General features: G+C 41.4%; 1 protein-coding gene across 2 annotated transcripts; it reads left to right on the top strand.

Moving 5' to 3' along the window:
- Positions 1–27824: 27824 nt before the first annotated feature.
- On the top strand, positions 27825–130291 carry RB1CC1 (RB1 inducible coiled-coil 1). Of its 2 annotated transcripts, none has more exons than XM_054984855.1 (24): positions 27825–28082; positions 38959–39080; positions 45866–45995; positions 46690–46816; positions 48412–48582; positions 50772–50974; positions 52002–52437; positions 64868–65038; positions 68730–68914; positions 72761–72947; positions 73067–73148; positions 73449–73510; positions 75727–75830; positions 77576–77699; positions 82369–84281; positions 103335–103488; positions 104345–104453; positions 104547–104787; positions 111116–111170; positions 112777–112824; positions 125690–125748; positions 127646–127773; positions 128413–128483; positions 129306–130291. In XM_054984855.1, exons 3-24 carry the CDS (start codon positions 45925–45927, stop codon positions 129381–129383), a joined length of 4779 nt encoding a protein of 1592 aa, XP_054840830.1. In that variant the 5' UTR covers positions 27825–28082; positions 38959–39080; positions 45866–45924; the 3' UTR covers positions 129384–130291. The 2 variants fall into 2 exon arrangements, with proteins under 2 accessions (XP_054840830.1, XP_054840829.1); XM_054984854.1 differs by having other exon boundaries at positions 127646–127782.
- The last annotated feature ends 13888 nt before the right edge of the window (positions 130292–144179 follow it).

Genomic DNA, 144179 nt, shown 5'->3' with positions numbered 1-144179 from the left:
GGGTGGCAGCCCGGCGCCCACCGAAGGCTCCCCTCTCCCCGCTGCCCGTCATGGAGACGCCCTTCCAACGCATCGCGATGGACTTTATCGGCCCACTGCCACGCACGCCCCGGGGCCACCGCTTTGCCCTGGTGATCGTGGACTATGCTACACGATTCCCTGAGGTCATCCCGCTTAAGACGATGCAGACCCCGGGGATGATACGAGCCCTGTCCAAGCTTTTTGCCATGGTGGGACTGCCTGATGAAATCTTGACAGACCGGGGGGGGGGGGCCGTTCCGGGCCAAAGCCATGCGTCAACTCTGCCAGAATTTGGGGATCCGGCAGGTATTCACCTCGGCATACCACCCTCAGACCGACGGTTTGGCAGAGCGTCTGAACCAGACCGTCCAGGAAGCCTTGAGGAAGATGACACGGGACAAGCCTCGACAGTGGGACCTATACATCGACCCCCTCATGTTTGCCCTTAGGGAGACCCCGCAGGCGTCCACCGGCTTTAGCCCCTTCGAACTGCTGTACGGGCGCAAGCCGCGGGGGATGCTCTCTCGGCTGGCGGAACGGGGGGGTCCCCGCACCAGCAGCCCTGCTCCCCCCATACCGGAGTACATGAGCCAGCTCCGTGAGCGGGTGCAGCAGTCCCAGGCCGAGGCCAACCGCCAGCTGACCCACGCCCAGACAAAGCAGAAGGCGGCCTACGACCGGGGCGCAAGGATGAGGACCTTCCAGGTCGGAGAGAAGGTCCTGGTACACCACTCGGTGTTCCCACGGGAGGAGGGGGACCCATGGAGGGGCCCTTACCAAATTCGGAGGGTGCTGGGCCCCACCACCTATGAGCTGCAGTGCGGGCCAGGCCAACGCCGATGGAGAACCCTGCACGTGAACCTGCTCAAGCAGTGGCATGAGCGGCCAGAGGACGGGTGCGCCTTGGCTGAAGACCCCTTAGACCTCCCAGACAGCGAGCTGCCATGGACTGCTGACGCCCCGGAGTTCGAGGAGCCAAAGGTGGATCCACAACTCAACTCTGCACAGAAGGCCCAGCTACAGGCCCTGTGGAACCAAGTGCCCGGGGTCTTTTCAAGACGCCCTGGGGTCACGAACCTGGTGCACCATGCCATCCCCACCCAGCCGGGGCAATCTGCACGGGCAACCTGGCGACCCATCCCCCGGAAGCAGTGGGAGGCGGTGGATCGGGAGACGGAGGAAATGCTGCGCCTGGGGGTGATTGAACCGTCCCGAAGTGAATGGCGCAGCCCCATCGTGTTGGTGCTGAAGCCAGATGGGTCGACTCGGTTCTGCGTCGACTACCGCGAGCTGAACAAGGTGGCCAAGTTCGACGCGTACCCCATGCCCCGGGCGGATGTTCTGGTGGGGCAGTTGGGGCCCGCACGGTACCTATCCGCCCTCGACCTAACGAAAGGGTACTGGCAGGTGCCAGTTCGCCCCGAGGACAAGGAAAAGACAGCCTTTGCCACCTCCCGGGGCCTCTTCCAGTTCCGCCGCATGCCCTTCGGCCTCCATGGGGCAGCGGCTACCTTTCAGCGACTGGTGGACCAAGTCCTGGGGGACTGTCGGGACTTCGCAATGGCTTACATTGATGACATCGTCATCTTCAATCCCGACTGGCCCACCCACCTGCAACATCTGGAGAGAGTCCTCACCGCGCTCCAGAAGGCGGGGCTGAAGGCCAACCCCAAGAAGAGCCACTTGGGGTTCCAAGAACTCAAGTACCTGGGGTTTGTCATAGGGGGTGGGCAGGTCCGCCCTCCCCCTGAGAAGGTGGCCTCCATCGGGGATGTCCCCCAGCCTCAGACCAAGCGTCAGCTCAGGCGGTTCCTGGGGCTCCTCGGCTACTACGGGCGCTTCATTCCCCATTTTGCATCTCGCGCAGCCCCCCTGACAGACTGCCTGAGGAAGGGCAGCTCTAGTCGCCTCAGCTGGACGCCAGAGCGGACGGCTGCCTTCCAAGATTTACGCACCGCCCTGTCAGACACCACAAAGCTCTGGAACCCCGACTTTGAGAGGCCCTTCATCCTGGCAACTGACGCGTCGGCCTCGGGCCTCGAGGCGGTCTTGATGCAGGAGCGAGACGGGGAGAGGGTGCCCATCTTGTTCTTAAGCCGCAAGCTCCAGCCAGCAGAGCAGAAGTATGCCACCCTCGAGAGAGAAGCCCTCGCCATCAAGTGGGCCATGGGGGCTTTGAGATATTATCTGGCCAATAACCCCTTTACGCTGGTGACGGATCATGCACCGCTCCAGTGGATGCACCGCATGAAGGAGCACAACCCCTGCGTCCTGAGGTGGTACCTGTCCCTGCTGCCATACTGATTTGCCATCACCTACCGTCGGGGGGCCAACCACATGGACGCAGACTTTATGTCGAGACTCTTTGAGCCAGACCCCCCGGAGGGGGCATCCAGGCTAAGGGGGGAGGTGAACTTGTCAGGGCTTGCCGCGGCTGGCGCTGGGCGTGGCACTGGGCGGTCTGCTCCTGACGTCACAGGGGGGCCAGGGACTCTGCAGGACCCTGCTCTGTGGAAGGAGGGGCGGTATACCTCACCCAGACTCCCCCTCAGTCCACTCGCTGGCCTGCTCAACCTGGCCTGCTTACCCTCTGTGTCCTCCATCTCATCCTTCCAGAACTCTCCTCCAAGCCTCCACCCTTGCATCCTACTGCTCTCATTCCACATCATCACTCCTCACTCACACCCACCACCTCAGAGCTCTTCCCAGCCACCCTTTATAGGGCTTCCTATCTCCACCCCGCCCTCCTTCCAGGCTTGTTCCCTCTCCTGACCGGGCCCAGCTGTGCGTTCCCCCAGGTGTTTCCCTCCAACCACTAATCCCTTCTGGGCTCCTTTGCCTAGCTGGCAGGGTGGGGTTGAGTGTGAGCCATCCCCAGCTGAGGGCTCCTTGGCCTTGCTCACGAGGGGCTGCCCCAGCCAGCCTCTGAGCTACTGAGCTTGCCTGGCCTTGCTCACGAGGAGCTGCCTTAGCCAGCTTCCGTGCTGCCTGCTTGGCAATGCTGGGCGGGGCTACCCATCTCCTCCCGCAGAATGCCTGTGGCAGCCCCCCCTGTAGAGGCTTGGCTTCTAGCAACTCCTGAGCCAGGCTGCTGTCTTCTAGCCCTGGCGTGGCCATGGGCTGTCTCAAGCTGCTGCAGCAGGGGTAGCTGGCTGGGCTGCCGGGATCAGCCACAGCTGCACCATGTTGGCTGGCTACTGGGCTTCTCTGGCTGAGCTGATTAGGGAAGGTGGGCCCAGCTGCGGCCCCTTGGCTGGCTGCCCAGCTCTTCCCACAGAGTGCCCTCAGCAGCTCTACCCGGAGGGGCTGGCTTCTGAGCACCTCCTGAGTCAGGTTGCCATCTTCAAGCTGGGGTGGATGCTGGGGCGTGGCTCTGAGTTGCTGTGGCTGCTTCTCCCCCTTTGCAGGTAAGGGCCCTGTTTGGGCTGCTGCTGGGTCCCAATTCTTCCTGCCTCTGCCCTCTCCCTTTGGTGTAGGCAGGTTCTGGCCCTGGCTGCTGGCTGAGGTGGCAGGACTGCTGTCTCCTGGCTGCCTCCCCCTGCTTCCTCTTGTTGAGGCCGGGGGCTGTGCCTCAGACCCCGGACAGGCATTATTCACTGTTCTTCTGCCAGTACAATGTAATATGATGAACTCTTGGTCAGAGCACTTTAAAAGAATAAATTATCCTTCATTTGGAAAATGTGTGAGAGTACTTCTAACATGCACTAGACTTCTGAAATACGAACATATGTTGGGCAAGGAGGGAGATAAATGAATAAATAATGCATTCGGCTGGGCCACATGTGACAGCCATATTTCCAGTTCAAGAGGATTTATTAGGACTGGGATTGGCTCTTCTCCTCTCCCCACTGTTTATGACTCGTATGTATGTATGTAATGGAAGCTCTATCACTTTGGGGTCTATGTTTTTTTGAGAGTCAGTAATTTTAAAAGGTAATCACTGTAATCAAAATAATATGACATGATAAGGGTGACAGGCAGATTGCAGATGGAGGAAGGGGGGATTAGTCCACACATGGGCTATCATTAATTTTAAGGCCGTGGTAGTGGCAAATCTTTAGCCATCATGGCATCTCAGTAACACCTTCCTGATAATCAAGGGGATTGCTCAAGACTGCCTCAGGGCGATACGAGGGACCTCTAGGTAGCCCATGTTGTTTGCTAAGCACTTTTCAAATAAAGTTTCCCATATCTTCCCTGACTTTATGTATTTATTTTAAACACATATATCCACCTTTCTTCTCTAAGAAACATTCAAGGCAGTTTGAAATGCAATGATGCAAAAACAATATAAAAATACAATCAAAGCAGCAGCACTAAATAGCATTAAAACACCAGACCATGAAATCAACTTTGATATAGGAATGCATGAATGTAGGCCTTTTGTTGTTGTTGTTTAGAGTCCATCGGCAGACCTATGAAGCAGCAATAAGAACAGCAAATACACATTATTTCTCTGCAACCATTGAATCAGCTAGTTCACGACCATCCCAATTGTTCAAGGTATCCTGACATCATCTAACTCTTAAATCTGAATCTTTACAATCTCAAAAACAGACAATTAGCTGTGATACCTTTGCAAAAAAATTTTTTTCCAATAAAATATCACAAATACACTTTGATCTGGATGCCAGCTGTAATATAAGTGAGGTGGAAGAAATGTTTTATACACTGTCTGACTCACATATGGGCCACTTTGACCCAGTTACAATGATGGATGTTTACAGGATCCTGGCATCTGTGAAGGCCACTACTTGTGCACTGAATCCTTGCCCTTCTTGGCTGTTAAAATCATGTAAGGACCACACAAATGAATCCTTGAGGTCTATCATAAATCAGTCACTAACTCAGGACATGTTCCCTGGGCCATTCAAACTGGCTGTTATCCCCTCACTAATTAAAAAACAATCCCTAGACAAAAATGGCATGGCCAATTATCAATCTGCCCTTCCTGGGTAAAGTGATTGAGACAGCAGTAGCTGACCAACTCTGGATCTTCTTTGTACTTTGGACACTTTTCAGTCTGGATTCAGGCCAGGCTATAGGGACAGAGATGGCTCTGGCGGTTTTAGTTGATATCTCCACCTGAATGTAGACAAAGGCCATGCTTCTTTTTTGCTAATCATGGATCTAACTGCAGCCTTCAGTACAGTAGATCATGCCATTTTGCTGAGGCCTTTAGAGGCAAAAGTGAATTGAGGTATGTACCTTGGACTGGGTTAAATATTTTCTCATGGAATGAACTCAAAGGATTGCTGTTGAAGACCAGCTAACTCTAGAGTAGGAATTATCTTACGAGGTTCCACAGAGTGCAATTTTATCCCCCATATTGTGTGTGTGTGTGTGCGTGTGCGTGTGCGTGCGTGCGCGCGCGCTCTTTCAAGTCACAGTCAATTTATGGCAACCCCAACAAGAGACTGTCAAGGCAATTGAGAAACAGAAATGGTTTGCCAGTGCCTTACTACGGAGTCTTTCTTGATAGTTGCCCATCCAAGTACTGACCCTGCTTAGCTTCCAAGATCTGATGAGACTGGGCTAGCCTTTAGGAGAACTCATTCATTGCTGTGACATTCAGTGCTATCACTATAACAACCAAATCACTGCATGATGCAATAGAGATCTTGGGTCACTGCCTAACAGCTGTGGTCAAATGGCTGAACATGAACGAATTGAAACTTAACTCAGACAAGTCAGAAGTAATGCTGGTTGGGAAGGCATTGTAGTCCCCACTTTTGATGGACTTCATCTGACCTGGAAGACTCAGTTAAGAGCCTAGGGGCTATATTGGGTCTAGTGCTACTGCTAGAAAAGCAAATTCAAGAAGCTGCAAAAATACTTTCTACAAACTCTGTCTAGCCTGGATAATGGCCTTCTATGTTGATACGGCTGCTCTGGCCACCTGTATCCATGCCATGGTAATATTGAGACTTGACTACTGTAATGCTCTGTGCATAGGTCTCCCCTCTAAGTTAATTCAGAGACTTCAGTTGGTGCAGAATGCTGCAGATCAGTTATTATCAGGAGCTAAGAGGTCCATGAATATCACTCATTCTGCAGTCACTCCATTGGCTACCTATCAGCTTCAGGGCTCAATTCAAGTTATTGGCTATGACATACAAAGCTTTTCACAGCCTTGGTCCATCTTTAACTATGGGGCCACCTCTTTCCCTATGATCTACCACCGCAGCTTTGCTCATGGCCTTCTGCTGGTACAACCTTGTACATGGGCAAAAGCAACAGCTGCCTGTATACATGCATTCTCTGCTGTGCCCTCCACCTTATGGAATGACCTATCTGAAGAGGTCAGTTAAGCTCCCATTCTCCTTGCTTTCCATAAACTATGCAAAACTGAATTATTCAAGAGGGCCTTTTACTCAGATAGGAGGGCTGTAGAGTAAGGAATTTGTCTAACAGAGATACATAAGTAAGGGGAAAGGGACTATAGACTTTACTACTATGTGTTCTCTATCCTACTGGATAGTTTCTATGTTGTTTAATATGCTGGTCATAGAAATGCTTTGCTCTGTTTTAGCATTTTTTAACTCTGTATTGGATATTTGCTAGTTTTAAATCTTTGCAAATTTGCATTTGTATACCCTATTACATTGTTTATTGAAATGTCTCAAAATTGACTACTAACTGTGTAATTTGCTTTGAGTTTCAGAAAAAAGGCAGACTATAAATAATATAAATAAATACATTTATTTTTATACATGAGCAGTATTGACCATACTCGTGCCTTCTATTTTCTTTTGCAGATTTCTGCAAAAAGAAAATACCAGATTTCTGGTCCACTGGAGCTCTTTTGCAGATTTCCTATTTTAATTTGTTTCTTTGATATTATTTTTACAAAATATTTATGTCACTTATACACCATTTTCTGCCATTAATGCAAAAACTGGAACCAGTTTTAATGGCAATAGTTCTATCAAATTTTATTAACCATGATTGCTACAATTTTGTACCAAGTACTGAAAAATCATAAAACTTCCAAATATTCTCATGAAGCTCTGTAACAGCCTTAGTTCAATAATTTATTGGGTGGAGCAGAATGGATTGAAAGTCCATCAGGTCCTTCTTGTAACTAACACCAGGATAAGATTTGGTTCTCACAGCACAAAAATTTGGATGCACAGTTTTGTTACCATGTGTGCTCGCTTTTATGTGTTTCCTTAGACATATATGGACTCTCTAACTTGGGTTTGGGACTCACCCAGGACCACAACCAATTTGGGGGAGTTAAACTCAGTGTCAGGAGGTAGCCACTTCCTGCTTTCACAGCCTGGCTAGCTTAGAGAACTGACACACTTGCCAATTAGGGGGAGAAGAACATGCAATTAAGGGATCTTTCACCTGGATAGTGGGCAGGCAAGCTCCAAGTGCCTCTAATAAGCAATCAGTAACCCCAAAACAACCAGATCTTTTCCAAAACAAGATTAGCATTTATTGAGGAAAATATGGGAGCACAGGAATTAAAAAAGATAGTCAAGCATAAGAATAGTGCAATTGTTGTGTTCAGAGGGACATTCATATGGAGAGTTACATGAGAAGATTCAGAGCCTGGAGGAGAGGATCACCACTCTTCAGGAAATCAAGGAAGGGGAAGATTTTATTGAGAAGAGCCTGGGGGCTCTGCACAAGCATGAAGAAATAAGTCCAAGAGAAGAAGGAAGAGTTGATCTCCCTTCTGAGCCTCCTCTCAGTTCTGCAATACAAACCAGAAGACGTAGACTAAGGTGATGCTCTGGTCCACTGGAGCTCAAGAATCGTTTTGAGGTGCTTGAGATGGTGATGGAGCCGAGAATGGAAGGAAAACCACAAAGACCTGGAGGAGGGAGTGAAGAGGGCATGGGGCCACACGGAAGTGGAAGAAAATGGAAGGTGGTGATCGTTGGGGACTCTCTGCTCAGGGGTATGGAACGTCATGTGTCCAGGCCAGATCCCCTACTCCGAGAGATGTGTTGCTTGACAGAATTCAAAATATTACAGACCGACTGCCAAAACTGATCAGACCAACTGATCAGTACCCATTTGTGTTGGTTCACGTGGGAACGAATGACATGGCCACAAATACCATTGCGAGAATTAAAGAGGACTATGAAGCTCTTGGTAGACAGTTGAAGACAGTGGGGGCACAGGTGGTATTCTCTTCTATCCTTCCTGTCAAAGGAAGAGGAATGCAAAGGGAGTAGACCATACTCGAGATGAATCATTGGCTGTGGTGGTGGTGCTGGCAGGACTGCTTTGAGATTTGGGACCACAAGATAAGTTTTCTCAGAGAAGGCCTTTTCGCACATGATGGGCTTCACATCTCAAGGTTAGGGAAGAAAATGTTTGGAAAGTACCTGGAGAGCTTCATCAGGAGAGCTTTAAACTGATGCCGCAAGGGGAAGGGGACAATCAACATGGGGATTTCAATGAAGAAGTGATAACAGTGGGGACCCACCTGGGTAGGACAGATCAAACAAAGGTACAAGGCTACAAATGCTCAAATACCAGTGTCCGAAGTATGGGTAATAAGAAGAAAGAGCTTGAGCTTCTCTTGCAAACAGAGAGCTACGATATAGTAGGAACTACTGAGACTTGGTGGGATGATTCCCATGACTAGAATATGGTAGTGGATGGGTACAAGTTGTTCATGAAAAACCGGAAGGATAGAAGAGGAGGCAGAATGGCATTGTATGTGAGGAGAGGGCTTGATTGTCAGGAAGTTCTGGAAAATGTGGTTAACAGCCCAGTGGAAAGTATATGGGTGGAAATAAGGGGAGGAAGGACAAATATATTGTTGTTGGAGTTTGCTACAGACTGCCTGACCAGGGAGAGGAAATGGAAGCTGCCCTCCTTGAACAGATTGGTAGAGTATCCAGATATCAGAACCTTATAATTATGGGTGACTTCAACTTCCCCAATGTGTGCTGGGAGAAAAGCTCAGCAAAGCAACAAGAATCATACAACTTTCTAACCTGCCTGATCGATAACTTCCTTTTTCAAATGGTGGAGGAAGCCACAAGGGGCTCAGCCATACTAGACTTAATATTAACCAATAGGTAAGAATTGGTAGATGGGGTGAAGGTGGTGAGGACCTTAGGGGGAAGTGACCATGTCCTCCTTGAATTCCAGTTGCTGTGGGGAGCCAAGGAACTTCATAGCCAGACTCGTAGGTTAGATTTTCGTAGGGCCAACTTCAATGAACTCAGTGGCTTGATGAGAGTCATTCTGTGGGGAGTGTGCTGGAAGAGAAAGGAGTGAGTGAATGGTGGGCTCTTCTCAAACATGAGCTTTTGCAAGCTCAAGCCCTCACTATTCCAGCAAGACGGAAACATGGTAAGGGCTCCAAGAAACCGGTATGGATGAACAGAGAGCTCCAGAATAAGCTAAGGAAGAAAAAGCCAGCTCTACCCGGAGGGGCTGGCTTCTGAGCACCTCCTGAGTCAGGTTGCCATCTTCAAGCTGGGGTGGATGCTGGGGCGTGGCTCTGAGTTGCTGTGGCTGCTTCTCCCCCTTTGCAGGTAAGGGCCCTGTTTGGGCTGCTGCTGGGTCCCAATTCTTCCTGCCTCTGCCCTCTCCCTTTGGTGTAGGCAGGTTCTGGCCCTGGCTGCTGGCTGAGGTGGCAGGACTGCTGTCTCCTGGCTGCCTCCCCCTGCTTCCTCTTGTTGAGGCCGGGGGCTGTGCCTCAGACCCCGGACACAGCCATCTGATGAATAGTATCAGAAAGACTAAATTACTTTATAGCAGCATAGCTACACTCAGAGAGTGCAAGAGCATGTTCAGAATATGGAATTAATAACTTCCAATGAACTGTACAGGTGTGGGGAGTTTCCAAGAGGTCATACCTGCATGCTTTAAAAGCTAACATGGCATTAGCTTCCATTTGGACAAATGAACAAGAGGAGAATGATGTAAGCCACTCTGAGTCCCCATTGGGGAGAAAGGTGGTGTGTAAAATAAAATAAAAATTGAGAAAGTGAGTACATGGACTCACATTAAGGAAAGCTATCCATCAAAGCAAGCAAAATTTTTATTGCTTTGTTCTTTTACTAGAAATCATCTCAAGGGTGGGGGGAAGCCTGCCTACCCAATAACAGCAGACTCAATCAACCTCCCCCTACTGAATTGGATGCTAAGCAACTGTGATTGTTTCATACAACAGGGTCAGAGCTGAAGCTGACCCTCACTGCTCTGTGAGTGGAACGTTTAAGAGTTACAGTAAACACCTTCTCACACAGTACTTGATGGATGTCTGATTACTAAGCTGTAGACAGAACTTGTTTTGTCCTGCAAACACATATAAGATTAGGGTGTCTGTGGCTGGAGAGGCCAGATTTGCTGGCTATCTCTCAGCTATGACATTGTCCAAACACTGTTCTGTCAGTTGCAGACTGCATGGACATAGCTGTGCTAAAGAGATGGAATCTCCTTCAACACAGATTGCCAATGCATCTATTATCATGTTTCTTGATGTATGGCCATGGATATTCGAAACTGAATATGTACTTGCAATCATTTGCAAACCTGAATGCTGCAGACTGAATGTGTTAACACAGAACCAGGGCTTTTTTTCAGGGGGAACGCAGGGGAACGGAGTTCCGGCACCTCTTGAAAATACTCAGCAATAGTGCTTGAAAATAATATGATTTCAAAGAATCCCGTTTCTTCCTCATTTCCCTCTTAAGAGTTCCACCACATCTTTTCCCAGAAAAAAACCCCTGCACAGAACACTAAGTTTTCACAAATAATATGTATTATGAAGCCATTCATATGTTTTATGATAAAACAAGATTGCCCTGTTTTGAGTTTGCAGCAGAAGACCAAACTTCATTCCAAACTTCATAAGCTCAGTAGCTATGGGATAAAGGGCCAAGTCCTCTTGTGGATCGAAAACTGGCTAATTAATAGGAAACAGAGAGTGAGTATAAACGGGCACTTCTCACAGTGGAGGGTGGTGAGCAGTGGGGTGCCACAGGGGTCGGTATTGGGTCCAATGCTTTTTAACTTGTTTATTAATGATTTGGAATTGGGATTAAGCAGTGAAGTGGCTAAATTTGCAGATGACACGAAATTGTTCAGGGTGGTGAAAGCCAGAGAGGATTGTGAGGCACTCCAAAGGGATCTGTCGAGGCTAGAAGAGTGGGCATCCATGTGGCAAATGAGGTTCAATGTAGCCAAGTGCAAAGTAATGCACATTGGAACCAAAAATCCAAAATATAAATACAAGTTGATGGGGTCTGAACTGGCGGAGACTGACCAAGAGAGAGATCTTGGAGTCATGATAGATAACTCACTAAAAACGTCAGCACAGTGTGCGACTGCCATAAAAAAAGCTAATGCTATGCTAGGGGTTATTAGGAAAGGGATTGAAAACAAATCAGCCGGTATCATAATGCCTCTGTATAAATCGATGGTGAGGCCTCATTTGGAGTACTGTGTACAGTTCTGGTCGCCACACCTTAAAAAAGATATCATAGCACTGGAAAAAGTACAGAGAAGGGCAACTAAAATGATTAAAGGGTTGGAACACTTTCCCTATGAGGAAAGATTGAGGCGCTTGGGGCTCTTTAGCCTGGAGAAAAGACGACTGAGGGGAGACATGATAGAGGTTTACAAGATAATGCACGGGTTAGAGAAGGTAGAGAAAGATGTGTTTTTCTCCCTTTCTCACAATACAAGAACTTGTGGGCACTCTATGAAATTATTGAGCAGTCGGGTTAGAACAGATAGAAGAAAATACTACTTTACACAAAGGGTGACAAACACATGGAATTCGTTGCCACAGGAGGTGGTGGCAGCTACAAGCATTGCCAGCTTCAAGAGGGGACTGGACAAATATATGGAGCAGAGGTCCATCAGTGGCTATTAGCCACAGGAGATAGATGGTATTCTCTTTGTGGGGAGGTGGTGCTCTGTTGTCTTGGTGCTGGAAGGAAGGCAGTGGGAGGGCATCTGGTGTCCTGGCCTCACTGACAGTCCTTTAGATGGCACTGGATTTCTAGCCACTGTGTGTGACAGAATGTTGGACTGGATGGGCCACTGGCCTGATCCAACATGGCTTTGCTTATGTTCTTATGTTCTTATGTTCATTTAAGATGGAAATGACAAGGGAAATCAATATATCCCAGCAGCCCTTAAAGTATTTAATCATAAAAATCAGTGCTAAACTGGCATTCCAATATGGATCACAGCCTTTAATAATGAAGCCGAACAAATACAATCTAATTTTCTAAGGAAAATTTTAGGGCTGCCATCATGTGCCCTATGCAGCTATTTGTTCGGAGACCAACCAAAGACGCCTAGAGACAAAAGCCTGGATTCTAACAATTAAATTCTGGCTGCATTTGCACTTCAGGAGCAGCCCCAATAGTCTTATTGCATACATGCTAACTGAATCCCAGTCTTCTGCATGGTTAACTGATATAGAAAAAAAAATCTCTGTAATCGGGTTTTGCATTGATGAACTAGTTTTTCTTTCCAAGAGGTCTGCATTTGCTTTGATTAAACAAAGACTTGTAGATATTGAGATGCAAGAACTTAGGAGCCTCGCCTCTGGTAGATGTTCCCCTATGAGATGGGGGATTTCCTCTAATGGTTCTTTGACAGAGTATTTTTCTGGTTTGACTTCCCCTCACCTTCGGAGAGCATTTATGTTAGCGCACTTTAATGTTCTTCTTTCCGCGGTACTCCATGGGAGGTTTTAAGAAAATTCCTTACTCCACAAGGTATTGTGCCTATGGCTTGAGGGATATAGAAAGTACTGAACATGTTCTCCTGTACTGCTTATTGTATTGTGATATCCATGCCATTTATCTAGAACCTTTGCTTCAAAATCATGAAGGTCAGTCGGACGACAGTAAGACATGCTTTTTACTATCCACATATAATGCTGGGATCATTGAGTTTGTGGCTAAATTTCTTTGTTGTGCATTGAAGAGAAGAATGGTTTATGTGATGGGGCAAGAGATTTGTTGTTGTTGTTGTTGTCTCCTTGCTGACTGTGCATATGTATGTCCTGTTATGCCAATAAAGGTATTCGATTAATAACAATAACAAAAAAGATGGAAATGACAAGAAGCCTTTCAGATGGGGAAGAGAGAAATGAACAGTGGTGTGCACTAAGAAAGTTTCCATTTCAGTTTCAGTTCTGGGGGTTACGGAATCCTTCTGTACCATTACTAGTTTTTTCTGGGCTGGTGCCAGCTTAAAACTGATCTGTTTGAGATTCCCCCCACCCCCATTTCAGTCCATTGCACGCATGTTGGTAACACATGTGCACTGTTCTTTTCAAGGAGGGATGGGGAAACAAGACTCTGGGGCAGCTGTTTTCACATTTAACAAAAACAGCACCAATCATTAGTTTCCCCCTTAGTTTAAACCACTGGTCCACTGAGTTTTTCCTCAAGCACAACACACATACACACACACGCACAACGGACCCTTGGAAGGCGAGTATTGGTGAGTAGAGCAGTAGCAGCAGGGCATTCTCAATCAGGAGAGCATTCCAAGAAGTGTTGGCCAGCAACATTAAAAACAATCCTACTTCATGTTCACTTTTTTTTTCCTATAGTGCCAATAACTTTGCATTCTGCTGTTACCTGTTGGTTTCATGTTTCCTTCTGCTTTGTTCCCACGAGGGGCAAATCCAGATCCTTCTTTTAGATGCTTAGCATTCTACTGCAAAATGAGGTGTTCTTGCTGCCAATCTTCCTCATCACCCAACAGCAAGCAGGCAGAATGATTGGCTGACACCCCCGCCCCAAACATAAGGTTTCCTTTTGCTGTGGGGCTGGCAAGATTGTTTTTGAAAGAGGGGACTACGTACATATTTGGCATTTGACTCAAAAAGAGAGAGAGCCCTGAAAGACTATGGAAACAATCCTAAACATGTCTACTCAGATATGAGCCCATATTATTCAACAGTGCTTACTCCCAGGGAAATGTCTTTTGAATTGCAGCCTGTGATTGAAGTCTCTCTTCCAAACATTTTCAAAGCTGATAGAGGGGAGGGGAAAGGTCTCCCTTGCAAGGATTAGATTGGCAGGGAGGCAGAGAATACCATTTTCTGGGTACCTATGGCGTGGGGTGGGTGGGAAGATGCACCCACGCTGTGCGCATTGGTCTCATTACCCCTTCCCACCAACAGAGTAAATTAATAATGTACGGTGTCTCTTTCCTTGAAATCTGATTGGCACTGTTTGGGAAAACAAGCTGCTGCCCTGCCAGGTGAACCCAATGCCTCCTTGCTGCTGAAAGGTATGAACCAAAATTAAACACAAAAAATTTGGTGGGAAGGTCTCATTACGGTTTAATTTCCCAGATTTGGATCAGCATTCTGGAAGGTGCTTTAATGAGTTGAACCAGAGAGTTGTGTGTGTAATTTTGGCTGTTTTTTCCCCATTATGAACACCCTTAGAAATCAGTACATGAATTTTTACCAATTTTCCCACTCTCCTGTCAACTCAGTGTGTTCAAAGGATATATTCTTCCATTCTGACATTTATATCCATTTATTCATACTATATACTATTTTAAAGGCTCCTAAGACCAGGAAGTATTTTTTTTTGGTTAAGCCCTTCTCTGACAGGACTTTTAAACTAGCACACCCCTTTCCGACTGGTCTAAAAAGAGACACCCCCTCATCTTGACAAGTACCTGAAACTGAGGCCCAAAAGATGCCAGTCTTTGTTTCAACAAACTCAGATGCTATGGTGGGATCCATCTCTCAGGCAGAGAGGTACCTACAAATGGTAAGTGTATAATAAACTAAAAACTATGTATTTGTTTACCTGTTTTTTAACCATTTTCTGTAGACTTGTCCCTCCACCTTTTTTTGTGCTTAGAGGTAAAAAGTATACTTTGACTGTAGAGAATTTCTGATACACATATATTTCAAGGATTGATCTGGGGACTAACAGAACAGTCTTGATCCCAAAGAGTCACAGAATATGTCTTTGATTCTTTCTCTATTCAACTTCAAGTCCATAGACTGAGGTCCAGATGATAAGTGGGGAAAATCCTAAGAACATGTAAAAGACTATATGACCCATTTTGGTCCTCTGTGAGCCCCAATATATGGAGTTCAATCAAAAAGCAGCTTCAGGCTATTTAGCCTGCATGGCCAGAGGTTCCTACTTCCAGGTGTTCCAAAGAAAAATACCTTTTCCTACATTTCTGGAAGAGTGCCAAAGCAGTAGGTGATTAGTTCCAGGAAACATTTTGGTAAATGAACTATTCAATTAGAAAGTTTGAAAGGAATATGAGAAGTTATGGATTTTTAAAAAAATTCTTAATCAAACCAGAGAAAAGTTACAGACTTTTGTCAAAGGAGAGCCCATAAGACAATTTTGCCACAAAGCAGCCTAGCATAATTTAAATGGTATCACTCCACAGGGCTAGGAGCATTACTAGAAGCACATTCAGAGGATGCATAACTGACAGGTATCATTTGATAAGATACCTAACATAGCTGAGAGGTGTATGAACATTAAAAATAAAATGGGCCTTGCCTATAAGGCCTACAATCTAAAGTTGAAAAGAAGGTGTACTATAAACGAAAGGGAAGTAAATGAAGAAAAGCTGGGGTTAAGAGATGTCTTTTAAGGAGGAGCTGCAAAGTGATATTGGAGAAAGAAAAAGATGTTGACTACAAAAAGCATTCTACTGATAGCTTCCTGCAAGGAAAAAGGGCCACAATGGGGAATGAAAAGGACAATCTTAGGTACCTATGGAATTAAGGGTTCAAAGAAAAAGAAATGGAGACAAAAGTGTCTTTTCGTGCTTCCAGCCCAATATGTAAAGATGCATGAACTAGATATACATATTGAGCTCCCTCAGTGGTGGAAATGTCAGAGTTTCCTTATCAGCCCGACATGAATACAGGATGCATAGACAATGACTTTTCCTCTCTCTCTAGCTGTCTCAAAAACTGTCCTGAAACTGAAAATTATTCCATATTGCTTGCCATGCCACTTTTAGTGGATTCTGCTTGATGACGTTACCCTTCAGCAATGCATATCAGACTAAGGGCTGAATCAAAACTTTCCTATATTTTTATTTTATAGAAGTGAACAATATGCTATGAAGTTTTTTGCCTTTGGTTAGAGGGTATCTGTGTGCTCTCCAATATGAGTCAAACATTCTGCACAACATTGCAGCCTGAAGCCTTTTCCGGACACAAGCCTATATGTGAAAACAGAAACAAGGGGACACAGATGATGTTAACCTGTCACAGATCATTAGATTTGTATCTGAAAAAAGGAAAGGAGCAGTAATGGTAAATGTTCTTGCAGAATGACTAAATAATCACAGAATATGAGGAAAACCCCATTCTTCAGGCTGAATTAGGGTACCACAAAGCATGTTTTATTTTCATATTAACAATTTCCTGTTTCTTTAAATACCCTTCACTTGTTTTCTTCAAAATCCAAAATGAAAACATCTATGTTTCTTTCATTAGAGAAAAAAACACCACTCCTCTTCCCCCCCACCCCGCCCTGGAAGCTTTTAAATGACCCACTGTTGCTTAATAATGCTGGCCATTAATTTATCTCCTGCTTTTCATACTGCTCTTCAATATTTTAAATTTGCTCTAAATCACATTGTAATGTCTTACAATGGTACTTGGGATTTTATGGAATTCTTTGTTGCTATTACATCAGGCTTCAAATTATTTTAGAAAAAACTGCTACATAAATCAAAAAAAGACCAAAAATAGAACTGAAAAAGGCAGAAAGCTGAGATATATTCCAGATCAGCACGTCTGGAGAGTTAAATATCACAAATGCCAAACAGGGCTATGTCGTTTTGAATTCACATCTCCCTCTCTCCTGGGCCCTAGTCAACATACTATTGCTTGTGACACTTCAGGAAAAAAAAATGTGTGTGTGCGTGTGTGTGAATGTGAGGGTCTCCAGAGAAAAGTCTTCTTTATTTATGCTTTTTTATATTCTGCCTTTCTTATTGAGACTCAAAGCAGATTACAAAAGGTACGGCAGTGCAATCAATAGAAGTAACAGGATCGCAAATACAGAAATCAAACAACAAAGAGCAAGTATTTTATTCATTTAATTATCTGTCAGCCTCTCTCAGCAAGATACAAGGTGGATTACATAGTGCAAGTGAGATACAATATAATCAACAGCTAGGACATTCACTGAGCAAAGTACAGTAATGAACCACGGACATTCACTGAACAGTTACAATAGGGTATGGTAGTAAAAAAATTGAAAACAAGCATCAAGTCAAGCATAGAGAAGAAATCTTCCTGAAACAAAGCATAACCAATTTATATGACCTGTTTAGTAATGTGGAAACTCTCTAGCAGGTGCATATCTGCATCAGCAGACAGTACCCAATAGCATAGCATATAGTTCCTGTCCTACCAAAGCATCTTTCTGAGCTACTTTTATGACACAGCCCTGTAAGTTGGATAGAAAGCCCTCCTGAATAATTCAGTTTTGCATAGTTTGTGGAAAGCCAGGAAAGTGGGAGCTTTCCTGACCTCAGGGAGGCCATTCCATAAGGTGGGGGATACAACACAGAAAGCACGTGTGTCGGCAGCTGTTGACTTTGCCCAACTGCAGGGTGGTTGGTATCTGTAGAAGGCCCTGTTTAGATGAGTGAAGCTGCCCTGGCAGAACATAGGGAGAGAGGGGTTCACATTGATATGAAGGGCCAAGGCCATGAAAGTCTTTGAAAGTGATTCACTGTAGCATCTTGAACACCATGACATGCTAGCTTTATATACATAAACAGGTTTTCAAGAAAAATCCCTTCTCCAGGTTGAAAATATGAAACTGTTAATCAAAGTTTAATCCCAAATCTGTGAACCATCCCCTTCCTAGTAAGCTGGGATCACTGCCTAAAATTACCACCAGGGTAACAGTTTTATTTTATCTTTGTAGGACATAGTGGCCTCAACATCATCTAATAACTTAAGTGTTTCTCCTATATATATTCTCAATTTAATTGTACTAGGATGCAATAAGGGTGCCTCACCATCCTGCTATAATGTCTCAAATGAAGTTTAACTCATAAGGGTCACAGTGCAACCTATGTCCAAAGGATACTTCCTTGTTTTTTACATCTAATGTAACACAAATAGGGTCTTACCTTAGGAATTTTTGTTCCAGTCAGATTGTAAATAACAATGGTTACATTTTCAGCCACACTTAGAGGACTTTTATATTCTACTGCATGCATCCTATGAGTTAAGGACTGCTGTTTCACATTACTTTGTGTCATAGATCTGAAGACTTTTCTAATGTGGCCAATGAGACCACAATTGTAACATTTTGCATTTTTAAATTTACAGGCTGCGAGGGCATGGAATCCAGCATAATGATAACAGCTGTTCTGACCCTTCTTTCTCTTTTCTAGTTTTTTGACAACTTTCAAAACACGTTCAAGCATCCCTGACACGGGATTCTCCTCCTCCTGGTATAGGGGTGGTGCCTACAAATCGTGTACATTTTTACTTACAGATTCCATAGCCAGGGTCAACATCAACGCTGAATCAAAGGTCAAGGTGGATTTAGACAGTAGTATCTTCTAGATTTTCTTATCATTTACTCCACAGTCTAACTGATCCCTTAACATCTATGTCAATGTGACACCATTATTGCAGTTTTGAGAGCGCTTCCTCAGTTCAGCCACGAACTCCCCGGACCTTCTGGATTGTGAATTAAATTTAAAACACTCCACTTTCTCATCACGAGTAGGATTAACGTGGTTCTTCAAGAAGTTTTACCACTGGGTTTTTTCAAGCAGTGAGGGATTTCTCATTAAACTATAAGTGGAAGGCCCTACACTGTTGAGCAGAATCACTTTTTAAAACATTTCTGCATGAGCTACAAGACAGCAGTAGTCAAAATGGCACAGAGCATTCACAGCTCATGAGAGATGCAAGTTAAATTGCCAGTCAACCAAATACATTCACTGAGAGCAAATCAGCAACTAGGTAAAGTGTCACAAATGTACTGATAGTCTCTTTCTGGCAAAATCAGTTTTTAACTAAAAGCATGTAACATGCTTTTATTTTTTATTGCCTGTTACAATTCTCAAGGAAACACATGACCAAGTAAAGCAGAGGGAATGTACAGGCTACAATAAGGCTGATTTGCCTTCTAAATGCACATCACAAGGAATGAAAAATGAAGTGAAAGGGAAAGTACACTCACTGAATCAATGATCTGGGTTGCATCCAGTGCTGGCCCTCATCCCATAAAACCTACTATCAGTGAGGATTGTGCAAGCCATGACAGGGCAGTCTCCCAACACCCCAATCACACTCTTAAAGGAAAAAGAGCTATTACCTATCACTGTTTATATTCAAAGAATAAATTTATGTTTAAAAAATAGTGACATTTTAGTTCACCATTCTACCAAATTATTGCCTTTTGGAATTGCTCACACATCTATTAACTGTGGAATTATGCATGTTAATTAACTGATTGTTTCTTTCTGGAGCAAGTCTTCTATCATTCTTATTTTCCTCTTGCACCATCAGGGTTATTTGTACTTTATGGTTATTATGTGCCCATCAAAGGAACCCTGAGGAAGGCAGATGATCTTGTGCTCTGTTTTCCCTCTGCCTAGTGGCTCTTGTTGTGGTCTCAACTGTTTTGTTCACTTTCTGTGCTAGGCCCCCTTTGTTTTGGTTTTTAGTGTGCTTTCAAGGAGAGAGAAATCTTTCTCTTTCCTTGTTCTCCTGAGATTTTGGTGAGTTGGGAGACTGACAAGTGCCTTTGCTTTTCATTCTGGGGGAAAACCCCATATTTGCTCCCAATATATTCCATGGAGTCCTTCTCAAGCTAAAAATACAAAAATGACCAGCCTTTGACTACAATGGCATTACATTTTATGCCAAAGAGTAACAGCTCAGAAAGTAGAGCACAACAGTAACCATGGGATGTAATATGGACTTCTGCATGAACACATACAACTAATTATGTGACAATTTGTCAGCTTACATGTTCTTTTGATCATGTTCCCATATAATATAGGGAAGCTGCCATAATAAACTACTGATGGTCTATGTACACCAGAGAAACAGCAAGTACACTTCAGTAGAAGTACCTTGAAGAACTCTGATGTTGTTTCTAGAAAATGAAGACAGAAGGTGGGTTTTTTTGGTTTTCACAAGTGTAGCACAGATCAAACATACACATTTAGTCCCCTTTAATCTTGTACTTGAAAAAGTGTTTATATATTTTATCTTAGTGTGTTATTCCATTCCCTTTAAAGAATGCACATTGTGCTGTGTTGCAATGCTTGAGACACAGTTCATATCCATGGATTAAACTGATCAAGGCAAATAGATATTTGGACAGTAAGACAAAAACAGGTGTCACTTCAGCACACAGAAGTCTTGCAATTTATTACATACAGACTTGTTCTAGAAAAGCTGTTCCAGAATTACACCTTTTCATCTCTAATCTAATTTTCTCTGTGTTCAGAATCTTTTTAAAAAGCAGATTCCTGCTTAGTTAAAATTTCTCACTAAAAATATTACAGTGAACAATATGATTTTCATCTTACAATTAAAAGATTTTTTGGTCGTTAGTATTGAGTGATATTTCATTCATAACTAATTGCAGTGGAATGTACTTCCAAGACAGCATGTTTAGAAGGGGGTGTAATAATGCTATAGTATATTTTATTTCAGATAAGTAGACAAGAGATGTTAGTGCCTAAATTTTAACATAAAAAGTGCCCCCCTTGAGCATGTCCAATCAAAGTTCCTAAGAGTGGCATTGCAAGTCCCCAATTGCGTACCAAATGCGTTGCAACATCTGGAGACCGGCACTGTCAGAGTGGAAGCTCAGGTGTGCCTTGCCTCTCTAAATTACTGGCTTAACATCAGCTATTTCAGGCAAGGCTTGACCCCACTGCTCCTTGTGGCTGAACATCAGTCTGAATGGCTTAAGACAGTCCTTTGCAAACTTGTAAGCCTAGGCTTTTCACCTTCCATGATTTTAACCATGGCTTTTGATCAGGCAAAACACGCTATAAAACAAAAGATATTGGACACTAAACGCCAGCTTGATTTAGGGAGGGTCCCTACTTTTTTGAGAACACCAGATATATAGTCAAGCCAGCTGCCTATCTGTCCCTCTTGGAGGTGCATAGCCACCGGAGGGCCTTTACAGTTGCAAGGTGAGCTGCACTCCCCTCTGCTATTTTAGATGGATGGTTTAACAGAATTCCCTATGAGAAAAGGCTTTGCCCCTGCAATGAAGGAGAAATTGAGACTGTAGATCACATTCTTCTATGCTGTCCCTTCTATCAAGATGCTCGCATCAAGCTCATTACTCCTTTGATCAATAGCATACCTGGAAGAATGAGCTTGGAATATGCTAAGCTACTTCTAGAAAACAGAAGTCCGACAACTACAGCTTCAGTCACAAAATTTTGTGCAACAGTCTATAAAATCCATCAAATGCTCTCATTATTGGGGTTTATGTAAATACCACCCTTTTATATTACTGTTTTAATTAACTATTTTAATTTTGTGCTATTTTTACTAATAATTTTAACTCTGTAATTTTGTAGTATTCCCTCTATGCTGGTCTTTGACTGTATAATAAATTTGATTTGAACCTAACATAAAAGGTGCCAGTGTCCATTCCTTACATAAATGGCTGCGGGAAAACTGGAAAAGTTCAAAATGAAAGTAATGGTTTGAAGTGTCCTCTAGTGGTGGTTTTTAAGTATTTCAATTTGCTGCTGTTATATATAACAAGAAATCCATGTTCTTACATAGAAAGAGGCTGCATGTAGCTGCATTAGTCCAAAGCAAAATTCATATACAAAAGCTGTACAATACCTTGCATTAGGTCCAACTGAAAGAACCCCAAACATCGTACAGGCTTTCAAGTATATATTATCCTTTTATGCAGGTTTTTTTCCTATAAAAGGAGGTGCTGGTACTCATGATATTTGCCATCTTGGAGGACCAAGCCAGCTGGGTGAAAGAGGTGCCAGTTCTAAAGAAAGAGGTGCTGGTACTGTGTACCAGCATGTACCACTAGAAAAAAAGCCCTACTTTTATGTAATTTCTGCAAACACCAAAAAAGAAGGCAGAAGGAAAAGAAAGACATCTCAGGCAGTAATCTTAAACCTTCTAAGTATTCTGTATAAAATACTGATCAGGTATGCAGATTTAAAACAGGGCCAGTGCCAAGCTGGAAAGAAGCTAAAAAATGGAAGCATCAATTGAAAACAGAAAGGCCAGTGGTTGATGAAAAGTCTCTTGGCCACCAAACATCACACACCAGTTCTTTAAAATAGTGTTTCCCGCCCTGTGGGTCGGGATCCAAAAGCGGGTTGCGAAACCTCTGAAAGTGGGTTGTAGGCCATCCATCCGTAATGGTGTCTCCTGCCCTTTGCATCCTTTTCTTTCTCTCCTCTCATTCCTTTCTAACTGCTGACATTCTTGCCTTGCTTTCCCCTTTTGCAACAGTAATGAGGGAGGAAAAGTTATCTGGCAACTAGTAACCTTACAGTAGTAGGTGGAAGAGGGAGGGGGAGGCTAGTAAATGGGCAGGAGCTGTTCAGCATATGGAAAAGTGAGAGGAGAGAAACTGGTGTGGGTGAGCATAGGCTCTATCTTGATGCTGCTCCTTAGCAGCCCAATCTCTTGCCCAGACCCCTGCAGTGCTTCACTGCTCTCTACCTGTGGGAGATGTACTGCACTGAGCCACCTGCTTCCACCTCTTTGATGACATCTTCTATTTTCTTGCATTTCCTCAATCCAGCATCCCATCCCCCTGTGCCTTCTCAGTCTCTTGGGCCATTCCTGGATGGGTCACCATATGAAGTAAATTTGGACTTGTGGGTCACCATAACAAAAAGGTTGGGAACTACTGCTGTAAATGCTGAAAGTACAAGGGAAACGTGGTGATCATATTTACAATACTAGCTATCAATTTAAGTTGATGCACACGATAAAGTCTAGGAGGGTGTATCCCACAAAACCTTTTAATGGATGGAAGGACTTCTACCCACAGAGAACAACTTTCTTACCTCTTCCCAGTTTGCTGTTCCTGGTGGTCCCCTGCCCTCTAGGATCAACATTTCGGTGTTATTTTCGGCAGCAGTGGGGAAGATATAAAAAAAGTTGAGCTATATAGGTGGAAGTCATTCTGACTGTGGGAAACACTCCATGGAATCAACCTCAATGGATGTTAAATTGGGTTACCTTGTTTTGGGGGAGATGACACAAGCGCAGTCTTTCCCAGGTTCTTTTTCCTCCAGTTGATGCATATCAACTGAATGCAGGTACTCTCAAAGTAAAAAGAGAAGAAATACACCCACCCTTTCAGGATTTCAGTGGTTATGACACAGCATCTTCATTTTCCAGAAAAGAGAAAATCAGAGCATAGAGCATGTGATCAGATTTCCTAGATTTCACAAAACTATTATACTCATTTTCAGCATTTAAAAGCAGAATGCAAAATGCTTGAATGGCAACATCAAGCAGTATATTGTACAACCACATCAGTGAACACACTGTCAAGAATATGGCCAGAAATATAGGGAAACAGTTGCTGGACTAGACCAAAAATATCATGGAGGGTATTTCTGCGCACCATAAACAGAGCTGGCTTAGCCTCTCAGCTAAACATGCAAAAAGGGAAGTTTTGATACCAAGAATAGAAGTGGAAAGAGGCAAGAAACAAAGGCGGAATATACTAATTGGGCTTTTGTAGATTAGAAACTGTCTAACCCATATCAATGGATATTATGTATTGGGGCCACAAGTGCACAAGTATATGAGAATGGCAAGAATGTCCAACTTCACAGAAACAAAGATATAGTTCAAAGATGGGGTATATTACTTGGGGGCCAAAAGACATCCATTATGTATGAGAAATGTATAATCACTATTTTCAAAGATTTTAAAATAAAACATAGCAAGAATGAACTAAAAGTTTCTATATATTTTAAGAAGACATTTCAAATACAGATAACATTATATAAAGTTTTAAGATGATGAGTTAGTCAAGAATATATGCCCTTATCAAATGGGACAGCTAGGTATTAAGAGATTATTTTTAAAACTCATAAATATGAGAAGATGAATTGACTGGGAGCATCTTCTCAGAAGGAGCTCCTTGCTTGTTATCTTGGGGGTAAAAGTTTTTATGGACTGATGTAATTGCTCTCCTTTAATGACCTATGTAGCAGTAATGGATGGTATAATTTTCTGTTGAGTTATTCAGTGTTAAATATGTAAAATAGTTAAGCTGTAATAAAATGATAAAATAGAAGCAAAGATTCTCTAATAGTATCATTTGTGTACTATACCTACAACAAACCTAAAATGTTGAGGTGTACCTCTTGCCAAGAATTAAATAATCTGATCTTGTAAAGCTAACTATAGCACACCTATATCTGAAACAAGCCAAGCCAGAGTCATCCAGAACAGCACATGAGTGAAGACAGGAATTGTTTTTTTCACAGGATACATCAATCAAGCACATTCCACCAATAGTAGAGGCTGCACCATAGCATACCACACACACCCCCTGCATTGTTCAAGTATAGGGAAAATCTTCACTGAAGAAAGAGATACTTTTGTCTCCCACCAGTATGAGTTTGGAATAGAATAACCTGGGGCGTAAATCACATTGAATTAGCAGATTCAGGATTCTTGCCACAAACTGATTACCGTGAATGTAAGACAGGAATGTTTTGGAAACTGTTCCAAGCAGAAGAATGAAGCACAATGCACATGTCTTGTGTTCATTTATATATCAATGCCAATGGTAACACTGTATGTGTTATTATATACAAGAAGGGGATCTACAAAGAGTCATTGGGGGCATTTTATTCCGCACTCCTCGCTATTTCCTCTTTCCCTTCCCTTTAAGTCCCTCTCTCATTTTCTTGCTTCCTTCTCTCCTTCCACTCACCAACCATCCTACCCTTATTTGCACTCCTTCCTTCAGCTTTCCCTGCTGCCCTCTCCCTGGCAGGCTCCAACTGAGAAAACTGTGGCCAAGTTGCGAAGAACCGGCTAAGCCAAGCCTAATTGTGCAGAGGAGAACTTGCAAGGATTTGCAGGGGACGGGGCACCTCACTTTCCCCCTGTATTTCCTTCCCACACTATTTCCTCTTTTTTTCCTTCCTAGTAGCCCCCAAGAACTCACCTTTCCCTGCTTTCTTCTCTCCTTCTCACCCATCAACTAGCCTACTTTTTATCTGACCCAGCTATATTTATTATTTACTTCATTTATATCCACTTTTCTCCAAAATAGGGACCCAAAGCAATTTACATTATTCTCCTCTCCTCCATTTCAATGGAATAAGGCTGCAGTAACTCTGCTTTGTATTTCACGGTAAGTCTCCTAACTTAGTGAGTCATAGATCTAGTACTAAATATTTAAAAAACCATGCAAATAATAATTTAAGCATTTCTTGTCAAATATGACTTCCACAGCTATACTATTATTTTATCTAAAACATTTGTATGCCACCTTTTTACCCAAATAGGGTCCTCAAGGTAGTGAATGTTAAAAAAATAAAGTATTTTAAACAATTCAAATTTAAAACATTTAGAATAGTATAAAAATGATTCAGTAAAAATGCATACAAACAGCACCAAGAACAGTGAAGACTAGTAACGGTTATTGGGAGAATGCCAAGCAAACAAAAAGTTTTCAACTGCTGGCAGAAGATAACAATAGCGGGGGCTGGATGAATCTCCCTTGAAAGGGAGTTCCAAAGTTTTGGCACCATGACCAAGACCACCTTTTCTCGGGTTGCCACCTGTCTAGCCTTAGATGGCTGGGGCTGAAGATGACAGAGTTGACAGGCAGGTTCATATGGGAGAAGGTGGTCCTTAAGGTGTGCTGGCTCCAAGCTGTATAGGGCTTTATAGGTCAAAAGCAGCACTTTTAACTGATCCCAGAAGCAAATTGCAAGCTAATAATATGGTCCCTATAACCCATTCCGGTCAGCGTTCTGGCTGCAGTATTCAGAGCAAGACCTCTCTTGCCCAGGAAGGGCCATAACTGGCTCACCAGCTGAAGGTGGACAAAGGCACCCCTGGAAACTACTGCCATCTGTTTATTCAACAGGAGGCCTGCATCTTGCAACACCCCCAAGCCACGAACCTGCTCCTTTAAGGGAAGTGCAACCCCATCTAGAACATGAGAAAACCAATTTCCTGGTTCAGACCTCCCCACTAGCAGTAGCACCTCCATTTTGTCAGGATTAAGTTTCAGCTTGTTAGCTCTCATCCATTCCAAACCTGCTTCCAGGCACCTGTCCGTGGTTGCCATGGCTTTCTTGGGATCTGTTGGCGGCGCAAGATAGAGCCATCACCTGCAAATTGGTGGTAACTAACCCAAATCTCTGGATGACTTCTCCCAGCAGCTTTACATAGAAGTTGAAAAGCATGGATGGCAAGATGGAATTTTGAGGCACTCCGTAGGCCAGAGGCCAAGGGGCAGAAAGATACCATGACTGATGGTACCAAAAGCTGCCAAGATGTCTGTGACAATTAATAGGGTCATATCCCCCTGTCTATTTGTCAGTGCAGGTCATCTACCAAGGTGACTAAGGCTGTTTCAGTCCCATGACCAGACCTGAAACTACATGCATTTTGCATGCTTTAGAGGTTAATGGAGTCCAGATCTTCAACACAAGCTGTAACTCATGACTCACTATCACAAGCAGGTAAGAAAAATGTGTAGTTTGAGCAAATCTGATCCTATCCAAGTATATCTGAAGTGGCACATTAATCACTTGTTCAGCACCCCCTTCCCCAAACAAAGGACAGTGGATAGACGTGATACATAGTCAGCGGCTTCTAAAGAAAAAAGCACATGTCATCCACCAGGGTGATCAAGACCCATAAGCAGGCCTGAAATCAGATTAGAATGGATCCAAACAATCCATTTAATTCAGGAATCTCTAAAATTGCCCATCGACCACTCAACAAATCAGTCTGCTCAAGAATAGTACATCTAAGACAGGACAGCAGTAATTCAACTCTCCTAGGTCCAGAGTAAATGTCCTTAGAAGTAGACCACTCCTGCTTCAAGGCCCCCTGAAGAGACCTAAGGCTTGCCCTCTTAGCCTGGGCAGAGTGTTGCCATGAGGGCACCCTGCTCCTCTCTTTCAGCACTTAAAACTTTTTTTGACGCTGCCTCCTGGAAAGAACGAAGGAAGCGCTTGGGGCCATCAGAGGCAGAACTTTAGCCTCCTATGCTGCTCCCTTCTTCAGGAATGGCGGACTGAGGGCCACGACAAGTGGATTTGTTGTATCTCGTGGTTTGTTTTCTCATTCTGTAAACAGCTTCAAGTATGCGCGGAGTACCCAAATAAATATCCAGATAAAAGTACCCAAATAAAGAGATAAGAGTACACCATACGTACAATGCAGAGAGCTACTTGCGTTCGTATGAGGCGGCCAAAACAAAAAGAGGACTTCTGAGACACCAAAACGACCACAATACCAAACCAAATACACGTTAGTCTGTAGATAACGCGAGAACAAGACATGCAACTATTAATTCTATAAAACCGGGCTTGTCAGTTCCTAAGTAACTCCCCCAGAAGAACCGTTGCTTCTTTCCAGCCTCGTAGGAGCCTCCGTCTTCATCTGGGAGCAGCAGCGCCTAGTGGGAACTGGCGGCTCCTCCTCCTTGCCTTTTGTCCGGAAGTTCTTCCTCCTCCATCCGCCATGCCGCTCTACCTGCGTTTTCCTCTCTATAGTTTGCTCTCTCGCACCCCCCCCCCCCGCTGCTCATCCGGCCTGTGACTTACCCGGCATGCATTGCGGCGCAAGAGAGTGACGATAATAACAAACAGCGGCGGCCGGGTTGGACTAAGCGAGCAGGGCCCGAGGAGCAACCGGCTCCCCTCCTCCGCGTCGTGGCCGGCGCTCCGCCGCCCTATCTGGCCAGCGTCTTCCGTCTTTCTCGTTGTCCTGTCCGGCCTGAAGCTGCCCTGTAGAACCGCAGCGAGGAGGAGGAGGAGGAGCTTCTGCCGCGGCCCCGCCGGGCACCAGCGCGGGATGGTGCGCGGGGCCGCCCAGCTGTTGCTGCGGTCTCCTGCAGGTGAGTGGAGCGGGGGAGGAGAGGCCAGGCGCCGAGCGAGTGAACCGCTCGCGGGGGGTGCTGCGGTGGCCAGCGGGGCGACCAGCGCCTGCCCTTCTCTGCGCGGGGCGGGGGAGGTGAAGTCTTTATATATAGGTGTATATAGGTGTGTGTCTCCTCAGGGACTCCGCGAGTGGAGAGGCTGGACGCTGGGGGTGGGTAGCAGGGTGGAAACCTCCGAATGTGCGTCTCCTTCGGGGCCAGGCAGCGAGCCCGGCTGTCTTCCCGAAGTTAACTCCGAGGGGGATGACTCAGCCCATCTGCGCTTGGGCGGCCCCGCCTACAGCACCTTGTTATTAAGAGCCGGCGCCGTGGATCTGGCCGCCTCCTTCGCCCAGTGCTGCGGGGTGGTTTCCCTACACAAGAAGGAAGAGCTTCCCATCCCCCTCCCGTCCTTCCTGTCTTTTTTCCTGGGGGGGGGAGGGGGGCGTGTATAAGCCCATATGTAAATATTCAGTCGCACCTGCTTCATGTTTGTGTTCTGCCAAAGTTAGACGGGCTTGTCCTAAATTGACTTCGCGTGTTTGGGCCAAGGCCTCTTATTGGGTTACTTCAGCACGGACTCAAACTAAGAATGCTTTTGTTTGCATGCTCACTTGCGTTGACAGGGTGCGCTGTCTCACTTCTAATAATGCTGTGACCTGTTATAGATACCTAAAATAATTAAAAGGTCATTTGGCAGGGAAACACTGGGGAATAGGTGCTGGTTTATGTGTTTGCAACTCAATTCAAAATAGTTACATCATTTTCTCTGGAACTAATGTAGGTGAAAATAAATGGACTTAAGTGATATGTAGGCTATTTTCAATTATGACATAAAGGCTAAATGACTATAATGATTACAATAGCAATGTTAAATGTGGATTCTGTAATATTTCGTTTCTGCCGAAAAGTAGAAGGATTACTGAAGCACCTTTCATCATGTGGGGCATTGTAATTGTTAAGGTAGTCCTGTCATAAGCTTTGGGAAGCCCTGTTAACTTAGGTGTCCTCAGCTTTCAGACTTTGATGTGTGTGTAGAACTCCACCAGAGAGATACTGAATACTTTTTGTGAAGAATGCTTGAGAAGGTCATTATTGAAGATTAAAAGTACAATCTTACAAGTTTTTACATGCTATCATTTGATGAACAAATTATAAATGCATATTACTAATGAGTTGTATTAGATTTTCATAGTAAAGAAATGGTGAATTAAGGTTTTTATTCTTTGTCTAGAAATCTGTTCTCTCTAGAAATCTCCATTTCTGTTGTGCCACGATACCATGGATCCTTTCCACAGGAAAAAATAACGTATTTTTCTAGTATATGTATTACTAACATCTTTAACAAAGTCTGTAGTATGTTTATGGTATTTTTAAAGAGTTCCTTATTATAGTATTTTTCTTAATGTAGTATATAATAAGGTATAGCAGTTGAATAGCCAACTGCTCTTTCTGAAGTTATACTAGCAGCAGTGAACTTTCTAGGTATATTAAATGGCATTTAAATACAGTATTGCTTGTGTGTGTTTGGGGGGGGGTCATGATTGCACTTTATATAGCTTATGGATGAGACCCTGATTTTGAGGCTCTTTAATTCTTCATAATTGCTTAAAGGAGTTACTAATACTGCTATTAAGATATAAATGTTCCAGGTGTTCATAGAATTAACATGAAATATACAGATATTTAACTATGTAGTATACTGTAATATCTTTTGGATTAATATTTTTATCTGAATAGTGTTCAAAATCTTGACATGTATTTGTCTGTGTTCAAATACTTGTTTAGTGAAAAATTCCAGCATAGCCATATGGGAAGCTACTCCTCCATATTAGTGTTCTCTACTCCATTGTTGCATATGCTATCCATGGTAGTGGGTGTAAACATCTGATGAATTTATATGCTCCTGAATTGTGATTTCCTTTTTTAATTTACATATTAATTCTTATACTGTATGCAACATGCATAGTTTAGAATCTTTTTGCTAATGGCAATGGGAGAGTTTGCAGTGATAAGTAGAATCTAAACGGTCTGGAGAAAGGAGAAATTACATCCCCATATTTAAGAATTCTTGTATCTTATTTGTACAGTGTATCATTCTCTTTGACCTGTTAATCCTCACAGAGATCTTGTATGTAGGCTCATATTGGGCTGCATGTTGCATATATCATGTCAAGTCAAAATGTGACTTCCCAGCTATGTTCGCCTTCATTGTACTATGGTTCCCGTATTTGTGTTCTTGCCCAGAAGAACAGCATTAATAAAATAGTTGATATTTTGGGATTAAAATGTTTAAAGTTTGTAGGCTTTAGAATTATTATTTTTTTAGTTTGCTAGTGTTGAAGTATTAGCTATAGACGTGAACATTTTCAAATGTTTAAGGTATCTTGTCCTGGTGCCTGTAGGTGTTCAATTTCCTGACATTTTAAAGCCAGGGAATATTTTTGGGGTGGGGAAACCCACATTCTGGGGAGGGGATTGTATATACTCCATAACCTTTGCCTACTTTTCTCTTTTAACAACATAAAATGCACCGTCTATCACTTATCATATAAAATTATACTACTTTGCATATTTATGAAATTTAAAAATATAAATGCCTTAATTTTATATGAATGATTGTTTTACTTAAATAGCTGTATACCACTTTTATTCCCCGTGGGATCCAAACCGGCCTACATCATTAAACCCTCTGAGGTAGATTGGGGTGAGAGAAATTGACGGTTTCAGGGTCACCCAGAAAGCTTCCTTGAAGTGGGGATTTGAACCTGGGTCTCTCAGTTCCCCATTCCATCATCACACCAGGATGGCTTTCTTGCTAATATAGTCAGTATAGGAGAGGGAGCTGTGAACTGCACCCTATGTTGCCCTAGACATGCATTTTAGTTTTTGCCTTCTGAGAAAGGAAGGGGAAAAAAGCTGAAAGTAGAAAACAAACATTTTGTAGTAAACAAAATATATTATTTCAGAAAAACAGTCTTGTATTTTCACAATAAGGGTAGCAGCATATTTGAATACAGGGTTTATAACATCTAAAAACTGAACTCCTCAGTAGGGTATCATAATAAACATAATAGCATATAAATTGTGGACAAAATTTTAAACAATATACATACCCTTGAAAGTAGATCTTATATTCTTACTGTATACATAGAGATTATAGTTATATAATGCTGCACATTACATAAAAATGTTCATAATATATTATTTTGAGTGAGTAAATTCTTGTCTTAAAAATCATTTCACTAATTCCAAATTTAAAAAATGTATCATTGGAATCTTTTCCTGTGTTCCCCCAAATGTGCATGTCTTCCATTGAAAAAAACTTGAAAAGTCTTCAGGAATAAACAGGTTTCTTTTTTCAGGCCTTAATGACTCTATAGGTGCCTGAATTTTTTCCAGTTCTGCTTAAGTTTTAATTGCTGCTATGAAATATGTTAAAGGAAACTTCAGTAGCTGCATAAGAGTAGCACAAAAATGAAAAGTGAAAACCTCTGTATATAAAGAGTGATGTCTGAAGATATGGAAGTCAAGAGATCTCATTCAAGATTTAAAATAACAGTTCCTTATTAGCATGTGTTGGTTGAATGTGAAAGTCCACCTGCTGCATTTTTCTAAGAGTAGGTATGGAATCCTGATCAATTCCCAATATTTTGGACTTACCCAGAAATACTCTCTTCTTTTTACTCCCTGATAGAAATAGTGTATGATCTTAAGGTAAAGCCTGTACTGGAAAATATACTAACTAATATTGTATAGCTACTTGGTTTGCTCACTGTTTGCAGCTAATACACTTTGCTCAGTCTTTTTATGGCATCAAAATTCAAGTCATGGGGTGAACTACTGGTAGAAGTGAATGGGGAAATACAAGACGTGAAATATAAACATGAAATTATGTGATAGTAGTAGAAGGGGAGTGCTAAATAAGTGGTTGTGGGGCGACATGATGGTAAGCTTGTAACTTCTGACTTCACCTACTTTCTCAAGTTAATTCTGCTACTTAATATAGGATACAGAAAATGTTTCAAAGTTAGTATAATTCAATATTATGCATTCTGTTTAATTATTCTAGAAAGTTAAGTGTGAAGTTTTTATATTTACAAAACAAATATACCATTAAACAAAAGAAGAGCAGCTTGTCAGGGTAATTTTAAGATGGCAGCATCTATATCTAAATTTACACTGACATAACTAGAGGAGATTCTGTACTCAAAGGAGCAAGGTCAAAAGCATAATAATAATGGCAGGCAAAACAGTAATAGACATTTCCATAGCATAACTTGCAGTTTCTGTTGCCATGTGTCAATTCCAGTGTCATTCCAAACTATACCCCCACATTAACCATACATCCCAGACATCAGTCAACATGTGGCAACTAGGGAAACCGAGATATGATGTCACAGAAACCATCTCTCACCAAGTGTTGCTTGGAAAAGGCTATAAAATTCCTATAGATCCAGGTATAGGAAGAGCAATTACTGCCTCAAGCTGGTATAACAATGTTTTTAACTTCCTGAGAGTGTCCGACTCCAGACATAACTAGCAAAGAGCTGTTTTTGACAGAGGGAATGCCAATGTCAATCAGGGAAAGGTTGCATTCCATTGAGCTGATTGTACAGAAGTCAGATGGCAGCATGGCCCTGTAATTAGTACACTTGCCTGTGTACTAGGTAGTAGGCATTCTAAGAGAGAGGATTTCCGTTCTGTTGTGATTCCAATGATTCTATATAGGCAGTGTGCACATTGCCAGAAATACTATTTGTGTTTTAGTATGAGATGCCTTGAAAGCCCCGTGCTGGGATAAGTCAGTTGAAATTTGTCAACACACACATATTAGTTTGAGGGGCGGGGAGGTATTTTGCACAGGAATAGTGGTCACATAGACAAGGAAGAATGCACATTACAAGAACAAATGCACAAAAACATGATGCTATGACTTGGTTGGTGACTCTGAAGAATAAATCAGTGTAGTGGGGATCAGGAAATGATGGATCAGATAACCCTCTTAGGAGATAAAAATGTAGCAATGCCTAATTTCAAGGTGTCTTTAGACTTTAGATGGAACAGCGACTTTAGATGGAAAAAGGCATGAGCATCAAAACTATAGTCCATAAACCACTGCTGACCCACAGATCCTTTTCATCCAGCACTCAAAACCTGCCATGAACCGAGATCAATTTTGTGTGCCCCTGACAGCTTGTCCAGAAGTAACCACAGGCATGCCTATAGTTACATGGAGCTGGCACAACACATGTCTAGTTACTTATATTAAAATGGTACCCCATTTTATATGCCCTACAACAGCTGTGGCAGAAATGGGGCAGATCTGGTCCAGCAAATATAATATAGCCCTTGGACCAAAACTTTGAACATCCCTGGAAAAAGGAAAGATTCCAAAGCAGAACTCAAAGCATTCCAGTCCAGTGCGGTCGGCACTGCTGATACTTCTAGATCTTACAGCAGCAGTCAGTATCGTTGATCATGATCTCTTGACCCACTGTCTCACTGATGTGGGGATTTGCGGGACAGCCCTGCAATGGCCGAGCTTCCTCTGCGGTCGGGGACAGAGGGTGGCACTTGGGGAACAGATGTCCGCCCGCCATTTGGTATGTGGCGTCCCTTGGGGTGATTCTTTCCCTGATGCTGTTTAACATCTCTATATGTGCCCCTTGCCCAGGTAGTCCAGGTTGTCACCACTATGCGGATGACAACCTGCTCTATCTGTTGATGGACAGCCAGTCTGATTTTGCTCTGGATTCCTTGGTCAAGGATCTTGAGGCCGTAACAGCATGGCTATGTCAGAGTTGCGTGAAATTGAATCCCCTGAAGACGAAAGTTCTGTCTCTGGGTCGTGGGGCAATGGAGCTGGGGACCTGGCTCCCAACCCTCAACGGGGTATAATTGAAGTCTTCGTTGATGGTGAGAAGCCTCGGCGTGACTCTGAATGCCACACTTTCAATGGAGTCCCAGGTCAGACTGTTGTCAGGTCTGCCTTTTTCATCTCTGGCAGGCCAGGCAACTAGCGCCCTATCTCTTGCCCTGGGACCTGGCCACAGTAGTCCATGCAACGGTCACCTCCAGGCTAGACTACTGCAACTAACTGTACTCTGGGCTGTCCTTGGACCTGACCTGGAAGCTGCAGCTGGTCCAGAACACAGCAGCATATGTTCTTATGGGAACGCCAATTTGAGCGCACCTCCATCCTGTGCTGTGCCAGCTGCACTGGCTTCCAGTGGAGTTCCAGATCCAGTTTAAGGTGTTAACCTTGGTTGATGGACTGGGACTACATACCTGCGGGACCATCTCTCCCATTATGTCCTCTGCAGGGCACTGTGCTCAGCAGACAGACAACTCCTGGTGGTCCCGAGGGACATCCATTTGGCCTTGACCAGAGCCACGGCTTTTTCTTCCCCGACCCCAGTCTGATGGAATGCTCTCCCGCTGGAAATTCATTCCCTGCGGTATCTATTACAGTTCCACCAAGCCTTTGGCTGAGGACCAGCAGGTGTCCCCCCCCCTTACTCCATCTAAGACTACCAACTCTTCTGTGACTGCCTTTAGCCATGTGTTCTGCCCATATACTCTGGCTTATATGCAGGTTTCTGACTGTTTATCTAAAGCAGCCTATGTATAAGGCGCCAGAACAATTTTAATGACTGTTTTAAGATTTCTATTGATTTTATAGTTAATGATTAATTGATTGTATTTTATGGATGATGTGAGCTGCCCTGAGCCCATTTGTGGGGAGGGCAGGTTATAAATCAAATTCAATCAATCAATAAGTCAATCAATAATGTATACATTTATATATATCTGTCAATTGAATATAATGCTTCATGCATATGATAAAGTGGATTCTTGCTCACAAAAACATATACCAGGACCTATACCTATAAAAGAATAGGATTCAAGTTAAAATAGGTATCTTACCTCATCCTGCCCCATTTACTCCTTTTACATCATCATGATTATGGTGTCATAGTTAGTATGTAGCTGACATAGGTATTCTATTACAATGTTTCTACCATGTCATGTGTTCACTACACTAGTGTAGGATATTTAGTTAAATAGTAAAGAGTCCAGTAGCACCGTTAAAACTAACCGACTTTACTGTAACATAAGCTTTCGAGAACCACTTCGTCAGATGCATGAATGAAGACAACTGTGGTTCTCGAAAGTTTATGCTACACTAAAGTTGGTTAGTCTTAAAGGTGCTACTGGACCCTTTACTATTTTGCTACTGCAGACTAACATGGCTAACTCCTCTGGATCTATGATATTTAATTGTAATCCTGTCTCTTTTCTAAGCAGCATAATTCAAGGATTAAATGGTTAATCATAAACCTAATAGCTATTGGTGGTAGGGGTGTCCAATTCGGTAATCAAATTACCGAACCCCCCCCCAAAACATACCTGTTTCGGTTTGTTTCAGTATTACAGAAACGTTTCATGATTACCGAAACATTTCGGCAATACCGAAACAGCGATTACCGAAACGTTTCGGTATGTTTTGGTAATCGTTTCGGTATTTTGGCTTGTTTCGGTAATGCATTTCAATGGGAAAAGCCTCCCCCAGGCTTCCCTGAAGCCTGGGGGAGGCATTTTCCCACAGAATCAAGCCAAACTTGGCGAGGACCTTCCTCTAACTTTTCTGTAACAACTCCCCAAGTTTCAGACAGATTGGACTTTGGGGGGCCATGTTATGGCCCCCCAAACCAGGTCCCCCTTATCCTCACCTAAAAAGGGAAAGGTTTTCGCTTGCTGCTGCTAATCTCTTATTTTGTGCTTGCTGCTGCTGATCTTCATAATTTCCTATGGGGAAAAAATGAAGAGGCAGGCTTGTCTTGCCAGGGGTGGCATTTTGCATGCAAAATGCCCCCAACCCTCAGGGGCCCTTCTCCCACCTTTCCTCCCACCCCCCACCAAGGCTCAGCCAGCTCCCACTTGGGGGGGCATTTCATGGCCTCCCAAAGTAGGTGCTCTCAGCCCCCAAAGTCCACCCCCTACAGCCCCACACATACCCAATTCCCCCCCAGCTGCCACATACAGACCCATATCCCCACATTAGCCCCTCACAGACCCAAATCCACCCCCAGTAGCCCCACACCCATAACCCCAGGAACAGGCTGGCCAGCCCTCCCCCTTTGTTCCCTATGCTGAGAACTTCTAAACTCTCTTTCCCAGGGCAATTCTGCACAGCCCAGGGGTGCCACAATGGTGGGCACACTTCTGAGTGCCAGCTTGTCCCTGTGAAAGAGCACATGAACCACAGACACCCTCCCTCAAATCCCACCACCACCTACAGAGATGGCTGGCCAGCCAGTCCCATTGTTCCCTATGATGGGAACCAACTGCACAACAAAGAATAAAACACAAACAACACAGAATAAAGTTTTTTAAAAAATTATTTTCTCCCTTTCAAAGTACAAGTAGGCAAAGCATTATGACACATTACACCAGCAGTCCCCCACAAAGAAAAATAACACAACTCACTTAACATCAGAGAATCACAAAAGCACAATTCCTGTCAAAAACACTTTATTTCTTGAACAGCTGTAGGTTACATAGCAGGGGGGCACACCAAAGGGCATGGCAGCACTATCTTACACAAAAATAACACAACTCACTTCACATTAAAGAGTAACCCAAAAAAATTGCTGTCAAAAGCACTTTATTTCTTTAACTGCTTTAGGTTTCACAGTAGGAAGGCACAACAGGGCGTAAAAGCAGTCTACTACACAAAAATAACACAACTCACTTCACATCAGAGAATCACCCAAACACAATTGCTGTCAAAAACGGTGAAGGGGGTTGTATTATTTTAAAAATGCTTTGTATTCATTCCATTGCATTATAATTCTCTGACATCACCCTGATTACCCAGATGGGAATGATCAAGTATTGTAGTTGCTAGTTTAATCGGGAACTGTATCTAAAAGGTATGCTGTTTCTGTACTTGGCAATAGGTATCGTGGCTAATGGCCATTGATATGCCTGCTTTCCATTAATTTGTCTTTGCAGTTTCCAGCAAGTCTGGGGAAAGTTTTTGCTTGAATTACTCAGGAGTTCCTAAGGGCTTGATTTTTTTAAGTGCGGTGCTTGATGGAGTTATGGATATGACACAAAGCACGTGCCTGTATGAACCCTTGACTACCTTTTTTAGCCATTTTTTTTTGCTTCTCTTATACAAACAAAATGTAGAATTTCTTTTTATTTTGACCTCATATCTACAGTTAATGTAATCCACCTCTTCTGTCACACTAGTCTTGTCATGTGTACTCTATTTCTATTGGCTTATTTTTCCAACCAATACACACTCCTCGTTCTTACATTTTATACACTTTATGGCCTTGCCTCCTTTTGCTATTATGCTTCCCTGACTTCCTGACTGCTTGCTCCTTGTGTGTGAACCTTGACTGTGGTGCTCATGTTCCTGATCTGAGGATGTCTTCAGATAGCTTTTTTTTTTTTTTTAGTTTTAGGTGCAGAAGTTGATACTGATCACTGTGAGACTGTGCTATTCCCCTGAGTGAAACTTCAGTTGGTACAGAATGAAGCAGTTAGGATGTTGACTGGAGCGGATTGTAGGGACCATATATTTCCAGTCTTGGCCCAACTACACTGGCTTCCAGTCTGTTTTTAGGCACAATTCAGGATGTTAATGTTGACCTTAAAAGTCCTATACATCTTGGAACCAGCATGCCCAAAGGACTGCCTACTCCCCTGTGAACCTACTCAATCACTGTGGTCATCTTCTGAGGCCCTGCTTTGGGTACCCTGCCCTCTGAGATTAGACAGGTGGCAACCCAATAAAAGGCCTCTTTAATCATGGTATCAAGACACTTATATTCTGTCCTCGAGAAGACCCATTAGTCCTTACTACAGATGGGCATGAACCGGGAAAATTCTGAACCATGCGGTTCGTGGTTCATTGGGTTTCACAAACCATGAACTTTCACAAACTTGCCCCAGTTCGTGAACTAGCTTGTTCGGTTCATGAAAATGTCACTTCTGGGTCAGCAGAAGGTCAACAGAAAGCCCATCCCCTCCCCTGTTGCCTAGAAAACATTGTTTGGCACCAGGCTGTCTGCAGTGATGAACCAAATATGAACCAAATGGACCAGGCTAAAATTTGTTACTGTTTGTAAGAAATGAGCTTCCATGAACCTTCCAAGTTCGTGACGAACTTCGTTTTGGATTTCAGTCCGTGCCTGCCTCTAGTCCCTACTGTTGCTGTCTTCAACCAGCAGGTGAAGATATCCTTGTTCCATCTGGCATTCGCTCAGTGATTTCTCCTTGCTTTGCATTTTATTTTTTACATTCTTTATATGTATATTTCAGCATTGGTTTTAATTCTTTGAAATATATTTTTGTCTGCTTTTAATGGTTTTTAAGACAAACTTATGTGTATTTTAAATTGGTGTGCCTCCTTGGTGGCCCTAATGAAGACAAAAAATGAAGGGTATAAATTTTGTAACTAATAAATTATGATTATAGGTATAATTAGGAGGGCAGTCTGGTATATTATGTGATTTATTATGTGAAAGCTTGGATTTTGCACTTCAGTATTGGAAAATTAGTTCTGTTCTCACTCTGCTAAAATAGTTACATAATATTTTCAGCATTTAACTGTGGTCAGTTCCCTGTTCTTCTGTGCCACCCCTGCTTATCCATCTGATACAGATTGTGCTCTTTCTGGATGTGGACTGTGGAATTCTTGTGCTTGTTCTGTACAGCACCAGGTACACCTTGGCACTAATAAATGTGCTTTGAAGTGCAGTTCTATCATGTACAGTAAATCTGAATCTTCATAGGTAACCAATTACAACATTCTTTTTTCCCATCCTGCTTACAGGTTTGTGATGCCCCGTGTTTAATTAAAAAATTGTTTTCTTGCCAAAGTCAAATGAGGAAAAGAAGAGGTTTTGCAGTCCAGCCACTTTTAAAGACCGTTGTACCTCCATGCAGTACCTGAAGGTAACTCCCCTTCCCCTCCCAGAAGTAAGGATTTCAAGTTAAGGGTTGTAACATATGCTTCAAAACTGCTGTTTTATTGTGTTTTTATTTTTTATTTTGTGGGTTTTGTCATAATTCTTTCTAAGTTGTTAGTGATCTGATGCCTTTTATTTAAAACAAACAATGAAACCCTATCTCCTGAATATTCAAACAGGGCAGTGCTTAACACCAGTAATCACTCAAGTTTTTAAAATAGGATTTAAGTTGAAGAATTACGTAATACCTCATAGTGTGCCCATGGGGAAAAATTGTTTTGAGAAGCACAGTTGATTTTCTTGTAGCATCAGGTTTGCAAAATAAGATAAATATTTGTTGAAATGATGGGGTACCAATTTATGGTTTCTGCCATTGATTTTATTCATTTCATTAAGTCATTTTGCTGTGAATCCTTCAAAAGTATTGTTTGTTGTAACATTTGCAGCAATTCTTTAAAAAATTCTGCCTTAAATCTGTTCATTAGTATATGAAAAATAGCAGTTATTTAAATCAGTGCTAAGATGATACACTTTAACTAGAATTAAATTAGAATGTTACTTTGGTACTGTGAAAAATTCTGATAAGGTGGATGGTTATAGTTGAAAGAGGAAGAGAACCCTTCTGTTCCTTTCTACCACACTTTCCTCTATTCTGGTGCATTCTCTTTCTACTCAAAATGAAATATGGTACAGTAGGATGGGTTGTGGTTGCCTCACTAAGTAAATAGAATAATACACAAAAAACTTTACCGTAACTGGCAAAACCCACCTGTTCCCATATGATCCCTGTTTTATTCTGTAGAAATCTTGCTCTGTATGCCCCTGTCTTCAGAGGAAGGTGCGTGGTTGCAAGAAATAACATTAACCCAACACTCGCACCCCGACTTTGTAATACCCTCCCCTCCCCATGCACCATCAGCTTTGTTTTCTTTTAGCCAGTGCTTAAATATTATTTGCTCAAGTCTTTGGTAGCATTTGATTTCTGTTTAATTTGTTATGATTGCAAAAAGGAGAGATGTCGAAAAACGAGTCAACAGACCGTATAGAACAGCTTCAATTGTATTTGTGATAGAGGCACAAAAAAGCCTTGGGCAAAGAAAACAAAGGGAGAGCGCCCGGATTTCACGGCTGCTCTCAACAGCAATTAAGCGAGGACAAAACAACAAAGGGAGAGTACTCAAATTTCTCAGCTACTCCCAAATAAAGTGCCCCGACTTGGCGGCTGCTTTCAACAGGAATTAGGTAAGGAGAACAGAAAGCAAGGGGAGAGCACTGGGGTTTCTTGGCTACTCCCGACGGGAAAATGGCAACGGGCTTGCCAAAATTAAGCTTCTTCAGCAGCCAAAATCATAAATTCCTGGAATTTCAGGAATTTATGATTTTGGCTGCTGAAGAAGCTTAATTTTCTGCGAAACGGGATAAAGTATAGCCTGGCAAGCCCGTTGCCATTTTCCCGTCGGGAGTAGCCGAGAAACCCCAGTGCTCTCCCCTTGCTTTCTGTTCTCCTTACCTAATTCCTGTTGAAAGCAGCCGCCAAGTCGGGGCGCTTTATTTGGGAGTAGCTGAGAAATTTGAGTATTCTCCCTTTGTTGTTTTGTCCTCGCTTAATTGCTGTTGAGAACAGCCGTGAAATCCGGGCGCTCTCCCTTTGTGTTCTTTGCCCAAGGCTTATTTGTGCCTCTATCACAAATACAATTGAAGCTGTTCTATACGGTCTGTTGACTCGTTTTTCGACGTCTCTCCTTTTTGCTGTTTTGGACCGTTCCCCTCTTTTTTCTCCTAATTCGTTATGATTGACTGCTACTTCTGTTTTATTTTACTTTGTTTTATTATAATAGATTGTTAAAATTTTTTGATTGTAAGTCACTATTTTTAGGAGCTCTGTGGTGCGGATAGAAGAATATTGGCCTACTTTGTGCTTTTGTAAGGACTGGTGGAAATAATGTAGTATGTGCATTATTACCATACTAGAAACAAAGCCCGTTGTGGGGAAAAATACAACGGGCTCTAGAAAGGGGAGAGCGGGCAGGCCGGCATTCCCTCCTCCTCCATCACTGATCCCGGCAGGTGAAGGAGTGGGGTGGGCATTGCTACCCATTCCACACCTGATCTCAGCAACATGAAGGGGTAGTTGGCTTTGCTACATGCTGCACATCTGATACAGGCCAGGTAAAGGGTGGCAGGCATTGCCACCTGCTCCACTCCTGATTCCAGCCAGGTGAAGGGAAAATGGGCATTGCCTTCTGCTCTGCACCTGATTACAGCTAGATGAAGAGGGGCAGGCATTGCTACCTGCTCCAAGCCTGATCCCAGCTGGGTGAAGGGGGGTGGGCATTGCCACCAGTTCCTTGCTGGATGAAGGGAGGAGCGAGCACTACCTTCTGTGCCTCGTCTGATCTCGACAGGTGAAGGCAGGTGGTAGGCTTTGCTATGTGCTCTGCTCCTGATCCTAACTGGGTGAAGGGGGTGCGGGCATTGCCACCTTCTCTGCTTCTGCAGGTTGAAGGGGGGCAGAGATTGCTGCCTGCTTGGCTCCTGATTCTGACAGGGTGAAGATAGGGTGGGCATTGCCGCCTGCTCAGTGCCTTATTCCAGTAGGTTGAAGGGGGCGGGCATTTCCACCTGCTCCACTTTGTGTCCCGGCTGGGAGAAGGGAATTGCCTCCTGCTCTGTGCCTGAACCACCCAGGTGAAGGCACTGGGCAGGCATTGGCACCTGCTCCACTCCTGATCCCAGCTGGGTGAAGGGGGCATGCATTGCCATCTGCTCTGCTCCTGATCCCAGCTGGGTGAAGGGGGTAGGCATTGCCTCTTGCTCCGCTCGTAATACCAGCTGGATTACAGCAGGGGTGGGCATTGCCACTTGCTCTGCTCCTAATGCTAGTTGTGATAAGGAGGGGGTGGGCATTGCCACCTGCTTCGCTCCTAATACCAGCTGGGTTAAGGTGGGCAGTGGGCATTGCCACCTGCTGCGCTCCTAATACCAGTTGAGTTAAGGTGGGTGTGTATGCATTGCCACCTGCTCCACTCCTGATCCCAGCTGGCTTAAGGGGAGCAGGCATTGCCACCTGCTCCACTCCTAATACCAGCTGGGTTAAGGTGGGGGTGGGCATTGCCATCTCCTCCGCTCCTAATACCAGCTGGATTAAGACCTGGAGTGGACATTGCCACCTTCTCTGCTCCTGATTCTAGCTCACTGAAGGGGGGCGGGCATTGCCTGTTACGCTCTTAATACCACCTTAGTTAAGGTAGGGGTGGGCATTGCCACCTGTTACGCTCCTAATATCTACTGTGTTAAGATGGGGATGGGCATTGCCACCTTCTCCACTCCTAATACCAGCTGGCTTAAGGTGGAGAGTGGACATATCTACCTACTCTGCTCATGATCTTAGCTGTGTGAAGGGGGAGCATTGGCACCTGCTCCACTCCTAATATCAGCTGGTTTAAGGAGGGGGTGGGCATTGCCACCTGCTCTGCTCCTAATACCAGCTGGGTTAAGGCGGGGGCGGGCATTGCCACCTGCTCCACTCCTAATACCAGCTGCCTGAAGGGGGTGAGCATTGCCACCTGCTCCTAATACCAGCTGGGTTAAGGTGGTGGTGAACATTGCCACCTGTTCCAATCCTAATACCAGTTGGCTGAAGGAAGAGTGGGCATTGCTACCTGCTCTGCTCCTAATATCAGCTGGGTTAAGGTGGGGGGTGGGCATTGACACCTGCTCCGCACCTAATACCAGCCGGGTTAAGGCGCATGGAGGGCATTGCCATCTGCTCTGCTCCTGTTCCCTGCCCGGGCTTCCCACCATGGCATGTTTTCTGGAGCAATATGGTGAGTTACCTGGGCTGTGGCAGCGCCCTCTGGTGGTGCACCAGGTTATAAAGTAAGTTGTCTGAAACGTGCTTACTCAATTATATAGTAAGATGCATTTTAAGTAGTATTATCAGTCAATTTTTGATATAGCCAAAGCTGTGGACCCTGAAATCCACAGACTGGAGCCATGAATAGACAAGGCAGAATTTTCTACAAACCTGAGAAATGCCTAGCTTTGCGGAAAGATCTGAAGTCTACTCCCCCCCACACACACACTGGGGTTAAAATCCCCCCAAATAGAAGCAGCTCTAAGAACTTGAAGAAACGAATACTATCAGTGGCATTTGCTAGGCAACCACAACAATATTGCCAGCCTTGGTTTCTGTCAGTAAAAGGCTGGGAGAAGAGGCAAGGCCCTTTCCAGTGCTCTTTTGGCCTTTGAGGGAGAACTCATTGGGACCAGGCCTGGCAGTAACCATTGGGAAACTTGCTGCTACCCTACTTTTCATTACTCATGCAGGCCTGGCTGCTTGCTGTTCACAGTAGCCACCCCTGAAAAGCCAGCATGGTATAGTGCCTAGACTTTAAGAATAAGATCCAGGAGACCCAAGTTTGAATCTCTACTCTGCTGTGGAAGCTCACTGGGCGACATTGGGACAGATATATTCTCAGCCTAAAATGGAGGAGGGGAGAATGATGTAAGCTGCTATGGGTCCCTATTGTGGAGAACCTTAAATATCATTTTAGCCAAAGATGGGGGGCAGAAGAAGAGTAGGTTGGTGGGTGGGAGAGAAAGGGAGAAAGAAGCAAAGAAACATGGAAATACATGGGTTGCTAGGAGGTGGGAAAGAGGAAATAATGTGGGGAGGGGGATACAGGGGAAAGTGAGGTGTCCCTTGCAAGTCCCTGTGGGTTTGCCACTGCACAATGGGCTATGGTTTTCCCAGTTAAAGGCTGCCAGGGAGAGGGAAGGAGGGAAAGCTGAAGATGGTGGTGGGGGGGCAGATAAAGGCAGGTTGGCTGTTGGGTGGGAAGGAGAGCAGAAAAGGAGAGAGGCTGTGAGGACTTAAAGGGAAGGGAAAGAGGAAATACTAGGTGAAGATTAACTAAGATGCCACTCACGAGTCTTTGTGTTCCCTCCACTTGTTACCCCCATTTTCATTAGAAAATTTTATACTTTAAATATGTTTCAGCCACAGCCGCAAGTCTATAGATGAGTGTTATGAGCACCTTTCTTTTTCAGTTAGATTTTTCCTTTAACCCTCTTCTTACACCCAGTGGGTAGATTGCTGCCGCCAGGAATTATATTCCAAAATAAGTAATTTAAATTTCCCTTTTAATAATGTGCCCAAGTGTCAGACTCCTTCGTGGGTCTATGTGGCCCTGAGGATAGAAATGGGATATAGGAATAACACATAATCTGGGATTTAAAAAAACAAAAACCAACTTGTATTTTTACAAGAAGCATATAGGTTTCATACTGTTAATTAAGCTTGATGGTTTCAAAGATAGTTATCAGTTCTTAAAGTTTCTCTTCATAAGCTCAGTCACACAGATTTTCATAATCTTTCTCTCTCAGACGCGCACACAGTTTGCCTGCTTCAGATAAATTCATCCCTCACTCAAATACATATCGACTTTCTCTCAGGCGCACACACAGTTTGCCTGCCAAAACCACAATATAGAATATACCAACAACAGAGAGAAACGCGGTAATACAAGAATACAAAACAAAAATTTACCCGTGTAAACTTACTAGCATATTCAAAGTTTTATTAATAACAATGTATAACCACATAACAGTATGTAGAAATTGATTATTGGACCATATAAATACTTAACACCAACCCCGCTCACAGTTAGAAAACCATTTACACTGGTGCTAACAAACCAGGCTCCCTCAACAATTGATAACAAAGCAGGATGAATGTACTCTCACAGGCACACACAGTTCAGGCTTCCAAACAGGTTTCCTTAAGTGAACTAGAATGAGAATCCACTCAGTCTTTCACACAGGTTTCCTGCTTTACCCAGATTCAGTATTTATCTCATAAATGAATAGACAACCTCAGCCTGCACACAGCTTGACTTCTTTGCCCAGGCGGAATTTTTTCTCTCCACTCAGTAACTAAAAACTGCAGTTCACTCCGCCCACACTCTCAATCACCAACAATTATCTCACTCACTCACCCCGCTCTTTTACCCCTATTCTTCATCTGTACCCCTATTCTTCATCTTGGTGTACCGCACCAAGCATTTAAACACACACACATTCTTAAAATCATTACAATGAGTGAAGGGCATAATCCAGTCCAGTGAATCTGTGCATGGAAAGGAGGGTATACATGCATGCAAATGGACTTGCAGAGTCAGTGGATGCAACTTGCATCCATCCGTCAGAGACAGCCACACACACAGAGCTTTGCGTAAACCATCAACATCTTCTGAAGGGTGTGGGTCTGTGCCAGTTCTTTTGTGTAGGTCATTCTTGGTCAGACTCCAACAAAAGCAAAGCCAGCTTTTGGGCATGTTTGTGGTGGTAGGGAGGAGGGAGAGGAGAGCTACTCCTTGTTATTGGCTGTTTTCATAATCCTGACTAGTAGACATGGATTCTTCATGCAATGCTCTAGAAATTGAGAAGCCAGGTAGTCTGGCTGTTGAGTAACCTTGTAAGTCTTGCAACTGCATTGCATGGCATACAGATCCCTGATCCCTGACAGACCCTGGAAGCAGCCATACTTCTTGGTAAGGACCCATAAATCATGTCATATATAAGTATTACTTCCATATTTCTTTAGTCAGTATTTGGTGCAGGGATAGAGCATCTAGATTTCTTGGTCCTTATGTGGAAACTTTGAATTATTTATTTATTTTCAATTCCTGTTCCACCCTCCCCGAACTGGCATGCTTGAAGTTGTGCTTTTAAGTTGACAATAATTTTATTGCTTTGATTTCTTTACAGTTCCTAAATAATATTCATAGAGTCAAAGGTATAAACTTCAGGAGCCAAAATAAGTCATCATGAAGTTATATGTATTTCTGGTCAACACTGGAACCACCCTCACCTTTGATACAGAACTTGCAGTACAAAAGTAAGCTATTCTTGTCTGGTATTTTGTGTGAAGTCTGTTGCTAGATTAAATCCAGCAAGATTAACTTAACCCTTTATCTCCAAATTGTTGTATAAGATATTGATATTTTTCAAACACTACACAAAAGCTATGAGACTGCACCAATAAGTACATTTAAACAGCAGTCAACTTCCTAGGGTTTGAAATGGCTGCTGGGGAGGAGAGAGAAAACTGAAAAGATCCAGAGTCATCAGTGCCTTCTGCTGATGGGTTGCTGGATCCATCCCAGCATCTGACATTGAAAATTAACACAAAACTTTTGTCTAAAGGCACTTTATAGGGATAATCTTACAAGTCTGAGATCATCAAAAGCTGTAGGGTAAATGCATTTCTCTGTTGTCTTTTACCTAGGTAATATATTGTAAATATTGCTAGGGCTTTGCTTGAGATTTTTTCATCTTCTGCCAGTAGCTTTTTAAGGCTCAGAAACTGAGACATTGTCTTCTGCTTCTCCTAAGAAGGCAAACAATAGCATGTCAGTGCTGTTGGAGAGACAAGATGTAGTCATTCCTTGCCACTAGTAAGTTTGGGGATCTGATTCTTAGCGTTGTCAATATTACGTCTTTAGAGATATATTATAAATGGTTTTTAACACTTTAGTAAAAGCTTCTATAAAATAGTAGTGGATGAAATTCACCCCTTTTTGTTGTCTTAGTGTTGCAGATCTTAAACAGGCAATTCAAACCAAGTACAAGATTGCTATTCAGCATCAAGTGTTGGTTGTCAATGGAGGAGAGTGTATGGCAGCCGACAGGAAAGTTTGTAGTTACAGTGCTGGAACGGTAAATATTCCTTTCCCTTTTCATTTTATTCCCTTAGAAGCTCATTGATTCATATATCTTGATCAACGGAAAATACTTATTCCTTATTTTTTTAATGCAAGGGCTAAAAGGACAGATATATTTTCCAACTGCTAAGGTAAATTTAGGATTATTGTCACTAAGCAAAAGAGCCAGGGTTTCTGAAGTATAAGGGGGATGGTTGGTTAATTAAAGGCTTATATTTTTGTAGAACCTACATTGGAGCAAAATAGGAGAAGATTTTGACTTGCTCAGTATTAGACTCATTGATTGACCATTGAGATGGGTTCCATTTCTCAGAGTCTCTTTAAATGAGTCCTCGTACATGAGAATGCTCAAGTGAAGGGAGATGCAATGCCAGCCGGGAAGCGTAGTTTAAAAAGACAGAGGCAAAGGCTCTGTTGATTTCCCTACTGTACAGAACTGGCAAAGATCATCTCCTGAAGGAGAGGTGAAGACAGCTTTAGGGGAGTCGAAGAGGAAATTAACAAACCCTCTGAGCAGAGATAGGTACACCAATCTCCGCTAATTTTGGTGGATGGCGGCATTCATCAAAAATTGATGCTGCATCATTTAAGTATAAATTGAACAAAAAAGATGCTAGCAAACATCCCTGAAGTACCCCGTTTTCCAAATTAAATGTATTTGTTAAGTTCCCCTCATACCCACATCATACTTGGGCAGTTAAACCCAAATATAATCACTGGATAAGTCCTAGTAGTCTTTTATCCATATTAGTTCAATTGAGTTTGTTCTACAATCTGCGACAATTTATAGAATCGAAGGCCCTCTTAATGTCAATAAAAGCTGCCTGTAATCGTCTTCCCTTAAAAGATGAAGTGATGAAGAACTAGGCAATGGTAATATGTTGAAGAACCCCGTCTAAATCCTAACTGTTCGTGCCCAAATAAAGTTTCTGATTCCATCCAATCCAAAAGCTTCTTCAATAGGTAAGAATATAGCTTTCCTAGAAAAGAAAGAAGTCTGATTGTTTGATAACAGGATGGATCACGTTCTAGAACCCTTTTTAAATATTGGAATAATAATGGAATATTTCCATAGATAAGGTCCACTGATGTTAATTTGGGTAAAAACTGGGGCCAAAACTGAAGCCCACCATTGTGGATCATTCTTAAATAGCTCATTAGGAATTAGATCAGAGCCTGGTGCTTTTCCTAGTTTTAATCCTTTGATAAGACAAATGACCTCCTTGGTTGATACCTCAGGCCAGAGTGTTGTTACATCAAGAGGAATAATAGACGATATAGTAGGCGCATCAGTATCGGAGTATATCTTCTTAAAATAACTTCCATGTAAGAGGGGCTATACGCATGGGATTTTGGAGATTGGATTTGTGGTGGTATTGACGATAGACCAAAAGACCTTATTATCATTGCTATTAATAGCTGAGATAAGAAGCCCCCATTCCTTATTAAGGGCCATCCGTTTCCTCATCTTGAGCAGTTCTCTGTATATTTTTTAACATTTTCATCAGCTCTGAACAGTAAATACTAATTTTGGTTTCATTCTTGTCAGTCTGGAATGAAAATGAAATAATAGATTTTATTTTAACACAGGATACAAACCCAATTTTTCTCTTCAACAAAGAAATGATCTTATGTGAGCGTCCTCCAGCTATTCCCAAAACTACATTTTCAGCAGAAAATGAGATGGAATTAAAAGTTGAAGAATCTCTTATGATGCCTGCAGTTTTTCATACAGTAGCTTCACGAACACAGCTTGCTGTGGTAAGCAATATCAGAATCTTTTAACAATTGGCTGCATTGAGCTCAGTTCAAATGTTATGTGAAACCATGATTTATTTTCATTATGGCTACTTTGTAAAGCTAGGATTAATTTTGTAGATTCATTGAAACCCTTGTTTGCCTTGACAAATGCTGGCTTTATCCATCAAGGAGACTCCTAGCAAGAAGCTAGAGAGTTTTTGATTTCAAGTTGCTCTGGCCAGGTTTCTCTGTAGCCCAGGAAGTGTGCAAAGTTGCATCAAGGAACAAGCCAGGATGTCTGAATTCATACGTCATGAGACACTGTAGTTTCTCATAACATGGTTAATAGGCCAAGTTCAAATACAGGTTTCAGATCCTAGTATGACAGATCCCAATTGACTGTATTTAGCAGGATATCCCACATTTGGATGATCGCCTAAACTATGCTTAAAACCATGGTTTCAGGTGATGATGTGTAGACTAAGTCACAGTGTGCTGAAGTCTGGAATAAAATAATCCAATATGTCACAGAATATAATGTTAACTCTGGCTAGCGATATAGTAAACTTATTTTGTATTTTGCATGGTGATTCCTCTTCATGGGGCAATATTTTTGACCATTCCAATAGTGACTCAAATGAGTTTGTCTGATACAAATTGAAGTACCCAATGTCGACTTAACAATGTCAGCAGTTGTATGATTTGTTGTTTAAACAATGACTGGGTGTTATAATGAGTGTTGTTATAGGAGGGAGAGCTACCTCCAGTGCCACTTTCCGTATTGAAAGTGGTCTTTCTGGCCTGTTTTAAGTCCTAGTAGGGAAGAAGGCAGATGCCTTTTCTCCTATTGTGCCTTTTCTCCATATAGTATAGTCATCATCATACTGGAGAGTCTTGTAAATAAAACACAAGGACTGTCTAGGTCAGAACTGTCTCTAATGCTTGGCAATCACCTGGTAAATGGAAATTTTACAAGCACTTAACAATCAAAGTATGATAGCTAGCCATCCCTTCTTGTTTCTCTCTGAGATACAATAACTGAAGGTATAATGCTTCTGAATATAGTAATTCAATTTTTAGCTTTCATGGCTAATACCTGTGAAAAGATCTGTCTATCAATTTATTTAATCTGTTTCTGAAGCCTTTTAAGCTAGTAGTCATAACATCCTGCGGCAATGAATTTCATAAGTTAATGATTTGCTGTAACAAAAAGTTCTTCCTTTTGTTCATCCGGAGCTTGCTGCCAGTCAGTGTCATTGGCTGACCCGGGTTCCTAAGCCTTTTAAGAGGATAATTACTCCGTACTGAATTAAGTCAGTTTATGGGGGAGATGAGCAACAAAACAGACAAGTGGGTAGTCTCTATTTTAAAAGATGTTTTTGTTGCATCAGATTAAATCTTGGGATTTCTCTGCTCTAGTGCCAAGGACTTTCGTTCATTGCATTTCATGTAAGTTCATTACTCATTCATTACAAAGTTGCAAAGGACAAATAGACAGAAATTTCCACCGGTGCTTTCCATTGCCCTTCCAGAGTTTGATAGATTCCCATATCTGGAAATGTGCTCTCTTAAGAGCAGGACATCAAGGGTTTTTACACTAGTGTGTACTTCAAGGCTACGTAATTGTAGCCAAGCTTAATGTAATGTGTTGTACGTAGCCCTCTGAACTTTGCACATAAGAGATCTTTTCTTTTTACAAATGTTAATTTGCTGTTCAGATTTGTTAAAAGGATTTTGTTGAGCTGTGAACAAAGAAACTCCCACTTTTAAAAACTGGGATGGATCTTGTAGTAAGAACTCCCTAGGGAAGTTCAGTGAGTGTGAACTATTGGCCAAAGCACAAATGGCTTGCCCACTGTAACTGAACTCTTCCTAAAAAAAGCCTGGGCAGTTCCTTTCTATTTCCCCTTTCATTCCCTCTCTCTATTCCCTTACCCCCAAATCTCTTACCTTTTCCTGATGTCATTTGAAAGAACAGAAAGAGCATTACTTTTGGAACTCTGGTGGCATTTTGTCCTATTTCTTGATAGTGTGCCCTTTGGCTAAAGGCCTTAACTCTTAAGAATAATATTTTTTCACACAATTAGTATTTATTAAAAGTTTGTGTTCAGTGTTCCATACTGCATCTTCTGACATTTTGTGTCAGTTTTGCAACAAGTATATACAAATGGCTTAAGAGTTAACCTATTCCTTTTTAATTTATTATGCAGGAAATGTATGAGATTGCCAAGAAGCTTTGTTCCTTCTGTGAAGGTCTTGTCCATGATGAACATCTTCAGCACCAAGGCTGGGCTGCCATAATGGCAAATTTGGAAGATTGCACATACTCCTACCAAAAGCTGCTTTTCAAGTTTGAAAATGCCTATTCAAGTTACCTGCAGTCCATAGATGATATTAAGCTGAAACTTACACAGTAGGTTTGCCATTAGACTCATCAATAAGAAGCTACCTCTACACAATCACTTTACTCAAAACTAAGGTTTTATGATTTTGTATATTTATAGTAAATCTTATTTTAACTCAGTAGTTCTGGTTTGTGGAGTTTGTATGCTAGTAGAAATAATAAATTAATTTTTATTAACTTTTAAGAGATGCAGTTTTTTATTAATCTTCTTCTTTTTTAAGAAATATTATACTTGGCAGATAACTCAGTTGTATTTCTGTGCCTACTGGGAGACCTCCAGGGAGAATACTGATTGCTCTGTGGTGGTCTGTAGGGGAATTGGAGGAGTGTCTTTTTTGAAGTGGGGGGGGGGGAGATTTAGATGCAACCCAGAGCTTTTAGGACATATACTTAAAGAATGGTGATAATTCGTTTTCAGTCATTCTGTAAACTTGTGAAAAATCTGAATTGATTTGTAAGTACGCACTTTGTAAAATGAGCATTCAGAAAGTACTGCAAAGATAGAATTTAGATATTACATCAATTTTTAAATGTCAGTTTAATATTTATGACATGTATTCCCTAATTTACATTAGTTACCCATCTGAAGTTATTAAGAGAGTTTCTCAGATACGTTGCTAGATAACGTTTATAAAACATTTTTGAAGAAATGCGGGCAAACCATTTTTCCAAAGGTTTGGGTATGTCAAAGACACATTTTTGTCAAACTGTGTTTTGAAGATGTAAGGTAAAAATGCTACACCCCCCCCCCCCGCCAAGGTCACTGGCCCAAAGTTCTGATGGTCAGAAGATGACAGTACCATTTTAAACATCTGTTTTCATCAGTATTCCCTGTTCATTAACACAATTAACACACCAATAAGGGGAATGTTTATTTTAATAAGGAGGGTGAGATTGAGTGAAAACGTTGACTCTATCCAATCCAAGTAGTTTCTATTAGCTTTTAAAATGACAATTATTTGTGAAGATACATAATCATATTATCAGTTTGTTTCTATTTTATACTTAATATTTTTGTGTGTGTTCTTTTTCTAAGTTTAGGGGCTGCTGTTTCCATAATGGCCAAGATCCCTCTGCTGGAGTGCCTAACCAGACATAGTTACAGGGAATGTTTAGAACGGCTAGATTCTTCTGCTGAACATGGAAGGTCAGAAAATGAAGACACTGAGAATGAGAAGTCAGCTGAAGTGGTGCTTTCTCCTGACATGTCCAGATTGAACAAACAATCGCTACTGACCTCATGTTGCAAATCAGTAGAACACTCAACCCTAGATTCCACAGTTCCTGAAAAAACGAATGAAAATAGGGAAGCCAGTCAAAATCCTTCAGTTGAGGACAGTGAAATGTCAGCAGAGCTGAAAGAGAGTGAGCTGCCTTCTTTCAATGTCTCCCTGTTAGACTGGATAAATGTTCAAGATAGACCTAATGACGTTGAATCCTTGGTCAGGAAATGTTTTGATTCTATGAACAGAGTAAGTTAACTCATTTAATAATTTCATGGCATCCGGTTCTGATATATTGAATTGTTGCTTTCAGTCTTGACATTTTAAGAAGATTTTTCTGTTAGTAATATAGTGAGAGTATCTTAGCTGGAACTTTGAATCAGGTTATCTGTTAGTCGTAGTGGTACCCCTCTCTATCCCTTTTTTCCTTGAAAAGAACAAACTCGTTCTTCTTGTGTCTTGCTAAGAAAGCAAAGTTAGAACGTTCATGAAGATAGACACTTTGCCCAGCATTGTCATTCATGGAGAGAAAGAAGCATCAAAATGAATCCCCCCCATTTCCCATAAACATCAGATGACTTTGTCATAATGGATGAGTTTTACAGAACAGCACTCTGCTTATGCAGTGGGGCTTTCCTATCCCATCCCCACCTTTTCAATGCAGTCCCTTATGAGTATGCTGTGGTGGTACAAGCTCCCTGTTCTTTTGGGCTTGTCTGTGGGTGGTTGAAAAATTCTGAGGCTAACTCAAGTCTCTGCTAGGCATCACCTCCTTCATAAGGGATCCAAAAAACAAACTAGATATCATCTGCTGCCTCTAGCAACTCTGAGATTATCTCCAGATAGACAGAGTTACACATCTAGTGCTCTGGATTTGTGTTACCATTTAGTGGCTCTGCTTAGTTGCCACAGCTCCCACTTCACTCCCACAAGCTAGTCTGGGGACAGTTTGTTGCAGCCTGAGCGGGCATGCTCTAGGGATGGCAGATTTACCTGCAGCCCTTCCCTGTTGCCATATTTTGGACAGTGTGAATGAATAGGTAGGGTGTGATTACAGAGATCAGGCTTAGAGCATTCCAAGGATAAGAAAGTTTAATAAATGAATTAAAAGAATATATATGGTCTGGTCATGCATTCAGGCTGAGCAGCAGTACAAAGAAAAGATGAAATATGCAGTGCCATTTTCCTGTGCTTGGTACTTACCCTAATTGATGTTTAGGTAAGACAGGCTAGTATTACTTGGAGTTGCAGTAGTTTAAAGTTCATCATTACCTTGGTTCTCATAATTGGAACTTTTCCTCAGTATTCCTTGACGTGTGGGTGAGATGCAGTCGCGATATAAAAGCTTAGTATTTCGTGGCTTGTTCCCATCCAAGGAGAAGAGCCATGTGGAAGAGATTCTTCTTATGTGTTTCCAGAAAACTTATAACCTCGTCTTGGGAGAATGACCTTGGAGTCATTCAGATCTTCCTGCCATACAGAGACATTTGGCTGATCCTTTAGCTGCAACATTCTAGCAAGGAGAGAGATGGTAAAACATGGTCATCTTTTGGTTAGACCCATTAGCATATATGCACTAAAATACTATGCTTGGGCTTGATAGCTCAACCCCTGGCCTCTCCTTTCTGCAAGCTATGAGTTTGCAGCTGTGTTTCAACTCACAAACAAAGCAGCCATAAGGGCTGAAATATTGGGGCAAGATTTCTCCACACATGCAGATATGCATGTCACTAGTAAACCTTTGGAATGGCATGAGGTGTTAAATTTTGTAGCTGGAGAGGAAATGGTAGAAACTGAGTCCTCCCTTATGTGAGCTGAAGTGCTGCCTGCTTGTGCAAGGGGCTCTCGTTCTCACTTATACATCCCACCAGCAAGTTTATTCTTAAATATGCAAATGTTAAGCTATTGTATGAGAACAGTATTAAAGTTATAACCAACAAAACCTATTTAGCAGTGTAATCCTAAGAAGTCATGGTCTTCTAAGACCATTGAAATAATATTTTGTCTCTATGAAAGGAACATTTTCAATGAAGTTATATGGCTGCTTCTGTTGTTTTTTCCATTTTTCACTTGCTTGAAAATCTTGTCCACGAAAATATCAGTTTTTGGGCAGTTAATCTTACGAACAATGGGAACTGCTTGCCTTTTCTTGGTTAAATGTAAGGTTAGATTTAAAGTTTTCGTTCTGCTACTGATAGTCTCTTTTGTTACCACTAGAACGCTTTCTACCAGCTTGAAGGCTGTTAAGACAGCTGACCAGAACCTTTAGTTTTAGAGATTCCAAATTGGGGGTGGTGGTGGTACTGTTTTGTTTGTATGTAGAATGGTTGTGGTCTCTGAATGAAGGATAATGATGTTGATTACACAATGCACTGATACATTTGATTATGGCTGTTTTTGTTTCAGAAGCCTGTAATTTCACTGCAGCACCTTAGAGTGGCATCCAGTGAAAGGCAGGCATGAGTGTGGTCCAGCTCTGTCCTGGTTATCTCATTCTACCTTTTTTGCTGTCCGTGCTAGGAGGGACAGAACTGCTCCCCGAGATCTTAAGATGATAATGTAGGGCTATAAACTTCTCTACCTGTGTTTGCCTTATATCTCTTTACAATGTAGTTCTGTCAGCAGCTAGCTAACCCAGCTCCAAAGATCAGAAGCAAGGATGGGTCATAAAGCTCATAGTTTTGTCTGCAGAAGGTTCCAGCTTTGTTCTTTTACCTGAAAAATGTTTTGGGTAGCAGAACTGGGAAAGATCCTTTCTGAAAGTTAAGGCCACTGCCAGTAACAGTAGACAGCACTGTGCTATTGTCCCAGCTTCTATATTTAAATGAATATTTAACTTTTCAGCTGTACTGAGTGAATATTATTTTTCAACAGAGTTAAATGAATATTTAATTTTTCAACTAAACGGAAAGCCCACCGTGCAGTCCTGAGCCCTGTAGTTGCTACTGTTGTATAACATAGTATGTTGCATCTGGGGTTAAAGATTTCTGGATTTTATTTATCTTTGAGTTTGAGGATTTAGGTATATAGACTTGGTTCCTGTTTTAAATCTGCCGTGTTGGAGGGTTTTTTCTGTCAGTGGAATACTTTGGTATGCTCTGAATCATTACGGAGCATACCGAAGCAATTTTGATAACCCGACTCTGAAGTGGCTTGCTGCTTCGGGTTTGGGGTTATTCCAAATCTTTTTCCCACTTCGGGTAAACCCAAAGCGGGAAAACCGAATATTTCTCCAGTGCACACCTCTTGTGATGTCTGATTTCAAAATGGTGTCCTAATTAATAATTGCAGCTAAAATGTTGCCCTTTGCAATTCTGAAGAAGTTTGGGAAATGATCAAACCATGATACAAAAGCTGAAAATTGAGGTCTGAGAGAATATTTAATGGCATAGAACCTAGTCACCATAAAAAACGGGCAAATTTTACAGTTGGAAATTCTAGGGAAGAAAAATTCCCTTTTGGTCAAAAACAAACCACCACCATAAATTTTCAGCCAGGCCATTTTGCTAACTTATTTAAGTTACAATGGAGTATGCCATTCAAATGAGCAGACATGTAATGAGCAGTATTTAATGTTTCAGAAACAGCCACATTTAGATAGTTAGCTCTTTTTGCAGTCATTATAGATGTCATATAGGTATGAACAGGTCATCTTAGATATTTGTTGGTGTTTGTCCAGATGAATAATCAAGGTCAACAGTGAATGGGATGGTGAGAAAAACACCCATCTAAATCTGGGCCTTGAGGTTTATGCTTGGAACATGCTGCTGAAAATTAATGGATGTTAGCTGCAGACTACTTGCATGTGCCAGACTGTGGCTTATTAAAAGTTGCAATCCCGACTATCTCTTGCAATTAGACATGAGTCCATTGGTTTCAAAAGATTTTACTGAATATAAACAACCATTATAGTCCACTGGCCAAGATGCAATATCTTGGCTGGTACACGGGTATTGTTACGAATGGAGGTAAAGGGTAAGGTACAGAATAGCATAGCCCAGCAAATCCCATCCTCCCCCCACAGTTCTCAAAACAAACGGCTTGAAGCTGAGAGAGTGAAACTTTCCCAGGGCTGGAAAGACTGTAGTCAAAACATTCTTCTTTGAGATAACTGGTACTGGGCTGCTTGTCACCTGCAAAAGAAGAGCTTAAAACACTGACAGGATTAAAATGGAGTCTCTCTGGTTAGAACACACAAGGAACTTATGTCAGACCTGACAGCATGGAGTTATGCATTGACCTGATGGTATATACCCAGTTCTCGTGTTTATCCAAAATTTAGTAGTTTTCAGTAAAGGGAAGGTGACAGCTGACAAAGAAGGGGAAAATGTTGGTGAGTAGGGCCAGGAAGAGGTAAGAAGGGTAATGGGATTTTTGCTCTCCCTCCGTTCCTCACAAAGTTCTCTGCATCATCTGGATGTTCGAAGAATAGCAGTTCATCTTACTGTTTATTAGTGAATGTAAGAGCTACTTTCTTGTTTCAGAGCATGTTGGCTTTTATTACATTCTATGTGAGTAAATTCTATATGAGTATTCTATATAAATTATATCCTATATGAACTTTTAAAAATTCTATATGAATTTCTTAAAGTCTCTTAATAGGATATGATATATTCAATCTTCCCTTTTGTTGTACATTTCATGAAGTAGTAAACAGCGTTGATATTTTACTGACCCGGGTAGACACAAGGCATTTATTAGCAGTGATTTGTTTTGAGTGGTTGCAATGACAAGGTTTTACTGAACTCATTCACTGAATTTACTACTTACTGAATTCATTCATGTATACATTGAACTGGGCCAGTGATTCTTAATTCAGTGGAAGGAAAACTTTTTTTTAATGTTTTTCATCCTACTTGATTAAAAAACTATCACAATATTGGCCAATAATGTCAGTCCAGACAGTTGCTTATGATTAAACAGATTGAACAATGAACTGTAAAACACAAAATCAAAACCACCAATGTTCAACCATCACTCAGTAACTACAGTCATATCATCAGCTTTTGCTATTTCTGTTGGATAAATTACAAGTGAAAGCATCACTTCACTTCTCTAATGCAGTTGGTTAGGACTGTCAAGAGGGTTGCAGAGTTCCACCTGCTGGGTTGTGAGCCACTATAGAGCTGCCATTGTTTGGGGTGTCTTTTTGCAGGACTTGCTACTAATGTGCTTGTGTAGAGATCAAGGGTGTCATGCTTCCTGCCTCTTTGTATGTACTCTGAGAGAACAGCAAGATTAAGAGGCAAGGTCACTACCCCATGGTTCCAGCCGTTGGCTTGTTCCTCACACTCCTGGTTAACTAATTGTGTTCCCTTGTCCAAGTTCTCATGGTCTGCTGCCCAGGGTTCTCAGCTTAACACTGGCCATAACTTTGGCTCATCCTTTTCCTTTATATGACTGAAACATGACTTCCTGTCATGTGTTTTCAGGTTAGTGGGTTCCTGTGTGTGGATGGTTGAAGACCTAATGCTTTCAACAGCTGTAATTTGGACAGTCTTTTCAAGGCATTATCTACATAGTCTGTGGCAGGAGGATATTCCAGTCATTAAAATCTGAAAAGATTCTTCATGTCATAGCCTGTAGAAAGCAAGAATAGGATCTGTAATGCGAGTATCTGATGCTGACATTTGTCTTTGTGTGGCTGTCATGCTTTTGAATATATTTTTAGATTTGTTTGACAGATAGGATCAAAGACCGATTTTGTTATTTCACCCAAAACAAATTGTACTTATTTTCACCACTTTGGTGACCATGCAGCAAATCAGAACCAGTTTGTGGGGATGCTTCAGAATATGAGAGAACAAGGATTGTTCACTGTCCATCTTCTGTGCAGCCCCACATGGGACTGCGCCTGTGCAGGACTGCCGACCGGATTTTTCTTTTCTAGCCAACGTCCACTAGGGGGTGCCCGTACACACCAATGCGCCTGCGCAGCTTTTCCCGTCCAAGCAACATTGGACGACGTCGCCCCCTTCCCCTCAGTTTCTTTTTTTTTATATAATTTTTTTTTATTTTTCATAACTACAAAACACTACACAGCACTACACAAGACTATCACAAGGAAAGGGGAGAGGGAAGGGACAAAGGGGGGTGGAAAAAGAGAAAAAAGAAAAAGGGGGGAATGAACTACAAACACTAAACACTACACTTCAATGTTTCCCTTCATACTGTCATAATACAAAAATAGCTCCATAGGATAATGATGGAGTGGTTAATCATACAGAGAATAAACATTTCAAATTCTGATTAAACTTTCCTCCCCCTTCTAGGTCCCGGACGCAGTTCTCTCTGTGCAACCGCTGTTGCGGTGCTCTCCTCCTCCTCCCCCCCCTCCGGCTCCTCCTTTTCTTCGTTCTCGGTGCAGCAGAGTTCTGGGTTTTTATTCTCAAAATCCTTTAGTTGATCTTCTGATAATATCTTATAGGCCTGATCTTTATATCTGAACCATATTCCTTCCGGGAATAACCATTTGTACTTTATTCCATGGTCCCTCAGAAGAGCTGCAAACTTTTTATATTTAAAACGCCGTTTCCGGACTAGAAATGGAACGTCCTTCAAAATCTTGACTTTCAAACCCATAAAGTCCAAATCCGCATTGTATGAGTTATATAGGATGGTGTCCCGAATCTTTTTAGATGAAAAGTCAATAATGATCTCACGAGGCAACTGTCGCTTTGTTGCATATTTTGAAGAAGCCCGACGGACCTCCAAAATGGCGCTTTTAACCTCTTCTTTAGTCGTCCTCGCGGGTATCGCCAATAGTTCCGAGACCACCTCCCACAGATCCTCTTTTTCCTCCTCTTTCACGTTTTGGAGACGCAAAATTGTCTGCGTTCGTTCCATCTGTAGCCCGATCAGCTGGATCTCAACCAGCTTCAGCTCCTTTTTTGTAGCCTTCACAAGTGACGCACTTTCCAGAGCAGACTTTTCTGCCCCCCCCCGCTGCTGCCTTAATGGTTTTCACTTCGCTTTCAATTAAGCCCACCCTTTGATCAGTTTCGTTCAGCTTGTCAACAAAGGGTTTTATGGCTTCCACCACCGCCCTGCGCACCAACTCTTCGAGCGACTCCCCCTTCAAGGTAGCCGAGATTGACTTACCGAGAGCGGGACTTTGCTTCTTTGCTGCCATTTTGGCGGGGGGCGCCAACAAAATTCTGGAACTCAACGAAGGGGAAGAACGAGTCTTCTTCAGATCAACCTCTCCTTCACAAACGCTTGTAGAACAGAAGGGATTCGCTTGTTTACGGGCTTCCGCCTGTTTCTTTTATTTGCCGTTTCTCGTTGCCCGGCGGCACTCGAGGCGCCGCGCACGTCTGCCGGCCTCCATAGGGACAAACGGGCAATTCCCCCCCCGCATTGATTTCGGGGAGTTCTTCCCGCCGCGTCCCGGACCCTGGCTCCCTCCCTGGGAGTCCTGGGGGCTAATCCTTGCGGATCAGCCGCCCGGTCAGGGTGCCCGGTCGTTTCCTCCCGGACCAGCCGAGAGGAGCGTCCGGCATGGCTGAGAAAACGAAACCGAATCCCCCTTCCCCTCACTTTCTTCTTTGCCGCTGACCGGTGAAGATCTAGCTGTCCGCTGTGAGAAGAAACGCCATTTTGTGAGAGATACCGTTCGTTTTTTCTGTCAAGTATGTCTGAGAAGTCACTGTTTAAGCGCTGTTTGACCTGTTCGACAAAAATGACGAGAACGGATGGCCATTCCGTTTGCCTCGAGTGCTTGGGTGAAGGACACATCATCGAGAGATGTGAGCATTGTCAACGGTTCACGCCTAAGGCCAGGGCTGAGAGGGCGAATAGGTTGAATGCCCTGCTTTGGAGGAGGGCTATGCGGGCGTCGGGAGCCCCAGATACCCCTGGGGGGCCACCGCCAGTTAGTGGGACAGACAAAACCCCTTCGGTGGTCGGACAGTCTGTTTGTAGCGCCACTTCCACCTCTCGTTCCCGCTCGCCAGATCGGCTCCGACGAGCCCCGACTCCGACCTCGGATCCGAAAGATGCTTCAGGCTCCACTTCGGTTCGCACACATCAAACCCCGAAGTCGGATCCGACTCGGAAGCGACAACACTGTTCCAAGTCTCCGACGAGGTCGGAACCGCCCTCCACACCAGCTCCGAAGGTGCAGAGGACTTCATCGGATCCGAACATTCCGGCCGGATCGGCTCCTAAGCTGTCGGATCCGACTACGGTATCGACTCCGTCGGCTCCGAAGCCTACGGAATCAACTCGCCTTAGCCTCGGTCCGAAGACTAGTGCCAGGTCGGAACCCAAGGCTTCGGATCCGTTGCCTACTTTGGTATTGTCGGATCCGGTGGACCGGAGTCGAAGCGCCGACCAGGGCTTAGCCTCCAAAGGCCAGAAGAAGGCTAAAAAGAAGTCGAAGCGCAGACAATTGACTTCCGTCCAAACTGATGAGGTGTTCTGGGAGAAGCCCACGACTCCTTCACCGCACCTGTCGTCTCCGTCGTACCATTCCTCTGCTGATGACGGTGACTTGCCCGACGCTCCACCTCGTGTGGCCCATAAGTGGTCTGCTGGTGACTACGCTGGTAGAGAGGAAAAGGAAGGCTCCCTTTATGCAAGGTCTCACAGATCCTATTCTCCATCCTTTGGCAGAGAGTATTGGGGTGACACTCGGAGTGAGTTCTCCCACTATGGCTCTCCCGGGCACGTTTCGCCCTACCAGCAGCCTGAGCCTTACCAAGGTCCAAGCCCTAGCCCTCCGTCTGACCCGTCACCTGATGACATCATTATTGGGACTGGTCGTATTTCACCTTCGGAGGACTACCGGCTCTATACTGAGCAGATGATCCGAATGGCCCGTTCTTTGGATATTGAGATTTTGGCTGTAGATCCGAAACCAAAGGATAAGATTCTACAGTATGTCCAGTCTGGGAATCCTCCAACCATTGCATTCCCGTTTACTGAAGGTTTGGTGGAAATCGTTACCACAATCTGTGACAAACCGGCTTCCATTTACCCGACATCTCGTAAACTAAAAGCTCTGTATAAGACAAGAGATGATGTCTGTACATATCTTTGCACATCCACCGCCTTCTTCCCTCATTACTGAGGAGATGCAGACCCATCAGCGCCAAGGGTCCTATGCTGTACCCATCGACAAAGAGAGCAGAAAGCTGGATTCATTGGGCAAGAAATTATACTCATCTGCTGCCCTGACGCTCAAAATTTCTAACTACTCGGCAATCATGGGTGCCTATCAAATTTTCCTATGGAATCGCATGGCGGTCTTCATGGAAAAGCTTCCGGCAGACCAGGAAGTGTTGGCAAAAGTAGTGCTTGATGAGGCCCTACGACTGTCACGACAACAAATAAATGCTGGCCGCGACACGGTTGACACATCTGCAAGAGCATTAGCATCTTCGATTGTGCTCCGCAGACACGCATGGCTCCACACGACTGCATTACCTGTTGATATACGAAACAAAGTGGAAAATCTACCCTTTGAGGGTCAATCTCTGTTTTCATCGAAGACAGATGAATACCTGTCACAGAAACGTAAAGATCGGCTAACAGCCTATTCCTACAGTATTCTCCCAGCCAGGCCATTCACCGAGAATCGATCCCATTATCGTTCCTCGCAGGGCTATCGTGGTCAACAGCAGAGATATCAACCGTATCCACATTATGGGTCCTACAGGCAATTCCAGCCCCCTGTGAGCTCTTTTCAGCGCCGGAGGCCTAGCTACCGCCCATGTCGCGGTCAACAAGCCCACGATGCCAAAGAGTCAGCAACTCAACCTAAACAGTTCTGACTAGAATTTGAACAATCTGTCGTGTTTGGAAACAGATTGGCTCAGTTTGCCTCAGCATGGGCAGAGATTACCACTGATAGTTGAGTTCTTAACATTGTTACAGTTGGTTATAAAATTCAGTTTGATGTTTACCCAGTGTTGTCTCTTCCTGACCACTCAGTACAATCCTCTTCTGATAAGTTGCAGGCTGAGGTAACACTGCTGGAGAAGGGGGCCGTACAGGAGGTACTCCCTCATGACCCCCTCTTGGGTTTTTACTCCAGGATGTTCCTTGTAGACAAGAAGAATGGAGGTGTACGACCCATTTTAGACCTGTTCTTTATCCATTCTGCTTTTGATTAACTTCTTGATGGATAAAGCTATTGTTGCACTGCCGATAACATTACAAAACTGTTCTAATGTGCACGTTTCCTGTGAAATGTCACCTGCTGTGGGAGAACAACTTTTGACTTTACAGTTATGCCAGTGAGACCACCAACTTCTGATGATCAAAGTACATGATCTACAACCTCCTGAGTATACCAACATGCAGGGATGTGAGAGAGAAAATTTTCCTATGCTATCCTACATTGATCATGGAAAAATTTCTACCTTACATGATGTAAATATAGTCTCTTTATAACTATCCGGGCTATTGTGTTACAAATACATCATGTCAAGATGAGCTAAATGTTGGATATGAAGCATGGGCAACCACCGGTCCTTTTACATGGTCCAGATTATAGAGCACTGTTGCAAAGAAGTTGCTTATATGATATGCTTATTCTGTTTGCACATTACGTATATTGTGAACCAATCTGAGAGGAGAGTACAATCTAACAGTGCAATCCTAAACAGAGTTTAGTCTAAGCCTATTGATTGGTGTAACTCTCCTTAGGATTGCACTGTAAATATATGTTGTTGTGTCACTAGTAGAAACACCTATATAGGCAAGATGAATTGATGCAAGAAAGATGAGATTATGCTTTCTGGAGAGGGAGGCAAAGTACTAAGTAAACTTGGTTTGTATAGACGTATTTTTCACACAGTTTGTTACTGTTGTATGAATCTCTGCTTATTTAATTCTTTCCTTTATTGGCTACTTAATATCTTTCTCAACATGTAAGAGCAACATGAGGCATTGGAGGTTCAAGCTTTCACTGATTTTTCTTACTGTGTGGTGATCATCACTAGGGGTGTGTGCTTCGGGTCTCTGATTCAAGGTTTTTACCTGAATCGGGCCTGATTTGTAAAGCTTGGGGTTCCCAAATTGGCCCCAGCATTGCTGGGCCAATTCTGGAATCCCAAAGCAAAACTTTCTGAAGCGTTTTGGAACGCTTTCTCCCTGCCATTGCGTGAAAAAGCCAGCATGGAGTTTTTCAAAATTCAGAGCAGCTCTGAAAAGTGCTGCTTTGAGCTTTGAAAGTTTCCAGGAGTTTTTCAAAACTCAGAGCAGCACTTTTCTGCACTGCTCTGAGCTCTGAAAGTTTCCAGGCTGGCTTTTTCATCCAGTGGGATGAGGGAAGAGGGAACTCCCTCTTCCCCCGCTCCCATTGGGTGAAAAAACCGGCAGGAAGTCCTGCTTTGATCTTCTGTATGCTCCGAATTTTTACGGAGCATACCAAAGCGGCTAAAATGCCCAAATCTCAGGTATAGAGCTATTCCAGATTGTTTTCCCGCTTCGGGTAAACCCAAAGCAAGAAACCCATATCTTTTTCCAGTCCACACCCCTAATCATCACATTGTCTGTGTCTTTAATCCATTTAACTTTTTAAAAGCATGCTGTCACTGAAACAAGCTAATTTATATGTTTTTGGTGGCCTGTTAAATTTCTAGAAGCAGCAATAGGGCAGTACCACAAACTTCCAGGTTCCAGAGCCCAATTTTTAGGTCCTTGGATAATGAGGGCTTGGAATTTTTTTAATATCCTGCTAAGATACATAAAAGAAAAAGTGTTGCATGAACTTGCATGAATGGACTTCTGTGCTGATTTCTACATGGTACATCTAGAATAACAATTGCTTGTATAATTTTTAGTGCCAGATATTACCAATGATATGGTAATTACATGTGTTCATTTCTGCTCCTTTAGTAAAGCTCAAAAGAAAGTGACATTTTTCCACACCCGGCATTTGCTGAAACCTGAATCAGATCCCCGTCCCATTTTAAGACTATACAATGCAATTTCATGATTGTAGATATGCTCAGAATGTGTCAGAGGCTGTGTTTTCAAATCAATCATAAGCAATATTTTTGATGTAATCTGGACCAGCCAATAGATAACTATTTTAAAGTGTTGATTTCTGGTTTATGGTCTTGGAAGCTAGATTGAGTCTACATGGGTATGCAGTCTTTCTGTGTTTGCACATACATTTAACATTCTTTAACTTCTTTGGAGATACGTTGCATATTGCAAAAATAAGTTATTTTATTTGACTCAGGCAGATTGCACTAATCAACAGTTTAAAAGTGTATACTTCATGACTTCTGAATCATGATCGTCAAATCCTCTCTGTTGATTTATATAGGTCTCACAGATAATGGATTGTATCCATCTTTTAGTGAAATATGTAACTGACACATGACATGGGTTCTACAAATTTGCCAAGCCTAATTCAAGTTTAAAACTTCAGAAGAAAGAAATATATTCTATTTTTTGTTGCTTGATTGTTTAAAAACAATATCCCATGCTTTCAGCCAAGTGGTTTCCAGTTTCTTCACAAACAATAGCAGTCAATAACAGAAAGAAATAAAGTTGTCATTTAAAGAAAACACACACACAAAACTTAACGAAGGTGTAAAAGACACAGAATCTTTTGCAATTGTGCCAGCTTGTTTAAATGTTATGAGTTTTTAGCCTACATATTTTTTTACAATACAAGTGATGATATAAATTATTATTATTATTATTTTCTGTCTTACAGCTTGACCCAAGGATTATTCAGCCCTTTTTGGCAGAATGTCGACAAACTATTGCCAAATTAGATAATCAGAACATGAAGGCCATTAAGGGACTTGAAGACAGGCTTTATGCATTGGACCAGATGATAGCAAGTTGTAGCAGGCTGGTGAATGAACAAAAAGAACTTGCTCAGGTGAGGACATTTTTAATGCAAATTAATAATAATAATAATAATAATAATAATATTGGATTTATATACCGCCCTTCAGGGCAACTTAACGCCCACTCAAAGCATTTTACAAAGTGTGTTATTGTTATCCTCATGAGTGGGTGGGGCTGAGAGAGCTCCGAGAAACTGTGACTGATCCAAAGTCACTCAGCTGGTTTCAAGTGGAAGAGTGAGGAATCTTAACCACTACACCAAACTTGCAGATGTCATATAAACTGCTTTAATTTTATTTTTGTAACATCACCTTTTTTGTAATTTAATAAGTTATAGATTAGATTTGTTTAAGCTAGGCAATGTATATTCTTCCTGGATTGGGGTATCTTATCAGAAGTTACTAAACTGAAGTTAAAGAAGTTTTGAGGAAAAATATGGATTCTTTAGCAATTACTGTTGGAAGCAAAATAGTCATGTATGTATATGGGAGGGATGTCTCTATTAACAGTGAGAAAATTCTATAGTGTTATTCCTATTAAATGCAACTATGTACCTGAAGACATTCAAACAAGTATGATGCTTTTCAGGTAAAAGAATCAATAAATCTCTAATTTAGGAAAGTGATTAGATTGCTCCCCCCCCTCCCCGCCCCCCCCCCCACACACAGCCTTTGTCTCTTGATACAGAACATAGTTTTAGTTCTTTGGGAGTGTGAACCTGCACGAGTAGATGAGATTGTGCTTGCTTTACAGATACTGTTTATAGATACCATGAGAATAATCAACAGAATCTTTTTGTTAAAATTGGATTCCAGTTTGTTAGAATTGTATTCCAAACCAGCAAAATGATAGTAGAAAAAGTAATAATGTTTGAAAGTCCCTTGTCCTTCTGATCTGCTTCCTTGACTATCTTAAACTTTGTTCCTTATTCTTAGACTTTTATTCCATTTTGAATGGATGTAAATGCTATGGAGAAAAACACTACAAATAAGTTATCTACAACCAAATTCTAAATTGCATGGATTTATAGTACTTCCAAAGATTAGGATCTTTGGGAATTTGGTAAGGATTGTAAGAAGTACTGATGAAAGTACATTGACTTCATTCCAATATTATAGATTAAATGATCCTTCCGTTTGCCAGTGCACTGTCGAGAAATATGCTATGTTTGCATGTAGCTGATGACAGAGCAAGGGGTTTGTTTGGTCACCAGAAAGCCTATGGTGGTGATTATGGGATCTGCATGTACAAAAGCTATATGGAATGGGAGCTATAATAAGGAAGGAAACTAAGTAAGATTCAGTGAAAAAGCTTTCTGGATCCAACCTGTCGTCTTGGAGCCACATAGCTACTTTTGATATACTCTGGGCATGTTATGGAATGTTAGACTTTTTTTGTTTAAATGGGAGAATGTGATTCTCCTCCCCTCAGCCATATCTTAGATTGCTTTTGAAGCTTTCACATGGCATTTATGGCTACTATAGGAGAAGAACAAGACTAACCCCACTTAAAGGATGTAGAGCTAGCTGTACAGCTATTTGAATCCTGGCCACGGAGATTTTGCAGTATAATTTCAATGTAAACTTCACTTAGTGTAACACTGCACAGTTTGAGTCTTAATTTAGTTAATGATTAAAATGGACAGGGAAATGAAATTTGAAATGACCATCATTGACAAAACAATGTACCATTTTCAGCAACTTTATGATTATTGGAGTGGAAGTGTTTTTCCATGTAGAAATTGGGCACGTGCCAATTGTACACGATTCCAACAGAAAAACACCAGTATTTTGTTTTATAACTTACTGAGTTTTATTAGATTATTTGAGCAGTACATCTTTTGATCAGAATGGTCAGTAGGTGGCAATGCATAACAACGATACTTTCATTGAGTTCTTAAATCCAGTGCAAAACTTTCAAATAGGATTATACTATCACTTTGGGGATGGTCACTTTTCTTTGTCTTTATTCATGTGACCATATGAAACACTGCTTTCTGAATAAGATCATTGGTATACTGAAACCAGTACTATCTTCGCATTTCTAAGAACTTAAGCAGGGGTGATTCTCTGTTTTCCTGTCTGAGATTCTTTTAATTGGAGATGCAAAGTATTGAACCTTGGCCATTTAAAATATATACTTATAGCTGAGTCCCTTCCCCTGCTATCTGTCACTAGAATGTCTGATGAACTATTACTAAAGATCAGTTCAAATAATCAGTTGACCAAACAGTCTTTTGCCAGCTATCCTGCCAGCTGTGTTCACCATGTATATAGTCCATGTAGAATAACCATGCTATTGAGTTAATTAAAATCATTGTGACAGTAACACTGAATATTAGTATTTGGTTTCTCATCAGAAATGTAAAATGATATCAGTTGTGTCAACTACCTTTGGCTAAGCATAGATCCAGGTGGGTAGGCAACTTTTTAGGGAAATAATATTTTGAATAAATAAAAGATACTAATTATTTTGCTTTTTAATTTTTTAAAAATTTGCTCTTGTGAGTCACTTTTCTAAAAAATATTCAAAGTAAATACAATCACATTTCTGACATAAAATACAATATGATAGTCATTAAAAGAACAGCAGAAACATACAGTTGATATTTATTCAGATAATATTAAAGCTTTAACATTGAGCATTATTCTTCTCAGATGTTTATAATGTTATGCAAGTAAGTTTAACACAGGATATTTTTTATTCTAGGACAATAATTTCATTTTATTTATCTGTTTAAAACTTACATACCTCACCTTTCCACATAGTTAGGTCCCTCATGATGTCAAACATTTAACAAAACATTAAAATCAACCTCAGGAACAATGTATAATACAGAAAAGTAACAAAAAAACAGGAAGGAGGATCAGCAAGGGAATACCAAATGAAACAAAAAAGCTGGAAGTATGAAATCCACATATTGGTGACAACCCAGCCCAAATCTCTGGGCGACCTCAACTAGCATTTTCATGTATATGTTAGAAAGCATAGGGCACAAATAGAACATTGTACTATCCCAGAGGCCAAGAGACTGAGCAGCAATACCCCAGCAGTGCCTTCTGAAACCTACCTTGAAGATAGGACCAAAACCACTGCAAAATGGTACCTCCTGGTCCCAACCCCAAAAGACAGTCTAGATGGATGCCAAGATTGATGGTATCAAAAGCTACTTTGAGATCCAGGAGACTCAACAGGATTGCACCCCTTCTGTCCCTTGTCATCCACCAGGGCAACTAAAACCATTTCAGTCCCATAACCAGACCTAAAACCAGATTGGAAAGGATCCAAATAGTCCACCCAGGATTCCTTGAAGATGTCCAGCCACCACTTCAAATTGTGGGCAATAGAACACTATCCCGTTCCACATAAAGTACTAGATGGTCTGATAAACATTACTGTCCTCATTTTGAGTGTGCAGAAGGTATCAGATGTTTGACAAGATGTCATTCATATTGTAAAAGTGTTTCTAGGTCCCCAATCCAGATAACTTTTCATGCACATCTGAATGCTTGCTCACATGCAGATTCTATTTTAATTTTTACTTGATAATTTGCATTGGCTATCTGGATATCTGGAAGTGGGTGGTTCTGTTTTTTAAAAACTATCAAGGTTAAATAAAGATGTATGTTATACGTAGTTTGCCTCCTCCTATCTCTTGGTTTTATGCGTGTTTTGTTTCTTATTTACATACTAGTGAATTTTAAACTTCTGTTTTCTTGTAGGGATTTTTGGCTAATCAGAAGAGAGCAGAGAACTTGAAAGATCCTTCTGTGTTACCTGATCTGTGTTTAAGTCATGCAAATCAATTGATGATTATGTTAACTAACCACAGGAAACTCTTAGATATTAAACAGAAATGTACTACTGCCAAACAAGAACTTGCAAATAACTTACAAGTCCGACTAAAGTAAGTACTGCTCCATTGCTCCCCCCCCTTCAGTTTTCGTCAGTTGAATTTGTCATAAATCTTATTCTAAAAACTACTGAAAAGGAAGCTTGACGAATCTGGAGAGGAGAACAGTGATACAGAGTCTTTCATGAGAACAACCTTATATGAAATCTAAATGCCAAGTAATACAGTTAGGGTTTCCAGCCTCTAGGTGAGGCCTGCAGTTCTCCCACAATTACAACTGAAAAATATTCCCCTGGAGGAAACAGTAACTTCAGGAAGTGGACTCTATGGCGTCACATCCCCATTGAGCTTCTACCTCCCCAAATTTCCAGGAATTTTCCAAGCTAGAATTGGCAGCTGTAAATGAGATAGTAGAAAATAGAAAGCCGAACATGCCACATTAAAATCAAATAAGCAAGGTGTGAGAAAGGCAGCTGTTTGCTTTTAATTCACAAATAAGTGAAAACTTCTATGGATGAAGTGTGAGATCTGATGTGTCCTGTAGACCCTTTATATTGGGTTGTATGCTACCAGTCTACTCAGCAGCACCTTCCTCGTGTGCAAGAGGTTTTTCTGCTGGTAGAAGTCTCCTTGTGTTAAAGGAAGATGGCCCAGATAGCTGATCAGTGTGTTTTCTGATGTCAGTCTTTTAAATTACTGTAAAACTAATAGCTATGGCATAAAATGCATTCATCTGTCTTTTATGATTAGGATTATAAGGTTGTATTTACAAATGTTTAATGTTGTTAAAAGGACAATGGTTGAAGGGTGGTAACAGGAAATTGTTCAAGCAGAATTAAGTGTGGGCTCAGATGTCTCGTTGAAAGCTGTGACCCTTAAAGCATTTAACTGTTGCTGTGCTGTATCCTCTGTACCTGCTAATATTCTTTACCAGTAGAGTAAAAGGGACAAAAATTTTGTGACTCGCTGTGCTCTTCAGATTGCATTGTTAGAACACACAAACATTTTAAGGTATTTGAAGACTTTGTTTTGGTGGGCTTATAACTAAGCAGTCTGGGAGGGTGAGAGAGACAGCAAAAATTACTATTTTTTAGATTCTGTAGGCCCCCGTTTCTTGAAGTAATGTTTTTGAATAATATTTGAAGTACTATTAAAACTAATTTATTGTTGTTTCCTATGCATTCTCAAGGACTTTGTTGTCAAGGTTACCTAAGCTTTCTTAGGACCCATCAATATAGTCTGAAATAGGGGTGTGCAGTTCAGTTTTGAATTTGGATTAAAATACCAAATTTTGGCTGATTCAGTAACATCTGAGTATTCCAAGCAAACTGAAGCACAAGAATGAAAACCCTCAGAACCAAAGTGAAGGGGACCAACATCACGTAAGAAAATCACATCTGTTCCACCCAAACCAAACGAAGCAAGTGACACTGTTGCAACTTAGCCCAACAGAATTAGTGTCATTCACTGCAGCCAGAAGCTGGGTTCAGCCAATGGGGGAACCCCACAGAACAGAACCAAGCAGTGCCCAAGCACAAGGCATTCCTTTGCTTCAGTTTGCTTCTGTTGGGCTACGTTACAACAGTGTTCCTTGCTTCAGTTGCATTTGGGTGGAATAGTTGTGATTCTCTGATGTGCTGTTGGTCCCCTTCCTTCTATTTGGTTCTGGGGGAAGTCATTCCTGTACTTCAGTTTGGTTCTATTAGGCTTTCTCTGGGATGATCTCAGCTTGCATGTGGGAGTGTGCCTTGGCCATGGCTGCCTTGCCCCAGTGTGTTTCTACAATTGGAGTCCGCTTTGACTTGTTTCCCATAGGAAACAATGGAGTGGCTGGAGTCGCCTTATTCAGGGGCTCATAAAGTTGGCACCCAGGGTCCAATCATCCTGAACTTTGGGGCATCATTAGAAGACAGTCAGGAGTAGTCCCCCTGAAAATATTGTAGAGTTTTCAGGAAAAATGCTATCCCCCAGGTAAATGCCTCTGGATTGCTCCCAGATATTTTTCCCCATAGGAAACAATGGAGAGTGGGTGAGGGCACCTTCTTTGGAGGCCCATAAAATTGCCCCCCAGAGTCCAATCTCCATGAAACTTGAGGCATCTTTAAAGGACAGTCAGGAGTAGGTTCCCTCCAAGTTTGGTGAAAAATGACCACTCCATCCCATCAGATATCTCCCAGAGTAATTTTCCCGTAGAAAACAATGGCCAAATTTTTTTGGAAATACTTGAACTGAGTTAGAGAATCAATTCAGGATTCAGGAAATTGTGATTCCCCCCCCCCCCAAAAAAAAAGATGTAGTAAAAAAATTGGATTTACCCATTTTTATTTATTTATTTATTTATGGTGTGCACCCCTAGTCTGAAGTATATCTTCAAAATCCAAGAAAGAGAACTGCTTTATAATTAACTGTTTAGAAAATGGGTTGAGATGTGCTTTGGTTTGGATCCAGCTATCCATCAGTAGAAAGCATTGCTGCAGGCAAATCTTTGCTGCATTCCCCTTTGGCAGTCCCTTTCAACCATGGAAAAGTTGATTTCGTGGGACAGGGACCAATCTGGATCTAGACATTGTGTTTCACATATAAACAAAAGCAATCCCTTTCTGCAAGAAGGGATATAACAAGCAGAAAGGGACCTGACTCCTTATCCATGATATACCCATAGAGTACCTCATCTGACACTGATGATTTTGGAGATTTGATTTAGATTTGAGCCAACAGGACATCTGGGTTACTCGAAGAACAGTTTTTAGTCTTCATTGTATTAGTGCAATGTAGAATCATAATCAGGGATGTATGGACTAGAGATGGGCACGAACTGAAATATGAACCAAAGTTTGTGACAAACCAGGCCGGTTCGTGGTTCGCAAACTGGCAGTTGGTCAGAGCCCATTTCTTACAAACCGCCACAAACTTTAGGCTGGTTCGTTTGGTTCATTTTTTGGTTAGTCACTGCAGACAGCTTGGCACCAATCAATCAGTTTCCTAGGAAACGGGATGGACTTACTGCAGACCTTCTGCTGACCTGGAAGTGGCCTTCTGCTGACCTGGAAGTGACAATTTGCTGACCTGGGTGTGTCTTTTTCACGAACCAAACGAACCTGTTCGCAAACTGGGGCAGGTTAGTGAAATGCAACGAACCATGAACCACATGGTTAATTCCCCCCCCCCCCGGTTCAAGCCCATCTCTAGTATGGACTCCTCATAGGACAGAATTTGGTATTGGATGCAGAATTTAGCATCCATTGTAGATATTGTTTAAAGAAGGTGTAAAAGCACAATAAATAAAATATGTTAATTTGTGTAAACTTTCAGATAGCATTAGTAAAAACTGCATTTCCTGTATATATAGTTCAAAACTAAATATTTAGAGCTCTTCTGGAGAAAAATAATTTCATACGGAGTATTTTGTGAAGTGTGTTGTCTTGTGCAGTGTTTCCTAACATATGGGTTGGAATCCAAAAGTGAGTTGCAAAGCGTCTGAAAGTGGGTTGAGGCCAGCCATCCCTAATGACACCTCCTGCCCTTTGCATCCTTTTCTTTCTCTCTCTTTCCTCTTCTTCATTTCCAACATCTCTCTTTGTTGCCTCACCCTTTCACTTTGTGACAATAGTACGGGGTGGAAAGCTGTCTGACAGTAACTTTACAATAGTAAGTGTAAGAACGGGAAGAAATGCTGGAGACGTGGTAGGAGCTGTTCAGCACATATAAAAGTGAGAGGAAGAGAGGAAGAGGTTTGTGCGAGTATAGGCTTTGTCTTGACACAGCTCCTTCAGCAACCCATCATATGGGTCACCATGTGAAGTAAATTTGGACTTGTGGGTCACCATATCAAAAAGGTTGGGAATCACTGGTCTTGTGAATGTCAGTCCAGTTGCTATGTTGAGATTTTATTCTCCTTAGGTGGTGCTGCTTTGTAATGCTTCATGCTGACCAAGATGGAGAGAAGCTGCAAGCCCTGCTCCGTCTCGTAACAGAGCTGCTAGAACGAGTGAAGATTGTAGAGAAACTTAGTAATGTCCCTCAGATGTACTGTTTGGCTGTTGTTGAGGTTGTAAGGAGAAAGATGTTTGTAAAACACTATAAGGAGGTAAGCAAATTGAGTAGGAAATTTAAATTTCACACCCTGAATGACTTGATGAGATGACTTGTCACCATCTTTGTGTACATGTCAAGTTATATATTAAACAACTCTTCTTTTTCTTTTAGTGGGCTGGCGCTTTAATAAAAGATGGGAAACACCTTTATGATGCAGAAAAGGCCAAAAGGGAAACTTTTGGGAAATTATTCAGTAAGTATCTGTGCTGCTTATCACATACTTCCTGCAACTAGCAGGTACCAATACTCATTATGTAAATGATTGACTGGTATGTTTCCCAAATCTTTTTGAGTGTTTTGTCTGTCTCTCCCCACCCCCTTCTTTCTATATCTGAAGGCTGGCTTATGTATGTATATATAGCATCCATATCAGAGTTTGCTTTAAAGCATACCATGTATCTCAGTGCCCTTTTGCATGTAAAAATCTCCATCCTTCAGACCTTTTTACTTGTGAACAAAGCTTTAAAAAGTTAACATTTCTTTCTTTACACAGGGAAGTCTTTTCTAAGAAATCGCTTATTCAGGGGTCTTGATGCCTGGCTTCCATCATTTTGTGTAAGTGTTACTTTTGGTGAAGACATTTACTAATTATAACAACAACAACATTCGATTTATATACTGCCTTTCAGGACAATTTAATGCCCACTCAGAGCGGTTTACAAAGTATGTTATTATTATCCTCATGACAATTACCCTGTGAGGTGAGGGGGGCTGAGAGAGCTCCTAGAAGCAGTGACTGACCCAAGCTCCCCCAGCTGGCTTCAAGTGGAGGAGTGGGAAATCAAACCCAGTTCTCCAGATTAGAGTCACGTGCTCTTAACCACTACCCCAAACTGGCTCTTGATTTGAACTTGGAATTATTAGTATAATATGAAACTAGGAAGAGTTTGAAGCTACATTTAGTATTTTCAGGATTGCAAGAGAAAGGTATGTGTTCTTTTGGTGACTTAGTCCAAAGATGATGTAACAGGATTACTACTTTTCCTTTGTATTAATACTATGAAAATTAGCCCTAAAAGAAGTCTGCTGGTAGTGTTCCATAGTGTCAGTTTCCAGAGAAAGAGTGCTGAAGTGCCTTTTGACTGTTACGGCTGTGACAGGCCAACATTTATTGTGGCATAAGCTCTCATGAACTAAAGCTCACTTTATTATACACTTCCTGTGAAAGAGGCTTTGGCTCACAATAAATGTGTCCTGTGGGTGCCATAAGATGAGTAGTAGCAGCACAGATCTTCAGCACCACTTCTGGGTGCATTTCAAATTAAATATATAAGTAGATAATCCTGGCATACGAATAGCTATTCCCTTGATTACCTGTGAAGAATTAGAATTGCCTCAAGCCAAACAAAAAATCTTTACGAAGTTAATTCTCATTTTCTGCCAAAAAAACCTAGAGCAAGATTTGAGTCCAGTAGCATGTTAAAGACCAACACAATTCCCCAGGAAATTGCTTTATAGAGTGAAGCTCTGGAAAGTTTATGCCCTGGAAATCTTGTTGTTCTTTAAAGTACTGCTGGACTCAAATCTTGCTTTTTTGCCGAGGACCAATATGGCTAGTCACATGAAGCAGAAAAAAAACTCCCATAATATATGTAAGGATTAGCAAAAAAAATTGTGGGCACATGACTTTTGTGGACTTACTAGCAAGGTTTAGATGTTCCTACTTTCATTACCTTTCATTGGTGATGAGGTGAAGTTCAAGGATCCTGTGCTGTTGCATACTTGCTGACTTATTTACAAATAAAAAGTACCAGAATTGTTTCTTTTTTTTACATGTACAGCTATAGTAATTTGATTTTGTATCATGTATGCAAGACATAGATAATAGGAGAGAGTCCAGTGTGCGATTTCCATGGTTCCACACAAACTACAATCATAACATTACACACGGGTGGATGCTACCACTCCTCTCAGCCTTCTTCCAACTTAAATGGTTCTTTTATAGAAGCTACCAAAGTTGATGGAAAGTTCATTAGCCCGAAGGAAAGCTCCTTCAAGGGTTGGCTCCACCTCAGCATTTGGCTGGACTGTGCTCCCCCTGCCCCAAATCCAGGAAATCCAGATCTGTTTTTCAGAAATCACAAAAAAGGGGGGGGGATTTCTGAAATCCAGGAAAGATTCTCTAAGAAATCCAGATTTATTCAATCATTATTCCCTAAGGGGAAAACTATTTGGGCGCACTGAAGCAAAGGAATGGAACTCCCTCCCCAAACCAAAATGAATCAGGACCAACATCAAACTAGAGAATCATGTCAAAACAGAATTCTACACAAACCAAATTGAAGCAAGGGTCACTTGCATGCTGACCCTGATTCAGAAATACCGAAGCTTTCCGAATCGGATACCCGAAGCTCACACCCATAGTTCTTTGTTTTGTTTACAAATTCTTACATTAGGACTCTGATCATTTGATATGAGAATGGGAACAAATGGTATTTACTTAGGTAATTCATATGCTAGTTCTAAAGAGTCCTGCTTGAGGTGGCTTATAAGTAAAAAAAACAACATAAGTTATTACTTATTATTATAAAAACAAGCTATTCAAAAACATGGAGTAATCGCATATATTGTAGAATATATTGCAGAATCACATATATTGCAGAATAAATACATTTTTAAAAGGAAGGATCCTTCTTATAAAATATTCATGCAATTAAACTGTAGATAACACCAGTTAGTACTTGCAGACCACCTGTTTATAGTCTTTGAATATAATAATTCATGTATTTTTACATTCATATCTATAATATGAACAAATTGTTTTTGTATAGACTCGGAAACCTCGCAGATTTGATAGTGAACTTCCTGATATCTCTTTATCTGACCTGCAGTTTCTACAGTCTTTTTGTCCTTCAGAAGTCCAACCATTACTCAGGTAAGATGAAATGCACTAAGTAATTCAGTGTATTCAAATGCCTATGCGTAATAAAAGGGACATATCCACCTTGGCACACTTCTTTTCCAGAACATTTATTGGAAAAATTGGATTTTTTTAAAAAAAGTGGATACTTCAAAAGCATTTTTCAGGGTTTTTTTCAAATTTTACATGTCCAGATGAAAGGGATCTTTATGACTCAGCTGCCAGACAAGAGGGAAGAAATGCTTAAGAAATAAGTTGACTGTTTCATTCTTCTTCATACTGTCTACAGTCCCAATCTTCTTCTTGCATAATATTTATATTCCATCTTTTTAAAACCAGCATGACTTCCAGTAATTAAAATTAAACTCAGGAAAAGGTAAAAGCAAAAAAAAGCATATTCAGAGTAAAATACTGCCATTTTCAAAGGGAAGACTTGACCATATTTAGATCCCATAGGATAGTAAAAGTTTGCTTAAATGAGAAAACTATAAAGAAATTAAAAGGACTTTTCTGGGGCATCAAGGCTTTCCAACAGCACCGTCTTCCCACTTCAGTATTCGCACCCTGAGAAGAACCACTTCTGAAAGTTAAGAGAAGCAGCATCTGGAGCTGAACCAAGCAGAAAGAGGAAACAGCAAATCTTCCATATACATATGCAGATTCTTATAAGTAGGCATGGGCATGAATCAAACTACGAACCAGATTTCGTGATGAATCATGTTTCACGAAACACATTTTGTGGGGGCCGCAGTTTTCACGAAATTCACAACTTTTGGGGCCGATTTGTTCGATTCATGAGTGATTCGTGATGCCAGATGGGCTGGTGCTGATCCATTGATTCCCTAGGCAACATAGGCCTGGAATGTCTGCAGACCTTTTGTTGTCATTGGAAACCCCAATCTTAGCCCACATAACCTTGATAGGCAGCTCTCCCTGCCAACTGGAGAGCTTCCATTCTACCTTATACAGCAAGGAGCAGGGGGGTTAATCCCCTAGGCAACTGAGGAGATGGGCCTTCTGTAGCCATAGAAACACCAATCTCATCCCTCCAAACCCCTTTAGGCAGGTCTGTCTGCCAACCAGAGACCTCCTGTTCTGCTCTATGTGAGTATTTCTTATATAAGGCACAGCTCTCTGCCTTGTGATTTTCAGTTCCAGTAGCCAAAGGGAGAGGGAGGACCTGTCGCTGAAATTTGCAGTGAGTGGAATTGGGAGCTTTTGGCTGGATTTGCTGCTGCTTTAAAAGAGACTGAAAAGCCTCTTCCTTATTTTCAGCTCTTGACCTTGTTGGGAAGTCATTGGGTGAAGGTGCTGTCTTTCCTCCATCCCACCCAACCCCAGTCTCAGGGCATTGCCTGGCTCTGGGGCCTAGCTTGACTGAGGCCTACTTTTTTTCTTTAAAGTTCTTTGCTTATATTCTTATTTAGAGCATTTGTTTTTGCTGGCTTGTTGGGTGAGGGTAGGTGGAGGAGAGCCTGCTGAAGTCTCCTTGCAAGTTTGGCATCTTTGGATATGAAGGGGGCCATTGAAGTGCCCTGGGTTCTGATGAATCATGAAACTAATAAATCGTTTCGTGAAACAGGACAATTTTGTGAAAGTTCGTGATTTGTGGAATGCAACAAAACACTCGTTTTTCCCCCTCATTTCATGTATATTGAAACTCCTCAGAGTAAAGAGGTTCCTGTGAAGTACTTTTTATACTGCTTTCTGTTATTTTATGATATTCATGTAATCCATGTTAAATTATTTTGCATTTTAAGGGTTCCCATACTTTGTGATTTCGAACCTCTCCACCAGCATGTACTTGCTCTTCATAACCTGGTCAAAGCAGCACAGAGTTTGGATGAAATGTCCCAGACCATTACAGATCTGCTGAATGAAAAGGTATCCTTGGGCTATGCATGTGACGGTATGCAAGAGTAAACTAAAGCATTGCAATACTAACTGCAGTCACTAGGAAGTTGAATTTAGCTGTAAACTGAAATCAGAATTATTATTAGAAAATAGATTTAAAATTGAGGATGTGTTGTTGCTGCTTTTCATTTCATGGTAGAAATATTTGTTATATTCATACCTAGCCAACAAAACCTAGGTCCTTTTTACACTGGGACTTTAAAGTGTTTCAGTATCTCTTCTGCTTCTCATGTTTGCAGGAGTTTCACACTTGCAAGGTAGTCATGGGACGCAGTATCGATATTTGTCTGTGGTATTCCCAATTTTTTCCCCTTTCAGACATACCATGATTTTATTTTGAAGCTGCTGCTGAGTCACATCTGGCCTGATTAATGTCAGTGCAAATTCTGTACTCCTCTTCTGCTTCTCTTCTCCCCTTCTCCCCCTTATCCTTTTCCCTGGGAGCTGTTTGGTCTGTGCAGAATTAAAAGAGTTCTCTGAACTCCTTTTCTGCCATTTTTATCAGTAAAGCAAGGTAAGGGTAATAAGTCTGCTTCTCCATTCGCTTCCTTCCTCCTGGGTATGCACACACGAAGCCAGGAATGATTCCTAATGCTGCTTATTCTCTTCTGGCTTTAAAAGCCAGGAAAGGGTTAAATGGTTGCTTTTCGCTTTCTTTTTTGGGGTATGCACACACTCTCAAAGGCAAGAATGGGTTGGTACCTTGTAACATTGGAATGTTGTAATGTTGAAATGTTACTGCATATTCCTCCTGACTTTAAAAGCCAGGAAAGGATTAAATGGCTGCTTTTCCCTCCTGCCCAGGCATGTTTCGGGCTTTGCCAGAGAGGGGGGAAAAGCAAGCATTTTGTACAGCCCTTTGGAAACAAAGCTAGGAGGGGGTGAAGCAGCAGCATTTTAACCCTTTCCTGGCTTGGCTTAAAAAAAATAAATGAGAGTGGAACAAGCATGTTTTGCTCCAGAACTTGGCCACCAATTGCGTCTCCAGTGGGCACAGGACAGCCCAATCAGCAAATACAGCGGGGTGGGGGGGATGGATTCAAACATTGCAACATTACCACGCTTGCTCAAAGTTTTTTTTTAAAAGGGTGATGTGAATTGCAAAGCCCCAAAAGCCTGAAACTGCACTGAGGCTTCAAAGCCTGTCAAAAATGAAAAACAAGACACCAAATCGAAACTGCCTTGGACAGTGTGGAGCAAGTGTAGTAATGTTGCAATGCCGAAGCCATTGCAATCACAGTGAATGCTTATAAATGACAGTTTAAACCGTAAGTGCGAAAAGGGCCCTAGTAATGATGAAAGCCAGAATAATACAAACCATATCTGGAATATGTAATGCCAGATAATACTATGCCAGGGAATGATAAAGGTAAATAAAGGTAAAGGTGATAAGATAAAACTCGTAATTAAAAGCCTAGGTAAAATGATGTATTTTAGTCTGGCACCTAAAAGGAAGTAAAGTTAATTCCAGGCGACTCTCAAGGGGGAGGGCTTTCTAAAGGCAAAGTACCACAGAAAAAGCCTGTCTGTATTTGCAACCAGCCTCATCCCTGAATGCAGGAACACAGAGAAATGGACTTGAGAGGCAGATCTTAACTGGTGAACTGGATGGAAATGGTCCTTCAGATACACTGGCCCAAGCTGGCTGTTTGTTTATACTATTCATAGTCCACCTTTCTCATTGAGACTCAACAGATAGATAACCAGTGCAGATCTTTCAGCACAGGGGTGATACGATTCCTGTAACCAACCCCTGACAATAGCCTGGCTACTGCATTTTGGACCAACTGAAGTTTCTGAACAGCCTATGCAGACCACTTTACAGTAATCCAACTTGAATGTGACTAAAGCATGGATCACTATGGCCAGATCATGATTGTCAAGGAATGTCTGTTGCTGGCAAACCAACCATAATGGTGGCACCTCACTCCAAATCCCTTTTGCAATGGTTTCATGTAGATGGTAAATACCATGAGGGATAAGATGGAACCCTGTGGGGACCCTATAGCATAAATACCACAGGGCAGCACAGCAGTCCCCCAGCACCACCTTCTGGAATTGGCTGGGCAAATAAGAGCAGAAGCATGGTGTACCCTACTCCTATCCTAGCCAGACTCTATAGCTTGGTCAATAGTATCAAAAACCACTGAGAGATCCAGGAGAATCAACAGGGACATACTCCCCCGTAAGTATCCCAGTGAAGGTGATCAGTCAGGGTGACCAAGGCCCTTTTCATTCTAAAGTCAGGCCTGAATCCAAGTTGAAGTTGGTCACATAACACATGAATCTGTCTTATACTGAATCAGACCCTTGGTCTATCAAAGTTGATATTATCTATTTAGAATGGCAGTGACTCTTCAGGGTCTCAAGCAGAGATTTTTCAAATCTTCTGTTTTGGGATGCCAAACTCCTGCGTTTGCCTGCTTGGCAAGTGAAAACATTAATTGTATATAAAATAAGGACAATGTATTTCATTTTTCAGAAATTTAACAGAATCCCTTGGGAGATAGATGCAGTTTCTGAGAATGTTATTCCCATTAGAATGTGTGTATCGGGGGACGGGGAGGGGGGTTACAACCAGTATTGTGCTGCTCACTCACATCAGTAGAAATGAAAGCAGAATTTAATAACTAAAATAACTTACTTCATTAAAATTAAATCAAAATAAATTAAATGAACCGTATTTAAAAGAAAATTGTACATATCCTTAAGTAAGCATTCAGCTTGTTTATGGTGGAGGAGCTTGCAGATAGAATATGCTTCCCCAGAGAAGATAACAAAGCTGAATCGAAGACACCTTATCTCTACTAATAAGCTTGTTAAAATATTTACACTCGTTCTTGTTCTTTTTCACTTTAAAATATGCATGCACCATAAGCCTTTAACTGTTTATAGAACTTGAGTGTTATATTGGCTTGGATCCAGAGATCCTAATGTAAAAGCAAAAAGTACTTCCATGTGACGATGGGTGGAAGGCCGGAGCTTTCTACCACCATCACGCCCCCCCCCCCCAGCTATCCCTACAATGCATTTCACAGTGCTCCATATCCCAGCCCTCTAGAGGGCAAAAGCTGCAGCGCTGGAAAAATGAACAGAAATCATGTGGGATACAAGAGCCTTTCTCTCATGTATGGGGGAATCTTTGTATGCCATCATTTTTTTGGTATGGTAAAGAAATTGTGAGGTAGATATACCTCATCACTTCTCTATGGTAAATGTTTGGCCTGAATGAAGCAACAGATGCGGTAAGCTGATATTTATCTTAGTTTAAAAAAAAATTCAAAACTAGCTTTGGATGCAGTATGGTAAATGTCAGAACAGGCAGGTTTATTTAGATACAACATATAGTTGAGCTTGTGAAGCTATCTCATACTGATATTTCCATACCAGAAAGATAACTGTCAATTTTAATACATTAAAAAAACTCATCAAATGTAATATGTCTGATGTAATCAAGACATAATTTTTGTCAGGCCCCCATCCGGGCGCGGCTACACTTGGTGCTCTGCTTCCTGTTGGGGGCTTCAGGTAAGCAGACTTGCCCCGCCTCGGGCATAACTGCAGTTTGCCCTTTGGCGTCTTGCTGGGGCTTCAGGTAAGCGGCCTTGCCCCACTTCGGCAGGGGTACCGCTACATGGGGCGCTCTTGTACCTGGCAGGTGCTTCGGGGAGGCTGCTCTAAGGCATTGGGTTCATGGCCGGAGGGGGGGATATACATTACCCATGCACCCTCTCATCCACTTCATCGCCTTGACTGCCTGCTGCCTCCTTTTTCACTCCCTTCCATACGCAGCCCCATTCTTCTCCTCCTCTCCATTGTTCCTTCTCCTGCTTGCTCTCAGCACTGCACTCTTGCTTCTCTCTCTATCCACTCCTCAACTCTCTCCCCTTGGCTCCCTACTGAGCCTGTTTATATAGGGCTTCATGCTCTGCTCTCCTCCCTTCCTTTCCTGGGCTGATTGTTCCTGATCTTGGACAGCTGGGGAGGCTTCCCGACTGCACACAAAAAAATGGATAATGTCTTCTCCATCTGCACTGTTTTCCTGACCCTGAAATGTCATTGAAAGCAGCAATTTGCTCCACTGGAGAGACTTAAATGGGGCCCTCATAAGTTTTCCTACTGGGGCAAGTAGCAGCTTCCTGATGTGGTTTCAGGCTGGGAAAATGGCATGAAGTGGGAGACTTAAGCCCCTTTTCCCCACACACTGAGATCCTGATTCAAATGGGGTCCCTCCATGCCTCAGAACTAAGTTCCTGGCATGAAACTTCAGGTACACATCCAAAGGTTTTGTGGCAGCCATGTGACTATCATGTCCATTTGGTAAAATGTGAATGAACCCTTAGAAAAAATCGTAAGTATATTCTAATGAAGTAATAAAAATGAAAGGTGTTTAAGTGGAATCCACAGTGTAGAGGCTTTCTGCATGAGGGTTAGCTGTCATGTATGGGGTCCTGCTCCCCTCTTTTTTCTTGAGGCAACACTCTTCGCAGTACTTTTTGTAAATGTGTAGGGAAGGTCTTGTAGACCTGCTACTGCTGGCTTAGAGCTCATTGTGAAATCTTTTGGACTGGAACTTGTACATTGGTAACTGTATATGCAAAGGTGATTTGTTAACCCTGCATTTTTATATATATTTTAGGCTTCCAACAGTCAAGCTTCCCCACAATCTGTCATTACTCCAAGGATGGAAAATACAACAGGGACAGTTGCTACCTCTCCTAGAACTCCTCCATCGCTCAGCCTTCAGGGTCCTCTTTGTCCCCCTGAGTGCCCCCCTGGTCCAATAGAAGAATTGTCTCCAGACAGTATTGATGCTCATACGTTTGACTTTGAAACAATTGCTCACCCAAACTTAGAGCATGCTCTGAAACAAGGGTCATTAGACTTAGACTCGCTGGCAGAAAGTCCAGAATCTGACTTTATGTCAGCAGTGAATGAGTTTATTATAGAAGAAAATCCATCATCTCCAAATGTGATAAGTGATCCACAAAGTCCAGAAATGATGGTGGAGTCTCTTTATTCCTCAGTTATCAATGCAATAGACAGTAGGAGGATGCAAGACACAAATATTTGTGCAAAAGAAGCCGCTATAGAAAATTCTGCTATAAATGTTTACATGGAGAAATGCAGAGTTGCTGCCCAAGAATCTCAGTTAAATTTAAGAAACTTCAAAGAAGACCTCTGCCACTTTAGAACATTTGTTGAAAAAGAACAGTATGACTTTTCTAGTTCTTTAAAATGTACTTCAATAGAAATAAGAAATATTCTAGAAAAAGTAAAACTGTCTCTTGAAAAAACACTAAAAGATAAGCATCAAAAAGAACTGCAATCTATTAAAATGGAATATGAAAGCAGAATGAATACTTTAGTTGAAGATGGTGAGGAGAACAAAAAAAAGATTACAAAATTAAAGTTTGACTTGAAAAGTCTTGAAGATATTTTGCATGATAAGGATGATGAGTTTGCAGTCGTAAAGAATGAAAAGGAAGCTGTTGTATGTTTACAGAATGAAAAAGATCAGAAGCTGCTTGAATTGGAATGCCAAATGAAGAATCAATGTTGTGAAATTAAAGAATTAAGGGAATCTCGTGAAAGTGTATTAGAAAGTTTGAAAAAGCTTCATATAGAAGCTGATGAAAAAATGCAACTTTTGAGGGCAGAACTTCAAAATTTGGAGCAGGAGCATCTGAAGGAACTAGAAACCAATCTTCATGTCAAACACACACAAGAATTTGAAGTGCTAATGGCAGAACATAACAATTGCTTAGAGAAGTTAAAAAAAGAAAATCAGTGCCAGCTTGAACAAATCCAGGAATCTTATGCTATAGATGTCCACGAAAAGGAAAAACAGATTGAGGGACTAAAGCTCAAGGTTTCTGAACTATCAGACTTGAGATGCAAATTGGAAGTTGAACTTGCTTTGAAAGAAGCAGAAACAGATGAAATGAAACTACTCTTAGAAAAAAGCAAAACTCAGCAGCAGGATAATTTAAAATCTATCATTGAAAAGGAAACTGACATTTTAAGAAAAGAGATTGATAAATTAAACCATCTAATAAAAATTAATAATGAGGACTATCAGATAGGATTAGCAGAGCTCAGAACTTTAATGACCATAGAGAAAGAACAATGCATTTCAGAATTAATTTGCAGGCATGAAGAGGAAACAAATTTGCTGAAAATTGAGTTGAACAAGGTAACTTCTTTGCATCAAGAAGCTTTTGAAGCAGAAAAAAAGTTGGAAGAACAAATAACAGAATTTCAAGGTAAGCTAGAATTGGAGATGACTGCCCAAGAGAAGCAAAAAGAGAAAAATTTGGCTCTTTGTGAACAGCAAAAAAAATATGAAACCACTATCAATAAGCTTGAAGAAGAGAAAAAGCTACTAGTCACTAACCATGAGGAAGAGAGGAAGCTGCTTGTTGAGAAGCTCAGTTGTGAAAAAGAAGATGCAGTACAAGCTGCCATGAAAGAATTCGAGTTGCATAGGGAAGCTGTTGAAAAAGAACTTTTGGAAAAAATTCAGCAACTTGAGATGCGGGTTAATCAGAGGTACTGTATTAATTAATTTATCCTCTTACGTTTGAAATAAAATTGACCAATAGCACTGAATAGTGGAATAAACACCATGTCAAGCTCTAGGTGAGGTTTCTTGTTCCTAGAGTCCTTAGCCATGCTCTCAACTGGACACCTTCTTTATCTTAATCCTTTCTCAATCCATAATTCCATCCTCACATGGTTTATTCTGATGTGCACATGGAATGTTCATTCTTGCTCCTTTAGTTTTGGCAGTCAAATTGATAAGGATGTGTTGTGACTGCTGAAAGTGTTGGACTGTTGTGTTTTCTTCTTGGGAGTTTGAGGCTTCAAAATTTATTGAAGTGGTATCATCTTCATATTGGGTTTGGAGTACCTCTGCTTTCTGATGGAAGAGCTTTAATTTCTTTGAAAGTGTTCACATAAGAATACTGTGCCAATTAAAAAATTGCCAGAAATCTGAAAGTTTTGCCAGAAATCCACTCTGTTGAGGTTGTTGCTGCTTGATCAAGCTTAAATGTTTTCCTCCTTTGCCATCCTTTTCAAAGGATGATCAGCTGGATATAGTGGGTGCACATCTTCAGTTATTTCATTCCCTACCTATAATCACCCTATTCCAAAAATTGCAGCATAATGTATTAAAAATTAGCCAGGAACAAAAGCATTTAATTAATCAAAGAGAGTCAGTGTCAGTTGTTTTACATAAGTTCCCTGTCAACGATGAAAATAAACTTTTATCTAATCCTGTCTGTGAAGCTATCTCCCCCCTAGCCAGAAAGTGGCCAGAAGATCCCAGTCCATGGGGGAGAAAATGCCTATTCCCTTGGAGCCAAAAGTCATAATCAGTATTACCAACTCAGTAATCCAAGATTTCATTGTAGCAAGAATTGACTGGCAGGGACCCGTGGGCTTTACATCTTAAACTGGAAGATAGTTGGGTGGCACTTGAGAGTCCATTGTACTGATACTAAAGCGTTTTTAGCTTCTTTTGATACCTTACTCCTTCAGGAGACATTGTTAATGGGTGAACTGATTTTCCCCGCTACACTGCTTATTTCCAGAGAGCTTCTATGGGTCCCATTGGGGAGGGGTCTTGTTTGTCTAGTATCATCAAATTTGAACATGGGATCCTGCAATCTTTTGATGGCAGATGACTTGATTATTGTTCTTCTGCTGATATTGGATGCTTTGACTGTTTTTTCCTCAGTTTATATTCTCCCATCCACATCTACCAAAATGATGCAGAGATGGGCCCATTTGGGAAAAATAGTTGATGATCTGTATGCCTGATTTTCAGGAATTCCTTTAGTATTAACGGGCGATTTCAGTGCAAGGATAGGCAGCAATGATTACATTCTTCTTTTTAAGTTATTCGGTCCCAATAGTGGCAAATTTCTTAGGCTTGCTTGGCATATCACAAGATCTAAAGATGCCATAATAAATATTGCAGGCCTAGAGCTAGCCAGATTTACAATTCAGAGAAATGTTATCCCACAGAATGGCTTCCCAAGGAGCTAGTGCAATATACTTTGTTCTCATTCCTATTGACCATTTAACCCACTTCAAACAGCTAAAAGTTTCTGATTACATGGGAAGCAATCACAGCCTGTCCTCTACCATCTGGCTGAGAAATATCCATCCTTTAAAAGGGGGTGATTATATGTTGCCTTTATTCATCTTAAAGGGGCCTTTTACTCTATAAATTACTCCAAATTGTGAAGTACACTTGCCCAAACTATCATTAACGAAAGGCTTCTAGGGCTTATACAACGACAATATTGTGGCTCAGCTGTGGGTATGAAGGACATTTAACAAACTCATTTAATTTGGAAAAGGGGGTAAGACAGGGCTGTTTACTAGCTCCCTTTCTGTTTATATTTAAATGATTTAACATCTAATTTTGACAAGTGATGCCATCCACCTAAATTACTGAGACTAGTGCCCCTGTCTTGCTTTATGTGGATGAGCTGTCATTTTGTCTTGCCCCAAGGTTGGTCTGCAAAGGGCCTTGCAAATCTTTTCCAACTATTGTCTGTGAGAGAGTCTGGTAATATTCTGGTCTTCACCAAAAGTAGGAGATGGTCCCCATTATAGTGGTCAATCAACAGATTTAATATTCTGCAAGTTAGGACCTTCTCTTATTTGGGGATTCTGTTTTCAGTAGACTTACCTTGGAATCCCGAACTTAGAATAGTGTTTAACAGAGTAAAACCCTGGGCAAACGCTATAAATAGTTTCTTCTATACAAAGAACCTTCTGTACATTCCTGGAACTATGCAGGCTTTGACTTGAAAGCAATTCCTCTAGTTCTTTATGGTTCAGCTGTTTGGATTAAAGCTGTATCTGAAAATGCTGATCAGCTCCTTGCTCAGTTTCTGAGAAAACTCTTGAATATACCCTAATGTGTCTCAAATGTTGTATTGCTTGCGGAATTTGGCCAAACATCTTTTGATTGAGAATAAAAGTGGTTTCTTTTGCTAGGGATGGCCTATTGGGATACTCTCAAATTGGTTTGGATGAAAACTTTTGATGAGAAACTGCTAGTAGTTGGTATGACAACAAAGTTTATCTCTGAGATGGGTAAATCAAAAGCTCTCTCTTTTATTAAAAAGTGTATTCTGGAATTCGACCATGGCAGTTTGACATGTAGAGCCCATCGTGTAAATTCCCCCCTGTCCTTTGGCATTACTCCTCTGAAATCTTTACCTCCCTATATGTATTATATGACTATTCCATGCTATTGTAGAGCTTTTTTATTTGCAAGATTAAATATTATACCTTTTATGGTTTTAGAAGGAAGATTTTAAAATAGGCCTTATATTGATAGAATATGTCCTTGCAGTCTTAATAGAATTGATACATCTTTACAAGTCTTCCTTGAATGCCATTTGTATGGAAATATCAGAGTGGCTTATTATATTAAGCCACTTATTACTGATCAATCACCACCCTACATTTCAGAAACACTGTTTTATCTGCTTAGAGATAACAATCCTAAGATTACTATGGTGGTAGCAAATTTTGTTTCAGTCCTTCTATCCCTCAAGTCCAAAAAAGATCAATAAGAACTTTCTGCTGCTCAGGATTTGTTAATCAATGAGGTTCTAAGGGAATAAAAGAAAAGGTTGTTGCTGTAGGGGAACTTTCATATAAACTGTACCTGTGCCTCTCTGGCAAAAGTTTCTACATAACTACTTAAACTTTTTGACCCAGAAGAGGAATGTTATTTGTTGCAAAGATAACATGCACTTCTACAAAAAGAGAACCAGTGTTTGCCCATCTTACTTTGCCCATATTTTATCCCAATCCTCGCAGCACTCCTTAGAGCGGGTCTGACATATATATACAAATCACTCCTCAATCCAATGCAGTTCTAGAGTTTTTGCCTATTTGTCACCAATATGGTGAGAAAATGAGCAAAAATGACTGAGACCTTCCAAAACATGCTGGATGTGAATGACCATTTCAGACCAGAATCTCAGAGAAACTTACATGGAATTACTAGTATCTCTTCTCAGAAAGTGACCACAAGCCTGGAAACTTTAATTCACTTTAATAAACTGTAAGAAAGCTTGTAAGGTAGTATGCTGTTGTCCTTTGATACCTTCATGAGAAAATACTTTTCTAAAGTAGATCTGGATCAGGTATAGACAAGATCAATATATATGATCCAAGAAGCTACAGGAATAGTGTGCTAGAAGGTCAGACATAGGATGTTGCTAAATAGGTAGAAATCAAGCTACATAATCAATTCAAGATAGCAGGAAGTGGCAAGGAGAAGACAGACAAGGAAAAAAACTAAGGAGCAATGCAGCAAGAGAAGAAAAAATCAGATAGGCAAGTCTCCCTGTTGCTCAGGTGAAAACTTGGTCTTGACTTGGAAATATTTATGATCAGGTGAGGGAGGACTAACTGGCCTCCTTAAAGTGAAGCCATATTGTAACCTAAACATATATCCCCCCTCCTCCCACTTACCACAGAATACCTAGATGTGTAGATCAGAAGATTAAAGTCTTGCTGACTCTGGCAGAGTTGCAGTGCTTGCTGATACTTGTTTGAATCCCTTTCCCCCTACCTGCCACCACTATGGCAGGCTATACTTTGTGTCCCAACTATCTGGAATGTTGATAGGGGGTTAGCTAAGGCTTTTATTTTGCAGCATGTTTTCAACCTATTTTTGCTTTTGTGATTGCATTATGTTCACTGTGCATCATTCAGTATTTTTTTTTAGAAAGGGTTTTTCTTTTTAAAAAATTTGCTTGATTCTGTGGTCCATAGCCCATTCTGTTTAGACAGTTGTGTGGCTGAGAGGTTATTAGTACTTTTTAACTACTTTGAGTTCTAATTAGCTTTGTTTAGTTAGTAGCTTCTTACAGCTTGGACAGAAAAAGGTGGTACTTACTTGGTACAAGGACCTTTGTTCTCAGAGGTCTGTTTTTTATTATTTAGACACTAGCAACAAAGCCCATAGTAGCAAAAAATACAACTGCCTCTAGAAATGGCAGGGGGGTGAGGCGGGGGAGGAGGGCAGGGCGGCAAGGCTGGGCATTGCCTGCTCCCCATGGCCCCAATCTTGGGCAGGGGGAGAAGGGCAGGGAGGGCAGTTGACTGAGGCTTTCCTGCCACCGCTCACCTTCCACCCCCACCCTCCACAATCATGGGTTGCGGGAGGGCAGGGCTGGCGAGTGAGGCTTGCCTGCCGCTGCTTGCCCTCTGCCCCATCACCCACAACCGCGGCTTTGGAGGGAGCAGGGCAGGCGATCAAGGCTTGCTCGGCTTGCCTGCGCTGCTGGGGCTTCCTGGGCCTCTAGAAGCTCCAAAGTGGCTAGAAGGCAAACCATGTTGCTTGCCGACTAAGTACTTATCCCTGCGTACTGCGCCTGCGCAGGGATAAGCTATGAGTTGTTGGGAGCGTGGTTTCTCTTTTATGTTTAAGGATGAGAAGCATGTAGAATATATTCTGACTGTCCAACAGGAAGCCACCTCAAGCAGCTTTCTGGAAAGGCAGCATGTAAATTCTGTAAATAAATAAAATTGAAGGAGAAGTCATTGGGCAAACTGAAATTCTTCATTCTCGTACAGAGCATTTGTAATATAGTGAGGTAGACCTGTAAACGTATATGCTATTCTGTGGCATTAATGGCCAGTATGTTTTGACAGAACTATGTTTACAAGCTCTGTTTTTAAACAGTTTTTCTTAATGTTTACATAGAAAGAAGCTGATTTACAATAACCTTTTTGTGTAGAGATGAACATTTCTCTATTTTTTTTGTAGTATATTTTGATCTCAAGTGGTTGCATAAGACATGATTCACTTACTTAATATACAGGGTTTTAAAACAAAATAGTAGATTTTCAGACAGTGGGATCAAGCCAGTTTGTGAGACATGGTCACATGGACATGTGATATACTCAATTGTGCCAAGTTCTTTCCTTTTGAATTCTATGCAGTTGGCTGAGAATAATCTGTAATGGTCAAGATTGAACTGCTCTTGAACAGTATTTTTGTCATAAGATAAGTTGTAACAGAAGATGCAAGCAGTGAGCTGTGAAATACTTTGATGCTGTCTTTTGAGAGGATAATTTTCCTGCGAGTAACAAGCTGAAATTATTTGCTTCATTGGTCTATTATATATATTGATATAACTCCTGTGTCATACGAAAATGAATAATACAGTCTCCAGACATTTCAGAGAAGCAAAAAGGAAAGTTTTTTTTCTGACCCACGTGACCACTTTTCAGCTCTACCAGAACGCCGTTCCGGCGCGTTCCCCCTCCAAATGAGCCCTGTGTGGTTGTATGCAGATCTCACTTATAGTGAGCTGAGGAAACAGGTATATGGAGATACATCTTGGTGAGGTCTGTGGAAGCCATGAGCTCCCAGGGTCAAAAGTCTTTCCATGATGAATGTGAGGATCTCCATCCTGAAGTTCTCATGATCCGCAAATTTGTTTAGGTGCTTTAAGTCTAGAATTGCTGTCCAGCTCCATTTCTTTTTGGGACAGTGAACACAATGGAATAACCCTCTGATGTCATTTCACAATCAGGGACCTTCTCTGTGGCCTTGATGTCTGTTAGATGACTAATGGTTTCCAAGGTCGGCTGGTGTTTTTTCTCTCTGTTTGGATCTTCAAGATAAGAGAAACTAGTCAGGTGGTAAACTTTTGAACTGTATTGAGTATCCCATTTTTATTATGTCTAGTACCCAATGGTCCATGTTGGACTGACTCCACTGAGGAAGAAAGTGGATTTGGTGTCATGCTGTCTTTTGCTGCGGCTTGTTCCCTTTGTTGGGAATTAAAGGACTTTAGTTAGTCGTTTGGGGGACTGGTAATATCCTTGTGTGCTCTCCTGTCTTTTTCTGTTCCAGTTGTGGCATTGTCACCCCTGAAAAGCAGTAAAGTATGCTGGTTCCAAAAGGAATGTGAAGGTGTGACACACACACACCCCTTACCCACTGCCTCCCACCGTAAACCACCTTTCACAGGTTTGGGGCTTCACAGGCAGTTAAATCCATTCACAATGTCTAACTTCTATGTATCAGGTAGAGAGTCATGACTGAAATCTGCATCAGTCCCCTCTTTCCTCTTCCCAGAGGCTCTACCAGACAGGCAGCCAGCCCGTCTTTCCCTCACCCAGCTATTGCCCAGGGATATTGGGAAAAGGGAACTCCCCAGCTCCCTCTATATGCTGTCGCCATTTATTTAAATTAGGCCCATAGATCATGACCAGAATGCTTGATGTTTATGTGTGTGTATTATTTCCCTTCAGCCAACAACTTCAGGCAAGCCAGTGTGAAAACAGATTACTGAAATACAAAAGTATACTCATAAATACTTACTAAATATAAATCAAATTGCTTTTTATATATATTATATGAATATTTTCATGAAAAGGTCAGACAAATATTGCTACAATAAACATCAATGCCAAAGACACCTTTGATTGTTACAATCTCTTATCAAAAGCCAAAACACATCCCACTGTGAACAGAGTAATCTTAAATACACAAATCACTATCTCAGTAGTTTGCTTGAAAGGCAATGACTCATACTCTGGAAGGTTTGCTGACAATTAGTAACTCTCAAAACTGAGATAAGGTGATCGATGCTTTCCACAGTCCATTTCACATAAAGAATCCTTCAAAAATAGTAGTTTAAATCCTTTAAGTAATTTCTCCTTATAACTCCGTTGACGGAGAGTTAGCTTGGAATCTCCATTTCAATCTTCTTTATCAAAGACAGAATAACTTAGTCTATTCCTAGACAAGGTATTATATTCAACAAATAAGCTATATCTGCTGTCATAGATCCAGAGGAGTTAGCTATGTTAGTCTGCAGTAGCAAAATAGAAGAGTCCAGTAGCACCTTTTAGACTAACCAACTTCGGTGTAGCATAAGCTTTTGAGAACCACAGTTCTGTGGTTGATGCATCTGATGAAGAGAACTGTGGTTCTCGAAAGCTTATGCTACAGTAAAGTTGGTTAGTCTTAAAGGTGCTACTGGACTCTTTTTCTATTTTGCTATATCTGCTGACAGCATCGACAAGTTTCCTAGCATTAGCAATAATCTCTGGATTGCCCCTGATTCTAAAGTGACACTCCATCTCTCCGCTGTCCCTTTCAAAATCACTATACTAGGTGGAGTACCTCTTCAATCTCAAAAATTGCCACAAAATGAGCTTCCTCATGGGGGATGCTTGTGTATAAAGATGATAAGAGGACTGCTTCCTTCAGAATGGTAACTCCTTTGATCTTAGAGATAAAGTCCTTCATGTCTTTTAAGTATGAGGGAGACTCACTAACAATGATTTCAGGAAAGTGTCTAAATATTTAGAAAGGGCTTCCAAGATAGAATTGGATCCCAAGATGATAGGACAACCTATCAGGGGAAACCTGCCTCGTGAATCTTGGGTAAGAAGTAAAAAAATGGGTCTGTGGATGCAAGTTTGTTAACAAGTTCTGAATCAAATTGGTAATAATGCTGTATAACACTGCTTCATCCAAAGTTATTCTAATCAGATTCATGATGTGTTTAGCAGGATCATACCTAATTGGTAAATAATTTGTTCTATCCACCAATTGTCTCTCTACCTCCTGATAATAATTTCCCCTATTTTGAACCACATATACAATTTGTTCATCTTCTGCCAGATCTCTCAGGGCTATCCGTTCGCTTCTTGAAATATTTTGTCAACGAGATTTCAAACCCTTCTCTATTTTAGCTATATCCTTTAAAAAAATTTTTTTTTTTCAAAAGTACTTACACAGGGATCATTTATGTTGGGAATAAAGGTTGATTTGGGCACAAAGGGTTCAGTTCAATAGCTGTTGGTGGAGTATTAGCCAAAAACTTTCTAAGTTTCAGTTATTAATTTAAATGCAGCTGTTCTAGTCCAAAATGCATTATACCACTTATTTAGTACTCGCTGTTAGAAAGAAGAATAGCTTTTATTTACAAGATGTTTAACACAGGAGTGAATGAATTAAAACACATAGAAACATTGGTGTTAAGAGTGTGGGGTTATAAGTGCATCTCATATGATAGTGGATATTTATAATATAAATTACCATGTCCTGGATAGCCCAAGTAAGCCTGGATAGCCCAAGTAAGCCTGATCTTGTCAAATCTTGGAAGCTAAGCAGGGTTGGCCTTGGGTAGTAATTGGATGGGAGACCTCCAAAGAAGACCGTGATTACTGTTCAGAGGTAGGCAATGGCAAATCATCTCTGTTAGTCTCTTGCCATGAAAACCCCAGCACGTGTCGCCATAAATCAGCTATGACTCCACCACCACCATAATATAAATTAACAAGTGTCAACAAGCCAGTCGTTATCTGTGCTGCCTCTTTTCAGCGGCTTTCACTCCTTCCGTCCTCCCACTAACTGCCTTTACAGATTTCAACTGTTCCTGTCCCCAGAATTCCACCAGCTCTTATTGGCTGTTTCTTGGGAGAGGCTGAGCTGGAGCTAGTTCTGTCCATCACAGAAAGATTCTGCCTTCTGTTGTTTCTCCAGTAGGCTCTAAGCGTAGCCATCTTTTTATCCTTGGTTTCTGCTGGGATGTCTTCCAAGCTATTTCCAAAGAGTTTGTCTCCCTGGAATGGAAAGGATGCTAAGATTAGTTTGGAATGATAATCTAGGTGCCGTAGTGGCAGTCCATCTGTCTGACTGCTCTGCTGTGGCTGTCAGAGCTGAGCCTGACCATCATCCACCTTTGTGTTGGTGTGGGAAATCTTCCCACAAAAATCAGACCCTCCAAAGAGGTGTCATCCAAGGCACAGTCAGATTGTGTAGCATTTTCTTATCACTAGTCTGCTGCTGACTGCTCTTCTGAAGGTCTGTGTATGCTCTACCATGCTAGGGAGTAGTCCATTCTTCCTGTTTTTGGGAGAAGGGGATTCCTATCCTAATATAGCTGTCCAAGGCTTCATCAAAATTTTCTGCATCCTCCATTGCCTTAGCCATTGCCCCAGAAGGGAGGGGAAGGAGAAGAATAGGCAAAAAAGGAGAGAAATAAATTATAGAAATAACAATTGAGTAAAAATAGAGAAATTAAGAGCCTGCTGTTGAGTTGTAGGTGTCTTGCTGAGCAGATCCTACTAATCACCTATTCTCCCTGGCAAGGCAGGAAATGAATTGAGGAAATGGTTGAGGCCCAGGAGACAGGAATTGTAGAAGAATTTCAGTCATGATGGATGAATGGGAATTGCCCATGATAAAAATGCACTCCCTGTTAGAGCGACAATATAAAAAACATCATTTTAATATTAGGCTTCTTTCTTGAGGTGAAGCTCATTTCTCTAATAGAATTAGACCTTATATTACTATCCTAACCTGATAAAATTTTGCAGTGGGCTGGCTGCAGTCTGTTCTGTGGTAAAGGAGTCTTGTGGGTTGGTTGCAACCCATAGATTAAATGTTGGCAAACAATGAAGTATGCATAGCCTAAACTTTTAAGTTGTTCTGACTTAGCAGCAGTAGTGAATAATAACTGCAACAGTGCACATAATTCTTGTAGCTTGCATTTATTTGTTTGGACTGCTACAGATATGGCTGGAGATATATGGAAGTGTTTGCTGGACTTTACCAAAAAGGTTATAGATGATGTCTCTGCACACAGAAACAGAGCTAGCCTGTCCACTAAGCTAAACAGTGCCAAAAGGGAGTTTACAGACTGTTATATATCCCTGTCTGCATATCTGCCATGAATGTATTCTGTGTTATGTACTCTTCCTCTGAGGGCATGAGAAGTTTCTTATTGAGGTTAAGGCAGTAGGTTATCTTGCAAGTATTTACTTTCTGATGGCTGTTGTGGGTTTTTCGGGCTGTATTGCCGTGGTCTTGGCATTGTAGTTCCTGACGTTTCGCCAGCAGCTGTGGCTGGCATCTTCAGAGGTGTAGCACCAAAAGACAGAGATCTCTCAGTGTCACAGTGTGGAAAAGATGTAGGTCATTTGTATCTACTCAGGAGGGGTGGGGTTGAGCTGAGTCATCCCTTGGATACAGCTCAACCCCACCCCTCCTGAGTAGATACAAATGACCTACATCTTTTCCACACTGTGACACTGAGAGAGCTCTGTCTTTTGGTGCTACACCTCTGAAGATGCCAGCCACAGCTGCTGGTGAAACGTCAGGAACTACAATGCCAAGACCACGGCAATACAGCCCGGAAAACCCACAACAGCCATTGTTCTCCGGCAGTGAAAGCCTTCGACAATATTTACTTTCACTTTTCCCGCTGCCTCCAGCAAGTGTCCTTGAAGGCTGGCTGCGGCCAGCTCAAAATGTATCCTTCTTGGGAGCTGTGATGATTTCATTCTTTGTTTTGTCTAGCCTAAACCTAGCTTCTCCTCTTCACACACACACCCCGGCTCCTTCGCGCCCAAACTTTAACGGTTCCTATCCTGATGGTGGGAACCTTCCTTATAACTAACACTACTGACCCCATCCACGTCACTTCTGCTAATCCAGTTGTCTGAGCACCTTGAACTTGATGGATCTCTAATAAAGTTACTTCAACCAATACACATGCGTCTTTGCTGTGGAGAACTTGGGGAATCTACCTGCCAAGGACCGACATTTTGGCAGAAGTCCCTTTCTTTTCCCCTGGACCCAAAACCTTGACGTCGGACTATTGGCACCATGCCGTATGAGTTAGACCATGGTACTTTGGAGCCACCAGAGGGACAATTAATCAGTCTGGAACCAGGACAGAGCCCAGGGAATAAGGCAGCCGGAGACTCTTCGATGGAGCCTCTGCCCAGGCTCAGTGACGACAGGCGAGAACTGGGGGCAATCCCTAAGAAGGGGGCAACTCATTGCAACTGGCTAGTAACCACCCCTCAAGAGTGGGCGCCCCGAAGATCGGCGGGCCAACCGACCCAAGAGGAGAAGATGCAATGGTGAGGCATGGCTTTCAACCATAGTATGTCCAAGCTGGAAGAGCTCTGCAGATTGGAAGCAACGAAAGATAAGGAGACCCCCTCCCGACCTCATGAAACCCTCGAAGCTAGGGGGAGAGCTCAAGGAGGAACAGAGGGGCCCCATACCAGTCCCGGATGAGAAGGACTTCCAAGAGACTAACCCTGAGCACCTGTGGGCCGTATGGGGGGAGATGGGTGAACTAAAGAGGGAAACGTGCAGGTGACAATAAGACTACCAGAGATTATGTGCCACCTGCCGATGGCGGGAGCGCCCACAGGGTCAGGACCCAACGGAGATGGACTGGGGGGGATCCCTCAGGGGGCTGCTTAGGCCATTACATCCCCCTCCCCCCTTCTGCCACGGAGAGGGCCCATTAGGCCAATGGGACTACCACCTGTCGCTCCTCCACTTCAAGGAGGACCAGTCGCCCCACCACCCTGGGGAGCGGCAGTAGGCCCACAGGGATTTCACCCCCTTCTTCCACCTCCCCTAGGGGTCCCAGCCATCCAGCCACCAGGAGGGGTGCCGGGCAGGCCACCACTACAACCACTGCAACCGCGGTCACCTCCTCCAGTTCTACTGCCCCCAGGATTACCGGTTGCCCCACAAGGGGTCCTTCCTGCCATGCCACCATAGCAGCGGTGGCGCAAATTGGATACACGGTTCGAGGGAGACCTGGAAGAGTTCAGCTTCTTCATTGTGCAAGTGTTGGAGCTTTTCGAAGAGTGGGGCCATACCTTTTCAAAGGAACACAGCTGAGTAAGCTACCTGGGGTCCTGGCTCGGTGGCTAAGTGGTATGTCACCCTATACGAGACCGAGGCCTTGGAACTACTGAAACTTGATACATTCATGCGAGCATTAAGGGCTCAATTTGAGGACCCACTTGAGGAGGAGCGGGCAAGAACCAAACTGAAAAGGATATGGCAGGGCAATCAGCTTGTGCGTGAATATGCCGTGGAATTCAGGCAGTACGCAGCAAAGATGTGCGACTGGACAGAGGGGATCAAGACTGAATCTTTCCAGGCCGGGCTAAACCCTGATTTAGTGGCCAAGGCCTTGGTACAAGATGACTTCAGAACCCTGCTGGGATGGATCCAGTTCACCTGCAAGGTGGAGAACCAAGACCAAGTATAAAAGCTGTTGAAGATGCAGCATCAGGGGACAACCAAGAAACCCCTTTCCGGAGCAGGAGGGAAGGAGAGGAGACCCCTCAGCCTTCGCTTCCTGGACACGGAGCGAGCCATCCGAATGAAGAAGGGCCTATGCCTACAAGTGTGGAGGAGTGGGCCATTTTGCCACCAAATGTCCGGGAGGGTAAAGGGAACCTGTGGAGAGGAGCCAATTGATAAAAAAAAGTCACAGCCCCATTGGACAAACTGCCTAAAAAAGCCCCCAAGAAAAGAAGTGAAGTGGCAACCGGGCTCCAAGCAGCGGAGGGTTCAGAGGGGTCAAGCGGAGACCCATCAGAGGAGGAGGAGACGACTCCCACCCCGCCAGCAGGAAATGCCAACAACCTGTCTAAGGAGGCCCCACCGACAGGTCATGAAGGAACCAGCACCTCAAGAGGTGAGACCAAAAGGGGCCTTACTGTACATGCCAGTGACTTTAGTTTAACTCCCTGAGAAGAACTTACATTTGAGTGCGGGCATTAATTGACTCTGGATGCGCTCGGGATTTGATTGCTCCACCCCTAGTCACAGGGTTGGTGCTGAATGTATGTTAATTGGACCATCCCGTCGTGTTTGAGTGGATGGAGGGGTCTCAAATGAAAGGGGCCCCAGCTAATGTGGAAACTGAACTTGTCCTGGTAGGGATGTGGAATCACTGGGAAGCCAGAACTTCTATCATAAGTGATGCCACCAAGTTCCCTTTGGTGTTGTGGATACAGTGGTTATGGACCATGATTTGTTTGTGAAGTGGAAAACGGGGGAGCTGTGTTTTGCTGGGGAGGAATGCCAAAATCATGTATGGAAGCCGGAGTGGGGCCCAGGCGCACCCCGCCTCCCCGAGAGCGCCCTGTTAACTCAGGAAGAGAGAGACCAAATTCCCCCTGAATATCAGGACTTGAACCAAGTATTTGATGAGAAGGAAGCTGATGAACTCCCCCCCCCCCCCGGGCTACTGACTGTGCTATACAACTGATCCCGAGGTAAAAGCTTCCAAAAGGAAAATTATACTTGATGAGCCCAGGGGAGTGAGAAGAATTGCATAAGTTCATTCACAAAAACCTCTCACGAAGATTCATCTGCCCTGCTAATTCCCCTCATGCTGCGCCTGTGTTGTTTCATAAAAAAAAGGACAGGTGTTTGAGACTGTGTATTGATTATAGGGGGATTAATGTTGTTTCCATGTCCAATGCTTACCCCTTCCCCTTGATCTGAGATTTGCTGGGAGTGTTGTCCCAGGGAAAAATCTTCTCTAAATTGGATTTAAGAAATGTGTACTTCCGAATAAGAATAAGGGAAAGAGATGAATGGAAAACTGCTTTTAACACTCCTTTGGGACAATTCAAATACAGAGTCATGCCATTCGGATTACAAGGGGCGCTGGGATTTTTAATGAATTTAATTAATGAGGTATTACACAAATACCTGTACAAGGGTGTGGTTGTTTACCTTGATGACGTGTTGATTTATTTACAAGGTTATGAGTCCCACATGAAACTAGTGTGCTGCGTACTAAAAACTCTGAGGGACAACCACCTGCCGGCGAAACTGTCCAAGTGTGAATTCCACAAAAAAAAGTTGGACTTTTTGAGTTCTAGAATATCGGGTCATGGATTAAAAATGGATCCCGCTAAAATACAAGCGGTGGTGGGGTGGGACACCCCCCCCCCCACCAAATCAGGATGCAGTTGCAATCATTCCTGGGCGTTGCTAACTTCTACAGACGGTTCATAAAGAATTTTGCCCTGATCTCTTTGCCACTGACTGATTTCCTGAAAACCAAAGGGAAGGGGCCGCAAGGGGTGGCCCAGTGCTAAATTAGGTTGGACTAAGGAATGCCAAGAGGCTTTTGAGCACTTAAAAACCCTATTCACCTCTGAGTCAGTCCTGCGGCACCCGGACGAGGATTGGAAATTTATCATGCAGGCGGATGCGAGCGACACTGCAATGGGGTAGGGGGTCATTTTGCAAGATGATGATGGGAAATTACACCCCTGTGCTTATATATATATATATGTATTTTTTAAATCGCCATTGGGCGGTATGGGACAAAGAGGCTTCAGCCGTTAAATTAGCTTTGGGCTGGAGGGGGCTAAAGTGCCATTTGAGGTTTGGACCGATCATAAAAATTTAGAGGCACTGCGCACCCCACACAAACTAGGCGCCAAACACCTACGTTGGGCAGAGTTCTTCTCCAAGTTTAATTTTACACTGAAGCACCGCCCTGGCAAATCTAACTTCCTGGCAGACGCCCTCTCGCACATGCCCCAACATGAAGGCCAGAGAAAGGAAGTAATAGACACAGTGTTTTCGCCAGCCCAATTGAGGGGGGCAGTGACTACCCGGAGTCAAGCCAAACAATTGAAGCAGAATGCTCCCCCCACAAACTGGGAGGAAAGCGTCAAAGAGGAAACAGAGAAAGAAGGAGACACCCTACCCAAAGATGAACTACAGAAGGGAGAGGGCGGTGGCTGGTATCGACAGGGTAAATTGTATGTTCCAGCCAGTTTAAGGGGGGAGGTGTTGAAACAATGCCATGATTCCAAGTTGGCTGGCCACTTTGGATATTCAAAAATGTTGCATCTGGTACAAAGACAATTTTGGTGGCCAAACATGAGGGACATTTCTCAGTATGTATCCACTTGCCAAGTGTGTTTGATGGGGAAAAACATGGGGTAAACCGCCTGGTCTTCTACAACCTTTAGAAACCCCTCTCGACCATGGGCTGTGGTGTCAATGCACTTTATTACTTACCTCCCCCTCTCGAAGGGAAAAACTGTAATGTTAGTGGTGGTTGATTTGTTTTCTAAGCAAGCTCATTTCATTCCATGCTCCAAAATTCCAACCGCAAAGAAAGTAGCCACCCTCTTTATGCAACATGTGGTCAGACTGCACTCATTTCTGGATTAAGTAATATCTGATAGAGGAGTCCAGTTCATTGCCAACTTCTGGTGGGAGCTACTGCAAGTAGCTGGGATTGAACCAAGGCATTAGCTCCATCCATCATCCTGAGACTGACGGACAAACTGAAAGAGTTAATTAAGTGCTAGAGCAGTTGTTAGGATGCTACATAAATGACCAGCAAGACAACTGGGCTGATTTCCTAATTTTTACAGAATATTGTTATAATAACTTGGTGCATAGTTCCACCGGGGCCTCCCCCTTCATGGAAGCACATGGATATGAGGGCACAGCAATGCCATTTGTGAAAACCCCAGCCACCAACAGACAAGGGGATCTGGGAGAATGATGATCTAAATTAACGACTCAATGGGGGGTAATTAAAAAGACACTGGAAAAAGCTAAAGAGGATTACAAAAAATATGCAGACAAAAAAAAGATCTGTCCCATGAAAATTGCAAGTGGGAGCCTGTGTACGTCTTCATTAAACATCTCAGAGGGGAGCAACCCAGTAAAAAGCTGGGGTGGAAATTCTTAGGTCCATTCCAAGTCAAAAAAATAATCAATGAGGTGACCTTAGAGGTAAACCCACCGAAGAACTTAAAGAATGTCCACCCGGTATTTCATTTCAGCCTCCTGAAGAAAGTTCCCCAATCTGATAAATGGCATCTGGACTGTGGAGTTCCCCCCCACCCCTCGTGGTGAACGGACAGCTGTACCATGAAGTGAAAGAAGTCCTAGACTCGAAATTAAAACGGGGAGAACTGTTCTACTTAATTCGTTGGGTGCATTTTGATGAAAATCAAAGGGAATGGGTAAAAGCTTCAGATGTAAATGCCCCGAGGCTTGTAAACAAATTTCACAAGGCTTACCCTAACAAACCAGGGCCAATATGAGCGGGGAGACCTTCTTGGGGAGGGCAGTATGTCATATATGCCTGTCTGCATATCTGCCATGAATGTATTCTATGTTATATACTGGTCCTCTGAGGGCCAACAGATATTCATATGTATAAGAACCTTGTAATCACTATTTTTAAATTGATTTTGTTAAGATAAAAAGTAGCAGATATGAACTGTTTTCATATATTTTTAGAAGTCATTTCAAATACAGATAATCTTGTATGGTGTTTGAAGTTATAAGATAGTTAGCCAAGAATGTGTGCCCTTATCAGTTGGGACAGCTATTAGGAGATGATTTTTAAAACCTATAAATATGTGAAGCTGAATTGATTGAGAGCTTCATCTCAAAAAGGCTTCTTGCTTGGGAGCTGCTTAAATTGTAGTAAAATATTTTTACACTGACCTGTATCATCTCTGCTATATGTGCAGAGTTCTGATTACAGAGTTGTTTTCTTTGAGTAGAAAAACTATCGGTGAATGCTTCAGAACTGTTTTTCACATGAAATGGATTTCCTTTTGTCTTTTATCTTGCTCCATGAATATATTAGATTCATGATTTCTTACATAACTGTTTCAGTCTCTCATTGTCACTAGTGTGAAACCTTATTAGTTTAAAAAAAGATTGCTAGACGGTAACAGTACTTATTGGCAACAACATCTCATCTGTTTCATTTCTTTTGCTAGTTGAGTAGATAGCAACTATCATCAGAATCATCTGGGAGCCATGCGGAGCCTAAGATAGAAACTAGCTACAAAATTTACTCAGCAGTGAATTTAGCAGATGGCCTTGAGCCAGTCGCTGTCACTCTGTTCCCACTCTATACAGTGAGAATAATAGTGATCTCAGTTATTGTAAGGGCTATAAAGTATTTTATTTAAGTAAGTAATTATGATCTAGTGAATTTCAATTATGATAGGCAAAAAAGAACATGTATTGCTGGGGGTGGGTCCTAGATCAAGTGGGATTTCAAACACCATGAGATTTCTTAATGGTAAGAAGTGAGAGGGACAGTTTTTCACCCACTGTAGTAACAGTGTCCCTGAATGCATGCAGCAGTCCTCATGTTGGGCAAAATCAAAGCGTACCCTCTCATTGGGAGTATGAGCTTAAACCTGCCCCAGTTGTTCCAAATCCAAGAGAAACATGCTGAATTTTTCCTCACTGAATTCCATTCTGTTTCTTAGCCTCATAGAATTATGTGGGAGCCTCTGAAAAGTGAACCATCTCTATATACTTATTCCTCTCCTGGATCCCATTTCTTAGAGCAGGTATATACATTACCTTTGCCATACACAAACCATTTCTATGTGGGATCTCCCTATTTAATCTTAACAACAAGTAATGGATTCTACCATCTTGCAGTGAGTTTCCCTATCAACAACAGCAGCCTGTGTTTTAAAAACTTTTCTTGCATTGTGATAATACTATGTCATGTGGTCCTTGTATAGTCAAGCTGCTGAGGTAGAAGCTGTTTATGAGGAAATAGCTGGCAAGGGTACTGTGTACAGTTTTTATCACTGCAGTGTGATAGTAGTAGTAAACAAAAATAAGCAGTATTGACAGGGCCTTAATTCACAAGGCAAAGTTAATGCAAATGTGTCATTTTTATTTGGAACAGTGACTACTGAAGTGGCCATACAAACATTTTTTTTATTCATTTATATATAACTGGCCTTTCTCCACAATGGAAGTCTGGAACAGCTTACACCATTCTTCTCATAACAACCCTGTGAAGTAAATTAGACAGAGCATAACTGGCCCAAGGTCATCCAGTGAGCTTCTGTGGCAGAGTGGGGATTTGAAGCTGGGTCTTCCATTAGAGTGTCCTAGACACTCTACTATACCACGCTTCAGGGAAGGTGTTAGTCTTTGTGCTTTGAGGTGCAGACAAACTGTTCCTTTATTTGCAGCATTCAAGAATTTCAGTAAGTCTACCCTTAAGCCTTCATTGTATTTGTTCTTGTCATTCAGTCTTTGTTTTAGCATTTGACCAAGTGCTCTCACAGTTGTGTTGAGGTTTCCATCATATTATCAGACCCATTATTTCACAGAAGTATTCATGACAACATACTGTGGGGCTTGATGACAAAGTAACATGCAAGGAGAGGTGGAAGGGATGGCTGAAGAGTAAGCTGTGTTTAGTCTCACCATGGACAAACTGAAGCATGATTTGGTACCTGCATCCCTTGTGTTATGGAGTGTCTCTGCTTCCTTTCTTAGTTCTTTTCTCTCAAAGTGATTTTTTTCTTCATACTTCATATTCGGATCTTTATTTTTGGCACAGAGTTAGCAAGTTATAGTTGGCTGACGATGTTAAATTGGTGCAAAACATTGCGGCACAACTGTTATCATGAGCGAGCAAGAGCATGAACATCACTCCCATCCTGCAGTCACTCCATTGGCTGCCTGTTAGTTACCCTGCTCACACTGTGTAATCCACCTTGAGTCTCAGTGAGAAAGGTGGACTATAAATGACATTAATTAATTAAAACTGTACAAGTCCGTACACTACATTTACAGCACAATCCTTAGCAGAGTTTGCACCTTTCAAAGACCATTGAGGTCAATGCATTTAGTATAACTCTTATTTACAGTTACACTGTTAAAGTAGTATGTTGAGGTTTTGTTCTTGTACATTTGGACTACATTGAGTTGTTTGATTATATTTAAAGTTCGGTTGAATCATCTGCGTCAAACTTGGTAGCTGAACTTCAAGAAAAACTCCAGGAGGAAAAAGTGAAGTTTTTGGAGCAGCTTGAAGAACATGAGAAGAGAAAAAATGAGGAAATGCAAAACATCCGAACATCACTCACTGCAGAACAGCAGGTAAAATGGGCAGATTACACATGCTTGTTGGGGAAAGGGGATTAAAATAACTAGGAAGTGCTGCTTCTTTCGGGGGGAGGGATAGTCTGTGTATCAGACCATCATTCTTGAAAATTCAAGGATCTTTTCGTGGTATCCTTATGGTTTTATTTGTAAAGAAACGATTACCTGACTTTTCAGGCTGTTACTGCCGGTCTTGGGCAGTAAATACTAGCTTCATAAAGGGCACAGCTAACTAATCACTGCTGTTATGAAACCCCTGTTCATTTCCATTGAGTTTTTAAAGGGCTCCTGTACAAGTTTCTCACACATTCTTCAAATTGTTTCTCCATTGGTAAAACAGTTCTGCACACCAACAAAAAAAGGCTCCAGGTAAACCAGCATGCAATGAAACAGATAAGGAGCCAGTTAAAATAATAGCTCTCTGTACCATCAAAGAAAGCTTGTAGTGCTTGTCTCATTAGAAAGCATATGCAGATTTTGTGTTTTCAAAGCAGTTCTTCTGCACATCATTGTACATGACCTTTTTCAGTATATCAGATACACATGTTATTGGCAGTTTTTTCTAGCCCCACATTTCCATATTTAACATGCAAGTAAATAATGTAATTTCAGTAGTTTATTGATGCAATCCAAAGCAGTCGTTGAGATCAGTAACATCATGATATTGTGTTAGTGATAAATAAGTGATAAGAGCTTTGGAGAAAATCTAAATTGGATATATTCCAGACTAAGGCTTCAAATAATAAATAAAATACCTTTTTAAAATCTTACCTGCTTTAGTATGATTGGGAAGTTGCAGAAAGCTAATTATTTCTGTGCTTGCATGAAAATAATGCTAGATTTATCTTTTCAGATGACCTTCAACACTGTTCTAACAAGAGAAAAAATGAAAAAAGAAAACATAATAAATGATCTTAGTGACAAATTAAAAATGATTACACAACAACAAAAAAGAGATAAGGGTAAGCAAAATTTTGTGCATCCATGCAAGTAGAACCCAAATAATTGTCCTGCAGTATATCTGAGTATTAAATATTAATCTTTTCCTGCCTTAGATCTGATCGAAACCCTTTCTGAAGACCGAGCTCGTTTACTTGAAGAGAAAAAGAAACTTGAAGAAGAAGTTAATAAGCTGAGAAGTTGTAGTTCTATTCCATCATCTTATTTACCTCCTACTTCAGAACCTTCTGGAGCTTGTGCAGCAGATTTTACAGCAGAAACTGAGCGATTAACTTCAGATGTATCTGAAGAAGGAAAAATGGATTCTACAATGGAAACCAGCATGATGGCTGTGAAGTAAGTAGAGAAGTTGTTCATTTAAATATATACTTTTTGAATGCTAGTGAACAAATTAAGCACTTAAGGCTAAAAGTTTTGTTAATGTTTCCTCTGTTGCGCATATGGGCATATCACCTCTGCAAAATAAAATAAATTTTTGAGGATTAAAGGTAAACTTTACATATTCATATCTAAATTGATTGTATGTGTATGCACACCCACCACAACCCTCATTGTATAACCACAGAGATACCAAGGTGTGATTTCTTGGTATTGATAGAAGTTGAAATGCCAATACAAAAATGAAATGTTAAAAAAACTCATAAAAACTGCAAGTATGAAATTCTTTCAAAGATAAATAGTATTATGAAAACTGAAAACAATGAAGAAGCAGTAAATCGAACAATTTCTTAAAACTAGTTATGAAATTCTTTAGAATGGGTGAATGCCTTCCCCACTCAGTGTCACCAACCATAGGTTGCTAATATGAATGAACATCCAACCACATGGGAAATGTACACAACCATGTCATAGAAGACTTTACCATGTAGTTAAACTGGTTGTGTTCATTTAACGGTATGACACATATGGCATGCCCTGACCAGGATTGCCCAGATGAGCCTGAGCTCATCAAATCTCAGAAGCTAAGCAGGGTTGGCCTTGGTTAGTAATTGCATGGGAGACCTCCAAAGAAGACCAGAGTTGCAGAGGCAAGCAATGACAAACCACCTCTCTTAGTCTTTTGCCATGAAAACCCCACCAGGAGTCACCGTAAGTCATCTGTGACATGAAGTCACTCTCCACCACACATGGCATGCCCAGTAAATTTAGAAAAACTGAGCCTAGAATGTCAAGTTTAATTGAGTACTGATATTCGTTTTAGAGTAATGTGAATCTATTTAAATTAGTATGGGTTATATCCCCCCCCCCATGTGACTGGAAGAGCACGGGTTGATTCCCAATTGCTTCTTTGTCTGCGGTCTACCTGTACCATGTGTCAAGAAACTAACCTATTCTTAGCCTGTTTCTTGGCTAAACTCTGGTTCAGACATCTCTGCCTAGTTAGGCCTCAAAGGAGAATTCTGGGAAACCTAGAGAAACTTAGCGCAAGCAGTTCTCTGAGAGGTAAGCTTGGGCATGTTTTTTGTGCAGAACCCAGGTGCTAATGAGATGACGGGAGTATCAAGGCCAAAGGCTGGAGTGGAAGGTTCATCTCCTGCATTGCATCTCATTGAGGATCAGAGCTCAGTTGGGGGCTAGTTGCTGTCAGTCAGTCAGTCATTTATTATTGCAGCAAAAGCCAGTAAAACAAAACAAATCTGAGATAAAAGATAAGTTATCACATCAGCACATAGCAATAAGATCAGAACATTAATGAGAGGAAAATTAGTAAAATAAAAACAATGAAGATAAAAAAGATTTTAAAAATTGTAAAGGCTAAAAGGAGTCTGCGTTTCCTAATAGCTGCGTTTCCTAATAGCTAAAGAACAAAATCTGGCCACGGCATAGGTCACTGAACTCTGAGTGTCTTCTAAAAGGAAATTACACAAAATTTCTGGTCTAAAGTCGAGATAGGACTAAAAGGGATTGAATTTAGACAAGGGAGGCAATATAAGGCAACCCCATTCCTCTTGATATAGTTCACAGAATAGGACATGAGTGACTGATTCCACCATGTTGGTCATGCATGGACATAGGCGTTCATGCATTGGCACACGAGCAAATTTACCCTGCAATATGGCGGAAGGGAGTGCCTCAAATCGGGCTCTGGAGAATGCCCATCTGTAAGGCTCATGAGTGATGCTGGAAAGGTAAGAAGCAGCAGTAAAATTGGGGCTGGATTTTAAACATTTGAAGTTCTCAGGTAGCAGAGCTTCTTCATTTTGTAATTCAGTATCAAGAAGTCTCTGTGTAATGGAAGTTCTTGTCATTTGTAGGCTTCCATAAAGGAGATCTTCTGGGACTAAACCAATCTGTTTAACCTTATTAAGAACTTGTGTAGACCAAATAGGATAGGGGTCCAAGGCCAGAAGGAAAAGTATTAGGCCCTTCAGCTTGTGGTGAATTTTTAGCCAGAATCATATTGCTTGTTCCCAAACCTTTGTTTCTACTCTGGGTAGACCAGCCTCTTGCCTGAGTATTACATTGGAAGTGCATTTAGGTACACCAAATAGAGATCTAAGAAATTTAGATTGAACAATTTTGAGGGTCTTTAAGTTGACAAAGGGACCGATCTGTGAGCCATATAAAAGTTGGGCCAATGATTTTGCTTGATATATTTTTAATGCCATAGGGAGGAAACCAGCACCCTTCCTTCTAAACAGTCTAATGATAGCATTTGGACTTCTCTCGGCCAAAATAGCTGATGAAGACATATGCGTTGAAAATTTGGAATTATAAGAGGTGATACCTAAATATTGGAAGTTCTTGACTTGTTCAATGGCATTTCCTTTGATAATTCCAATTGTACTTCCTAAATGAATTACTGAAATGGACCATTTTAGTTTTAGCTAAATTGATAGTAGTGTCACATTGCTCGCTAAATTTTACTAGAGCTCGCTTAAGACCAACCCTTGTTTGGGATAAAAGAACAGTGTCATCAGTGTACATTAAGACTGAGACCTTTCTGCTGCTTGAAAGAGCTGGGGCATGAGTATCAGCTGTATGAAGGCGTGTAATTAAGTGGTTGACATAGATGTTGAATAAAAAAGGGGCCAAAAGGCAACCTTGCCTGACTCCTTTTTGAACCAGAATTCTTTTTGATAAGTTGCCTTCTTGTGTAAATCTTATCTGAAGGCTGTTGTTTTTATGTAAATTAATTAACAGCAGTAACAGCCTTCTATCAATCCCCATGTCAGCCAATTTGGCCCAAAGCCTCTCCCTAGATACTGAATCAAAGGCCACCTTGATTGCACAGCTAGTTGCTGTGATGGAGGGACATGTCTCAGCTGCAAAGAGTCATGTTCATGTGTCTTACCAACAATCTGATTTTTTTCTTAGAATCAGCTCATGTTACAGGTAGGGGTGTGCACGGGGAGGAGATTTGGGTTTCCCGCTTTGGGTTTACCGGGAGCGGTGAAAAAATTCGGAATTAAGGTATTTTACTCGCTTCGGTATGCTCCGTAAATATTCAGCAAACCAACAGTGGAAACCACACTGGAGGATCCAAATCAATAAGTACCACATTGAAGTAAATTTTTATTTGTATATTCTGTGCTCAGTGAACCTCAATATAAATATTAAACAATCTATTCCAAAATACAAAACAATAGTTTACATTCCATACAGTGAATAATACACATTCTAGTAATTTTCACAAAGACAATTTTAATACAGCTATAATAGCGACAGCTCCAAAATGAGTATTTCTTAAATCCTTTTAATAGCTCAAATCCCCATCTTTGACATACACAAGTCTCATCAATTGGGTATAGAACCTAAGAAAATGCAGCATGATATTCGCTAGTACACACAAGGCTAATAATTTTTGTTGGCGTACACAAGGCTATTCATAAAGTCTAGTTGTACGTTTCAGGTGGCTGAGAAGATATCAAAGCCCGTGTCTGGTGTGGACTCAACAAGGGGCGGGCTGATGTCCAACTTGTTTCCCTCTGCTTCATCAGGAGTCCCTCGTCAGAACCGCCATCAACAATTCTGCAAAACAAATCATTACCACTACCAATATACAAACATTCTGAGTCAAAGAGTCTTACCAATCTTAAACTGCAAACTTTGCATCTCTTCAGCATATTAATATACAATAAATAGCTTTGAGTACAAGCATTCTGTGTCAAGGGGTCTTACTAGTCTTAAACTGCAAACTTTGCATCTCTTCAGCATATCAATATACAACAGTTTTAAATACAAACATTCTGTGTCAAGAAGTCTTACCAATCTTAAACTGCAAACTTTGCATCTCTTCAGCATGTATAGAGCATCTCTCTGCTGTGAAGCTGTGCAAAAAACTGCTTAGTCATAGTATTTGAACCTCCCTACTCAAATGGCCAAAGCCAAGTTAAAGAGACAAGCACCATTCTTAGTATCTCCAGCTAATATGCAGTAAATAATTCCATTACAAGAAGCACGACAGATCCCATGAATTATTCAAGCCTTTCGGCGACATTGTACATAATTGGTGAATCCAGAAACACTCTTTCTGTAACAAAATGTGCTGTTTATTCTCAGGGGATCCGCTTTTTGCCACAAACAAGGTTGTAAAGTTTAGTGAAACATCCCCCTGGTGATACTGCCAGTAGTGTTCCATTAATGGAACCTCCAGAACTCTAAACACAGAATGTTTGTATTTAAAGCTATTTATTATATGCTGAAGAGATGCAAAGCTTGCAGTTTAAGATTGGTAAGACTCTTTAACATAGAAGGTTTGTATTTAAAGCTAGTTATTGTATATTAATATGCTGAAGAGATGCAAAGTTTGCAGTTTAGGATTGGTAAGACTCTTTGACACAGAATGTTTGTATATTGGTAGTAGTAATGATTTGTTTTGCAGAATTGTTGATGGTGGTTCTGACGAGGGACTCCTGATGAAGCAGAGGGAAACAAGTTGGACATCAGCCGGCCCCTTGTTGAGTTCACACCAGACACGGGCTTTGATATCTTCTCAGCCACCTGAAACGTACAACTAGACTTTATGAATAGCCTTGGGTACACCAACAAAAATTATTAGCCTTGTGTGTACTAGTGAATATCATGCTGCATTTTCTTAGGTTCTGTACCCAATTGATGAGACTTGTGTACGTCAAAGATGGGGATTTGAGCTATTAAAAGGATTTAAGAAATACTCATTTTGGAGCTGTCGCTATTATAGCTGTATTAAAATTGTTTTTGTGAAAATTACTAGCATGTGTATTATTTACTGTATGGAATGTAAATTATTGCTCTGTATTTTGGAATAGATTGTTTAATATTTATATTGAGGTTCACTGAGCACAGAATATACGAATAAAAATTTACTTTAGTGTGGTACTTATTGATTTGGATCCTCCAGTGTGGTTTCCACTGTTGGTTTGCTGTTTAACGGAGGTTGGCGTCTTTATTGTGCCGTAAATATTTGGAGCATGCTGAAGTGAGGGGGGAAACTCCCCCACCTCCCACCCCCCAGGGCAACCCCTCCACCCCCCATGCCCCTGGGGAATCCCCTCCACCCACTTACCTGGTGGGAGGGTCTTTGACAGCTGGGCAGCGGCGGCAGCATGAGGCTGCGATGGCCTGGAGCCAGCCGGCTCAGCTCCTCTGCTGCCACGCCACTGCACCACTGCCTGAGCCTGCGGGGTGGTGGGGAAGGCCGGAGCCGCCGCCTCTGGCCCTTCCTGCCCCTCAATTGACCGCAGTGCAGTGGTGCCACAGCGGCCATTTGAAGGGGAGGAAGGGCTTTCTCTGCCTCCTCCGGCTCTTCCTGCCCCTCAAATAGCTGCTGGCGTGCCGCGGCCAATTGAGAGGCAGGAAGGGCCGGGGGAGGTGGCTCCAGCCTTCTGTACCACCCCGCAGGCTCAAGCAGCAGCGTGGCAGCAGAGGAGCCAGAGCCACCGCTGCTGCTGACAAGGTAGGTGAGGGGGGGATGGGGGGATGATGTTTAAAGGGCTCTGCCGCTGCTTGCAAGCAGCGGTGGGGCCCTTTAAACTCAGCCCCGAAGCTTTCCGAATGCTTCGGAAAGCTTTGATTAGGGATTTCCGAATCGGGGCCAGCATCCCTAATCTTTACGGATCGGGTTCAATTCAGGTAATTTACCCGAATCGGAAACCCGAAGCGCACACCCCTAGTTACAGGCTGATATGAGATAAAAATGAAGTTCTAGGTTAGTCCTTTGCTCTCAGACTGCATTCTTAATAAATATCTCAATCTTATTCTTGTTTGATGTTACTGCGTTTGGGGGGGTTCAATCTGAATCCAGTAACCTGGCATGTTTGGCCCAGCTACTAGTAAACTGTTTTTGTGGAACTCAGTCTGCAAGTCGTCTGCCTTGCTCTTCTGACTTCTTGATTAACACCTGGAATTCTAAATTGGAGGTTTTATTTCCTTAGTTTCTGAGCTCAAGGTTAGTTTGAGAAAATGGGTGGCAGTGTTCTGTCCTGGGGTGAAAGGGTCTCTTGCCCTCCCAAAGAGTGCTGTACTTGAAAACTCACTTCTGGGGACCCAGGGACTGGTGACACCATGTTCCATTCTGTTCCCAAGGGTCCCCTAGCCCTCTGAAGTGACTTTTTGGAGGGAGGAAAAGATGATGATGGCAGAGATCCATTCCATTAGTGGAGCACTGCTTTCAGTTCTCTGGACCCAAGCTTATGTTAACTAGCCAGTGACTTTCTTGCTAATGATTTGTCTTATTTTCTAGCGAAAATGTGCAGATGTTGTCTGAAGAAAAACAGAGGATAATGTTGTTAGAAAAAGTGAGTAGTTCTCTTCTATTAACTGTTTGTAAAGAATGTTATGGATTCTCAGTATATATATACAACTTCACATCTGGATGTATTCTCATCTAATTGCTGAAATAATTATCATGGAGATGTACTCAGTAGTAGCAAGGTGGCCTGAACCACATGGGAGTTTTCACTTCCTCTGGTGACTGAGCACAGGAACAGTAAGAGAGGCAGAGCAAGGGACAGGGCTCCTCCTCTCCATTTTTTGCTTCTGTCCTGTGGTTAAAAGCAAGAGCAATTTTGATCAGTTCAGCCAAAGGAAGGCTAACTACAGTTGAAGTGTGTGCTTTCTGATCATGCTTGAGGAAAGGGGACTTTTCATGAGTTTCTGTTGCCTGCTTAGAGATTTACACTCACTTTTTCTACAGCAACTCAAAAATGTTATTTCAGTAATATGTTGGATTTTTAAAATTATGTGAAAATATCTATTTGGGATAGATAAATAATTTTGTCTGCATTCCACTTCATCTACTTCACCCAACAACACATGAAGCAGCTTTTTCTTGGAGAAGTACAAAGTCTGAATTCAAAAGCAGGGTAGGAGCAGAGGCCGGAATTGCCTTCCCCCGTGACAAGAAGCTGGCACTGTCCTGACCTTATATTTGGCTTTTTATATGTTGCTCCCAATCCTCTAAAAGGAACTGTGAAAAAGAATTCTAATCTGTGTAGAAATGAATTGGGTTCCTGATATATAGGTGGTAGTATGCTCCAAACCTTACATATCAATCTGTATATTTATTTGTTTTGAACAACTATTTATCTAGGCCATATCAGAGGCAACTTTTCAGACCTGGGGTTGGAGATAGGGGTGTGCGCTTCGGGAATCCAATTCAGGTAAAATACCCAAATTGGGCCCGATCTGGAAAGCTTTGGGATTTCTGAATTGGGGCCAGCATGCTTGCCCCGATTCAGAAATCCCAACGCATTTGTAATGCTTCGGGAAGCTTCGGGGACTCTCGGGATTAAGTTTAAAAGGCCCTTTCGCAAGCGGCAGGGCCCTTTAAACTTACCCAACCCTTACCCTGCCACCCCCACTTCTCCCCACCTCTACTTACTGCTGGAGGAGGCAGCCTTCCTCCTGCCTGCTGGCCTCCAGTGGTGGTGGTGGCCCTCTCTGCCGGCAAGCCAAACCGGCCACGGTGCTGGCAGCAGGGAAGGCCCTCTCTGCTGGCCGGCCACAATGGCTGTGCAGCAACGGCGGCAGGGAAGGCCCTCCCCTCTGGCCATTTGGCCAGTGTGGCACTGGGCCGTTCCAGCCTTCAACTTGACAAGGTAAGGTGGGGGTGGGGGTTAAGGGTGGAGGTTAAGGGTGGGGGTGGGCCTCCCCCGCCCCCATCACTTCAGTATTCTCCAAATCTTTCCGGAGCATACCGAAGAGACTTGAAAACCCGATTTTGGGGCTTTTTCCGAACCTTTTTCCTGCTTTGGGAAACCCAAATATTTCTCGGGTGCATAACCCCTAGTTGGAGGATTTACAAACTATCATCCTGCATAGTGGAAGAGGGCCCCAATCTTTATGTGCCTTGGATTTCTTGTATTAAAAAAAAAACCGAAGGTTTTGTGTTTGTTTTTATAGACGCTGCAGTTGAAAGAAGAGGAAAATAAGAGGCTTAATCAAAGATTGGTAAGCACATACATGGAATGATAAAAACTGTTCAGAAATAAAAACATAGTCAAATAGAAACTTCAGTAGCTTTTTGCAGCCTCAGATTATCTTGCCTGACAAAATCTGGCAATGAAAAGAAATTTTACCCAATAAGTAAAATTTGTCTTATGAGACACTAGTTCGCATCGGACCCTCTTCCGCCTGTGCTCCAGCAGAGGCAAGGTGGGTCGTGGGGAGCTAGTTGGTGTTTCCTAGTCCGAGACAGACGAGCTGCTGCTGACCGGCGGAGGGTTGCTCATAGCTGAAAGGCAGGTAGAGCCCTGCTGTGGTTGTTTTATCCTTTTCCCTCAAGCTGTCTGCTTTGTCAGGGATGTCTGTGCCCGACTGACCCACAACACAGGCTCTCTCTCTCTCATTCTCCAGCAAGATCAAGCAACACATGACTGTAAAAAATATGTATCTCTGATGTTTGGTACAGTCCCTCTCCTTGTCTATACATGCTACAAAACAGGTACAGTGTAATTAAAAACCTCCCAAACAGCATCTGGTACTATCCCAGGAGGGGACTGACCTTAACTTGATACAAGGAAAAATACTAATCAGCTGATCATGGCAAGGCCTTTCTCTGATATAACTAAAATCTTCCCAGTTAGCAAAAATTTATTTTAGCCTTTGACTTAATTTTCTGTTCCTAATTATTTTGAAACCTAAAGAACAGTAATGATAGGAATGTGGAGATGGACTAATAAAATTGTTTATATTGAATTTATACTTCTTATTTTTATCCTTTTCTTTAATTAGAAATTAGAACACTCTCATAAATCCATTCCCTGAGTCTAGCCAATTACCTCCTTAAAGGGGCAAGAACCCCACAATTGTATCCATCACACATATAAGCAAATTATATAATTATACAATAGAGCATTTAAATGTATTGTCGAAGGCTTTCACGGCCGGAGAACGATGGTTGTTGGGGGTTTTCCGGGCTGTATTGCCGTGGTCTTGGCATTGTAGTTCCTGACGTTTCGCCAGCAGCTGTGGCTGGCATCCACAGCTGCTGGCGAAACGTCAGGAACTACAATGCCAAGACCACGGCAATACAGCCCGGAAAACCCCCAACAACCATAGAGCATTTAAAATTTACAGACTGATTACAACCAGATTACAAAGGTACAATTGGTAATAAAGGCATAATATGTTAATAGAATGCATAGCAATCATAATTACACACAGCGATATATAGCCCTATGTACCAAGGAAACACGAATAATCAATTTCATTATTTAAACCCTCAGGAGCCAAGCTCCCGAGTTTGAAAATCCATTTAGTTTCAAGCTGCAACAGTTTCCTTGGGCTATCAAGGGTGGGTGGCTCCTTAATCATATCCAGTACTGAGATTTTAAGTTCAATGATATTCTTATGACGTTCCCAATAATGTGCAACTAACGGTGCCTCACCAACCTTGTTTCTGATTCTAGAAACATGTTCTTGTATTCTTATTTTCAGGGGGCGGGTCGTGCTGCCCACATAGTGTAACATACAGCTACACCTAATCACATATATAACATAAGGGGTCCTACACGTGGAGAAGCCCCTTGGTACTCCCAGTCTGCCAGGTACTATTTCATCCAGCCTCACCATCAAGGAACATCAAGGAAGAGTGGCGTCCAACACCACTCCCAAGTTATCCCTAATTTGTCTATTTGGTAAAAACCCGGCCTGCTCTTCTCATACAAATTCCATTAAAAATCTCTTAAGCCTTTCCGCTAAAATTCTTGCAAAAATTTTATAGTCATTGTTCAATAAAGATATAGGTCTGTAACTCTTGACATTTGTTAGATCTTGTGACTCCTTTGGGATCAATGAGATATTTGCTTCATTCTAAGTCTCTGGGAGATCTTTTTTCTTCATAATCTCATTCATCAACTTTTGTAGGGGCTGCACCAGGTCCTTTTTCATTACTTTGTAAAATTTTGCTGAAATTCCATCTGGACCCGGTGCTTTCCCTATCTTAGTTGACTCAACAGCTTCTAAAATTTCTCCCTCTGTAATTGGAACATTTAGTGTTTCTCTCATTGTATTTGAGATCTTTGGTAATTGTGCTTTTTCTAGATACCCGTTTATTTTCTCTAGGTCTATCATCTTTTTTTGAAATAGTTTAGCACAGGGCTGTGCAAGCCCTGGTCGCTTCGGGTTTCCAGCTTCAGGTTTACCCGAACTGGGAAACAGCTTCAGGTAAAGCTGCTTTGGAGATACATCTTCGTATAGCTTCGGGTTTGCCTCGGAAAGATTCGGGTATCAATTTCACTTCCAGCTTTCAGGTGCCCTGGGGGGGGGCAATTTCTTTCCGAGGCAAACCAAACTTGGTGGAGACCTTCTCCTACCTCTTCTCTAACAACCCCCCAAGTTTCAGAAAGTTTGGACTTTGGGGGGCCATGTTATGGCCCCCCAAAGACGGTACCCCCCATGCTCCTCCATTCGCCATTATTCCCTATGGGAAAAACAGGTGACCTTTCTAGGTTGCTAGGGGTGGCATTTTGCAAGCAAAATGCACCCAACTTTCAGGGGCCCTTCTCCTACCTTTCCTCCCACCCACCCCCCACCAAGTCTCAACCTGCTCCCACTTTGGGGGGCCATTTTATGGCCCCTCAAAGAAGGTGCCCCATCCTCGCCTTCTCCATTATTTCCTATGGGGAAAAATGAAGAGGCTTGTGTGGCTAGGGGTGGCATTTTGCATGCAAAATGCCCCCAACCCTCAGGGGACCTCCTCCTACCTGTCCTCCCACCCCCCACCAAGGCTCAACCTGCTCCCACTTTGGGGGGCCATTTGGGGGGCCTAACCTGAAACCCCCAACAGCTCCACACAGCCCAAAAGACACCCTCCCCAACATTCCCACACTTTCCCCCTACCCCAAGAGCAGGCTGGCCAGCCATCTCCCATTGTTCCCTATGATGGGAACTTTTAAACTCTCTTTCCCAGGGCAATTATGCACATCCCAGGGGTGCTATAACGGAGGGCACACTCCTGAGTGCAAGCTTGTCCCTGTGAAAGCACACCTGAACCACAGACACCCTCCCCAAAATTCCCCCACCACCTACAGAGAGGGCTGGCCAGCCAGCCCCATTGTTCCCTATGAGGGGAACTAACCTAACACCAAAGAACAAAACCACAAACACACACTAAAGTTTAAAATCTTTATTTTTCAACCTTCAAATACAGAAAAAAGGCACAGTAGTGTGACACAGCACACCATTCCCCCACCCCACCCCAAGGGAACACAACTCACTACACACCAGAGAATCTGAAAAACACAGTTACATGCAAAAAATCTTTATTTCCTGTTGTGATTCAAGTTACACAGCAAGAACACAACACCGAGGGCATCGCAGCTGCCCCCCCCCACCCCAAAGGAACACAACTCACTACACACCAGAGAATCTGAAAACACACACACACACACATACAATTGCTTGAAAAAAACTTTATTTCTTGGCTTTTAAACAGCATGAGGACAAACAAATATCCATTCTTCCGTCCCAACGCAAAGTGACCGGGGGGACAGTCTCGCAACTTAGTCCAGCTGAACCATTGTCATTTCCTGCAGCTAGGATTACAGTTCAGCCAGTGGGGGAAACACCACAGTGCAGAACAGTACCTAGCCACAAGTTCAACACAATGGCATATGTGGATCACACAGCTGCAGAGTGCCCCCCCCCCGCCAGCTTCAGAATGAAACAGAAAACATCTGTGAAACACAGTGACATAGCCTTCATCATTAGCTGGCACCCTCCCTCATAAGCCCAACCAGCCCCAACTCCAAACACACCCCCACCCCTTAAGCATAAACATTTTAACATTTTAAAGAACATTAAACAACTTGAAACATCCCCCCTCAAAAAAACCAGCAGAGTTATCCTCGCCTAACCAGTCCCTATCTAACCTATGTCCCCCCTCCAGTGGCAATCAACAGCTCTCGGGCATGTTATTTTTATTTTTCAGAATAAATTAGTTCCCTTGGAGTAAGTGATAGTTATGCGTTTTTTTTTAATTCTTTTTTATGAAAGGGGGAGGAAGCCAAATTGCGGACTGCCTTTTGCCACTGGGTCCCACCCTCCTTCTGCTGGCCAGTTTTAACTACATCTAATGGGTTTTGTATTGGGAAGAGCGCGATTGCAAAGGATTGGACTCACAGAGGATGCAGGCCACAAGGAGGGCTCACCTCAGTCACTCTGGAAGTCCAGTCCTGAGAAATCGAACAGCCGAGAGTTGACCTTCAGGAAGGTCAGCTGCTCGACTGTCTATGGGATAATGAAACTGAAATCAACTCAGGCCCAGCCCCAGAAACAACAGCAAAGTAAATTAGAACCGAGATCCCACAGCCCCCTGCCTGACCCTACACTAAAACTCTTTCACACACAGACCAGGAAACACTCCCCCCCAACCCTTTAAAATCTTAGCTTGGGGCAGACACACAGACACAAACACACACACACACACACCAGGAAACACTCCTCCTCCCCCTCACAACCCTTTAAAATCTTAGCTTGGGGCGCACACACACACACACACCAGGAAACACCCCTCCTCCCCCCAACCCTTAAAAATCTTAGCTTGGGGCAGACACACACACACACCAGGAAACACTCCTCTTCCCCCCCCCCAACCCTTTAAAATCTTAACTTGGGGCAGACACTCACATACACACACACACACACACACACACACACACACCAGGAAACACTCCTCCCCCCCCGTAACCACACACACACACAAAATGTAGGAAAAAATTAATTTTTTAAAAAAAAAATCACTCCCACCCAGTCAAGCCCCTAATCCTCCCCTCCCCTCCCCACACCCACCAAGACAATCCCCCCCAAGAAAACTTAAAATACTTTAAACAGGTACAAACCCCCTCCCCCCAACCAACAACAGTAAAAATGAATCAAGAAAAAATTCTGAAAAAATGTAGAAAAAATTAATTAAAAAAAATTCACTCCCACCCAGTCAAGCCCTTAATCCTCCCCTCCCCTCCCCACACCCACCAAGACAACCCCCCTGAGAAAACCCTGTGAGTCACTGACTCGCTTACCATTCCTGCAGTCCAGCGATGGTCAGGCAACAGGCAGGAATTCAACGGGGGAAGTCCTCCTCCACAGCAAGATTGCAGAGATGAGATGCTTGACCAGCCACAGCAGCAGCGGGAGTCTCTCAAGTCTCTCAGTCTCTAGGAAAGAGTAGAATGGAAACTGGTTATTAAATAAGTATATTAACTCTTTAAAAACTACTTCTAAATTCTAATCCCTCAGTCCCAAAGTGTGGAAGCCAGAGTAAAAAACTAGGCCAAAGCCTTAGCACACACCAGGGAAGCCACCCACTGTAGAAATGAAAGGCAGACACAGTAAAAAAAAAACTTTAAACAGAGAAGCAGTGGGCCAGCTTCAAGTTAACCCCCCACCACCACCACCACCTAGGCCAAAGCCTTGGCACACACCAGGGCTTGGCATGAGTCTGCCCCTGGGAAGCCACTGTTAAATTTAAAAAATAAAAATAAAAATGCAAACTTAAAACAAATCCTTTCCCAAACCCATTGCCCCCCAACCACCCCCTCCCCCAAAGATCAAAGAATCTTGTGAGTCAGTGGGACTTGCTTACCAGTGAGATGCAGGGCCAGTCAGCAGCACTCCGCAGCTTCCCGTGCTAAAAAAAAAAAAAGCGCTCGGAGACCAAGCGATTCGAATCGCTTCGGGTTGCTTAGCTTCGGTATTTCCGAAGCAGGGCCATCTTGCTGGACCCGCTTCGAGAAATTCCGAAACTACATGGAGCGGGTGGCTTTGGGTAACTTTACCCGAAGTGAAACCCGAAGCAACCAGCCCTAGTTTAGCATAATGTTTGTAAAATGTCCTTTTTATCCCTTGATGTTCCATTATCTCTTTTCCTTCTTCGATTATCTTCCCAATAGCTCTTTTCTCCCTTTTCTTTTTCAGTTGCCAGGCTAAGTATTTCCCTGGCTTGTTGGCCCCTTCAAAAGATTTTTGCTGTAGAGACTTTAAATGCCATTCTAACTCTTTATTTGCAAAAGCCCTCAGCTGTTCTTGTAATATCTTTATTTCTTGAATTATTATTTTCTTCCCTGGTCTTTTCTGTAGGTCTTGCTCCTTCTTGGAAATTTTCTCCTGTATTTCTTGAAATTTACTTTGCTTTTTTCTCTTTTCCCTGCTGTTCAAAGTGATCCAGATCTGCTTTATAAGCATCCCAAACTGTATGAGTTGGCACTTCCTGACCACTGTTTTGTCGAAAAAAGTATTTTGTCTCTGTTTGGATGAATTCAATATTCTCTTGACTCTGTAGAAGGTCCTCATTAAGTCTCCATCTAAATTTCCTAAATCCTGTCGAGACTTTCCACATCATTGGGTTATGATCAGAGCTCACCCTCGGCATCATCTCTATTTTCTTTGTGAGCAAACTTAACTCCTTTGTTGCCCAAATCGTATCAATTCTTGAAAAAGACTGGTGTGTTATAGAGTAAAATGTAAAGTCTTTTATTTTAGGGTTCCAATTTCTCCAAATATCTTCCAGATTTTCTTGTCGAACCAGTTCAAAAAATGATCTAGGCAGCCTCCCTGCCCTTTTATACGGTATTTTTGATTTCTTGTCTAACTGCAAGTTAACGACACCATTAAAGTCCCCAGCCATTATAATTTGCTCATATGAATGTTGATCCATTTTTTTGTTATTTCTTTATAAAAATCATCTTTTTTAAAAAAAATTATTGGATGGGTTAACAAACATAAACATAATAATCATTATCATTTTCCACCCCATTGCATTTTCCCCATCCTTTCCCCCCTCCCTTATCTAATGACTCTCAACAGTTTTCCATACCCAAATTAACCAAAAGAATATATACTATAAACTCTTAAAATCTATAATAATATGTATTATATATATATATATATATATATATATATAATACATACTAATCTAGTCTATTTAGTTGTATTAACTATATTAATATAATACTTATCTAAATTAAGAGTATAAAAATATATAAGTATATAATAGGTACATATACTAACTACAATATATATATATACTAATCCTTAAATACCTATTATCTATATTATAGATCTATTGCTTCTAATACATCACTAAAATATTATATATACTCCCCTATTACCTATTCAACCTTATTATTCAACCTTATTTCTTTCCATATGAATACACTGTCTTACTCTTAACTTTATAATGCTATAATACTATAACTCTATACTAATCCAATAAAATATAATAAAATATACCCCCTTCTAACCTTAAGTAAAGTTCTATCTCCCCCTTAACAACTATCCAAAGACCACAATTTCCCCTTCATGTCCCACTTTTTCTCCACATATTTCTTGAATTTTTCCCAACTTAATGTATATTCCAATACTTCTTGCTCTTTCAATTTCCTCGTTAGTTTGTCCATTTCTGCCGTATTCAGAACTTTCAAGATTCCAGTCTTCCATAGATGGTATCTCCTGAGTCTTCCACAACTGTGCATAACACATTCTGGCCGCCGTAATCATATAAAATACCATAACTCTATCCATTTTATCAAAGTCTTCTAGGTTCATACATAATGACAACAATTCCGGGGTTTTAATTACATTCCTTTGTAAAATATCTGACATAACCTTTACTATATCCCCCCACAACTGTTTTGCCTTGTCACAAGACCACCATATATGATAAAATGAACCTTCATGTTGTTTACATTTCCAACATTTATCAGACATCTATTACCATTGGCCAACTTCTTCGGTGTTAAATACCATCTATACATCATTTTATAAACATTTTCTCGCACCGTGGTACATGCTGAAATTTTAACTGTATTTTTCCATAACTTTTCCCAAGCTTCCATTGAAATTTCCCTATTACAGTTCATTGCCCATTTAACCATCTGAACTTTAACAACCTCCTCCTCTGTGAACCATTTCATAATATCTTGTATATTTTAGAAATCATTTTCTTCCCCCGCTGAAGCAAGCAGTTCTCAATCTCAGAATTTTGTAGCCTAAAACCATTTTTCCTTTTGTCCTTCTCATACAAATCTTTTATCTGCATATATTGAAACCATCCATATTGGAATGGCAATTCATCATTGTCTTTAAGCAAATAATTGTTCTGTTTTATCTCAAGAATGTCTTTGTATGTCAGCCACTCTTCCCCTGCATATTCTGTTCTTGGATTTACTACTTCAGCAGGAATAATCCACATTGGTATAGTCTCTTCCATATATTTCTTGTATTTGGTCCATACAGCAAACAAGCTTCTTCTTACATAATAATGTAAAAACATAGAGTCTGCTTTTACTTTGTCATACCATAGATATGCATGCCATCCAAATAGTTTATTATATCCTTCCAATGCTAACAGCTTCAAATGCTTCAATGTCAACCATTCCTTTATCCAATCCAAACATACCGCTTCATGATATAATTTAAAGTTTGGTAATTGTAAACCTCCTCTTTCTTTTGCATCATACAGTACCTTCATTTTAACTCTGGGTTTCTTTCCAGCCCAAACAAAGTTTAAAATCGTTCTCTGCCACTTTTCAAATTGTTTACTATCTTTAACAATAGGTATTGTCTGTAGTAGAAACGTCATTCTTGGAAGAACATTCATCTTAATTACTGCAATACGGCCTAACCGTGACAAATTCATTTTGTTCCATTTAATCATGTCTTTATTTGTTGCCATAGCTTGTCATAATTATTCTTATATAAATCGATATTTTTTGCTGTCACTTCCACTCCTAAATATTTAACTTTGTTCACTACTTCACATTCTACCTTGTCCATCAACTCCTTTTGCTGTTGTTTAGTCATATTTTTACACAATATTTTGGACTTCACAAATCCAGCTAAATCTCCAAAGTCTTTCATTTTCTTCATCAATTTAGGCATGCACTCTATTGGATCCTCCACTATCACCATTACATCGTCGGCAAAAGCTCTGACTTTATATGAAAATCCTTTTGTCCTCAGTCCTCTTATTGAATTGTCTTCTCTTATTTGCCTAAGTAAAATCTCCAATACCATTACAAACAGAAGTGGGGAAAGCGGACACCCTTGTCTTGTTCCTTTTCTTATTTCCAACTTTTTTGTTACATCCAAATTACCAATTATATTTGCAGATTGATTTTTATATATTGCTTTTATTGCTTGTATTCTTTATAAAAATCATCTTTAGCTCCATTCGGCGCATAGATTCCTAAAACCAGGGTCTTCTTAAAATTTAAAGTGATCTCTACAGCTAAATATCTTCCCTCTTTGTCTTTAAAAATTTAGGGTCCAATTCCTCCTTTATATATATCACAACCCCTCTTTTCTTTTGCTTGGCAGATACCCAAAATTCTTGCCCCAATTGTCTGTTTTTTAAAAATTTACAATCTTGTTCTTTGATGTGAGTTTCTTGTAAACATATTATATTACAATTTTGCTTCTTTACCCAATGAAAAATTGCTTTGCGTTTTTGAGTTCAGTCCGTTAACATTCCAAGATATTAATTTGTACTTCATATTACTCCTTTTTAGCGGTTCCTGGAAAGTCTTTTTCATTATCAAACAAAAACACCGTCATGTCATGCTTTGACTTAATGTTCACTCTTGCAGATTGGAAATTAAAACTTAATCCTTCAGGTATTTCCCACCTGTACCTGATACCCTTCTCTCTCAATTTTCCAGTTTGTTCTTGATATTTTTTTCGCTCTTGCAAAATTTTCTTTGGCAGCTCTTTCTTAATTCTGACTCTGCCTCCCTCCATTTACAATGGGTTTTGAAAATGCCTGCTTAAAATTTCCTCTTTCATTCTTTTAGTTGTCAGTTGTGCAATTATATCTCTGGGTAAATTCTTCTGCTGTGCATAGGTGAAGTTTACTCTATACACCAAATCCAAATTAACTTCAATTTCTTCTGGCTGCTTCTCTAAAAATTCTGCCAATATTGCAATCATTTGATCTTGCACATTCTGCGTCATAGACTCCTCGAAATCTTAGCTGATTTTCTGTAATTTTACATTCCATCACCGCTACACGTTCCTGTAGTGCTTGATTTTCCAATTTTAAGCTAGAGATCTTTTGCTCCACCTCCTGCACTGTTTGATTTGTTGCCTGAAGTTCTGTTTTTATATCATCTATACTCTTAGCCAACTCTGTCACCTCTGCTTTTATTAAGTCTTTTATATTTTTAATCAAGCTTTCCTCCATTCTTTGCATAGATTGGCCCAACTCTTTGTTGCTATCTAGCACTTTTTTTTCTAGCACTTCTATAGCAGCTTGCCATTCTTTTCCCCCTTTCTTCATCGTGCCTGGGCTAGCTTTGGCACCACACCAAGTATCAGCTCTCTTTCTAAGCTCCGTTTTTAAAAGTCCACTTCTATACTAAGCCAATCTATATTATATCTCGTTTTAAAGCCATTTTAAAATTTTAAAGTCTTATTTCAAATTCGTCTTTTTGACCTTACCAAGATGTCGGGCGCAATTTCTCTATGATAAAATCCTGTTTGTCCCTCTTTTCCCTTCTCAGAATGGCAGGCTTTCACTTCCTGCTGACCTTTCAATTTCTCCTTCTCGCGATGTTTTCTTTGTTTTGCTTCCGCGTTCTTCTCCGCTCCCACTTCCTTCTTGAGTTGATTCCTCTCTAGGCAAAGAAGCTCGCTGCTCTCAGCATCCTCTACAGTCTCACGATGCTCTGTCCGTTTCCTCTCACGCTCCCTCCCCTTTCTCACTGCCGTTATCTTTCCCAAAACCACAGGTATGTATAAACAAAGCTTATTTTTTTTCTTTAGCGCTTTATAATTCCATCAAAACTCCACAGCTTTCCCAAAATTGGCTTTCTCCTTTACTCAGCTAGCAGCCACGTCTTTTTGTTTCACTTCTTTTAACTCTTTCTTCCACTATTAAGTCCGGAAAATATGATAGTAATCTTTACCTTTCTCTGTTACCCTTGGGTTTTTTGTGCTGTTTCTTCCGTTCAAAGATGGTCATATTTGATACAGAAGCTTGGTTTCTGGCGATCTTATGCCGTAATTCAACTCCAAAGAGATCTGCAGAGATCTTAGCTCGCCCTTCCCAGAGGGGACCTCAAGGCGGTGAGGGAAATCCTTTATTCAGAACCCCCCCCCATTGCCGAGATCACTCACTCTCAGGGTCCTGTAGCATTCTAGACCCTCTCCTGCCTGGAGAGGGGTGGCAGCAGGCGATCTAAGCACCTAGCCTGCCTAAAACAGATGCTCTTGCTTGCCCAGCTCCCCGGGCAATGTCAGGTCGCCATTAATCCAAGCCGGAAGTCCCATTAATCCAAGCCGGAAGTCTCTTCTTATTTTTATCCTGAACTACTCTCTAATTCTGTCCCATTTCACTTGGAAATAAGTCTTGTTTTTCAATAAAACTTGCTTCCAAATAAGTACACTTAAAAATAGGGTTGCTGACAGGCCTGGAGAAAAATGTTCTGTCCCTTTAATAGAGGCTTAATATGTGGAAATGGGCAGCTGAAGCTTTTCATGGCATAGAGGTATGTAACATCATCTGGTAAATAACATCCCATTAAAGCCTCTGTTAGAAGGACTGATCATTTTTTCCTCCAGGCAGTTGGCTCCACTACTTAAAAGTGGAGCATTAATTTGTCAACATTGTCATAATTAGCAGTAAGTTGTTCTTTCCTCTCTGAGGGATAATTTCTCATGGGAAAGTCTGCTACATCTCTTGATTTGTGTTAAATTGGACATCAGCAAAACTACAAAAGTGTGAGTGTTTTGATGCCTGGTTAAGGAGTTTTTTTGGCAGGAACTCACAGCATTTTCACAGGGAAAAACAGTAATTTAATTATTACACAAGTAAGCAAGCATAGCTTAAAACCAGTTTTTGCCAGTCTGTTAGTAGTGGTAATAACTATTCAGTTTCAAAACTGTCAAAGAAGCTGCCAAGACCATGACTACAATTTTTAAAAGATATTATCAGTAAAACCTTCCTTTTATTTACGTCACAATAATAATTCTCTGATTATATGTCAGTTGTTTATAGCAAGGAAGAGTTGTGAAGTGTGTTCTCTTCTCAGCTTAAACTCCAGATGTACTATGAACTCAAGGATTTCAGTTCAGTTTCCTGTTGACCAAACTGCTTGTTCTATTTCAGGTTCCTTTTTTTGCCTGTCTGATGCAATAAGCACCTCCGCTCAGTTTTTCAGGGATGTGTTCAGTTTGTGACAGAACTTGAATGACACTAGCTAAGCTGCATAATTAAAGTAGAGTCTCTAAAAGGAATGGGAGTGCCACAGAGGCAATATATGCAATTGTGTCTTCCATACAAACTGCACAGTATCTAGGGTTATAGACTTAGTCACTTTGTGTAGATTATATACTACCTTCTAACTGACCAATCCTACAATCAAGAAGTTTATAGTGGTAGATTTTTCTGCTCTTTGCTTTGCACATACAGAAGTGTGAGTTCTAATCCACGTTAATGATTGTAAATAAAGAAAATAAAGAATGAGTTAATGCAGTATGCAGTTATGATACATAGGAAGTATGCAGTTACATAGGAAAACTGTTGCTTTTCATTGTAGCATTTTTTCCTATTTAGCTCTCCCAAGTATTTAAAAACCAAGAACTGTTGGGTGGGCATATGATTAAAAGCACATTATCCAGGTAGCCAGTTAGGAATACATAGAATTGCATTCTTATTGTATATGATGATGAAATGACACTGAACAGTGTGAGATTACTTCACATTTGCTTGTCCTTTTTTTTCAATTCAGCGTCCCCTATGTCATTATGCTATGACTACAAGTAACATCCCTTTTTGCCAGAATAGGATAATAATTATGCTTTCTCATTTTTGCAGATGTCTCAAAGCATGTCTTCAGTGTCACTAAGGCATTCTGAAAAAATAGCTATCAGAGAGTAAGTATTTGTTTTAATGAGCAGTAAATGAAATTCTTTTCTTCTGTTTATTTGTCATACTGTGTTTTTTAAAATGTATAAGTACTATATTATTCTTAAATAATATGTTCAGAAAATTTTCAAAAGATCTATCGTTTTTGTTTCATGTAAGTTTATATGATTTGTTGTTTTAGGTGGACGTGACAGATCTTTACTTGGTTTATTTGTGTGTTCAGGTTTTTTCCCCAAGATTGAAATGGAGGCTACATTGTAAGATAAAAAATTGTGTTGGATAGTCATTTCCTTGCCTGTAGCTAATTTAAACTGTCTAGAGACATTAATCCATTCAGATTTGCTTGTCGATTGCATATACCCAAATGCTGAAGTTGACATTTGTTGAAAGGACAGCATCTTGAGCACTTAAGCTGTTGATATATCTTGTGAAAATCCTTAAACTATTTGCTAGCAGACAGAATGGATGTGCTGTAGAGCAGGAAGAAATGCCCTTGTGAGCAACATAGTTTTTTGAGTTAGTGGCACACAGCAGGCTCACTTAAGCAGAGAGGTCTTCAGTGGTAGTATTAATGAAAAAGTCACATGTGTCATGTCTTCTTTAGAAATGTCTCTTTGCATGGGACTATTTTTTATGTTTACTGTGTCATTAAAGAAAGCAAAATTTTAAATGAGCATATTCACTGGCAGAGTTCCTTGTTTAATTATAATTAGCGTGTAAACATCTTTTGATAAAAATTACTTAGAAACTGAATATTCAGATTGTACTTTTTGCACATGCCTTGTTAAACATTCATTTTAAGATGATTTGAATTTAACATACTCATCATCTTTGGTATCAGCAGAAGGCCCAAATAAAGCGGGGGGGGGGGTGTTGTGCCCCAAATCATCCAAGATTGATGGGAGCTTGTATTTCATCCCTTCATAAACAAATGCTTCTCTGCACTCGCATTGTCTCATTATCACAGACCTGCCCCCATTAAGCAGGCAGTGAATGAATGAAGCAAAACTCTTCTGATCCAACTTCTCAGCCAGGCAAAAAACAACATATAAAGTAGAAATGGCCTTCACTCATTGTTCATGCTCAACTGCAGCAGTTTGCTGAAAAGCTTTTTTGTTTTCAGTTACTGTTCAGGCTGGCTCAGAAGATGCTTAGAAGAAAATGATGAGCCATATATCTCTCTCTCCTGACAGAGTGTTCATGTGAAAATAGTCATAAGAATGCAGGACCAGGTTTGAACTCAAAAAGCAATTCAGTCTGTTACTTTAAGGTCATCTTTTATGGTGGCTTACCGAATCAGTTTGTGTTCATGATGGAGTTGTTCGTATGAACAGTATTGGCTAGACATGCACTGAAGTCTGCCTGGACAAAGATAGCTGTATAGATAGAAAATCTCCAGCTGTATGCCTAAGAACTGCTTTGTTCTTTGTTTGCACTCTACTTCATGTCTCCTATGAAGCTGTAGAGCAGACAAAGTAATAATAACCAAGACAGGAGAAAAGAATTCAAGGCTTATGACAAAAGCTCACCAAAATTCATTTTACCACTCTGATTGGTTTAAAGTTTAACCACAAACAGGCTGGAGGGTAGTGGCTACCTGTATCACACTACTCATGGTATTTATACCCTTACTACACACCAAGTCCTTATGGAAAAGTTCCAGAACGGGTCTAGAGAGCAGAATCCACTAGTAGAACAGATCTACGGCACCCAGTTTCTTTTGTGACTCTCATCTTGTAATATAACTTGTCTATTTTCAATATGCAGTATAACTGTCTGTTTATAATTCCTACAACGAAACAGGATTCTCTTACAGCCATAAGTGGATCTGTTTAATACTGCAACAAAAGTGGATGAACAGATCTCTTAAAGCAGTCACTTTCTGAGCACTTCCTTTTTGTCTAGTTTTCAGGTTGGTGATTTGGTTCTCATTATTTTGGATGAACGCCATGACAACTATGTATTATTTACTGTTAGCCCAACGTTGTATTTCCTGCATTCAGAATCTCTCGCAGCACTGGACCTCAAACCAGGTGAGTGTGGTAAGTGTCATAACACTAGAGTACATATTCAGAATATTCTTTAAGATTTAATCATTACTTAATATCAAATAAGCTTTTTATGATTATGCATGAACATGCATATATATGTATAGATAAAACAATTGAGGTTATATTCAACTGTAACACACAGTAAGTTTGGATCCAGAAAAATCACATGATAGATAGCTGCTAGTGCTGTTTTGTGAACATTTGTACAGAAATTTAAGTTATTGTTGGATTGGTTTTAATTTGTTGGCTTTTGCCAGTTTTAAATACTGTTTGTTTTAAAAATTGATTATGTGCATCACCTTGAGTCCTCTTTTAGGCAGCCAATAAATGCAATCATGGCCATTTGAGATGCTGGAAAAATATAATCTATGTAAGCTATGAAGAGTGTACATACTTCATAAGATTTAAATGGCGTTAGACAGTTGCCCCATGCTATCATCTCCCTGTCCTGTGAAACATGTATTGTCCTGTGTTACAGGGTGCATGTTTTTCTTATCTTGGTGCTGATCACAAGCTATAGCAGAAAAACTAAAATAAAGAGGCTGTTACATAGATTGTCATGGACAATTTTCATACAGTTTTTAAAATACTTTGTATAGTAATGGGAATTTTTTCATGTAGCTTCAGGTACATCTAGAAGACCCTGGGTGCTAGGGAAAGTAATGGAAAAGGAATATTGCCAGGCAAAAAAGGTAAGGAAAGTTAGTAGAATTTGGTTTAGAGGATTCCATGATCTTTACTCTTGTTGAGTTCTACTTGAATATACAATCCTGTATAAAAGTATGGTGCAGGAGTAAAACTGAAAGTAATAAATAGAGACTTCAACTTTCAATTCAACGTTGAATTTCCCCTCATTCCATTTCCATATATCACAAAATAAAGTCCAAGTTAGCTACCCTACTGCTATTTATTAATAGAATTGCTCTCAGTCAACTGTGAGGATTAAAAGCACTGTGTGATGAAAATAGGTGGTGGTATCTCAGGAAAGTTACTTGGGAAATTTATTCAGCTGTTGCCTATAGCTATTCAACTGTTTATCAAGAAACAAGGCATCATTAAACTTTGTGCTGGTTTCCATCAAACGCTGCTAGATAGTATCTCAAAAACTGCTGTCTAGATTCCATCTCTTCATTTTTTGTTCTCCATTTCTTTAGAATTCTCCTTCTTTTGGATGCATTTAGCTGTATGCACCTCCAGATAACAATCTTTTTCCTTGCATGCATGAATTCACTTGCTTCTCAGAAGGAGAGCTAGCCACTGAGAATGTGCAAGGGCATTTAATTTATAGACAGATACTATTATTGTGCTAGCACAAAGTAGTGCTGTTACTAGTGTTGGCCTTCTTGTGCATAATAATCTGTACACCCGCTGCAGTTGCACTAGAGATACCTGCTTTAAAAGCATGAAGTGTCCCAAGGCTATCAAGACACCAAAGAAGCTTTGGAAAATAGTCTTTGGAGACTAGTTCTGATACATCATTCTAAATATTCCTTTTGTTTGCTTTTTTTGCTTAGGCGCAAAACAGATTTAAAGTTCCTCTAGGTACAAAGTTCTACAGAGTAAAAGCGGTGCCATGGAACAAGAAAGTATAACACATAATGGAAACTCAACATCACCATTTTTTCTGGCTTGGCCTTCAGTGTTCATTCATCACTCCAAATAGCACATCATCGTTTTATACTGAGGTCATATGACAGTGCTCCACTATACAACTGGGTTTTTTTCTTTTTTTAAAAAAATGTATTACATTTTAGAAGTAAGAATTTCATCAAAATGTCTGGCCTAACTGTTCCAGTTTTTTACCCAAATAACTTTAGACATGTGGACCAAACAACTTCATTTTTTTTCTGAAAGGGCAAATCCTGTTTTGTCATGGCTTATTTACTAGCCATGTTAATTGCCTGTTAATTATACATTAGTTCATATTAGCTGTTTAAATGTTAGCTACCATTATTACCAGCATACGTCCTTTTGTGAAATCATTACAAAGTACTTGCACTCTTTAACAGATCTTTATAATAAGTATAAATTCGCCAGATATTTAAAGAGTGTTCATTGCATGCGGATAATCATAATTTTCTTCAACATGAGTTTGCCTCAGTAAATGAAAGGTAACAACTGCAACTTGCTTTATTGCGTTAAAAAGCCCTTTAATATAAAAAAGAAGAAAAATTACTTGATGAGCTGATACCAATCAGTCATATGTAAATCTCCAGTCTTCAGAAGCATTTTTGAAGGATTGATCACAGATTTTGAAGGGAAGTATTTGTGCTCTTGTACCTAAATGAAGCACCTGGAACTTCCCAAACCAGAGAAAAGTCTTGTATTAATCTGTGTAGAAAAATCATATTGATGCAATTGTATTTCATGGCCGAGATTATGGAGGGGGGAGGGGGAGAATCCATTGTACATTAACTATAAAAAGGTCACTTAAGTAACAAATTATTGTATTGTAAAAGACATGTAGAATTTTAAAACAATAAAGATTCGAAGCTGTAAATGTCTGAATGGTCTGCATGCTTTTTAAACACCAGTGTGGCACAGCAGTTCTATCCAAGACTGTTCTTGTAAATTTAAAATTTAAATGTATAAGAATTTTTATGAATATAAAATGCCTGTATTATTCCAAAAGAAATAGCGTTCTACATTTTTCAGTGTATGGTTGAGCTAATAATTTAAATGATAGTTCATGTTTGCACAGCGGAGCATATAAATAAAATTGTTCAAATAAATTGCTTGGGACAAGGCAAAATCGTGTGTTTGTTCTAACATATTTGGGGAGGGCCTAAAAACTGTCTTTCTGATTGTACCTTGTTCTCTTGTGTTATGGAAGGACAATTACACAGAGTGCTCCTAGGAATTACACATTTACTCCTAGGAATCTTGTAACCAGATAACACTTTAAGCCAGTTTCAGATGTTCACTCTTTTTCTGATTTTTGTGACTGTATGGTGCTTGGGGATAGAAACATGAAAATGGATCTGTTTCTACCACTGCACTTGTTTTATTGTAAGCACCCGCATAATGTAGTAGTTGAAAGTGCTGGACATGACCCAGGAAAGGCCCAGATCTGAATCTGTGTTCCCTGGTTGACTTCAGGTCAGTTATGCTGTCAGCATGTGTGTTATATGCTGTCAAGTTGCCTCCAACCTATGGTGACCCTGTGAAGAAAAGACCTCCAAAATGTCCTATCATTTGCTCAGATCCTGCAAACTGGAGGACGTGGCTTCTTTTATTGAGTCAAGCCATCTCGTTTTACATCTTCCTCTTTTCCTACTGCTTTCCTCCTTTCCTAGCATTACTGACTTTTTCAGAGAATCTGGTCTTCTCATGATGTGACCAAAGTACAATAGTCTTCAGTTTTATCATTTTAGCTTCTAGGGATTATGCTCTCAGCATAATCATCCCCATATGCCACACTGAGCACATAGCAGGAAGACAGGAAATTTTCAGTAGCATTGTAATGCTACTGAAAATAATGGGGAAGATGTGTTCCCCCAATTCAGAATTTCACTATACAGAAATAAAATCAGTGTGAGGCTGTGTTTCCAGTAGCGGGGCAAGTGTCTAAAAGAGATGAACAAGTATGTTATGTATTTAGAAGTTTACTGTAATGTTTGAATAGAAACTCTTGTATAGATGAGGGAATTGATATCTAAAGCCTTTTATGTCTCCCTTATGTAAAGTCCTGTAAGCACATTACAATGGAAGTGAAAAAGCCTGTGCACATGCACACTTGGGAGCAATTCTCACAATGTTGGAAGCAACTTATTTAGACATCATATCCTAATTTTTTCTTTTGGAACATATGTTCCTATAAATGCTACTCCTGAAAAACCAGCTACTTATGGAACTTTGGCCATTGCTTACACCAGCCTCTCAGAAGAACTTTAGAAAGTATACTGTTCAAGTAATATTAAGTCATACGTTTAGAATGAACAATAATGGCTTTGGTTTTTCAGGAATATTTGTCATCTGTTTCATTTTATAATCTTAGTGTGTATCTAAAATGGAAATTCTGTCAAACAAAACCCTAACATGTTAAGTAATGATTCTGAACAGTCATCTGAAAAATATTTAGTTTACATACTTACTAGATATCGCAGTCCAGCTAGCTTATGGAAGTATGACTGCTATGTACTGCCACCTTGTCTCATCAGACTCCGCAACAAAAGAAAACAGATCTCTATTTTCATAATTTGAATAAACAGTGCATGCACAAGGAAGAGGATATACTGCATTGCCCAATAGTTCCTTTCCATTTTGGATGTGTCATTTCTGTATGGTTTTTATTCTTCTCAGTCTCTCATATGAAAACAGTTGCTAACATTTTTGTCTTGGGACAAAATTGGTAGCTAGTCAGCTTGACTTTATTACTCACTTCACTTTGAAACAAATAACAGAAAATAATGAAAGATAATTGAGGTTAATTTATAAAATCCCTACTCTGAAATGAAACTCCTTGGATAACAGTGGGCCAACCACTCTCAGTCTAATTTACAGGGTTGTGAGATAGAATTGTTGAGATTATATTCTGTCTTTTTCCCACTTCTCAACTGTTTTCTGTTGGTTTGAGAAATAATGAGGTATTAGCAGGGGTCATTTCGTAGAAAAAGAGCTGGAGGAACTCATTAGCATATGCCACACCCCTTCACATCGCCAGAAATGTGTCATTAGCACAATAAAGAGATAGGAGTGGGATAAGCCCACTCTTAGTTGTCTCTACTATCTATTGCTGTTTAAAGTTCATTGTACTAAATTCTCGAGACTTTCTCTGTGAATTTTACTGGTTGCTGGTTAATAGGACCAGAAATGATTGTTCTAGAAGCTTTCGATGGTTCAAGAGTACCAAGGAGTTGCTTTCTTCTCAGCAATTTTGCTTCATAGTCATGGTGTGCCTTTTATTTATTTTTATTTTTTTGTTGTTTTTGGTGGTAGTACAAAAACTCAAACACATGGAAAGGAAAGCAGGAAGGACTAACACAATTTTCTGGAATAGTGTCATGGCCAGAGAGAGAGCCTTTCTCCTAGAACTCCTGTGCTGGATGGCAAAGGTCTTTGCCCAGATCAATCCCACATCACCTTGTACTGTAAGCTAATGAGTGAGACTGGTTTCATCACATTTGGTTCTCTACACATTCTCCTCCTGCCAGGTGTTTTCAGCTGAATATTGTATGCCACAAAGAAATTAAAGTGTATTTCTCCCAACAGCTGTGGTGGTATTTCTTTTTCTGGTATGGAGACAATCCCCAGTTTGATGAAAGGAGTATAATGTGATATTTTGGAATAGGGCATGTAATCCACCTATTTCATAGGAGTGTAGGAAAATCATTTACAGATTTTGTTAGCCAATGGAATCTTTCAAGTAAATGAATGCATGTTAGCTGAAGCATCTAAATTAGAATCAAGTGCTGAGAAGCAATTGACTTGCTGGGCTTTAAACCACTGCTGTGATTTACATAGGGAGGGAGGGAGGTTACATTTTTTTTTTTGCAGTGGTCCCCTACTAAATCACACATTGAACTTTTACCTGGGTTTGATGCCTTATTCTGCCATGGAAGCTCACTGGGTGACCTTGGACCAGTCACAAACTCTCAACCTAACCTACCTCACAGGGTTTGTTGTGAGGAAAAAATGGAGGAGAAGAAAATGATACAAGCCACTTTGGGTCCCCACTAGGGAGAAAGACGGGATAAATGAATTAATTTTTTTTTAAAATTAACTTACCTTGGGCTTATGATGTGAGAGCTCTTCGCAGTTGACATACTGTTTCCATGTGATCCTAGGTCAGGAGAAAAGTTCAGTTCTCTCTGATACCCACCATTTTAAGCTTGTTAATAAAAGCTTTCATTTTCTTTTTTCTCCTCCTTATTTATGCCTACTCTGAGGTCACTCCTACCTTGTCTTATCTAATAAATGCCTATCCTCTCTTTTGTGTCTTCCATACGCCGGTGAGCGAGCTGTAATTAGGAGAGAAATGCTGTTTGACGTGCTGTATTTCGGATCAGGCATCTGATGAAGAGAACTTGATTCTCGAAAGCTTATGCTACAATAAAATAAAATCGATTAGTCTTAAAGGTGCTACTGGACTCTTTTTGATTGTCTGTAAAGTATCTTCCATTTTGTCTCTGGCGTGTGGCTTGTTCTTACATGTCTATGATTTCTTAGCTTAATTGCCTTTTGGTTTTTCTTCTTATAACAATTTTCCCACTTTTACAGCAGTTCCCATTGTTAAGCACCTCTCAGGTCAACAGGCAGAAGTGTTCTTTTATGCTGACTCCGCTCGGATGAAGTGAGAACCTCTGGACCATGGATGGTACTCTGCTAGGCCCCTTGATTCTTGTATTACTAGGCTATATAGAGATACGGTGTGCATGGTAATCATCTTTGTATCCCTATTTCTATTCTATCAAAGCTAAGATAACTCTTTATGGTAGAATCTTGTTGAGAACTTTAGCCATTGGAGCTAAAAGCATCTTTCTTCATTTCAGCAAGGCATCTCTGGAGCTCAAGCCTATTAGTTGTTTTGAGTTCCAAAACTGAACTAAGTAATAAAGGATGAGTTTCTCTCATATTCTGGCCCGCATCTGGATTGAGGCTGGTCAGCGCTGCTTGTGTTACTTGATCTCACAGCAGCGTTTGACACGGTCGACTATGATTTGTTGGCCAGCCGCCTTGCCAACGTGGGGATTAGGGGGACAGCCTTACAGTGGCTGGTCTCCTTTCTCCAGGGTCGGGGACAGAGGGTGGCGCTCGGGGGAGATCTATTGCCCCATCACCCTTTGGTGTGTGGGGTTCCCCAAGGGGCGATACTCTCCCCGATGTTATTTAACATCTATATGCGCCCCCTCACCCAGTTGGTGCGGAGGTTTGGGCTGGGTTGTCATCAATACAAGGATGACACCCAACTTTTTCTGTTGATGGAGGGCCGGCCAGACACGGCCCCAGACAATCTGGCCAGAGCTTTGGAGGCTGTGACGGCATGGTTGAAACAGAGCAGGCTGAAATTGAACCCAGTGAAGACGGAGGTCCTGCAGCTGGGACCGGGGCTGCCAGATGTTGGGATCCAGCTCCCTGCCCTGGATGAGACACCACTGGCAACTTTGCCAGTGGTAAAAGAGTCTGGGTGTGCTCCTGGATGCCTCCCTATCGATGGAGGCCCAGGTCACGGCAGTTGCCAAGTCTGCATTTTTCCATCTTCGTCAGATCAGGCAACTTGCCCCCTACCTGACACCCCAGGACCTGGCTACAGTGATCCATGCAATGGTCACCTCCAGGCTAGATTACTGTAACTCACTCTATGCTGGGCTACCCCTGGGCCTGATCCGGAAACTACAACTGGTCCAGAATGCGGCGGCACAGGTCCTGACTGGTATACCTTACCAGTCACACATCACACCTGTCCTGCGCCAGCTGCACTGGCTTCCGGTTGAATTCTGAATCAGGTTCAAAGTGTTGGTTCTTACCTTTAAAGCCCTGAGTGGGTTGGGACCGGCATATCTTCAGGACCACCTCTCCCTGTACGTTCCCCGGAGATCGCTTCGATCAGCGAATAAATAATTACTTGTGGTCCCCGGCCCTAAGGAAGCCCGCCTCGCTTCAACCAGGGCCAGGGCCTTTTCAGTCCTGGCCCCAGCCTGGTGGAACGCTCTGTCAATGGAAACCCGGGCCCAGCGGGACATATTATCGTTCCGCTGGGCCTGTAAGACAGAGCTGTTCCGCCAGGCATTCGGTGATTGAAGGGGGCGGTGCCATGTCGGCCTCCCACCTTTGGGGTGGGGGAGGGTTCTCCCCACCACTGCACTTTGTTAATTTGTTTTACTGTTTGTATATTGATTTTAGTTCTTGTTTTTATCGATTTTAACTGTTCACTGCCCAGAGCCCCTGAGGATGGGCGGTATATAAATTAAAATATAAATAAATAAAATAAAATAAATATTACTTGAACCACCTTCAATCCCTTCCCCACATATATGATTGAAGTACTATTTTCAGACAGGCCTGAACCCCACAGTATATCTTTTTAAAAAAAATTAACCAGAGAACATACAATTGCAAACAATACTCATTTAGAGCTGAATCGCTGGCAAATGTAATAGTTATGCACATCACAGTATGTGTAGGATGTTTCATACTGTATTAGGGAAACCCCAAAGTGATATGCTCAACATGAAGTTTGGCGTATAGAAGGGAGTTTGGGAATCCTGATATTTGAGTAGTAACATAGTGAGTGGTAACTGAATGGATGGACATTCCATTGGTGGGTGTTGATTTTCTGTTTTTTGAAGCTTCATTCATATGGATGGAAAATACTGAAGAGAGAACTGTATAAAAGGGTAATACCCTTAAAAGAATGACTGCTAAAATTCATTTGCGCAATGTTCTTGAATTTTCCATTGCATTGCTAATTCTTTTTACTGGCCATTTCTGACTAAGCTCTTTGACTTGGAGTTTATAAGAAATTATGCACCAAAAGGTCCCATTGATCATTTATCTAGGCATTTAAAATTGTCTTATTAGTTGAACCAAGAGAACTTTTTTCTATATACGTCTCTATCCATTTTATATCCCATGCTTCCTTCAAGGAGCTCAGGGGCACATATGAATCTCTTTCCTCCATTATATTCTCACAAAATGCTGTGAGGTAGGTTGGGTTTAACACAATTGCACTGAGGTCCTCTCATTCTCTCCTCCCAGTCTCCTTCCCTCCCCATCACTAAGAACAGCCTGAAGAGCTCAGTTGGCTGGGGTGCATGCTTGTGAAGAATCAACCCCTCTGAGGAAACTCCTTCCTAAATCCCCTTAATGGTTTTGGGATCCCTTGTAGCATATGCCACTATTCATGGTACCCTAATTCTTTGCACTCAAAAATATTCCCAGCACCTTGAGTTACCAGAAAAGTGAGGTGAGCATGCGTAGGCTTATCTCAGCAGCTAGGCAAGTGGGCAATGGTTCAGTGTAGTCAAAATACCTTTTAAGAAAGGATTTTTTTTAATTAGCAAAGACCAACACAGATGAAATGAGATTGCATCAGTTATAAAGAGATATGTTATAGAATGCTAAGAAATAAACCCAAAATAGAATTGCTAACTAGCTTGTACTTAATGTGATGTTACCTTGACATTCCACCATCAACCTGCCCTGAAGAATGGGTGTGGAGTAATAATAATAATAACAATAATAATAACATTCGATTTATATACCGCCCTTCAGGACAACTTAATGCCCACTCAGAGCAGTTTACAAAGTATGTCATCCCCACAACAAAACACCCTGTGAGGTGGGTGGGGCTGAGAGATCTCCAGAGAGCCGTGACTAGCCCAAGGTCACCCAGCTGGCTTCAAGTGGAGAGGAGTGAGGAATCAAACCCGGCTCTCCAGATCAGAGCCCTGCACTCTTAAACCACTACACCAAACTGGCAGACTAGCAGAGAATTTAGCAAAGAATGCTCTCCAGCATAAACCTTTGCTCTCTCTTGTCCCCTGCCCCCTTTTTGGCATGGTTTCTTCAAACGAACAGACTATTTCCATTATAACTAACAAAATCCACAAATGGGTTTGGTCAAAAGCAACAGAAGAAGCCATCAAAAAGCTATCTTTATTTTTGCATTTATTCATTTATATCCCACTTTTCTCAACAATGGAGACCAAAAATAGCTTACATTGTTATCCTCTCCACCATTTTATGCTCACTACAACCACTCTGTGAGGTAGGTTAGACTCTGTGTGTGACTAGTACCTGAAGATCAGCAGTACTGATGAGAATAGGTGAAGAGAAGGATTTCCATAGAGGCGCCAACCTGCATTTTGAATTGGGCTTAGAAAGAAATTGTTAACCAGCAGAGTTTTTAATGAACATAATAAGAAGCTCCTTTCTGTATGTACCAGTTAATACCTTGCATTCTAAGCCAATTGTAGTGTTCAACCAGTTTTCAAAGGCAGACCTAATGAAGTGCATTACATAGTACTCTAAAATGGATGCATCCAAAACATGGAAAACAGTGGCCACATCATGCTTTTCCAGGAAGGTTTGAAGCTGATGAACTAGCTGAAATTTGTTAAATGCTTCATCCACTGATAATGCTTGGGCTGAATCTAGTAATATGTTCAAAGTGCACAGTAATCTGTTAGGGGAAGAGCAACCCTATCTAAAATGGATGTTGGTTATTTACATCACCTGTCAAAAGCACCCTAGTTTTTCCTGGAATGAGTTTTGGTTTATTAACCCCTATCCAGCCCATTGCCTCCTTTAGATACATGTTTCAGAATACACAGCCTCATCTGAATTTGGTAAAAAGGAGAAGTACACTTGGGTTGTAATTGGTATATTGATGGTACCTCAATCCCAATCCTCAAATAAACTTCCCCAGCAATTTTGTATAGACATTAAGTATCATGGGAGACACAGGCAACAAGTAATATTTCCCCAGGAATGAAAGCTTCAAAGTATGGTGCTTCCAAATCATATCAAAGCTGGTCCAGGAGAATAATATGGTTGAGGCCACTGAGAAATCCATGAGAATCAATAGGCTCTCATTCCTCTGTCTTTCTTGTAGTGATGGTCACTTCAGTCCCAAAACTGAGAGAGGGCAGATTAAAATAAGTCTAGATCATCGGATTTATCCAAGAGTGTCTGGAATTCCATGGTCAGTACCGCTTGAACATTTATTTATTTTAATTTATGTCATTTATAGTCTACCTTTCTCTCTGGGACTCAAGGCGATTACACAGTGTGAGATTAGTACAGTCAATATCAGGAACATTTCCATAAACAATGCCATAGGGTAAATAGATAGAAGTTCACAAAGACATAGTATTAGTAGGAATCCAATACAACATAGTGGTGAGGTCTATGGTTCCTAACTCAGCGGATCATCTGAGATCCGCTCCCTACAATACAGCCCTCCTATCTGAATAAAAAGCCTTTTTGAATAATTTGGTTTTGCATCGTTTACGGAAAGCCATCTTGCACCAAAAGAGAACAGTCGTGACCTAGCCAATAATTATTAGGACACAGAGATGGCTTTTAAAGGAGCAGCTTCTTCTGTCAAAACACTCTCCTTCAGTGAATCATTAATAGCTTCTGAACCCAAAATGGTTACCCAGGCAAAATGTATCAAACATGCAAGTGACAAGCTACAACTCTCTAACCACTAAAGGACCACACTAAAAGAAGTTCATCCGAGCACTAGTAACTAGATTAACCTATGTTCTATAGCAATACTACAAAAAATGCCATTCAAATTAGAGCTGATGTAAGCAATTCTATCTCTGAAGTGACTTCCAAACAAGTATGTGCTTCTGAGGGATCCAAATTGTCTCAGGGGTTCAGATGAAGAACCTTTACCACTCAGAATAGCTGTGCTGGATGGTTTTTATAGAGATGCAGTTTTAACTAAGAGGTAGTTGTACTTTGTTGCCAATGCCATTACAGAAGGTACTCAAATATGTGTTTGCATCATGTTCAGCTGTACTTATTAAGCATTTCCCTCCATATATGCTGAAAATAGCATCCAACCAGATCCATTGCTCCTGGCTCTGGAGTGAATCAGGGTGCATACCTAGCACTGCTGTGTGGCTAAAGATGCCTAGGAGTAAATTCCTATATCTTTTCTGTATTCCAAGGTGCTCACACTAGTTTAAACAAGAAATGCCCTGACAGCCCTCAAGAAACAAGTCCATCAGTGTTATTTGGTCTCCACCTAGCAAAGGTTTCATATTTCCATGATAATCTCACAAGGTCTTTATTAATGACAAAAGGGGCAACATGAAGCCATGACACATTATAACATAATTCTAAAGCAGTGAGACCAATATAATCATCATCATCATCATCATCATCATCATCATCATCATCACATTCGATTTATATACCACCCTTCAGGACAACTTAATGCCCACTCAGAACGGTTTACAAAGTATGTCATTATTATCCCCACAACAAAACACCCTGTGAGGTGGGTGGGGCTGAGAGAGCTCCAGAGAGCCATGACTAGCCCAAGGTCACCCAGCTGACTTCAAGTGGAGAAGTGGAGAATCAAACCTGGCTCTCCAGATTAGAGTCCCGTGCTCTTAACCACTACACCAAACAATATAATTGTTCACTCGATTTTTTTGCATAAAATTCCTCATTATGCAGTGGATTATGTATGGAAATGTTTATGGTTATGACAGAGAGCTAGATCCTCTTCACTCTATCATATCTTTTTCCTTCCTATTCAGATTGCAAGTCCTTACTGTAACATTAATATATCCTATTAAGCTTTATAATAGCACCAGGGCTTTGATATACTCTTGCTGTTCACAAACATAGGGTAAATCTATGTTCAAAGTTAACTCAAAATACTGAGTAGAGACCCTGTTAATATGGAGTAACAGTGATGAGAATATTACTTTGTTACTAGATTTATTGAGTACCTTACCCTATTCATCTTTACCACACCCATAGTGCACTTTGCAGACTGAAGAACTGAGAGTGGGTGGCTTGCTTTGGCAAAGCCAGGGCTTATCTGGCTTTAGAACTAATTTTTGTATTTTTGTACTCCTTGATTCTCAAGCACAGCTAGTAGTTGTGTGTCTGTGCATCATACTCTATGACTCATGTTAAGTAGGAAGGAAAATACTCTTTTCTGGACCTCGCCATTTTTAAAGGATCTTGTCCCTTTGTTGTGAACTTAGTGCAAGATGTCACTTCCTTCTGCATGGAATTCTTGCCTCATTCATTTCACAGCTCATTCCCTGAGTACAATCTGTCCTGGGGCACTGGACAGGAGGCACAGGCATGAGAGCTCTCCAAAATTCCTCCTGACATTTTGTAAAGCAAAGGTTTAAGCAACCTTAATATAGGTGTTGCTGCTCTTCCCTTTCTAATACGTTGTGTAGACAATTTGTTCCCTGAACACAATCCCTGTAAATAACATGAGGTGTAGTCATAAGAGCACTCCAGAATTCATCCAGATATTTTCTCATACGTGTTGCTATTCTTCTCCCTCCAATATCTTTATATATAGAACATATTTAACTGCATCTTAAAATGATGTCAGGAGGACAGCATAGAACAATGAAAAGGAAAATACATAGTCAACAAGAGACATATCTGGTGGACTTGGGTGAAACCCATCCAATCTAGCAAACTGCTGCAAAAAAAATACTTTTGAAACATTTGGAGTGCAAAACTGGGATCTGGATCCATGACGGAGCACCTATGCACTGAGTCCAATCTTCTTACCATTAAATTCCAAGTGACCCAAAATAACCAAAACAGTCGTGACATTGGCCAGTAAGGCCAAAATGCAGATGTGTGACCGTACACATCAAATTGTCCTGAGGTGAGCTTTTTCACTTTAGGTGACCATTCATTACCTTATCAAATGGAAAGAAAGATTTAACACACATCAGGTGCAGATGTGATTAAATGGATGCAGGTTTCATTTTCATTTACACCAATTCTGTTTTCTTCATCGTGTTATTGATTTCATTGTTGCTATGTATGCAACAATGACACTTTTCCCTTTAAACAAGTTCTTCATAATTTTTTCTCATTTAACAATCATCAACAGTTCTGTAAAGCTGTTTATAACTGTATAGAGTTAACTAGTTCTTCAAAGCTACCTGAACAAGGACTATGCCAACTTAAGTGTTTTGTACAGCAATAGTAATTGTCATATAAACAAGTACCATACATTTCTGTTCTTTGTTATCTTGTCCATTCTTCAGTGTCAAGAAATGCTTCTGCTGTGAAGTGATGGTAAAGAAAATGAAAAGATCAACAGTTTATTATTATTTATGGAGTTCCCCTAGCTTGAAAACCACTATGTAAACTAAAGTGACTGCTTTCAGGCTACCAGCAAGCTTTTTTGGAAAAAGAAAAGTAAGGTCTGTTACCACACATATCTTAATTAATTTAAGCTAAAATGCTGTGTTGACCCATTTCTAAGAAAGCCATTGCTCAAAATTTGCAAATACTGAAATATGGTATTTGTGTAGCTTCCGATAGCCATATGGAATCTTCTTAGGAAAAAGGATCAGCCCTCTTCTATATGCTTCCTATTTTTGGCAGTACATAGCTAAAATTACTTGCGACAAAATTAGCTTGTAGCATGGTTCTGCTTACTGACCAAACACATTTCTCTGACATGCAACAGCTGTCCAAGTGTCATAATAAAGCAACTTTATTTCTACTCCTTCATTGTTTTATTGAGTGTTTTATTTTTATTTTTCAATGGCACCTTGTTCACATTCCATGAACACATGCCTTTTATAGCCAGAATTCTGATATTCCAACTTTGTGTCTGAGCCCTTGTAGATAGGGTAGCTTACACACTGAAGAAAAAAAATATTTCTGGGATTCATTAAAATGCCATTTGCTATTTCCTGATGTTCTACACAGAGTTACATCCTTCTAAAATCCATTGAAGTTATCATCTTAAAAGGGTGTGTATGGTTTTTTTATGTAATGTATTTAATTTGAATTTTATTTGTTTGCTAATGTGGGGTTTTAAAAATTGTTGTGTGACTTTAAATGTAAGCCTCTGAGGAAAGGAGGAGAGGAGCGGGGGGGGGGGGCTAGATGGGTGAATAGAGTGCCCTCTGATTGGACAGTAGCTGTCCCCTAGGAGGCAGAGTGAACTGCTGTTTTGGTCTGTATGCTAAGAGAAAGTATTCATTCTGGTCAAAATAGGCAAGATGTGTGGAGTCTGAGACAGGTTGTGTGTTTCTGAAAGAAAGTTAACCAGCCAGGAGATTCTGGTTAAGTCAGACCATGTATCTCAGAGAAAGGATTCTAACTAAATCAGACAAACTGTGTGGAAGCCAGAGAGCCTAATTCTGTCTAAGCCAGTTTATGTGCCTTGGACAGTTTGTGTATATCTGAGAGATTATTCTATCTAGGTCAGGAAAGCTGTGTGGAAAGGCCTGAGTGGATCTATGTCTGTGTGGATAAGAAGAGAGTTAGATCTGTGTGGGAAATTACTCTTTGTGACTGAGTCTGTGGTGGTGATGATGATGATGATGATGATGATGATGATGATACAGAAACCACCCGACTATGGAAGAAGAATGCAACAGTAGTCCCCATTGTCATCGGGGCACTTGGAATCATCTTGAAAAACTTTGCAATTCTTATGGGAAAACTGCAGCTTTCTGACATAACACCTATAGAACTGCAAAAGATGGTGCTGCTTGGAACAGTGTACATATTACACTGATATCTGGTTGATACTTAGGTCTCCGGTGGAAACCTGTATCCGATTAGCAAGGTCAATCAACAATAACATGCTTATTGTTGATTGTGTTTTGGATAATAATAATAATGATAATAATAATGATAATAATAATAATGGTATGATCTGGAAAGGAAAACAACTGCTGAAATTATGGAAGAATTAAAACAACAGGTAACAGCAACAGCAAAGAAAATAGGAAGATATGATGGGCGAATAAAGCAGTATAAAGAAAATCTGTAATTTCGAAGCAATCAGCAACTATTCTATAAGTCACTGGGAGAAAATGCAGTGCATCATCCCATGTAAAGAAGATGCCCTGAACTTTTGGCAAGAAATTTACGAAAGCCCAGTAGAGCATAACAGAAATGCCCCATGGATTAAAGACATTAGTAAAGAATTTAAAGGAAAACGGATTAATAATGTGGTAATAACAACTGAAATGGTTGCCAGACAAGCAAAGAATGTGAAGAACTGGAGTGCACGTGGGCCGGATGAATTGCATGGGTTTTGATTAAAGCATTTAACAAGTTGTCATCAACGCATAGCAGTGCAATTCAATGAAATGCTTCAAAATTCTACCAGCGAAGAATGGCTCACAAAAGGCCACACATTTCTGATTGTGAAGGATGAAGGAAAAGGCAATGAACCTGGCAACTGCTGCCCAATCACATGCCTTCCAACAACATTCAAACTTTTCACAACGATATTAGCAACATCAGTGTATGATTATTTAATGGAATATGTACCCTGTTGAGCAGAAAGACAATTTTAAAAAGTCAGGAGGCACTAAAGATCAACTGCTAATTGACAAAATGGTACTGAAAAATTCAAGAAGAAAAACATGTGGCATGGATTGACTACACAAAAACATTTGATTCCTTGCCACACAGTTGGATTAATACCTGTCTGGAAATTTTTGGAATTAGCAAAAACATCAAGCTGTTCCTTAAGGAAAATATGCGAAAATAGAAAAGCATGTTAATGGCCTATTGGGAAGAAATTGGTGCAAGTTTGTATCAAAAGAGGTATATTTCAAGGGGATTCCTTGTCGTCTTTATTATTCAACATCTCATTAATCCCCTTGACAATGGTCCTAGAGAAAACAAAAATGGGCTATTATATTTCTGATCAGGCTGGGAAAATAAACCATCTCCTGTACATGGAT

Source organism: Eublepharis macularius, chromosome 7 (assembly GCF_028583425.1).
Source record: "Eublepharis macularius isolate TG4126 chromosome 7, MPM_Emac_v1.0, whole genome shotgun sequence".
Lineage (NCBI taxonomy): Eukaryota > Metazoa > Chordata > Lepidosauria > Squamata > Eublepharidae > Eublepharis > Eublepharis macularius.
Note: the sequence above shows the minus strand (reverse complement) of the source record. Positions and strands in the feature narration are given on the sequence as shown.

Excerpts from the sequence above, each read along its gene's own strand:
- RB1CC1 (XM_054984854.1), top strand. The coding sequence starts at position 45,925 with ATGAAGTTATATGTATTTCTGGTCAACACTGGAACCACCCTCACCTTT. Across the intron at positions 65,039-68,729 it reads AACAAAAAGAACTTGCTCAG|GGATTTTTGGCTAATCAGAA; the intron begins GTGAGGACATTT and ends GTTTTCTTGTAG. Across the intron at positions 75,831-77,575 it reads GAAGTCCAACCATTACTCAG|GGTTCCCATACTTTGTGATT; the intron begins GTAAGATGAAAT and ends TTGCATTTTAAG.